Source organism: Mustela lutreola, chromosome 10 (genome assembly GCF_030435805.1).
Source record: "Mustela lutreola isolate mMusLut2 chromosome 10, mMusLut2.pri, whole genome shotgun sequence".
NCBI classification, from domain to species: Eukaryota; Metazoa; Chordata; class Mammalia; order Carnivora; family Mustelidae; genus Mustela; species Mustela lutreola.
In genome coordinates, this window is record NC_081299.1 from 72,732,315 (window position 1) to 72,871,922 (window position 139,608).

Below are 139,608 nucleotides of genomic sequence, written 5' to 3' on the forward strand. Positions count from 1 at the left end.
CTTCCTCCCCTCTCTGTCTGCCTCTCTGTCTGCCTCTCTGCCGACTTGTGATCTCTCCCTCTGTCAAATAAATAAAATCTTAAAAAAAAAAAAGAAACTCTCTGAACTTCTGAGCTTATCACATTTTTCTTTAAGCGTCTTAGTGCAGTTATAAATAGCAAACCCACCCCTCCATCTTTTATTCTTTTTTATGCCATCCTCATCAAAGACTTCATTCAATAATTACTTAATTCCTGCAGCCTACAGGCCACTTTTAAATTGAGGTATAATTTACATTCAATAAAGTGCACAGATATTAAATGTTCAGAATATGAGTTTTGATAATTATACAACCCATAAAGCTACTACCTACAACAAGACCTAGAACATTTACATGAACCCAGAAAGCTTATTTGCATTTCTTTCCAGCCCATTAACCAAAACTACCTTCACTCTTCACACATGCACTCTCCAAGACAACCACTTTCTAATTCTGTCATTAGAGATAAATGTACTTATTCTTGATCTTCATTTAAATGCAGACCTACAATATATATTCTTTTGCATCTGCCTCCCTTTGCTCAATATATATGTTTTTAAAATGGATTTATGTTGTTGCATATTTTAGTTGTTTATTCCTTCTTATTGTGGAGTAGTAGTATTCAGTTATCTGAATATATTAATGCATTTATCAATTCTCCTGTTGACAGATATTTAGTTGTTTGCAGTTTTGGGTTATCATGAATAAGGCTGCTATGAACATTCTTGTAAAAGACATTTTCTTTTAAAGTTTTATTTATTTATTTATTTGAGAGAGAGAGAAAGGATGAGCAGGAGTGGCAGAGAGAGGGAAAGAGAGAATTTCAAGCACACTCCTTTCTCAACATGGAGCCTGACACAGGGTTTAATCCCAGGACCCTGAGATTGTGACCAGAGCAGAAACCAAGTTTCTGATGCTCAACCAACTGAACCACCCAGGCATCCCTGTTGTTTGCTTTTTTAAAAATTATTTTTAACTGAACATGATAAAATTTTTTTTTAAATTAACATTATTTTCTTTTAGGGGTGCCTGGGTGGATCAGTCTGTTGAGTGGCCAACTCTTGATATCGGCTCAGGTCATGATCTCACAGCTGTGGGATCAAGCCTCCAGCTCTGTGCTCAGCCCAGAGCCTGCTTCAGACTCTCTCTCCCCCTCCCTCCAACTTGCAGTGTCTCTCTCTCTCTCAAATAAACAAATAAAATCTTAAAGGAAATTATTTTCTTTTAAGCTTTTTTACTTTGGATGGTCTTCTTTCATTAGGTCTGTGTCCCCTGATTTATGAAAGTTCAGCTTGACCCTTTTGTATGGAAGATCAAATTGGTTGGCCAAAATTTTATCTAGGAGATTAATATTATTTTTTTCCTCAAAATATCATACAACTTAGATGTTAAACCACTTTATATACACGTTTCCAAATACTGATCGCCACTTTTTAGAAATTATCAGTGTTATTTTTTGAAGTGTCTTTATCAATTAGAACATTTTAGGCTGAAAGTAACAGAATAGCTGACTAACAGCAGCTTAAAGATACATCCTACTTCACACAGGAAGGTGTCTGGAGTTAAGCACTCTCCAGACTGGCACAGCTGCCACCAATGTCATCAGGGAGACGGGCTCTTTCTTTCAGCTCTACTAACTCTCACTTTTTGGCTACCCTCCTTACCTTCCACCTAAGGGCCACCTAAGGGCCACAGAATCTCCCTCAGCTCCTGCACTCTTGTAGGAAAGAAGGGTGAGATTTTCCTAGGTAATTCTCTCTCTCTCTCTCTCTCTTTTTTCACAGGAAGGAAAATATTATCTATAAACAATCTCAACATCACCATCTTCTCCACCTCCCTCCTCTAGCAGACTAATCCTAGTTATCAGCTTGAGTCAGGTCACAGTCATGCCCCAGTATAAGGGAGGCTTGGAAAAATGAGCATCAGACAGGTTTGACCTCTGTCACAGAAGACGGGTTCTGCCCGCAAGAAAGAGAAAGAAGCAAGCCTCTAGCTGGACAATCAACAGTGCCTAAGCAGGTGCCAAGCACACCAAAGAACAGCCATAAATTAATATGGATTAATATTAATTAAACATTTACTGTGACCTAAACAAAGTTGTAATCATCACATGTACTATTTAAATTTTATACCAATTTTACAAATGCTGAAAATCAGACATGGAGATGTTGAATAACTTACCTAAGGCCACATGGTTGGTTAAAGCCAGAGCTGGGATGTCAGTCTTATCAGCCTAACATTCAAAGCCAAAAACTTAATGATTTAATTGCTGCTTATACATGATTATTATAATACAAGATTAAAGATGAATGCCAATAACAGTGTATATAACTGAAAACAGATGTGGCAGAAAATTTTATTCTTACATTCTGGAATTTTACTCTTTTGGCTTTATCCCCTACTCAGTAAGCAATTTACAGTGTGTGACTCATTGCAATAATTTATATTATGATAACTCATCCAAGTGAAGATAAAACATGTATCTGATATAATGACACTTAGGATAAATTATGACACTAAGAAATTCATCCTTTTTTTCTTCTTTGAAAAAGACAGAATGCTTCCCAAAAAGTTTCTTTTAAAAAATTTGTCACTTCTTATAACCACTGCTTTTAAAATACTCTTCATATTTTTATACTGTGAACATCTGATCTTAGCTAAAATGTATCATCCATTGTACATTTTTAGTTTTTAAGATGATTGTATTTTTCTGGGTATTTACCCTAAAGATACAAATGTAGTGCTCCGAAGGGGCACATGCACCTGAATGTTTATAACAGCAATGTCCACAATAGCCAAACTATGGTAAGAACCTAGATGTCCATCAATAGATGAATAGATAAAAGAAGATGTTGTGTATATATATACAATGGAGTACTATGCAGCCATCAAAAATTGAAATCTTGCAATGACGTGGATGGAACTAGAGGGTATTATGCTAAACAAAAAAGTCATAATAAGTCAATCAGAGAAAGACATAAGATTTCTCTGATATGAGAGTAAGGGCAGAGGGTCATGGGGGGTGGGGAGGGAAAAAATGAAACAAGATGGGACTGGGGAGGGAGACAAACCATTAGAGACTCTTAATCTCAGGAAACAAATGGAGGGTTGCTGGGGGGGTGGTGGGGTGGGATGGGGTGGCTGGATTATGGACATTGGGGAGGGTATGTGCTATGATGAGTGCTGTGAAATGTCTAAGCCTATACCCCTGGGGCAAATAATACATTATATGTTAATAAAAAAATTTTTTTAAGATTATTGTATTTTTAGTAACCAATTATGGCATTATATTAAAGAATTGATTGATTTTTCCTTTTTCCTAATTATGTGACTCTAAAGAGAACTTACTAAAAAAAATTACTTTCTAATAGAGAAAAAAATAAAAACAGCTATGTAGTAAAAGACATATACTGCTCTAATAATTTTTTTTTTTTAAGTTGCTCCCTATTCTTTTTGGAGGAGAACAGAAAAAGGCAGGAGAGAAAATACTCAAATAGGGGACAAAAAAGAATTGGTGAATAATAAGGAAAAAGAAAGGAGATCAAAGATTGTCTCAGTTCAAGCAGAGCATCTATTGGGATTGTCAAACAAGTCACAGCCAAAACTCTTGATACAAATATGCAGGTTATTCAAGAAAACGGGGATCCAAGTAGGGTGCTAGGCGCTGTGGGATAGGAGAAGAACTCTGAGATCTTAGCTAGGCCCAGTGAGTTAAAGGGAAAATAGCAACTTTACAAAATTGAAATGACATGTCACAAGAAAAATAATGGTAGAAGAATAAATATTTTAACTTCCAATGTAGAGAAGAAATAGAAATGAGCTGAGGTGAATTTTGAAGACATTTGGAAAGATGAGTGTCTAAGCCAGAAGAGTCTTAAAAAAAACCCCGTTGGCCAGAATTCCTCCTGGGGAGAACACTTTATAACTGTCTGAGGTTGAAGGAGAGCATTTCCAATCTTCCCCTGCTGCTTGGTTTCTGAGTGGTGTTGAGGACTGAGGAGTGGCACGCTGGCTGCATAGGGGGCCAGGCAGGGATTTTGTCGGTGGTAGTTAGTTGGTTCCTTTCACTGCTGAAAGTAAGGAGAAGGGAGAAAGGAGGAGAAATTAAGATCCCTCGGGATAGAAAGACACTGAGACAACTGGGGGGCCAAGGATGATCCACATTTGTGGAAAATTATTTCCAGAAGGCTGATGATTTCAGTGATTGGGAAGTGCTTTGTTTTATTTTTCGGTGACACAAATCCTTCTCTAGTCCCACCTATTAACCCTTCGATAAAGTCTAAATTGTTCACAAACATGATATGTACATGTTTCTTTGGAAAACTCATAACACTGTATTTGGGACACTATAGCAAAGCACGGGAGCAGCTCGTGTGGAACTAGGAAGCGGGAATTTTAAGGAGCCAAGCGTGCAGGTAGTTGGAGAAATCGAAGAGGGGGACTTGTTTTCCACAGGTCATGGAATTGACATTGATAAAAACCAACTGTATGGAGGTCTCTGAGGAACAAGGGGGTCCCAGTTGACAACAGAAGATAACTAAACTCATAATAATGATAGTTACCATTTATGGAGCATCGGTGGACAACACATCAAGAACCACAGCTTTCTGTTATAAACTCGGACTATATTTTCATGTCATTTGTCTATGAATAACCTCAGATTATTTTCATCTCACTGCTGCTCATTTTATTTCCTCTACTGTCAGTCAGCGTTATGCTCCACATTCCTGGACAAGCAAAACAGTCCTCGAGTCCTCTCTTAACAAGCTTCCAAGCTGAAGGGCTTTTTATTTCACCTCGACAGCAAAAAATATTTGATGGAGAGGACAAAGGAAACTACTAGAAAGCTGAAGGAAGGCTAAAGGAAGACAAGCAAGAGTGTCGTCTGAGCTCTGTCCACTCCATTGCCTCACCTGTGTTCAGCAATAGCCCTCACTGGCTCCCGCTTCCACACTTGGCCTCCTCACAGAAAGGAAATTTGAGATTCAGATTGTATCACTCTTCTACATCCACCATTGACTTCCCATTTCACAGATAAACTGCAGTCTTTTCCATGATCTACCAGCCTGTGTGGTCTGTACACAGGACACGGCCTCCACGCCTCAGACCCCCAGGCCCAGGGACCTGTCCCCAGCGTCTCTCACTTCAGGCCCCCTCCAGCCTCAGGGGCTTCCCACTTGCCCTTCTCTCTGCCTGAACCATTTCTCTCTCAGATGCTTGCTTGTTTCCTTCCCCACTCCCGATAATCTTACCTGAGAGGCCTTCCCCCAGCACCCGATACAAAACAACAGCCCTCACCTTCCACCCTTTTATTATTTCCTCCCCTTTACCTCATTTCTTATTTTCCATGTACTTTTATTAGATATCCCATTATGTTTGCCTGCTGTCTCTCTCCCTTTTCTCAAATATAAACTTCATTAGGACAGAATGTAAACTCCATTTCTTCACACATATCCAGCACCTAGAATGGTGGCCGAGTAGCTAGTAGAAACACGATTTTATGTTCTTAACAGCATTATTGAGGTGTATTTGACACAGTTTTATTTTTGAATAAATAACTGATTGAAAAAAGAAAACTAAAAGTTAAGGAAGTGATCCCCTGTTTAAATAAGGTTCATCCTTCGCAATGACTTGTTTGAGGCTACATTTTGGAGATCATTAAAATAATCTTACCATGGTTCCATAAGAAAATAGATTAAATTTAAGGCAGAGGCTCTGATCACAGAAAGGTGATAGTGACTTTCAAGAATCTAAAACCTACACACCTGTGCTGTTGGTTTTAAAATTTTAACTCTGAACTTTATAGCTGTTTCTTTACAAAGAATATTTAAACAATGGTGTCACCATAGAAATGCAGAATTAATGCAATGCTTTTCTCCTGAGATCTGAGGAAAGCAGAGGGCTTTCCCATTATAAAGTTAAAAAAAAAAAATACACTTTCTCTTTGTCCTGTAGGAGCTGTAATCAGAAAGTAAAGCTGGGGATACACCCCAGGAGACCACTCCAAGTGTGGATCAAGGACCAGCAGCCTCAGCATCAACTGGGAGCCTGTTATACTTGCAGAATCAAGCTTGGCCTCCCTTTGACCTACAGAGTTAGAGTTTAATTTGAACAGGTGATTCTTAGGTACATTAAACTTTGAAAAGTACTACTGTAAATAACATTGGGTGCTCTGTACAGGTCAATTCTGCTTGCTGAGAGTTTTATCTGGAGATTCAGAGCCCCAGGTACCTGCCTCCTGAGGACAGAAGGGGGAGCCCTAATCCCCCAAATTCCAGGTCTTTCAACCGGTTGGAGTTGCTCCTTGTCCTTTGCAGGGCTGGCGGAGTGAAATGCATTAGAAGCAGCACAAGGAGAGGGAGGAAGACCGAAAGACCTGCTGCCCCTTGCTGGGATTGGGGCAGCAAGGGAATCTGGCAGAGCCTTAGAGGTTCACAGATGGACAGACTCAGAGCAGAAAGGAAACAGAATGGGAGACTAGGGAAGAACTATGTAGTCTTTGTGCTTCTACTTTCATTTATTGTCCTCTCAGTCTCCCTGGTTATTTTTCATCTCTTTAAAAAATTTCCACTACATGTCTGCTTTCTCTTTTTGCTCTTCCCTGGAAGATAAAGATAATAATAAGGATAATATCTTACATCCACATGATGCTATATACTATCTGGTACATAATAGATAAAAGAGTATTTTATGGAACACAATTTTATGCCCATTTTACAAATGAGTAATATTCTATACCCTTTCTCCCATGTTCTTTATTAGATTATCATTAAAAGTAGTTCTTGTTTTCCATTCATTTTGGTAAATTTTAGAGGTTCTTTTGTTTTTTCATGCATGAAATCATCTGCACAGTTCTTGGCACAGTGAGGATGGGGAGGAGGCTTAACAGCAAGCCTAGGGAGTGAAAGACTGCATCACGAGAATTAAAAGAAGTAGAAGTAGAAGTGCTTCAAGTTCTGACACGGTGGTGACTCAGCAAAACTCCAGTGACTTCCCGGACTCTATCTGGACCACCCACTTCACTCACTTGCTTTGAAAATAAATGTAAGTTTGAAGAAAATGGGATAAGGGAGCCATGAAATGTGCCATCCGAGTCCTTGGCAGACTGTGCTTTATTCCGTCTCTTACTCTTTACAATTTGTCTCACTTCCATTTTGATTTATCTGATAAATGTTGCAAAACTAAAGTGATCCACAGGCTTTGTAGCCCTGCCCCATGGTGAGCTTTCCTGTTCTAAACAGGATTGCTAAAGAGACAAAACAAAAGCCTGAGAAGAAATCACTCGAAACTTCTTTGGACTCTTCAAGACGTCAGATCTCCTGACTTCTCCGATACCAACTGCATGTTTGGCTCACTCTGTGGGTTTCTGCCTGCAGACTCCCTGAAAACAGAGAGGCCTTTTGGGGCCAGGAAGAGCTGCAAATTCAGACAATGAACAAAGATGTGCTCTAGATTCTTCAGTTACTGAAATGGAATAACTCTTATTTTCTTGAAAGCAGATAAAAGCAGAGCAGATTCCTAGAATTACTACAACCTGAAATAAATGCCTGAACATTGAATTCCCATTTTTCTTCACTTTGGGTGTATTTCATTTTTTAGATATCATAAAATGCTATAGATATGAGCGGTGAATATTTGGGGAATGAAAGGATAAATTGTGGGATTTGGGGTTACAAAGTCACACTTTATCAGAAATGGACACTCACCTCAGGAACGACTTTTAAGTCCCTTAGCCAAGTCAATTTTAAGAGCTTTTTACTTTTGTCTCCTGTCAGGTTGGCCAGGTCAAAGCAGAAGGCAGAAAGAAGAGATCTTTAGCTGGCCTCGCCCCAGGCCTAGTTGCTGAGGGCAAAGCAGAAGTGGGAGAAAAGGCTTTCAGGAGTGAATGTGACACCCCAGACCTGGTCAGAGAATGGGTCAGTGACTAGAATCCGCTAGGGACAGATGATGAAAGTGGATGCCAGTCGAGTGGCCAGATCCAGGCATTGGATTCTAAACCCAAAGACGCAAAAAGCAGGTAGACAAAAATGGACATATCTCGACCTTCAGTCTAGGAGGAGCAAAACCTGAGCGTACTTGTTCAGATGAAATGGGACAAGATTGCTCCTTGTAGCTGCTCTTTATAAAGCAGCATGCCATCCCAAGCCAACATTCCGCTCCTCGTGCTACAGCGGTCATTGTAACTATTGTCATGAACAAGTGGAGAGAGGGCTCTGTGCCAGTCCTCAGCAGCCCCTCAGCCAGAGAACAACTCACACAAGTGTGCACGGTGGCAAGAAGAAACTCTTCTCTCGTCGTTGCTGGAAAGTGACTCTCTGTACCGCTTCTGGCTTTCATTTTTGAGCATATGGTTTTACTGATGCCAATAATGTTTTTCTGAAAAGCACAAGAGACTGGCATAAGAAAATAAACTGTCAAGAAAAGTTGGAAATAAAGTTCATTGTTCTGCTCAACGAATCACTGTTACAGGCAGAGCCTTCATCGTCCCCACACCTCTGGACTTCCGCTCTGTCGCATTGTGAGAGACGTAAAGAACCCCCAGGGCTGGGAACCAGCCCCCAGAGATGAGAAAGCTAAGCTGACCTGTGAACTGACAGAGTGAGTGCCTATGGCAGTCACATGGTTACCAGAGAGGTTCATTCTCCTACACACCCAGGGGGAGCACCAATACTCCAGGGCCTTCTGTTAAGTCAGAGCAAGAAGAAAACTGCTTCAGAACAGAAGAGCTGCCTTCTAGAAGAGATACTTTGAAAGCAGAGGGGAGCAGGGACGCCTGGCTGGCTCAGTCGGTTAAGCATCTGCTTTTCGCTCAGGTCATGATCCCAGGATCCTGGGATCCAGCCCTCCATTGTGCTCCCTGCTCATCATGGAGTCTGCTTCTCCCTCTGCCTCTCCTCCCCAACCCCGCTTGTGCTCTCTGTCACTCACTCACTCTCTCTCACATATTTAAAAAAATGATCTTAAAAAAATAAAGTTGGGAGGAGCATTTCCACACTATAATCCAGGGTTCTTTCGTAACTAGCTTTTATTTAGTTCATTCATTCATTCAACTTCATTCATTCAACAAATATTTATTGAGAGTTTCCCGGGCGAGGTGCTAAGGAGGTAGTGCTAAAAACACACAGGGTAGAGTCCCTCGTCTCATATGCCTTTCATGGGAAGCAGAAAACCAATCACACAAAATGAATGTGAAACCGTGACCATGATCATAGTTCAAAGGAGAGGTACGCGATGCTATAGCATGAAAGAAGGGATTTGACCTAGTTAGGAAGCTCAGCTCAGGCTCCAGACCAGAACTGGAATTTGAAGGATAAACAAGTGAAAAGAAGTCCTAGGAGAGGTTCCAAGCAGAAGGATAGCCAGAGGAAAATTTCCATCACTGTCCCTCAATGTTGAAGCTCTACATTTCTAATAAAGCTCACTTTATTTCCAGTTCCCTGGGAAAACAAGACAATGTGATATCGCGAAAAACAATGGAAATGGGAACCTATGGGTCTCATTCTAGCATTATGATGATGCTCACACAACCTTGAACAAGTTACTTAGATTTTTTGAGCCTTAGTTTTTTCACCCATAAAATAAGCATGATAAAAGTCATCACACAATAGTTTCTTTCACCGTTGCCTCATTTTCAGTCTTCCTAAGACTCAGAGGCTTCACTGAAAAAGAGAAGAGTTATGCCCAAATCATAGAATTGACATTTGAATGGGGTCCTTTGTAAACTCTAAAGCATTAGGTTGTTATCAGGTAGTATTAAGCCCATACTCCTTGAAAAGCCCTGGAATGAGAGTACAGGAAAAGGAGAGAAAGTACTCACCAATTTTGCACCGAAGCTCAGAGTCCAAATGTAAAGACTCACAAACCTCCTGGCTGGCTCGCCAAAAATGATGAAGTCCCAGAACCTAAGTCAGGTTCGGTGGGGTGAGGAGGTTCGGAGCCGACGACTAAAGAAAGAATTCTTAAGACGTCGTTGGTGCAAAATGGTGGTTTATTAAAGCACGGGGAGCAGGAGGCTGGCTGAGGACAAAGCAAAAGCTGGCGCCTTGCACCCCCCCTTTCATCCGCTCCCCTCCATAGGTGTAGCATTCCTCAGGCACCCCTGACTGCCATAAAATGATAAATAGTTAACTTGCTGAGATCACAATCCTACATAAGACAGGAGTCTCCCTTGGTTTGCAAATGTCCTTGAGATTACAACAAAGAAGTTACCTTATCAATAGCCCAATTTCCAAAGACACAGAACTCAGTTTCTCAAGCCTAATGTCACCCTCCCCTCCATAAAAAAACCGAAGGAGGTGGAGGTAGAAGGAAAAGTAAATAAAGTTAAATTTCTTCAAAACCTAAATCTCATTAACAAGGATGCTTGATAGCAGGAATGTAACATTCCACCAGACTTCCAATTGTCTTTACTTGATAGCAACTAAGCCTTCAATATCCTGATAGTATTCTTTGCCCCAATAGCCCTTTTGAACACCCCTTTGTCCTCACCTACCCAACTCCTGTGTATATAACCAACCACTCCTAACAACCCGGGGCAGCAGCAGCTCTTCCTGCCCACGGGTCCTGTCCCCGTGCTTTAATAAACCACCATTTTGCACCAACGACGTCTTAAGAATTCTTTCTTTAGTCGTCGGCTCCGAACCTCCTCACCCCACCGAACCTGACTTAGGTTCTGGGACTTCATCATTTTTGGCGAGCCAGCCAGGAGGTTTGTGAGTCTTTACATTTGGACTCTGAGCTTCGGTGCAAAATTGGTGAGTACTTTCTCTCCTTTTCCTGTACTCTCATTCCAGGGCTTTTCAAGGAGTATGGGCTTATTGGAACACTTGCATGTCAATTGCTCAGGCTGTAATCCTCTAGCCCGTGGCTACTCTACGGGGAGGAGAGCGTCTGCCTTTTGGCTGTAAGCTAGTACCCTGGCCGGAATGGCAATAAGACCCAGAAAAATGATGGCCTCTCTTTATTCCTGTTCTTATAGAAAGTTGTCTCTCTTGGGCACAGGACAGCCACCTAAGTCACCAGGACGGCTGCCAATCTTAAGACTCCCGTGTGAGGTTTCCTCCTGATTGATCTAATGTGATCCCCTCCACATCCCTAGTCTAGCCACTTCTGGCCGCAGGACCTCCACTGGGAGCCGGCCGAAACCAGAACCCGATTGAATTAAAACGCAACCGGGGACCATTTCCTAGGGAAGTTGGCTGTAAGGACCACATGTGTTGGAATGTCGCATAGACCATGATGGATTTCAATCTTTACTGTTTCTCGTCAGTGTCTTCTGCAAACCGCCTAAAGCTATGAAAGAGTAATTTCCCTTGCCAAAACTTCTCCAGCGTTTTTGTGGGTTAATATGGCAAAACAGTATGCAGTCTTCAGGACATAGGATAGCATGGCACAAGCATTTTAGTCCATTCACCAGGCACCCATCTGTAGCCTAGGATGCGATGGGGGAAGTGGAGGGACGCCGGCACCCCTCCAGGGACTCTTATGGCAGGAATGTCTTCCCAGGGAAGGCAGGATGGTGATCAATAGCTATATCTTGAGGGACGCCTCAGGTCGCTTTTGACACCTAAAACCTCTGACATACCCTGTGTGGGACGCTACCCAGGAGTCAGGGGGGATTTGGTAATGGACCTTCTTTACTTTTCTGGAAGCATGGCCTCAGTAGGCTTCCTCAGTTCCCAAGGACTCTACCTTGGGGTGCCTTTTAACCCACTGGAAATAATTTGGATTGCAAAACTTAGGAAAGGACTGAGCTCCTGTAACACTGCATGGCCTCAGTGGGATCTATCAGTTAGATCTCCTCTGCAGGAAGCAGGGCAAATGGACCTAGGATACCTTCACCGCTCATACCTAGGCCTTCATTGCTCTACACCAGGACCCCAGACTAAGGGGCTTTTGCGGAATGTGTTTGCCCAAATGAGTCATCTAGTAAACTTTCTCCTGACATATTGGATGATAATTACGTAAATAAGCCTTCTTCTAGTAAACCCAGGTTGCTGGGCCATCCCTAGCAAAGGGGACTCTGGCTTTATTTCTCTCTGTTTCTCCTAATAGATGTGGGAGCTTCTCCCTCACTCACTTCCCGGGTTAATGGCTATAACTGGAGCCAACTTGGGTTGGTCTAACTCGAGACAGAGACTATAAGGAATATTCCCAAGCAGCTGCCGAAACTCTCTTTGTTTCGGGGAAGTTTCCCTGTGTTCTCTGGCCTGACTTGGACTGCCTAACCCCTCCCCCCTTGCTGGTGGGAAAGCATGGTATCTGCTCCTCTGTTGGGGCTTATGAGCTCTGAAACCGGGAATCCCTTCTCTGCCTCCTGGCAGCACTTTGTTTCCTCTGTTTTCCCCTTCTGTTTCTGCACCAAGGCGCGTGCAACCTGCATGACTAGCCTCTAGATCATGCACCACGGCTCCTTCTCTCTTCAGTCTCAGGTAAACATTCAAATTGGAGTGGGCCCAGGTGGAACGTAAATCAGTATTGGAACTAAGTTAAGTTTGTTGGTTTAATTAAGATAGATGCATCTTTGAAGTTAACAGCAGTAAATGTGAAGTTTTATTCTATCAAAGTTTACTGAAGGTCAGATAAGCTTGTGTTACTTGTTAAAATTTGTTAGCAAAGAAATGACTAAACTGATGGTTAATTGTCTGTCTCAAAGTTCTAATGGGTAATTGCTGAAGTAACTTTCAAAGTCTTTGGTAACCTGAAAGTTTTTTAAGTTTTGCTTGGATGACAAATGGAATTAAATTGTGGACATCTAGGTCTTAACCAAACAGGATAAAATGCTAAGTCGTTAATTACTGAATGTAGGTTTGTGCTTTTGACTTCTTACTGCAAAGAAACTAAGAGTATTTAAATCTGCTGGTAGACTTGTTTTCCACGTAACTGATTCATAAATTGCCACCTGAAGAATTCTGTTGTAACAGTTCACAATTGGTTAATAACTAAAGGTGTTTCTAAGAATACAAAGTTCTGCTTAGTGTAACTAAGACTGATGGAAATAAAGGGAAACTGTATGTAGGAAAGTAGGAGATATGTAAGAAAGATTTAAAGAATGGGAATAAATTTTGTTGAAGGTAAGGGAAGGTAATTTTGTCCTAAATGAGATGGTTGTTTGGAAGGAAATGGCTTGGGACAAAACCTGAATGCAAAGGAAAGTTGTAGAAGGTTTGTGAAGGGAAATCTTCAGAAAAGGAATTTTAGCTATGGTCAAGAATGGATTAAGATTGAAATGAGTGGGTTTTATTTTTTTTTTTTTTATTTTTTTTTTTATTTTTTTTTTTTAAAGATTTTATTTATTTATTTGACAGACAGAGATCACAAGCAGGCAGAGAGGCAGGCAGAGAGAGAGGAGGAAGCAGGCTTCCTGCTGAGCAGAGAGCCTGATGTGGGGCTCGATCCCAGGACTCTGAGATCATGACCTGAGCCAAAGGCAGCGGCTTAACCCACTGAGCCACCCAGGCGCCCCGAAATGAGTGGGTTTTAAAGGTACATTGGTACAAGACTGAAATTGTCTCTGTTCAAAAGGACAATGTTTTCTTAGATCAATTGATCTGCTGTTAAGAAAATGTAAATGGTTTTCTCTGTGCCTGCCCAGAAAAACCAGTTTCTATGTTTTGTTTTATCAGGTGTTTAACATCCCTAATTATATTTAGGCATGTGCTTTAAAACTTTCTAAGATTTTAGCAAATGTTGACAAGATTTAAATCGTAAATCTCTTTAACTCAGGCTTTTCTTTGGTATGTGAAGTTGCTCATGAAGTACTACTGAACTAATGATAAACCTTGGGTTACATTTGGGAAAATGCTATAACTATTCTAGAGATTCTACACACTTCCTAAAATTTTAACGTTTTGAGAGATCACCGCTTGATACTGTAATTATGGAAATGTTATGTATCACAGAAATAACCTGATTTCCTTGCAGCTAAATTGTAAACTCCCATGTCTCTTTAGCTCTAACCATATCCATTCTGAGTTTTTGTCATTTATAATTGTTTTAATTCTCTTATTTTAATGAGTTTTATCTTCAAGGAGATTCATATAAAGGACTTTCAGGACAAATACAGATATTTGATATACTTGAAAATCCTAAAACTGAAATGGGTAAGAATTTCCAAAACTGACTAAAGCCGCATTCACCAGAATTAGTAACATGGGACTAAATGAACTAAAATATTATAGTGTTGTGTTTCTTAATGTTTTGTCTTACTTTAAACATTGCTGGTTCTCTCTAATGTTTGCTCTTCCAGACTAGGGATACTCCCTCCTAGTTATCTGTTACTTATAGAGATGTAAAAGTGCTCATTTGTAAAAGTGCTCAAAGCATTCACCTTTTCTCTCTATCTGAACCCTCTGAAACCAAAAGGTCTCAGTAAGTATTCTTTCTTCCAAGGCAACCAGTCATTTGCATAAGTTCAATAAGAATCTGTTCTCCTTGTTAACAGGAAAGAATTGGAAACAAGGGTTATTTTACCAAGGCTTTGACTGGGATGTCATATTTGAAAAGACTCAGATATGACCAGTAAGCTTAAAGGAACTAAGGTTGACTTTATGAAACCGGGAGCCATAAAGCCCCTTGGGACTGTTGGCCTGATGCCTTGCTTACAGAGTTCCCAGCAGCCTCACCAGGTGAGTAAAGAATGTCACTCCTTGGTAGGTGCAGTCTCCGGAAGAGGAACTCGCCCAAATCAACAGGTATTGCAGGCATGCCTGATGGCAAGTACAGGGCTTGGCTTCTGGCCCAGAGAGGCTACTAAAAGTTCAACCTAGAGATTCCTTATACAAAGTTCCAGCAAAGCAGATTCTAAAAGATCTATTGTTCACACTCACTGTTCTTGCTGAGCTTATGTAAATAATGGGCCAAGTTTGTTAAAACTGGACCCGTGTCACAAGTGAATTAGTCCTGATTTGGCTATCTCTGGAAATGAGGGTTATTTTAAAGAGAAAAAAATTGTTTTAGTAACACACCTTTATGGATGTTAAATTCTAGATTTGATTGTCTTTAAATGTTTGTTTACCTAAGCTAAACAATTTGAGGTAAACTTCAGAGAAGTTGCACAATAGCTTCTTTAGTCGATCTTATTATTTTGTGGGGATATTAGCAGACCCCACAGCACATGATTAAACAACTGGAATAATGAAATTGCCTAAAAGCCAACCTATCGCACTCCATAGGATTAACTATGGACTTGTGGAGATAATGGATGACCCCACTTTCTTTATGAGTGGATTGGATGATGCATGGCGGACTCCCCTTATCTCTTGACAAGTTTTATCACTTGCCAATGATCCTCTGTAATCAGGATATTGTTAAGGCTGGACCACTCAAAGGTCTTCTTATTGGTTTCATCCCTTAGTCATATTTATCCTAGAGGCCACCTCTGTTGAGGTGCAATTGCAAACAGATGCTGTAGCTAAGCATAGAACAGCCCTCATAAAAGGAGCCTCAAACCTCACTATGGAACAGTCCCTGATTATAAAAACTTCACATCAGGTCCAGATTTGTCTTAGAAGCCAAAGACCACCAATGGATGATGGAGGCCAACTTATTAAATACTGGGCTACACTAACAGATATGCCAGAAATAATACTTAAAACTTGTCAAACTTTAAACCTAGTTACCTGTATGCCTGAACCTGACCTGTTCTTCTTTCTCTATAGAGCAAAAAAGGTTATTGATCTTGCTTACTCTATTTGTCCAGATTTAAGATGCCCCTGTTAAAAATATGAATGACAGTTGGTTTTCTGATGACAGTAGTTTTCATAGAAAAAATAAGATAAGCTAGGTGTGCCATAGTGCTCACTAGCACTTTGCAATTGCCAAAGTCTAAGAATTAACATTTATACTGACTCCAAATATGCTTTCCTGGTACTACATGCCCATGGAGCTATTTGGAAGGAAAGGGGATTGCTATCAAGCCATTACTCCCCAATCAAATATGGGCCTAAGTTACAAAACCCTCCTTATCACTATACTAAGGATGGCATATATCAAATCTGGGATACATATCTGTGGTTCACACCCACGATTGGACAGCTCAGTTAAAAGGCAGTTTTATGCTGGGAACAAAGAAATCATACGAGTAATACTTGGGCAAAGAACGCACGATATCTGGGATGGCTATCACTAGAAATGTGTTCCCAAGTAATAGTACTCCAGGCTATTGACTGGTTTGCTACTGATTGGGCAAGGCGACCTGGCATCAGATGACCAGCTCCCAACGGAACCCACTGGATATGTGAAACCAACCTGTGGCCCTGGCTTCCTCCAGGATGGATAGGTCGCTGTACTTTAGGATTTGCCTGGATTCATGGGCGCATTACTAAAACCATTACAACTCCAGCTAATCTCCCCAACTTGAAACAAAGATGGACACGATCTGTTTTTAAATGGTATGGTCACTTAGCATCCATTTTTGTTCCATCTGTGGGACTAGAGGATGTCATGTGGCATGTAGAAGCCCTTAATAAATATACTACAAAGGCACTCAATGATCCACTAAATAGCATCTCCCAGCTTAATACCAAAGTGTCACAGATATGCAAGGCAGTCCTACAAAATAGGATGGCCTTAGATGTCCTGACAGCAGCCCAGGGTCAAGACAGAATGTTGTGTATACATCCCAGACTATCACAAAAAAGTCACAGGAATAATAAAGGATATGAATGCCCAGATTAAGGCACTACAAGGTCTCTCTCTCTCTCTTTTAGTGATTGGTTAAGTTCCTGGCTTGGAGAAGGGATATGGCCGAATCTCCCTTTCGGGCTTCTCATTCTTATTGCCTTACTAATCTTAATATGTTGCTTTGTTCACTGTTTCTCTACTTGGTGCCGAGACTCCATTGCTACAATGACTACATCACGGCAGACGATCCTTCTCGCGCGCGAGGACGCCTCTTCACTGTCAGCGCTGGATTCAGCTGCCTTCACCTTTCCTAACTCCCTTATACATTCCTACCCTCATCAATATTGACCCCAGTAGGTAGGGACAGCTCTACGCCCCTATTCAGCACGAAGAAGTTACAGAAGATGAGACCTTCCACCTTCAACCACCTTAAAGATTTAAGGGTCAAAATTGTTCAGGGGGGAATGATGAGGGAGCAGGAGGCTGGCTGAGGACAAAGCAAAAGCTGGCGCCTTGCACCCCCCCTTTCATCCGCTCCCCTCCATAGGTGTAGCATTCCTCAGGCACCCCTGACTGCCATAAAATGATAAATAGTTAACTTGCTGAGATCACAATCCTACATAAGACAGGAGTCTCCCTTGGTTTGCAAATGTCCTTGAGATTACAACAAAGAAGTTACCTTATCAATAGCCCAATTTCCAAAGACACAGAACTCAGTTTCTCAAGCCTAATGTCACCCTCCCCTCCATAAAAAAACCGAAGGAGGTGGAGGTAGAAGGAAAAGTAAATAAAGTTAAATTTCTTCAAAACCTAAATCTCATTAACAAGGATGCTTGATAGCAGGAATGTAACATTCCACCAGACTTCCAATTGTCTTTACTTGATAGCAACTAAGCCTTCAATATCCTGATAGTATTCTTTGCCCCAATAGCCCTTCTGAGCACCCCTTTGTCCTCACCTACCCAACTCCTGTGTATATAACCAACCACTCCTCACAACCCGGGGCAGCAGCTCTTCCTGCCCACGGGTCCTGTCCCCGTGCTTTAATAAACCACCATTTTGCACCAACGACGTCTTAAGAATTCTTTCTTTAGTCGTCGGCTCCGAACCTCCTCACCCCACCGAACCTGACTTAGGTTCTGGGACTTCATCATTTTCACTCCTAAAATATTTGTGACGCCTACTGTGTACCAGACCCTGTGATAGATCCTTCGAAAATGGAAGGTAGACTGAGGCACAGCCTTGCCCTCAGGAGAGAGGTGCTGAAGGAGAAATTTATTCTTTCCCCTGGTCCAGCAAGAAGATGCAGCGAGAGGAGAGGGAAAGGCGTCTGTGGTCTGCCCAGGCATCTAAGTTTCTGGCACTTGGCCCTTCCTGGGGGACATGTGATACCTTCCCCTCCGCCATCAGCTGAGAGTTTGCCCAGATAACCTGACCCAAGGGCCCCAGGGACAGGGCTGCAGGATAGATTTCCAAATATTCCGAAGAAGCAGACAAGGGAATCTTACAACAAACAAAAAATGAGGTGAGTGAAGTAGAAAATCAGTAGAAGCCAGAGTGCAGCTGACAGATGGAGGAGGTTGTCAAGGATGAGAGAGAAGACTCACGACAGATTTCTGTCTTTCCACTGAAAGTGGAGTGAACAATCCAGATTCTCTGATTTTTCAGCCCAGCCAGCCAGGCTTCCCTCTTTCAAGCTCCTTTTGTCTTATTTCCCTCTTCCTTCTGAAAAAGATATACTGAATAAGGAGTAATTTCTTGCTCAACCGTGATTCAAAAGGAAGCTCAGCCACAGAACAGGCAAGTGTGGTGTTGCCTAGAGGAAAAGGACATGTAGAGGCAGGTCTCAGAGAGATCCACCCAGGTTTTGCAAAAACAAGGCACCTCCTTCACCACAAGGTCTAAGACCTTCCAAGTTCAGGAAGAAAGTATCAGCTCCCCCATGAACAAACTGGTGCAATGTACCCAGTAGGACCAGTGTGAGTGAACTGGAGGCTTCTCTACAACATGACCGATATGGACAACATGGGCCCCCTTGGCAGCCTGAAGTTTGTGACTCTCCTGGTGGCTCTAATTCCAGAACTGCTATTCCTGGGAGCTGGAGTGCAGCTTCAAGACAATGGGTATGATGGATTACTCGTTGCAATCAATCCTCAGGTATCCGAAGATCAGAATCTCATCCCAAACATTAAGGTAAGTGACAGGGGTGAAATCAATATCATTATCCCATTAGAACAGGATTGTAGCTTTCTTTAAAGAGCTAACAACCTTACCTGGTCTGTATTGAGATAGTAAAGAGATCAGCATTTCTTTTAAGCACCAAAAATTATAATCATGATCCAGCCAGTTTGTTCACTTAATTATGCGTAATCTTGGCTCAGAGTGTTGAGCTAGCCCTCCTTGATTTGTTCTTTCTGGTTACTACTGCTTTTAGCTATTTTTGTTTTCCTAACATGACTGTTTTTGGGGTAGCAACTTAAAAAAAAATAACCTATTGTGGTAACAAAGACCAGATGTTTGACTGATGAATAAGCACAATTGTGCTTATTAAAATCAAGTTGTTGAATTCCATCCTGAGGCGGAGAATTCTCAGACAGAAAGAGAGTCTGGGTGGAGTGCCGAAGAGCAAAATTCTTTTCACCTGAATGTTCTGTAAAGTAATTGACTATTTTCCCCTCAGTGTGGTGGAGGAGGGTCTTAGCTCCCTTACTTAAGATCCTCCCGTTGGTATTGCTTTAGAGAAATCAGTGTCATCATAAGGTGTGGTCTTGAACATGCCCACAGGAAGGATATGAAAGGGATTTGTTTGGTAAAAGCTTAGATCTCTTTCACAAAACTGGGAAAAACTACATAGGCAAACCCAGACTCACTGTTAGTGTCCTAAAATCTCTTCCTGTTAACCATTTGAGGTTTATTTTACTCCCAAGTTTTCCCATAGTCTAAGGCCATCTCTGAAAGAAATGGGCTGCTTTAAAATATTTTCTTTATTCTTTACTGCTACTTGCTCAAGTATAATCAGAAAACCAAAACATGAAAGATATACAAGTGCCAAGATAAGCTTTTCTTCTGTTTGATTATAGGAAATGATAACTGAAGCTTCTTTTTACCTATTCAATGCTACCAAGAGAAGAGTGTTTTTCAGAAATGTAAAGATTTTAATACCTGCCACATGGAAAGCTAATAATTACAGCAAAGTAAAACAAGAATTATATGAAAAGGTAAGAATTCAGGGTTTTCTTAAATGAGCTTAACTCCAGAAAAAAACAACCAAGGTATGCTCTGTTTAAACTTTAACTGTGAGAACTTAAGCAAAAACAAGACATTGATATTAACACACAACTAGTATTGGGAAGATTGTTATCCCAAGATACATGGAAATATAATAAATGAGTACAGATTATGGAACAAAAAATAAGCGAATGCCATTGTCTAAGTAGCCTCTCAGAAGGCCTCTTTCCTTTTTAGTCCTTTCTGAAATGTTTCCTTACTGACCAAAAGCTGGTTTTATCCTACTGCATATGAACTGTGCAGGGAACAATTCCAATTATGACTACCTTCTTCTCCCATCCTGTCAGGGGCAGTAGACATGCATGTCCAGACAGAAATGTAAGCTATAAAATATGACTGACTTCTCCTGCCAGAGTGTAAATTAGCAGAATTTCACAGGAACCCACGTCCAGGACACGGTTTTTGAGGAGCGTGGTGATAAGACGGAAGGCAGAAAGGGGGAAGGGGAGGAGTGGCTGCTTTTTCTTTTCCAATCAAAAAGAACTTAACCTTCGAAGGACTCTCATAAGCTGCAGGTTAAGCATCCATGATTATGTCTGCGCGCTATAAACAAATGTCGAATACATTTGGCAAATGACTGTTTGAAGTTACTGTGAACAAGAATCCAGGCAGCTAGCAGAAGGGGCAGGAACAGACTGGAGTCTCCACGCGGGGACTCAGTCTCAGAACCTGAGATCATGACCTGAGGCGAGTCAGATGTTTAGTAGACTGAGCCACCTTGGCGCCCCAGAGAGAGCCAGTGTTTAAGCTTTCACTTAGCACCAGGCAGTCTACATATGTTGTTTAGTTTTTACACACCTTAAAATTAGTGGCTATCACAAATTATTACCATAAGTTAGGAAACAGAAGCTCAAATAAAGTAAGGATTTTGTCCCAAACAGTTAGTAAATTACAGAGCCACAATTTTGATCTACACATATTTCCTTCCCAAACCCATGCTCTTTGCACCAAGCTATGCCGTCTCTAGTTACCTATATAGATAGTATTAATCAATTTGACCTTCCATGAAACAAAGATGTATTGGAGACAACTAGCATCAAAACCAGGTCATACTCCTGATCCTAATGGAGGGCTGAGAAATGAATAATTAAAATAAAAATGAGAATATTACTGAACTGAAAGATTAAAAGAAAGAATAATCATTTAGTGATATTTTTATACCTGTTGGATACTGATTTCTTTAGCCTCAAATGTCAATTAAGCAAACAGTGAACTATCATTATCTACAGGGGCCATGCTAGGCACTATAGAGGACCCAAGGACAAGCAAGGTGACTCCTGTCCCTGTGAATCCACAGTCAAATGCAGGTAGGAAGCAGGAGAGGGGAGGGAGAGGTAGAAAAAGTGGGTAAGAGCTGTATTACTATGGATTATAATAGAACAAAGCCCAAACAATCTCTGAGTACTCCATGCCCAGCAAAGCTCTCCTTGCTTTTAGCTTCAGGACAAATTTCCAGACTTAGAAATGAGGTTTTGTCCGTGTGAAAACTATACAAGGGCATGACATCTGTAGCCCTTTTGTAGGTGTTGCTTTGCAAAGCCCCAGACTTGAGTTCTTATCTTTTGAAAACTAAATGTTAATTATTATAAAAGTAATTCATGCTCATTGCAAAAACAAATCAAACACTGTAGAAATAATGGAAAATAAATATGAGAACATTTCCTTCCTCTGCTCTGGGGTGTGCACACACACACACATAAAACAGTACACATATGGTACAGATAGTGATCGTGTGATGTGTATTTATAGGATCATATTAGATCTATAATTCTAAAATCAGCTTAGCTTAAAAAAGTTAAGGACATAACTTCTAATGGTAAGTCTTGAAACAACATGTTTGTTTCTTCCTAGAAATAAAAGAAACAATGTTGTATATAAAATTATATTCTCTAGATGGTTATTTGAATAGATATTTTCTTTGGTTTTGGCAATAATTGTTGAAATGATCAGGGTACAAGATGAAATATAACTTCATTCCAATGATTGTACTGCTGATCTAATTGATACTGGGAATGAAAGGATATGGCTTAAAACAAACACAACTTATTATCCCATACTGGTGAAGTAACCCACAGAAAGCTTTCACAACAGGCTGTGACACTTTACAGAACAGTCTGAATGACATTCATGGCTCTTAACATTTACTCAAATATTTTTATTATATTTTATAGGGTTTTATAATGTCAGAATTTCACAGTGTGGACTTTTGAGAAAATCCTAATCTGGAAAATGGAAAGGTCAAATGGAAAAAATCAAACTCCATGGAAAGTTGCCAAGCTTTTAAAATATAGATATTTTGAAAGTGCCAAATAATTTTACTGATATTTAGTTGTGCATGCATTTTAAACTCCACTTATAAGACATACCTTTTAAAAAATGTCATCAAATTGGAATACAATTCATACAGTAAAATGCACAGATCATAAAAGTACAGTTTAAAGTGTTTTAACAAATGTATATGTTTATGTCACCAACATCACAGTTGGGATATAGAGTATTATAAAGCATTTCTTTTCATTTAGGCAAATGTCAGAGTGACTGACCGGTATGGGGCACATGGAGATGACCCATACACACTACAATACAGAGGTTGTGGAGAAGAGGGAAAATACATTCATTTCACATCTAACTTTCTCCTAAATGATGACTTAATAGCTGGCTATGGACCACGAGGTAAGTGTGATCAATCCAGAAACAGACATAGGACAAAACTATTTACAATATTCTGTGCTTGGTGCTTGGTGTTGAAAAGCAACTCAAAGAACCTGAAACTTGCTCAGGACTTACCATCTGGATGGGGAGAGATAGGATACGTGTCCTTGAAAAGATAAGAAACAAAGTGAGCCAGAAAAAAGCTGGACACCAGCGTAGTGGCCTAGACAGTGAGTGCTGTAGGAATTCAGCAGAAGGAGAGAACCTTTTGCCTTAAGGGTGCTCAGAAAGGCCCTCACAAAGGAGACACTCTCCAAGGTTAATGTCATGCTGGTAAATGGAACCATGAGAGAGAAAAGGGCAAAGAGTATGAATAAACAGTGGCAGCAGAAGAATCCAGAGCATGTTTGAGGGACAGGAGCAGTAGCCACTCTAATGGTGCAAAGTGACTGTGAGTAGTGAAGCAGTGGAAGAAATGGATGAAGTGCATGGGGGGATAAGGATAGGGGAATGGGGAGCCTCGACTGCCCACGTTAGCTCCACACCACTGAAGGTTTATGAGCACAGGAGTGAAATCAACATAGCAGTGCTCTCAGAAGATGAATCCGGCTGTATAATAATGATAATCTGGCTCCCTCAAATCAACGAGAGGGAAAGTGAATATCAGGAGAATTATTGGAAGTCCAGGCAGGAAATGAAGACTTGAGTAAGAATAGGAGCAGTGAGGTCAGGATAGGAAAGAGTATTAAGAAAACAGGAACTTTCTATGTGCCCTGTGTTGTGCTATTTGTTTTTCAAATGTTGTTTTATTTAATCCTAACAACTCTAAGTGATGGGAGATATTCCAGAGGGGAAAAAAGAGAAATAGAGGTCTGACTGCTACAGAGTGAAAGGCAAGTTGATTGAGAGGAGCAGCCGGTTGTCCTGGTGGGAAGACCCAGCTCGCAGTGGGTTTGGATGGCTGGAGTTTTGAAGAGAACGCAGGGTTATAGATTTAGGGACTGGTGTTTAGTGGATGAGATCTGAGGGGAAAACTGTCCAGAGAATAGATCAACAGGTCCAGGGCTAACTATCCCATGCTTAATTTTTTGTTTCTGATTTTAACAGAAGTAATGCCTTTCAAATGATGTTTTCACTTAACTCCATTTAAATCTAAATAGATGTTATTATCTTCTGTATGACTGGCGGGAACTGGGGCACCACTCTGTATAAAACACACTTAAAAAAAAATTTCCCTGTAACTATGAGGTGCTGCTCTTCACCAGCACTTATAAATTCCCTGAGTAGGAACAAACTTTCCCTTAATACCTTCGGCTTAGCTCCCTCCCTTCCTTTGTCCTCAAACTTGAGCAACACCTGCAGCCTCAGTCAGCTCTTCAAACACTTCCTGGTTTGAAGTGAAAAAAGGAAAAATGCACTTCTGGCAGAGAGTTAGTCCCAAAAGCTTCTCCTGGGGAGTAGTTTTGATTGGAACACGGAAGGATATCCAAGATTTAGAGAAGTAGAGATAAAGATATAAAGGATTTGAAGCTGAGGATGGGGGTTTCCGTGAGCCAAGAGTTGGAGACAAATACAATCATGGAGAATCAGAGATAAAATAAAAGAGAACTGACTGTCCAGGCTAGAGTGGAGGCTTATGATCTTTTTTACTACTTCAACCTTCTCTGGCCCCAGGGTTTTAATCATTGCTCTAGAGAGGAGGATTACTTACAAGGAAAAAGTAGATATGCTTGGATAACACAGACTAAAGAAGAGGAAAACTTTATTTGCTTGTTTGGTATTTTAGTCTGTTTGGGCTGCTATAACAATATCACAGATTGAGTGCCTTATACACCACAGAAACTTATTTCACACAGTCTTGGAGGCTGGGAAGTCCAAGATCGAGGTACTGGCAGATTTGGGGTCTAGTACCTACTTCCTGGTACATAGACAGCCATCTCCTCTCTGCGTCCTTACTTGATAGGAAGAGGAGGGAGCTCTCTGGGGTCTCTTTATAAGGACACTAATCCCATTCATGAGGGCTCCAACGTTGTGACCTAATCTTTTCTCAAAGGCCCCATTTCCTAATACTATCACATGAGGCATTAGGATTTCAACATAGGAATTTGGGCAGGGGAGGCGGATAATAGGCATTCAGTCCACTGTACTTAGATAAGCTTCTTTCTCTTCCCACAGTCCTGAAATGGTAGGCCTGTAAGAAGCTAAACAGAAATGTGTTAGGCAGCTTCACTGAGAAAATGAGACAATGTGGGGCTCATCACTAGTTTCAGGTATTTACATTTACAGGACTAAATATATTTTCAGAGTGCCTCATTTATGAGGGTAGAGGGTAAAGCAGGAGATGGGAATGAAAGGTGAGGAAGTGAAAAGTCAGAGAGAATTACACTTCAAGCCTTTATAGTGAGTATATATAGTCAAGTGATGTTACATCTTCACTAGTTAGCAAAGCCCACCGCTGAGATTTCAGGAACACAAAACCAAAGTCTCTCTTCCACAGGTAGAGTATTTGTCCATGAATGGGCCCATCTCCGTTGGGGTGTGTTCGATGAATACAATGATGAGAAACCTTTCTACATAAATGGGCAAAATCAAATTAAAGTAACAAGGTCGGTACTTTTCCTCATGTTTAAAATTCATTGTTTATTTTTTTAACTTTAAAACAAAGTTGATAATGGTAGCTAAAACTTAACTGACAAGGAGGAGATCCTTTCATTTTTAAACTTTTAAATTTTATTTCATTTTTTTATAAAGTTGGTAAATATTTATGGTTCAAATATGAGAACACTATAAAAAGCTATACTCTAAGATATTTTTTCCCACTGTTGTCTTTACCCTGTTCCTCTCATGCCCTCTAGGTAACCATTTTTATTAGTTTCTTGTTTATTTTTTAAGTATTTCTTCAGGAAAATCCAAATAAATATGGATATATACTTTTTTCATTCTTTTTTTTTCTTAAAAATAATTGCTTAGTGTCCCACTGTGTGGATGTACCATCTCACTCATTTTCAACCAGTCTCCTATTGTTTTTTATTACCAATAACACTGCAGGTCATAACGCTATATATTATTTTTCATGTATGCAGGCAGATCTATATATCTATTGAATAACTTCCAAGAATTACTGGATCAAAATGTACCCACAGCTGTAATTTTGGTAGATACTGAGCAATTATCAGTTGATCATCAATGGGAAGATACTTCTCTTCTAAACGTTGTATAGGCCTTCACTCCCATTAGTAGGATTTGAGTTTGCTTATTTAGGAAGGAAACCTTTTAAATATCATCATTACATGTTCATTCTCTTCTGCTCTGATGTCAGATGGCAATGAGCTCAAAGAAGCTGTGACTCAGGATACTGTCACTTGTGCTCCTCCTGGGGACTCCAAAAGTTCCTGCTGATTTCCTGGCATCTTTTCCTTTGACCCTGTTTAGCTGGTAAAACCCTTGGCAATAGAGAATTCCTCATCCAGATCAAATGCTTTAAAACACAATGGAGTGCATATCTAAATTAATGAACTTTCTTAGAGCAGTTTTTAAAATGTTTTAATCTGTATCTAGCAAGCTACAAGCATTGAAACAAATTATTACATAAGCTAATGAAGAAGAAACATAAGTATTTCTGAAATAGACCCAATTTCTCTTTCTATTTTTAGGTGTTCCTCTGACATCGCAGGCATTTTTGTATGTGAAAAAGGCCCTTGCCCCCAAGAAAACTGTATTATTAGTAAACTTTTCAAAGAAGGATGTATGTTCATATACAACAGCACCCAAAATTCAACGGCATCAATAATGTTCATGCAAAGTTTATCTTCTGTAAGTATGGCCTTGGAATGACAAACTCCTACAATATGCCATCTCTTCCCTAGATGGACTCATATATTTGAAGTATTTAAACAAAAAGGCAATTAAGATTCACTAAATTTTAGATCTTGGGGAACTTAGAGTTCATCTAGTTTTTATTTCACAGCTAAAACAAAGAAAGCCCCAAAAGATGACCCCCCCCCCAAAAAAAATTCCTTTAGAAAAGTGATTATTTGCTTTCTAGGGAAGGTGATTTAACAAGACAGCTCTGGAGACTTCAAAATAAATTGCTCATCTGGTAGTATTGAGGAAAAATGTATTGAGTCACTAAGAGTGATATAATACATGATTATATTTCTCTCATTTGAAGTAGCAAACCATTTTCCAGCATCTCCACCAAAATGAAAGAAGGAGAACAAGTACAAATCACTCTTATTTTAATTGTTTCCTAATTTTCTTTCCCTTGTTTTGCATAGTACAGAAATTAAAAAGGAAAACCAGGTCTTACCAAGAGAAATCAACTAACCCTTAGCTTTGCAGGTTCAGAAACTCAACCTTGTCAGTATCCTGCATTGGCAAGAGACTAGTATATGGATCTAGAACACACTTTTTACATTATTACTTAAAAATCGTACTCTGTCATGGGGATCCAATACTTGCATTCTCTAGCCAGTTCATTTTTTCTCTGAAGGAAGCACCATGAAAAAGCCAAATTCTCACCAGAAGCCTGCTTAGAGGGAATGGAATCAGAAAGGAGGGAGACTGATGCAGAGGCTTACTGGCATCAGTCTTCATGACCTGATCTAGCCATCCGTTCTCACAAAGATCTAAAACTCATGTCTGTGCATCATCTCCCCTCCACGGTGCTGGGAGCACATGAACACATGCATCTGAAGTTTTCTGTTTCCACGGCTGACCAATGTCCATTAGATTGATGCATTCTTTTCTTTAAATACCTTTTCTTCTTCAGTCTGGTTTAGTCAAGGCTACAAGTCATTCTGTCATTTTAAAGTGATTTTTCATATTTGTCTGATCCATTATGTTTTTAATTTCTAGCTTTAATATTGGAAGCCAACTTAAGTATTTCATCCACACTATGCACGATCCTTTGAAAGACCTAATCATTAATAACCCATCAAAAAAATTTCACAGTCCTCTAACCATAGTCACAAAAGAGAGAAAAGAGTCAAAAACAAACAAATAACAAAACCCAAAATGGGTTATATTCTCATCTCCCCATGCTACTGAGAAAACCATGTCCTTGAGCAAGTATCAACCTTCTGGAGCTTTAGCTTCCTTTTCTGTGAAGTTAGAGATGGGACCGGCAAGGTTTGTTCTAGCTCTAAGCTCCCATGGCTCTGCTAGCAGGAAGTACCTACTCTGCAGGAATACAGCCACTGAGAATAGGCGGTAACATTACTTTGCAATGCAAACCATACTTTAAAAAAGGGTGGCATATGTTTGGTATTATTAATTGATTTTATCTCTATTTCCAAATGGGGAGAAAGATCAGGAAGTAGGTTTAAGTTGGGGTTTTTTCCCCTTATCCTATTCTTACAGAGACCAATATTTGAACTAGATCAATTTATGTTGACTGATCAATAAATAAAGGCACAGGTGGGCCATTAACTATAGTTCCAAGGAATAGGCTGACCCAGATAACATCTTGTAGAGTGTTTTCTTTAACACACTATCATACTAACAGAGGTGGAAGATTGTTTTGTTTCCTTAAGACTAAGATATATATACACGGTCTGCTCTCTGTTTTCCAAGTGCAAACAGACTATAATTTAGACTGATCCCAAGTACCACAAAGGTGCCAATGTTTCAAGCAAAGGTTGTGAAGGTATATTTGTAAACTCACTGTCATTCTTGAAGTGATAAAGGACTGCTATAGCACTGCTGATATCTCATGTTTCAGCTTACCATGCCTGTTTAACTTTAGTTGCTTGAGAAGAATTATGTCTAATATGAAAGGAGTGTCTTTATTCTCTGATAGAGAATATTCTTTCTCTGATAGAGAATTATTCTTTTTCTAGGTGGTTGAATTCTGTAATGCACGTACCCACAACCAGGAAGCTCCAAACCTACAGAACCAAATGTGCAGCCTCAGAAGTGCGTGGGATGTAATCACAGACTCTGCTGACTTTAACCACAGCTTTCCCATGAATGGGACTGAACTTCCGCCTCCTCCTGTGTTCTCCCTTGTTCAGGCTGGTAACAAAGTGGTGTGTCTAGTCCTAGATGTGTCCAGTAAGATGGCAGAGGTAATAATTTGAACCAAAACGACTGTAAGCCATTCTTGTTGGGGTTTTTTTGTTTTCTTTTTTTCTTTAATTCTTTTCATTTTCAGAGGTTAAGGGCAGAAGAGGAGAGGCCAAAGGTATGGAATTGTCATGCATTTCATCTTTTCTTGGGGACAGGAGGAACAAATTTAGAATGTAGGCCAGAAATTGAGATAAGGCAGATAAATGAAACCCACAGATAATCCCTAGCCCTGATTTTTTGCTACTAATTGAAACTTTTTTCCAACCAAGACCCTTTTACAAAACTCTGACGTGTAAGAGAATCTCTTGTCTGGCCATATTTTGCTCACTGGTACACAACCCTTGCTGAGGTAAGAAATGGTGAGTTCGCAAAGAGTGTACATATCCACTGTGTGTGTGTTTTCCATGTCACCATGAATAGAAAACCATACCTCAGTCATGCAGGAAGCTCACAGCCTTCCAGAAAACCACTTCTGAAAACCCAGCACTCTCAGATAATGGTTAAAATTTTAGTCTCTCCTAGCTTCTTCACTTGCTGTCTATAATCAGGAGCAAAATAATCTTCCTGAACTGTTCTCTCATCTGTAAAATAGGGAGTATAATACCTACTTTTAGTGTTGTGACAGAATCAGCTTATACTAGTTCACTAGAGTCAACTGTTAAATTTTAGGAAATTTGCAAGCCAGTAGTTAAATATAGACATTATTAAAAATTAAACTCTGTAGATTTAGAGTTAAGTAACATATATTTTTTAAAAAACATAATACATGCTTAAAACTCATTACTTCCTGATTATTTTCCTACTATTTTTTACTGTTATCTATGACCAGAGTCAGTAAATAACAGTTCATGGGCCAAATTTGGCCCATCGCCTGTTTTTGCATAGCCCGTAGGCTACAAATGGATTTGCCCTTTAAATGGCTTAGAAAAAAATCAAGAAAGTAATAATATTCCATGATATGTGAATAAATTACATGAATTTCAAATTCCAGTGTCCATCAATAAAACTGTATTGGAACACAGCAACACTCATTTATTTTCATCTTATCTCTGGCCACTTCAATGCTAAAACAGCAGAGTTGAGTAGTTGCAACAGAGACCATATGGCCCACCAAGCCTAAAACCTTTAACTTTCTGTCACTTTTCTGAAAATGTCTGGTGATCTCTGATCTATGCTCTTAAGATTATTTCTGGCCTGTTATATATGTATGGTCTACTATTACACATCTCTTCCCCAACTCTGACTTCAGTGATGTCACAGTGACAGCTTGAAATCAGCCATGGTGGGAATATTTGCCCCACAGAAATTGTCAATTGCAACAAAGTCTCTCTCTTCTCTCTTTCTTTTGCCAGAAATCCAGTTTTTTAAAATACATTTTCCAGCATACCACCATCTACTTCATAAAGCTGCTGAGGGGGAATAAATGAGAAAATGAATATGAAGGTTTTGGTTCAGAAATGGTAGTTATTATTTTATTATAGTACTTATCCTAAGGAAGAGTTTATCCTCTTGTATTCTCTAGATTAACAGTCCCAGAAAATTTGCCTTTCTTGACTTGTTTCTGAAATATTAGGAGCTCCACTAATACATTCAGCATATGGATAGTTTTGTAATCCTGCTTGCCTGCAGTCGACTAGGGCATCATCTTTTAAAATATGGTCTCAGGGTAATTTATATTGGCTAGCTGCCTCTATTGAGGAAGAATAAGTACAGCGAAAGTGATCATTTTATTTGAGAGGAGACGTAAAGGAAGCAGAAGAGAAATAAGCCTAAAGTCATAGCAAAACAAGCTTCCTTCCCTTTTCCTGCCAATATTGTACTTGAACCAACATGGCCATTCATTCATTAGGTGCCTGTACTGTTCTGGCTTGGGGGATGCAAAGATGACAGAACATAGTCTCTGCTTCAAAATGCTCACAGTTTGGGGCACCTGGGTGGCTCATCTGGTTAAGTGTCTGTTCATTTCGGCTCAGATCGTGATCTTAGGGTCATCAGATGGAGCCCCACAACAGGCTCCATTCTCATCAGGAAATCTGCTTGAGATTCTTTCCCTCTGTCCCACCCCCCCTACTCTCTCACTCAAATAATCAAGTCTTTTAAAAATGCTCACAATCTAATGATGGATCCACAACGTGCACATGTGAATAAATATAATACAATGTGACAAGGCTCCAAAGAGGTGTGAGTTGCTGTGGGAACATTGATGAGGCAGTATCTAGTGCCGTAGAAGAAAGTAACTGAGAATGACTTCACTGAGAGAATGAACTTGGAGTTAATCTTGAAGAAGGAGGAGGTACTTTCTAGGTTAGATAATGTGAAGGAGAAAAAGGGAGGAAGGCCAGGGAAGGGATGAATTTGTGCAGTGGCCAACAGGCAAAATTAGAAAAATGTGTTTGGGGGAAGTACATTAGCTAGTGTGGTTATAACTAACATTGGATGTGTCTAAGGAAATGGCAGATAAGTTGGAGGGATAATATGAACTGGAGAGAAATTTAAGACAGTGAGCTGATAGGACTTTTCAAGAATATGGGGACTGATAACAGAGGGTAATAAAAGACAGCTCTAGGCTTTTAGCTTAACTAGTTGGGAGTGGAAATCCTGATTAATAAGAGTGAATTAATTATAAAAAAGAATGATGACTTGATGACATGGTTAGCAAATAGGTGCTATTTACCGAGTGCTGGCTAGAAGTCCATTTTGCAGATGAGAAAACTGAAGCTACAAAAGATGAGCGATTTCTCTATGGTCACATAATTAGCAAAAGTTGAAGGCGGGAGTCAAAGTTCTTGCTTCATCCACTCTACCAACTTCTTCCCCAATACCGTATAAGAAACAGCATTGGGGAAGGGAGGCAATGAATTCAAAGTGTCTCAAGTTTGAGACACCTGTGGGATGTTAAATTGGTGATGTTTCCTAAGCAATGTGAAATGTAGGTCCAGATATTAAGGGAGATGTCTGGGTTGGAGACAGAGACTACAGTGATCCCTGAGCTGGTGGTCACTGCAGCTCAGCTTACTGCTCGCACAGCCTTCAGAACAAGTGACCCTGCTGAACATCAGGATTATCACCTGCCTAAACCTGGTCGTTAATACCACTCTGTAACTGATTAACACTTCGAAGTATAACTGTACTGCCATATATGTATCTCAATTGATCCTCATAGCAATTCTATTTTCATAAATAAGAAAAATACTATTATGCCCACTTTATAGATGAAGTGCCCAGTCTAAGATGACCACAGTAACAGAGCATAGTGTGAGCACACATATCCTAACTGCTACCTCTCTCTATTATCAGGTCTCTTTGCAGTGTTTCCTGTTACCCAGACTGGATTTTAAAAGAAGCAGTTACAAATCTGGTTTTAACTGGTTTCAGAGATCTTGAATTCTGAGTTGGAGAGAAAGAGTGGGATGATGTGTTCTTAGATAGTGGTAAATGTAAGCAGGGTTCTAAACCACGCCCCCCTCCTTGAAAAGCATTTCTTTTTTGCAATTAATCAAACAAGATTCCAGCATTGCATCACACTTTATAGCTCAAAAAATTACAATCTGACATTGCTAAATGATTCGCTTAAATATTTGCTGATGGAGTTGTTTAGTCATACTTTCATCTACAACCAAATGTTATTATTTTTCTTTCTTTTTTTTCCTTTTTGGGACATAGGCTGAAAGACTCCTTAAACTGCAACAAGCAGCAGAATTCTACTTGATGCATATTGTTGAAATCCTTACCTTTGTGGGCATCGTCAGTTTCAACAGCAAAGGGGAGATCAGAGCCCAGCTACACCAAATTAACAGCGACGATGACCGAAAGCTGTTGGTTTCACATCTGCCTATGACTGTGTCAGCAGAAGCAGAAACCAGCATTTGCTCAGGGCTTAAGAAGGGATTTGAGGTACAGTAGAGCACCCCCTGCCTCAAATCACCATCACTTTCTTTCCTTCATTTTGTGGTTATCTGTTTTGGGGTTATCTGTTCTGATAACAGATTCTGATTTGGGGTTATCTGTTACAGTGTGGTCATAACAGCCTTAACTGTAAGAGAGTAGCGATGGATTATTTTAAGGTCAGGAACCATATCTTATTTAGCATTAAGCCCTATGTGTCTAGCAAAGTACCTGTCACGTAATAGTTGCTCAATAAATGCTTATTGAAGGAATAAGTAAATAAATAATAAATACAATGGTCAAGACTGGGGGACTTCAGCATCATCTAGACAATTTCTAACATTGTCCCTATCCATTCTGGGACTGTCCCAACTATAGCCATTTTTACCAGGTTTTCTGGTCAAAATCAGCTTGTCTGTCTTCTGTGTGTAGTCATTCTAGACCTATCTAATTCTAATGCATAGCCAAGGTTGAGAACCACTGCTCTAAGTCCTCTTAGTGGTCATTCACTGGACATCAGAGGCAGTGATAACACATAAGAATGTGCCCCCATATCCTCTATCATGGACCCTATTCTAAACCAGGGGCATGCTGTGATGATTCGAACAGGAAGAGTCCCTCTCCACAAGCAAACCAGTAATGGCATGTAGGGTGACAAGTCCTGTGTCCTGGAATGGAGTGAGTTGAGGACGGAATGGGGATGGGCATGGAGAGCAGCAAGCCACAGAAGACCTCAAAGAGGCATATGCCTCAAAGGTGGAGAATCTGGAATGAGTTAATTCTTCTGTTTAATAAGAAGATTTGAATTATATTTCCTTCTAAATGACTGGTACTCTGTGTTCAGGTGGTTGAAAAACTGAATGGAAAAGCCCATGGCTCTGTGATGATATTAGTGACTAGTGGAGATGATGAGCATGTTGGCAACTGTTTACTTACCGTGCTCAGCAGTGGTTCAACCATTCATTCCATTGCCCTGGGTTCATCTGTGGTTGAAAATCTAGAGGAATTATCACATCGTACAGGTAAATATATTTCTACAAATTTATAGTTTAGAGTACTTGAATATTTAAAGCACAACCATGAAGCTTAGATTATGTCAATAAAATGTGTGGCCTAAGTGGAAAAAATATAGAAACAGTTATCTTAAGGAAAACAACACAGAAATCATTGTTAAAATCTGCCAAAATTTTGCAGACTTTTTTTTTTTTTTTTTTTTTTTTTAGAGAGGGAGAGAGAGAAGGGGGTGGGGAAGGGGTAGAAGGAGAGGAAGAGAGAGAAGAGAGAATCTCAAGCAGATTCCACTCCCAGTGGACTATCTCAAGACCTTGAGATCATGACCTGAGCCAAAATCAAGAGTTGGACACCCAACCAACTGAGACACCAAGGTGCCCCAAATTTTCCTAACTTTTAAATATTTTCCTTAGAAGGTGCCAATTATATAGATACAATGAAAATATAATTTTATCATTTCTTTGTTAAACCAATCTGATCATATATAATCACAGAGGTAAAAATTTTTAAGATTAAATGCACTAACTTCCATGATAAGGACACATACCATATTGTAAGATACATATTTTTTTGTTCCAAATGAGGCATGAAATAATTTTATCTTATATTCCTTATAATTAATAAAAATGACTATTTCTGACTTAAAAACTGAAAACTGGATTTTATTGAATTATTATTGAAAGCAATGTTTTCAGAATATAAACGAAAATGTAAATATATAGCAATGATAGATAGGAATTACCCTAGGCTGTCTAGAAATTACTTTATTTACAAGAATATTTAATAAATATCTATCCTATACCAGATAGAGGCTTAGACCTTGACATTATGGCTGTAAACAAAACAGATAAAACCACTCACCTCTGCTGCTTACCATGTGGCCGGTAGGATACTATGCAAAGCAAGTCAAGCCCAACTCCTTCCCCATAAGAAAGGTTGTTGAAAAAGACCTAACGTGTTATTTTTTGTTTTATTTTATACATTTTAATAGTTAACATCCTAATCATGTATTTCAGGAGGTTTAAAGTTCTTTGTTCCAGATAACTCAAACTCCAACAGCATGATTGATGCGTTCAGTAGAATTTCTCCTGGAACCGGAGACATTTTTCAACAACATTTTCAGGTCAGGTTCTGCTTGGTGTTACACCTACAGACTGGGCTGGAGGGGCAGGGAGGAGGAAGCAAGAAAAATAGATGAATTTTGCAAACTGCCTCATTAATCTTATTTGAATACGTAGTAATTCTTGCACAGAAGGCTTTCTTTTTTTAAAGATTTTATTTATTTGACAGAGAGAGAGAGATCACAAGCAGGCAGAGAGGGAGAGGCAGGCAGAGAGAGAGGGGGAAGCAGGCTCCCTGCCAAGCAGAGAGCCCGACTAGGGCCCTGATCCCAGGACCCTGAAATCACTGACTCTGAAATCCCTGAGCAAAAGGCAGAGGCTCAACCCACTGAGCCACCCAGGCACCCAGACAGAAGGCTTTTAATGAGCTTCTTGGTCTCCCCAAAGCCCAGATTCACTTTTACCTGATGTCTGCTTTTCTTCACCCTAGGAGTAATCTCCAATTGCTATCTCAGCCTTTTAAGGTCTGGAAGCAGAGCGTGCTCCTTCCTAAAAGCTCAAAATGAGGGTGGAGGTGGGGAGGAAGTAAGGCCAAGAAGAAAAGTAAGAAACCGTGTCTTCAGTTTTAGTTCTATAATAACTTTCATCAGTCGTAATCTTTTACCATTTTTGGCTTCTTTAAAAACTTCTTTGAAGCTCCTCCCTCATATTACCAGTATCAACTATTTCATTAAATTCTAAAAAAATTTAAATATCTCTTTGACTACTGCAATTTACTAGACTTTGCTCACAAAGGCTTCCTCAAATCAAGCCATTTTCAAAGGGCCAGAGTTTTTCTAGGTGCTTTAAAGATATTTTGAACCTAACTGAGGGTTTGGACAAAATTTTATCTGCTGTTTCCTTACAGATGGTAAGTGAACCTGCTAAGTTAATGACTTGATGGGAACAACGGAGGCAGTTAAATTATTCTTAGAAAATATTTAACATGAAGATTATGTGTACACTGTAAGGCAATAGCCACAATTCCATCATTAGAAGTGAGAAAAGGTGAACCATAAATGAGAATATATATTATAAATTAGATTGCAATGGGCTCTTCCAAATAATCTACCATATAATTTCTTCTTTAATAATGTGAAATAAAAACAAATGTTCAAGAAAGTTTTTTAAAAATTTAACAAAATATTATTCATACGGCTCAAACTAGCCTCATGTTCCCAAACTTGGCCACCGCTCCCCAGTTATATGTCATTAATCTCACTAGACCTTGGGCAGAAACTATACCTAAATCCTCTTCAACAGCTCAGGCCCAGCACAGAATGTGTCCTGGTAGTCAGCAGTCCACAAACACTTGTAAAATAGACTTCAACAAATAATCCACAGTGTTTCTGCTGTCATCTACCAAAAATTTTACATGCTTCCAAGTTTGGGCAGTATTACAGAACATTACGCAGCATGTTTATTTAATAAATAAAAATTTTCCAAGTTATTTACTGACTTGTGTCTGTTGTGACTACACAGTGATTAAGTGTGGGGTCTCTGATGTCAGCTTGCCTGGGCTTTATCCCAGTGTCGACTCCTTGCCATGTGACAACTGGACACAGGACTTCTCTAAGCTGCGGTCTTCTCATCTGTGGATGTGGATAACAAAAGTACTCACCTCAGAGGGTTTTCATGAGGATTAAGTGAGATAATATATGTAAAGCATTTCGCACAGTGCTGTCATGGGCTTGCACTCTGTATGTGTTGTATACATACACACACACGTGTGTGCACATGGCTTATGGTGAATGGTTAAATAATAATTTTAATGTACCCAAGACCCCTGAAACTCAGTGTTTTATTCCTTATTAAAATATATAAAAGTAGGGGTGCCCAGGTGGCTCCATCATTTGAGAGTTGGCTTGATCTCAGCTCAGGTCTTGATTTCAGAGTCATGAGTTTAAGCCTCCCACTAGGCTCTGTGCCCATAAAAGTATCTAAAGAGATAATGTATAAATTAAACCCTTCGGCACACTCACAAACAAAAAAATTTTAAGAAGCTTGTTATTATAATTGCTGAGGCTAATGTTGATTTGGATAAGAACTAGTATGAGAACAGCTAAAATCTCTCCGTAAAAAATAACGAAGGGACACTTGCATTAACTGTAATATAATATTTTATATCTTTTGTACTCCTATAGTATATAATATTTTGCTTTGGCAAGGTGTTTTTATGAAAAGTAATTTATCTAAATATCGTACATGTCAATAAATTATTTTTATTTTTGCCCAGTTATTTGTGTTTGCCCAGAAATAAAGAAAAAGATGAAAAGTTTATGCTTACACTAGAAACTTTCACATATATGTGTATTTTCTCAAACAGCTCCAAAGTACAGGTGAAAATGTTAAACCTCACCATCAATTGAAAGACTCTGTGACTGTGGATAACAGTGTGGGCAATGACACTACCTTTCTAGTCACATGGCAGACCAGTGGCCCCCCTGAGATTTTATTACTTGATCCTAATGGAAGAAAATACTACACAAATAATTTTGCCACCAATCCATCTTTGCAGACTGCTTGTCTCTGTGTTCCAGGAACTGCTGAGGTAGGTACTGTGAGCTTGTTCATAATGATGACTCGTAGATAAGTACATAACTTTCAGTTGAATCACGTAATTAAGTGTACTTTATAAAGAAATCCCATTCTGATCAAAATTTTACTTTAAATTCATACAAACACATTTTGTGAATGTTAAAAATTAAGAGAAACAACTAAGGTATGTTCAAAACATCAAATAATGGATATCAAAGTCTTCTCTCTTCATAGTAGAAATTAACATGTGCATAGTACAAATAATTTTTTTGCTTACTTTCTTCTTTGCAAAATTCACACAGTTATCTATATGCTTAGCAAAAAAAAAAAAAAAAAAAAAAAAAAAAAAAAAAAAAAAAAAAACCAAAACAACTATGCCTAGAATTTATAATATGAATATATGCAATACATGTTTTTGAGAATCTGCTATGTGCTGGGTCTTGTTCTGGGTGCTTTACAATAAAATAACCTGGTAGGAATGAGAACAGCATACTCAGCATATAGGAATGATGCACAGGCTTTGGGGGAAGGTGACTGCTTCTTGAAGTTGAAACATCAAAATGGAAATATGAAGGATAAAGAGGCCAGAGGTGTCAACGACATTCTCAGCAGAGGAAATAGCACATAGAAAGGCTCAGAAAAAAAGAGAATATAGCTCTTCATAGAACTACAAGTAGGTCAACATGGATGAACTACACAGCAGCATGGAAGGTGGAGATTTAGGGGAAAGAAAGAGAGGAAGTGATGAGGTTAGACACAAACAGCAGCCATGTTAGCAAGGGCTCTGTATGCCCAAAAAAGCAAGAAGAGCTTGAGTCCTAAAGCGGTTCTCAGCGGGGTGGTGAATTAACAAGGTCCATTCGTACACTGCCCAAGTGCAGTCCTTCCTCAGCACTATCGGTTCTCTTGGGTCCCAGATCCCTGTTGCAGCCTCTGCTGGGGCTTCCCTGCATCTGGGCTTCATCTCTACCCCACTGATTCTTCTGAAGCATCTGATTAAACCTATCTCCTATTCAAAACTCATTGGTGGTCTCAGGATAAAATCCATGTGATTACTGATATATATCAGGCCATTTATGTTATGACTTTTGCCCAAGCTAATTTCTTAATCCTCTTCCCAAACACTTTCTGCTCTGCTCCTCCTTACTTTTTTCTCAACTCATCATGTTCTTTCCACGTCATGTTCTTTGTATAAAAACCAAGAACACTTTACCTATTTTTTTGCCTTTGCCTGACCTCTTAGTCTGCATTAGGTGCCCTGTAGCAAAACAAACATTACATCCAAAGAGAAGGTTTTGATATGGAAATTTGTATTAAGTATCTGTTACTGATGTTATGATTATAAAAAAAGAAAGAAAGAAAGAAAAGAATAAATAGATGATCTTAATACTTGAATTATGCCCTCAGAGGAAAATAGCCAAGCACATGAATCCCAATGAAGTAGGCTGGGTAGGGTGTGGTAGCATCTTTACTTTCCACATTGAGTCAAAACTTAACCACTTGCTGTTTTCTCTTTCCTCTCATGCTCTACTGTGTTCCCCCTGTTACTTCTAGGGTTTAATAAGAAGCAACAGTGGGATGTGTGGGTAGCTCAGTCAGTTGGGCCACCAACTCTTGGTTTAGGCTCAGTTCATGATCTCACGGTTATGAGACAGAGCCCTGCATTAGGCTCCGTGCTGAGTGTGGAGCCTGCTTGAGAGTCTCTCTCTCCCCCCCACCATGTGCCCCTCCCCCCACTTGTGCATGCTCACTCTCTCTCTCTCTCTCTCTTTCTTTCTCTCTCTAAAAATTAAAAATAAAAAAAAAAGCAACAGCAAGAATGGGAAAAAAGGATATTTATATTAATCTTATCCAAAGAACAAATTTCTGTTATTTGTAGTTTAAGCTTTTTTTTTTTCTTTCTTTCTGATATTCTTTTGCAGGTTTTCCCCAGGCTACCTAGACAGGTAAAAGACAATGGTAGTTAGAAATATTTCTATATATTTCTCAACACAGACATTGTAGAATACTGGTTTATTAAAAAACTGTATTCCATTTCTTGGTCTTCAGTAGTGTATGTGGGTTTTGTTGCTTGAGATTTCTGGATATCAGGGTGGGGGTTGAAGGACATGAAAGGAAGGAAGGATACTATTGCTTTTTAATCGAATTCACATAAATCATTATCATCGACTTAGCTTACTGTAATTTTTTCAATTGTAGAAAAGGAATAAAAACATTGAAATTTCTTTTGGGTGAAGAGGCTCAAATTAATATTTACAAAATACTTTGAAGCCAGACACATCATTATTTTCTAAAAATGTGAATTAAAATATGTCTTCCCTACAAAGAAGTTCATGGTATAATTCCCTAAAGAGTTACCTAACAATAAAAGTGGGTTGTTCTGTGAAAGCCATGTAAACAGTGAATTGTTATCCCTTAACAGATCTTACTTTTCCTGACATTCTTCTGTAGTTAATTCAGAAGATACAGCATCAACAAAATAAGATTAAAACCCCTAGGAGCTTAGACTTATGTGCTAAAATTAAGGGTTGGTTTTTTCCTTCACATGTGACAAAACAAAAAGACTTTGTTTTGCAGCCTGGGCTCTGGACCTACACTCTGAACAATACCCACCATTCTCGTCAAGCCTTGAAAGTGACAGTGACCTCTCGTGCCTCCAGCTCAGCCAGGCCCCCTGCTACTGTGGAAGCCTTTGTGGAAAGAGATAGCACCCATTTCCCCCATCCAGTGATGATTTATGCAAATGTGAGAAAGGGGATTTATCCCATTCTTAATGCCACTGTAACCGCTATAATTGAGCCAGAGGCTGCAGACCCTGTTGCACTGGACCTTTTTGACAATGGAGCAGGTAACTAGGAATGTCATGTCGTTTTTGTCTTTTTTCACGTTCTCAAGAGCTGTTGTGTTATGATGCTGCCATATCAATCTTAAACTTATCTGTAAAAGTCCTTCAATTTGATTATTTTTCTCATCGAATCATTTGAGATTTTCAAGTCCTGAAGAGAGTCACTGACGTACTGAGTAGTTATGGGTCCCAGCTGCACAAGGAAAGAGAATGTGAACTCGGGAAGTATCCTTCAGGTTCCTTGGTGTGGCTGTGGGGTGGACAAAAGGGTGGGAGGAAGTAGCTTGATACCTAGGTCTTAGTTTTTGTTTGGCCAGTGACACTAGCAGCTCATCGAGGTCACAGAGAACAGGCTTTTATGTCCTCGGGACATGGCCATATTCCTCTAAGGTTTGCCAGCTGTATTATTCACTGAAATAACAAGATTGGACAATTAAAATAGCAAATGAAAACTCAAGAAGTAAGATGCAGTGGTGATCTCCTCAGGCCCAGGAGTGAAGAGAAAATTGGAAACTGCTTGTATGACCCAGGAGATAACCCCAGACTATTCTTTAGCCAAGCAGCAGGGATGATAAGAGGGAAGAGACTGTGTTTATGAGTTTACATGTGTGATTTGTTCACAAGATGATCAGGCCAGCAAGCCTAGTGGAATCATGATGGAGGTTTTCCCACCACTGGGAAAACAAAGTCAAAGAAAGAAAAAAAACAAACCCTGCTTCAAGCACTCATTCTGCACATGGAGTTCAGAATCTCGTCATCACACCTCACACACAGCACAGCATCAGGCCGGGAAATAGCAGCTTCTAGACTCTTTCTGACTCTTTTTGACTTAAAAACAAACTCCTTTGTTGTTTTATCCTTTCTGTTCTGTTCTTTACCTAAATTAAATTCTCAGAAGGACAACAGAATCTCAGAATCTATGTGGGTAGCCACAAGTATTTGATCTCCTAATAAACCACACTCCTGCACTCTGGTGTTTGAAAGATAATGATTTTTTCAAGAGTCTTGGTTTTGGCAAGCTGCTAGCATCTTGCTATGGCAATCCCCTATGATGTCTGTGAGACAAAAGTTCATTCAAAGGATTTTAGTTCAAATCTACCTCAGAGGAACAGCAGAGAAGTCCTCTCATTTTGCCTGTTGGAATGGATCCAAATGAATGTCTCGTGCTCTGATTGCTTATCCATGGCCACACCTTTTAGTTTCTGTATATAGTCCCAAAATACACTTTGCAGAACGCTTCTCCTTTGCTTCAACCTGCGGGCTAGCCTGGAGAATAGATCCTGTTCTCTTAGGAGAGATCACCTGAGTCAACCCAGCAGCTTTTATATTTATTCCCTGGAACCATTTCATTTATTTGATGTCTAAATTTATACTCTAGGGGTGCCTGGTGGCTCAGTTGATTAAGGGTCAGACTCTTGATTGTGGCTCAGGTAATGATCTCAGCCTGATGAGATCAAGCCCAGTGTTGGGTATGCGCTGGGCATGGAGCCTACTTAAGATTCTCTCTCTCCCCCTCTCCCTCTGTCCCTCCTCCTGCTCACACTCTTTCACTCAAAAAAATATTATACTCTAATGAAAGAAACAATGGAAAGTATTGCCTAGGCACGAAAGTATAAATTTAGGTTCCCCCTCCCCCAATACTTAACACATAGCTAAAACTTATTTTTATAATGGAAGTAGTATTTATATGCTGTTAGATTCATGAACAATAATAAAATGTATACTTATGAAGTGCCTTATAATTTAAAATGTGCTTTCTCGTGAACACTCTGAGATTAAAAAATGCAACAGTCTTGTGAGATAAGTTGCCCCTGCTTTATAGATGTAGAAACTGCGGGTCAGAGAGATTATTTCACCGCTACTACCTCATGAATCCAGACCTTAAAACCAAGTCCCACGACCTCCAAGCTAGTGTTCTTTCCCATTTCTTTCTGAATCAGGGATTAAAAGAGGTGGATGTAGTAACTGTGGCTTGGAGAGATTTTCCTTTATCATTTCTTAACAAATAGATTGACCTAATTAACCAGTAAACCACTAAATACCAAGATTTTATTTCTTTCCAATAGATAAAAAATTTTTAGACCTATTATGAGAATAAGTTGCTCAGCACTTTTTATTTTAATTCAATATACTCCTACTTTTCTCACGTTAAGGAGTAGCCCTGCCTTTGCAGTGGGGAGTTGAGAGCACTTTAGTAGTGATACAGAGCTAGGGGCCAAGGCAGAGTGTGTGGTGTGAACTGACTCCAAGATAGGACAAGCCATTTGCCTGGGGGTGGAGGCGGGGCGGGCGACTGCACTTGAAGAGTGAATGTGTTCTGCACTTGGGCTAAGCTATACCTTGCACAGCTATCCTGAAGTCTGGGCCTCCCCAGTATTCAGCCATGGACTTGGTTCGCAATTGAACTGCTCTTCAAGGAAAGTCTAGCACTGGCCAAGCTTTCCAAATGCCTCCTGAAGCAAATCACAGTGGATGGAACCAAAGCCTGTCAAACCCCAAGCCAGCAAACCCCTCAGAATCTAGAACAACAGTTCCATGTACCCACTAATGAGGAAATTAATTTCACATTACCTTTTAAACTACGAGATTTTTTTTCATCAGGGCTCTGGGGTGTTTATAAATCCCTTGAAATTATATGAAATGTGTATATATGCATCTATATTTATTTCCTGGAACAGAATAGCTTTTATCTTAAAGAGTCTATAACCATAAGCAAAAAGAATATGTTTGATTTCCATGAGAAACTAGTATTTTCAGTGGTAAGAAGGAGAGCTCTAAACATGATTATTAAATGTTTTATTAGCACTGAAGCCCAATTCATTCACCTTCAGAAAATAATTTTTTAGAGGTTAAGGAATCACAGGGAGAAGTTAAGGAACTGTTGGATTTTAATATTAAAAGTAGCTATGACCATGACTGGATTTGCTAAAATGGGAAGAAAGAATCAGTGTAAAGCTTATTATTTAATGATTTAATCAAATATTAGTAATCAACTGTGATGACAAGTGGTGATATTGAGCTTTCTTTTTATATATGCAGGTGCTGATATTATAAAAAATGATGGAATTTACTCAAGATATTTTTTCTCCTTTGCTGCAAATGGTAGATATAGCTTGAAAGTGCATGTCAGTCACTCCCCCAGCCTAAGCGGCCTAGCCTATTCTATTCCAGGGAGTCGTGCTATGTACATACCGGGTTACATAGCAAATGGTAAGAATCATGAGCACCATTATTTGAGTAACATCATTTAATATATATATATATATATATATATATATATATATATATATATATATCTGGGTGTATGTGTGTGTGCGCGTGTGTGTGTGTGTGTGTGAGAGAGAGAGAGAGAGAGTAAGAAGAGAATGAGAAAGAGAGATGGAATTTCAAAACCCTTTACGTTTGGGGTGCCTGGGTGGCTCAGTGGGTTAAGCCTCTGCCTTCAGCTCAGGTCATGATCTCAGGGTCCTGGGATCAAGCCCCACATCGGGCTCTCTGCTCAGCGAGGAGCCTGCTTCCCCTTCTCTTCTGCCTGCCTCTCTGCCTACTTGTGATCTCTCTCTATATATCAAATAAAATTTTTTTAAAAACCCTTTATGCTTAAGTAATATCTAATTTGTGCTATCTCTTCAATCCTCAGTGATTCAAAGTAGTCAATCAGGAAGGCAATAGATAACTCCCACAGATATTTGGTATATTCATTTTAGTCATTATTTTGACCTCTTTCTTATGGCTGTTTCATCAAAATTATTGACAATTAAAAGAAATTTATTGATTTTTTTTTTCTCACTCACAGCTCCTGTATTTCCTCTATCGAGGTTTAGGCAAGAAAAAGAGGCAAAAGTTGATAGCAGTTGAAAGAAGGAAGCAAATAGCCCAAACAATCCACACAAAAATGAGTTCCTGAATAAATGTGAATTTGGATGTTACAGACAACTGACTGATTCCTGAAGATGTGCTTCTTCCTTTAAGGGAAAAGCACCAAATAAATAGAAGATATACGTCTTTTCTTAACACCATTGTTATAGTTCCTGAAGGGAAGCAGTGGTTAAAGTATTTAGTGGCACGAAAACAGAGCAGCTCCCATTATCTAATGAAGTGTGTGAAGAATGAAGACAAACAAAAATACTCTGTAATCATTTTAAACAATCTCAGAAAGCATATCTTAACATTCTTATTTCCAAAACTGCAGAATCTTTATGAACACTTTTCATGAATTTTAGCAGCTTATAACTAATCATAACTATTCCATATACATGATTCCAGATTTTTGGTTTTTAAGTACCCTTAAGTAGAAAATAATCAAGATGCTCCAGTGAATTTGCATCTCCTGATAATTTTAGTTTTGCCTAAAATATAATTTACTTTCCTGTGTATTTACTTTGGTTTACATCAAAACCTGTGTAAATTAAATTGCAAGGTAACATGGCTTTACAGCGTGGATATGATTTCACATATAGATATAATACTTTAGTTATAAATAAATATCCCTTCTTTCATTTATACTTCAAACATATTTGAAGGCTTACTAGGTGATAGGCTTAGTCCTAGGAACTTGGGATGGCCAGCAGAATAAGACTTGATTCCTACTGAAGAGCTTGAAGGCTTCCTTTTTGTCTGATATCTTTCTAAAATCTATGTGTCTGAAGGATACACATATCAGCATCTAGTATACAGTGAGACTGGAAAAGTAATATTCAACTGTATTTTTTATTTGTGTATTTTGTAGAGGCTCTGAGCAGCACAGAAAGAAAAAGGTAGGCTTCCCTAGGCATGTCTACTAAATATAACATTCACTTTATCAGTTCACTTTTAGAAGACCACTTTGAGCACACACTTCATTAAATAATGGGAGCTGCTCTATTTTCATGCCACCAAATCTCCAGACACAAGAGTGCACCCTTCTCCTCTCCAAAGGCCAGTGTCTCTGCTGGATCTGCTCTGGATCCCATCCAGAGGCCTTGAGAGCTCACCCTTTCATGGGCCCACTCTACCGACCCCTCTGAGCAGCATTCAAGCATGAATTATCATCCCATATTTTTAAAAAAATTTATTGTTTGTCTCCCTTCAGATACTGTCCACCTCCCTGTCATCAACTTCCTTGACATTAGTCTAAACTTGCTGCCGACATTTTCTCACCTCCAATTTTGACTTTGTTCACCGCAGTCTGACTTCCACCCAAGCTCTAGCCCTAGTCACCTGTGACCACTCTGCTGTTAAGTCCAAAGAATATATGTCAGTTCTCAGCAGTGTCTGTCACAACTGATTGATTTTGTCTTTGTCATCTCTTGGCTTCTACAATTACCTCTTATGCTCTGGATTTTCTTTTTTTTTGGATGGCGGGGGAGTCAGGCTCCTTTTCTGGCTCCTCCTTTTCTATCAAGCCTCTAAGTGTTGGCAGTTCTCAGAGCTCAGGTCTAAACTTCTTACCCTATCACCTGGAGCCACTCTGCCTGGGTTCGGAACCTTGCTCCTCCATCTACTGCTAGCTGTGTGGCTTTGGGCAAGTTACTTAGTTTCTGTTTGCTTTAGCTGCATCATCTTGAAAAGGGGGGCTGTAATAACTGTGCTCTCCTCTAGCATTGCTAGGAAAATTAAATAGTCGATATATGTAAGATAAATAAGTACCTGGCAAGTAGTGAGCCAAGGACTCAATAAATGCTATTGATCATTACAGTTCAAATTGTTATTAGGTAACCTCATTAACCCGTATGGGTTTAATAATATCTATAGGCTAATAACTTCCCAATTCATAAGTTTAAAATTATTAAATCTAAATAAAATCTCTTTTTTGAGCTAGAAATCCATGTCTAACTGGCTCCTTGTCATCTTCAAATAGATATTTTAAAGGAATCACAAACCAGTCTCCTTCCCTTTAGCTTGCTTCTCCTTCCAAGTTGCTCATTTTAGAAATCTGGGAGCGGTTTCTTTTTCTTTTCTTTCTTTCTTTCTTTTTTTTTTTTTTTTCCCCCTACCAACTTTCTCTCCTTCACCATTCCATACTCAAACCCATCACCAGCTTGTATTGATTTTATTTCCAAATCACATCTCAAACTGCCTACTTCTGTCTTCCTCCCCACTGCCGTCACCCAGCCCACCCTGCCATGTTACCCTGTCTGGACTGCTGCAGTGGCTATCTCAACAGCCCAGTGTTTGCCCATTCTCTAATGAGAGCAGCCACAGTGACCTGTTAGGAAGAAATGGGGTCATGTCACTGCCCTGCTTCCCCACAGCTTGTAAGATTAAACTCTAAAATCATTAGAGTAGGTTGCAAGGGCCTTTACGAGCCTCTATGAGTCTTCTCTGGTCTTAAACTACTTGCCTCCTTGTTTTAAATTTTTTCTAATTTCAAGGCTTTTTAGGGCCTCAGAGTTTTTACACAACCTGTTCCCTCTGCCTGAGATATTATACTTCCACTCTGCCTGGCTGACTCCTACTCACCCTTTAGGATGCCTTTAAATGTTACTTCCTTGAGAACACTATAAATTATGTACCTGTGTTATTTTTCTTCACAGCACCCTGTCTTTTTTTTCTTATGTTTATCATGACTTATAAACATAGTTTTATTAGTATGACTATAAATTCTAAGAGGGATACTCTTTTATCTGTGATTACTACCCTCAAAATATTTATTTAGTGAAAGGATGGATGAATGAATGAATGAACAAATGAATGAATGAATTGTGGAAAAAACAAATTCAATTATTCTAAGGATGTCGTAAAGAAAAAAAGGTTGTGTTGTTTTTTTTTAAAGATTTTCATTTATTTATTTGACAAAGAGAGAGATCACAAGTAGGCAGAGAGGCAGGCTGGGGGTGGGGGGGAAGAAGGCTTCCTGCTGAGCAAAGAGCCTGATGTGGGACTCCATCCCAGGGACCCTGAGATCATGACCTGAGCTGAAAGCAGTGGCTTAAGCCACTGAGCCACCCAGGTGTCCCCAAAAAAAGTTTTTAAAATGTCTCTCCGGAATCTCTCAAAAACAAGCTATTTGGGAAAGGGTTACTTGTTGTTTTTGGCTGTTCTTTTCTTGGTCACAGGCAACATTCAAATGAATACCCCAAGAAAATCAGCAGGCAGGAGTGAGGAGGAGCAAAAATGGGGCTTTAGCCGAATAAGTTCCGGAGGCTCCTTTTCCGTGCTAGGAGTTCCAGCCGGCCCCCATCCTAATGTGTTTCCACCTTGCAAAATCACTGACCTGCATGCTGTCAAAGTGGAAGAGGAGGTGACTTTATCTTGGACAGCACCTGGAGAAGACTATGACCAAGGCCAGGGTAGGTTTCTTGTTTCACTCCCTGTGTTTCTACCAGGTAGCGTTTCTAATAACTATGTCAGGGGTTTGCTGGGTAAAAATAGCTTTGAGGGCTTTGAGCCAACCAAGCTGCAGAGGGTTGTTATGAAAAGCTTTGAGCTGTTGGTAGGGCCTTATATGCTGGAGTGTAGGAACAGGAGCTTGTCAGCTCCCCCAGAACTGAAAAAGCCCTAGTAAAAGAACTGACACTGATCATCTAGCAATCTTGACTGGAAACATAAATACCGTATGTAAGAGTAGTGTAGTCAACAGAAATGGGTTCTGCATTACAGAGCATGGGCTTCTAAATACCGGAGGTTATTTAGTTTTCTGAAGATTAGATAGTGGATAGTGAATTCAAAGATTTACAAGTCACAGGGGAATAATTCCCATAAGTCATGCAAAACTTGGTCCATTTTCACCCCCACTTCTGGCCATCCCTTTTGTTAGGGAGACTAGACCCAGTTCTGTTAGGTGGGCTTTCTTACCCTTGTGTGCATGAACACTGATGAAGTTCTTTCTCAACATTCCTTTTTCCAAGGTCTACACTAGATTCAGGCTTCCTGCATCATTTCTTGATCCCTGTAGCAACTCAACAAAATAACTTTCCTCAGAGAATAATTTTTCTAACAGCTTTGCCATCACCAAAACATGGTTATCATTGATTATACATTAGATACTTTCTTTCCTGTTGCCTCTGATTGAGATGCCTGTAGGAACCAACCTTCTCTATTGAAAGCTTACTTTTTCAATATCAGTCAAAGTGACCACCTTTGGCCTTTGCCAGTCTTTTTCCAACTTGGGTCATCTTTATTTGGCTTATAATTCTTTACCCATTTACTACATGCATCAGAAAGCATCTCAACTACAAATAATTCTGTGCTCCTGAGGAACATCTCTATTGTAGCTTTGTCTTCCTGCTCTTTTATCCAATCTGTCTCTTTGGGTCAGAGAAGAAAGAAGTGAAATACTTTACACTCTGAATTAAGGATTCTCCCATTTTAAAGATTGGAGATGTGCAATGATTGAAACTCTTGGATGGGTATGTCCTTTGTATAAAGGAAAAAGCTGTAATATACATGTCAGGAAAAAAATTGTTCCCACTCTGGCTTTCAGTCCAGCTGTTTGATCTTTGGCCAGTTGCTTAGCCTCTATTGGCTTCAGTTTCCTCATACGGAAAATAGGACTACAAATATTTATTTCATAAGGTACCGTGAAGAGGAAACGAAGTGACGCATATAAAATCAGAGAGGGAAGAGAAAGTATGCCAAGTTTCCTGGGGCGCTGGTTTGTCGCTAAGGCCTTCTATCTAGCTTTTTATTTAGATTTAAGGAGCCACAAGCACTCCCACCTATATTTAAAGGTAAGAGTGGTGCCACCTAGTGGCACCTCATGAGAACCTAGTGTTCTCACTTGCCTCAGTGCCTCCCTTAGAAACCCCTCCTGTACTGAAAGAGACGAATGCAAGTTCAGTCTCCCATTTCTGTTGGAAACTGTTTCTTTCAAGAGCCCTAGGAATTTCAACTACACTGCTGAATTAAAAGAGGAGAAAGAAAGTGTGCAGTGTTAGTGGTTATTAACGTCTTGAAAAGAAGAAATACAACCATATGGGACTTTAGAATTGGCATCCCAAATGGAATAGAGAGATCTTCATGCATCTTCACTGATGAGAGGGATGATTGAAGTAGACCTGGCTTGTTATAATATAAAAAACCATAAACCACAAAAGATAAGGGGGGTGGTGCCTGGTTGTGTATTAAGTTGCTAAAATCACTGTCATAACTGATCTGATAATTCAGCAAAATTAGTCATGAATAGACCAACTAACAAATAGGTACCTGTTTAATCCATAAACATGTGGTTTCATTGCCTATTTTCCCTCACAAGTTCTTGTCTAGAAAGGCGTTCTCACCTTTATGATCAGAGTTAAAAATAATGGGGGTATGTCTCTGGCTTCACAATTATAAAAAATGTGACTATTCTTAGGAAACCTGTTAGCAATAAATGAATATCTCATATATGGACAAGTATATAAGTATTTTTCCAGGTAGCAGCCCTTTACTATACACAATATCCTAGAAAAGATGACCCGTTATGCAGAATAAACAAAACATCAGACCGCCATTATGTATACAGACTAGGCATTATGGAAATGGGTTACTTCATTGGGTTTTCATTAAAAGTCTGGGGTAAAATAATTGCTAAAACTGAGTACCAAGCATGTTGTGCATCTCCTTTGTATTTCTTTTTTAGAAATTAGGAACACCTGGGTGGCTCAGTCTATAAAGCGTCCACCTTTGGCTCAGGTCATAAAGCGTCCACCTTTGGCTCAGGTCACCATCCCAGAGTCCTGGCATCGAGTGCTACATAAATAAAATCTTTAAAAAAGTAATTAAAGTGAAAATACATTTATTAAGCTACTGTTCATGCCCAACACAGCACTAAACATTATATAAGCATAATTTAAGATGGTCATTGCACTCTAAGAATTTATAACCATACGCTGAGGGAAAAAAAAAGGCACAAAATGGTCAAAAACCACAGATTAACACAGTGCCGTTTGTATGGCTTGGAAGCCACAGAAATTAAAAGGCTGTAGAAATCAGTGTGGATGGGAGCAGAGGAGAAGCCAGGTTCTTACACCAGGACCCAAGCAGAACCCTTGGAGTGGGGCCAGACTCCAAAAAGTGCCAATCTTGTACCTCCTTCCCTGCATTAACTACCTTCCCTATGTGCCTAACAGCCTGACATTCACACTCTTCCTCTGACATCGTTTCACCATGTTCTTATATAACCATTGCTACAACCTACTATCTTTAAAAATTGTTGAAAATGTGCTGCTTCTGAAGAAGCTGTTCCATAACAGCAATTGTTCTTTCCACTAGCCCTCCTCTATCCCTCAGTTATACATACTATAAGCTGGAAGAGGACTTAATGTAGGAGAGACCCAAAATAATCCTTAGGGGATGAACTGGATTTCAAGTGAAGAGAGGAAGTAGCAACTGTTAACAGTTGAGAGAGCTCCCTGAAGATAGGACTAAGTCTTCAGCTTCCTGCCCCAGACCTCAGTCTTTCTCAGAACTTTCCCTACTAGGAATTTACTGATAAAGATACTAATTGAGACGTAAGCCTCAATAACTGGAAAAGCAGCACAGTTACTGGGAAATAAGAAACAGGAGGGAGTGTAGCCAGGAAGGGTAGCCTAGTGGGAGGCTGCACGGCACCGTGCTAAGGTATTGGGCTGTGAAATCAGACACCACATTTTACCTGTGTAATGAGGCAAGTTACTTAATTTCTCTCACCTTCTGATTATTAATCTGCAAAAGCAGATAGGACGAGTAGCTATCTCAGAGTGTTGTTAAGAGAGTTGAATGAAGTAAGGCACAGAGAGGGATTAAAACGATGTCTGGTCCATACTAAGTGTTCGATAAATGCCAACATTTGTAACAGTTTGGAGACAGAAGAGATCTTAAAGATGTGCTAGTTTGACCCCGTTGTTTCAAATGTAAGCGAATGACCCAGAGAGTCTAAGTGTCTTGTCCAAGGCCATAGAGCTACTTTCATTGGCTAAAATACACTGTGAAAAAAGAGAGACCAAACCTAGAGATATATACCCAACAGGTCAAAAACGCAGAACCAGTCTGACTTCTCTTTCTCACAAGGAGAGAAGTAACATAACAAGTACTGTAAGTGGAAGGTGCTTCTCCATGAATGCATGAACTGAGTTTGAGTCTTTGCAGTTGCATAGCTGTTCTGCATAAAGTTTAATTGGTGCTCATAGTAGAAAGGAATGGGATTTGGAGTTGGAAGAAATGAATTCATTTCCAACACTACTATTTCCTAACTATTCATCATGGTAGCACATTTAACTTCCCGAGTCCCTACCTTTTTATTTAAAATGAGATGATCAATTTCACACAGAGAGAGCAGCGGATGTGGAAAACCTTTGTTAATGCTAAGACTTATGAAATATTACTTGTTTCATTATCTAGGAGAGGACTCTGGGAAAGCACCATGGAGCGGGCTTTCTCCAGAGAGAGCAATGGACATGTTCCACTGTGAGTGTAGAGAGGATGGTCAGCCTAGCTTCTCACCCATGTCTGCCCCCCTATATTGGAACCACCTCAGGAAGCCCAGTGGGTTTACTCAGAGGGAAGCAGCTGATTGATAAATTTGAATATAAAAGCTATTTTGTTTTGACAACTGTCTCTAAGGGTGTTTTATTCTAACTACTAGGCAGGATAGAAATAGTCTATCAAAAATTATTGGAAACTGTTCAAAACATAGTCATCAGAATATTTTCATTTTTAACTAAAACTTGAAATATCCTATGGTTTTCATTCCTCAGAACAAAATCCTTCTTTGAAGCTGCTCTATTCATTATTAAATTTATTTTTTGCCATTGTAGATAAGAATTATCATATAGTAAGAGTGGGTTAGTACTACAGGTGGCTTCCATTTTTGCATAATTATTTATTATTCATAATTTTAGTTTTGAATTGGTAATACATTCACATGGTTGAAAATCAAAATGGCACAACAGTGTGAATGTAACACTTAAAAAGTGCTGAACTATACCTTCAACTGTACACATTAAAATTGGTTAAGATGATAAATTTTATGTTATATGTATCTTACTCCAATTTTGAAGAATCAAAACAATATAAGGAAAATCAAAATAATAAAATTCCTGCCAACAGCTTCTCCAAATTTAGCTTTTCTCTAACATGCAGTTTTTTTTAACCTATCACAGACTGCCCTGAATTAATGTCATACCACTTCACATATAATGTGAGAATCTTTCAAAAGTATAATTCCATGTACCCTCCATCATCTTTTGTGATGCTGCTGTCATATATTGTGCTGCTATATTTTTATAAAGACCACATTGCATTGTTATGGCTTCTGTTTTAAACAATCCATTGTCTTTTTGATAAATTTTAAAGAGAAAAAAGTGACCCTTTTTAGTAACCCATATAGTCACCATTTCTAGTCTTCCTTTCTGTAGGTCTGCATTTTTCTCTATCACCATTTCGCTTGTAGCTCAGGTCTTCAGGTGAAATTCTCTGAGGATTCAATTACTGAAAATGTGTTCATTTCACCTTCAGTTTTAAAGTACATTTTTACTCTTTAAAAAAAAAGTACATTTTCACTATATATAAAATTCTAGGGCAATAAATTTTTCTTTCAGCACTTTAAATATGTTATTTCATTGTCTAATGGCTCCATTTTTTTTTTTTTCTGATGAGAAGTCAGCTATCATTCTTACTGTTATTCTCCTGAGTGTAGAGTGTCTTTCTTTCCCTTTGGCTGCTTTAAATTGTTTTTATCTTTGGTGTTCACCAGATTGACCAAGATGTGCCTCAGTGTGGTTTTCCTGATGCCTATTCTATTTGGGGATTGCTGAGTTTCCTAGATCTGTATTCTTTTTAACCAGAAACATTTCCAGCTAACACATCTTCAAAAAACTTCTGCTTTATTCTTTTTCTTCTTTTCTTCCTAGATAATATTGATATAATATGATATATGATTATATTTATACCCACATACACTAAATAGGTATGTCAGTAAATCACAAAAATCATTGAAATTGTATTTAATTTTTATCTTTTGTCCTGAGTGCTACAGTTTGATTTTTATGAACTTGTCTTCAAGATTACTGATTTTTTTTTCTTCTGTTGTGTCCAATCTGCTATTAATGTCAAATGAATTTTTTCATTTTTTTTCCAAGTCTAGAATTTCCATTTTCTTCTTTTTTTAACTTTCCATATCTCTCCTCAAATTTCCTATCTCTCCATTTTCTATCTCCAACTTGTCCTACTGACTTTTCACATACTCATCATGTTTTTTTTTTTAAGATTTTATTTATTTACTTGACAGAGAAAGAGCAGAAGCAGGTGGAGTAATAGGCAGAGGGAGTGGGAAAATCAGGCTCCCTGCCTGATGTGGGGCTCAATCCCAGGACCCTGGGATTATGACCTGAACTAAAGGCAGATGCCTAACCGACTGAGCCACCCAGGTGGTCCTCATAGTCGTTACTTTAAAGTCCTTATCTATTAATTTGAGATCTCAGTCATTTGTGACTCATTTTATTTATTAATATTTTTTTGATACTACATTTTCTACTTCTTTGCATGTCTAGGGATTTTTCTGTTGTATATTGGGCATGTGGTAGTAAATTATAGACACTGGAATCTGTTATACTCTTCTGAAGAGTTTTGAAATATTTTCTCTTCCTCCTTTTCTTCCTTCCTTCCTTCCTTCCTTCTTTTCTCCTATCTTTCTTTTCCTTTCAGAGGGAGAGAGAGTGAGCACATGAGAGTGGGGAGGGGCAAAGGAAGAAGCAGGTTCCCTGCTGAGCAGACAGCCCAATGCAGGACTTGATTCCAGGACCCTGAGATCATGACCTGAGCCAAAGCTAGACACTCAACTGACTGAGCCAGCCAGACACCCCAAGAGTTTTGAAATTTTTTTGATATATATCTTGGTTCACCTTGAATTTGAGGAGGCTTGGTTTTGCTTTTGGCTAGGGTTTGTCTATTTCAGTTTTGCTCTTAATGCAGGGCATATCCCTTAATTCTGAAACCCAGTCTTTATTCCTAAAGCATCGTTCTTTCAGTGTTTTAATGGATATCTTCACATATTTACCATGCTCCTCTAATTGACAAGACTCACACTCCAAACTCTATACCCTTGATGAGCATTAAAATAAAACTCTATTCAGTGTTTCAGCCTTCTAGCTGTTGTTTGTCTCTTGAGCCCTTATTGTTTCATACATACATGAATAATTGGAAGTCTTCCAACGGTCTGAAAAAAGTCAGTGCATAGATTTGGGGGTGGTCCCTCTCCAGCTCCCTCAACTTTCAGTTATTCAGGCAATCCCATATTCAGTCTTCTGATTTCTCAGTTCCAAAAGGTAGCTGCTTTCCATTCCAGCTATCATATCTGTACAGGAGAGGGAAGTGCCTTAAGAGGAAAAGCTGCACAAACATGAATCATCCCTACTCTGATTTCCTTCTTTTAAGGATTGTAACACCTCTGGTTTCTGCCTATTTTTACCTGAATCCAGTGATTTATTAGCTTTGTGGGGTTTTGGGGTTTTTATTGTTGTTGTTGTTGTTGTTGTTGTTGTTTTGCTTTCTTTAGAGTTCATACCTGTTATGAACTAGTCTAAGCCACATATCCCTTACCAGAACTCAGAACTAAACTTTTACCTTTGACTTAAGTAACATATATTTTTATTTTATTTATTACTTTGAGAGAGAAAAAGCTAGAGAGAGAGGGAGCACACAAGCGGGGGGAGGAGCAGAGGGAGAAGCAGACTTCCCACTGAGCAGGGACCCTGATGTGGGGCTTGGTACCAGGACCCCAGGATCATGTCCCCAGCTGAATGCAGACACTTAACTGACTGAGCCACCCAGGCACCCCCTAGAGGGTTTAATAAAATCATGTAAAATTTACAAATAACTTAGGGAAAAATAACATCTTTATTACGCTGAATTTTCCTATCCAAAAAAACAGTAAGTTTTTCCTCTTGTCTAGGTTTCAATATGAGTTTTTATGTAGTGTTTTAAAGTTTTCTTCATATGCAATTTTTGTTATGTTTATTTCTAGGTATTTTTAGTTTTGTTGCTATTCTCATAGTCATTTTTAGTAAACTAGAAAATTTACCCAAGTGACTTAACCTTTCCATTTATATTTTTTATTTTCAGCCAACAGCTATGAAATAAGAATCAGTAAACATTTACAGAATATTCAAGATGACTTTAACAATGCCATTTTAGTGAATACATCAAAACTAAATCCTCAGAAAGCTGGGACCAAGGAGGTATTTACATTCTCACCAAAGTTTTTCACAAATGGACCTGACCACCAACCTGATGGAGAGACACAAGAAAGCCACAGAATTTATGTGGCAATACGAGCAATAGACAGGAGCTCCTTAAAGTCTGCTGTATCTAACATTGCTCAGGCATCTCTGTTTATCCCCCCATATTCTGCTCCTATACTTGCCAGAGACAACCTTATATTGAAAGGAGTTTTGACAGCATTGGGTTCAATAGGAATCATTTGCCTCACTATAGTCATAACACACTGTATTTTAAACAGGAAAAACAGAGCAGACAAGAAAAAGAATGGAACAAAATTAATATGAGCAAATGTACAGAGTACCTTCCTCCTTAGATATAAAATCCATGGCCTTTACACTTTACGAAAACATACCAGTAAAGTCAAATTAACACCAGAACTATTAAAAATGCCTTGAGTTTTTGTATAATACAGGTCAGATTTTTACATGGTAAGCAGACAAAAATTCTTTTATAACACTATTTTTTGGAAGGAAGTTAGGAAACTCTTAAGCTTTGGTTATGGACAAAATAATAAAAATTATTATTCTCTAAGGTAATGTCTTTAAAAGCAAAGGCAAGGGCAAAACTTGAACCAAAGTTAAAAAAAAAAAAAAAAGCTTGTTTTATTGTAGAGGAAAAATAGCCCCAGATAAAGGAAAGGAGGTTGGTATAACTGTCCATATGAACAGTTGCTCAGTTACTTTGATTAATTTTTATTTCCCCTTATCTTTTCAGAATAGGTTGCTTTTTTATGACTAAAGATCAAGCTGCATTTTATATATGAAGCCCCTATTGTAAAGTTCTTCACCTTTTGACATTTGATTAATTATACAACAGATCAAATCCCACTGCAAGTGGTCAAAGCGATCTTTTTTCACTGTAAGAGTTATTATTAAAATGTGCGTATTATCCCTGTCCCACAACATTAGTTTTGTAAAAGAAGTCTACTGAATTTATTGCATATGAGATTGTATTCTTATCAAAGCAGGTTTCCAAGTTATTGCCTTGGTGCTATTTGATAAAAATGGTTATAACTCTCATAAGGCTTTAAATAAAGCATAAAAGACATAGTTCTGGGCTTATCTTAATGCAATCACAGGCTATATGGTTTTATTTTATTTCAACTACAGAAGAGACCATTGGAGACCCTGGGGGAAGAAAAAAAGTGACCTTTGGAAATGGTTAACTGATTCTATTTTTTGTTCAAAAAGAGTCTAGGAATCCTTTCTCCATCAAAGGTTATTTATCTATGGGTGTAGGGGGTGAATAGAGAGTGAAGCATAGGTCACAAGGAAATAAAAATCATCTTTATTTTACTATCCTTATTTTTTTAAAGATTATTGATCAATAGAATAATTTGCCTTGTATATTAAAGAACTTCAAACTTTATTGGATAATAGAAATAATAATGTGGAATAGATCTATTTTAAAACCAGGGCCAATTAAGAATGAAAATTTGATTAAATTCTGGAGAAGAAGGGAGGGAACTGTGGGAAACTGGGACAAGAGGAAAGAGAAAGAAGCCTGAGTCAGAGACTCAGAGCAGTGTTGAAGAGTAAAATGGCCAGTAAATCTCTGTTCCCAAGCTGCCTCCTTACAGCTTAGACTACATCCCAGGTCTGACTTGTTATTTTCTTTCTTTCTTTCTTTCTTTCTTTCTTTCTTTCTTTCTTTCTTTCTTTCTTTCTTTCTTTCTTCCTTCCTTCCTTCCTTCCTTCCTTCCTTCCTTCCTTTCTTTCTAACATATAATGTATTATTTGCTTCAGGGGCACATGTCTGTGAATCATCAGTCTTACACAATATTCTAAGTCTCACAGTGCCTAAATTTTTGCTGATGCAGACTCAAGTCCCTAGGCACTGAGTCCCTCTGCCCTCATTGCCATTAAGCCTGCTAGCCTGGTATTTGCCTCTCTATAGCTTCAGTGAGTTGCTACTATATAGTACTGAGTTGGGGTGTGGTGGATTTTAAGCCTTTGAATGTCTTCCCCATTTTATAGATAAAAAAAATTAAGGTTAAGGGAATAATACAAAGCCTGTGATGGTTAACATCAGAGGTATGTAGGAGTATAGCCAGGTACTCATACTACTTCTTCATTTCTATTTAAGAAGGTGTGGGAGGAGAGTGGGGATTATGCCTAGAAATATTTAACTCTTCCAAGGACCACATTCCCAGATGAAGTTGTGCTCTAGAACAAGAGCAAAACAGATATAGATCTGCTTTGACAAAGCCTAAAACCAAGTCTCCACAGAATCAAGATGATTTGTGAATAACTAAACTACTTCTAGAATGTAACTTGGAAAAAGAAAACACATACAGAGTCTCTGCAACACATCATGCAGTATCTAATAAAAAATCAATAGACACGCCAACCAGCAGGAAATATGTCCCATAATTAATAAGAATAGAAATCTGTCAAGAGAACACGCAAAATTTTTCCAGAATTGGAATTAGCAGACAATAAGTTGACAATAGCTAATATAAATATGATTAAGAATTATAGGAAATTATAGGTATAAGTAATGAATAGAGAAGAAATTTCAGGAAAGATGCCAAAATTCTTTAAAAAGAAGCAAATGAAAATACTAAAACAGAAAAATACAATATATGAAAGAAGATTTTTGTAATGGATTAACAGCAGACTGGAACTACAGATGAAAGGATCAGATGACTTGAAAACAGGAACATAGAAATCATGCAAACTGAAACATTTCATTTTGAAAAAATGGAAAAGTCAAAATGACCTGTGGAACATTATCAAGGTGTTTCACATACATATAAATGCATCCCAGAAGTAGGAGGAGGAAAAACAGAGCACAAAATATTCAAAGACATACTAGCTGAAATTTTTTTCCCAATTTAACTTAAACTCTCAACCCATAATTCTAAGATGTTATGCAAAGAAAATAACACCTCAGGGGCGCCTGGGTGGCTCAGTGGGTTAAGCCGCTGCCTTCGGCTCAGGTCATGATCTCAGGGTCCTGGGATCGAGTCCCGCATCGGGCTCTCTGCTCAGCAGGGAGCCTGCTTCCTCCTCTCTCTCTCTGCCTGCCTCTCTGCCTACTTGTGATCCCTCGCTCTGTCAAATAAATAAATAAAATCTTTAAAAAAAAAAAAAAAAAAAAAAGAAAATAACACCTCAGTATATCATAGGAATAATGACTGATTACTCATCAGAAACAACTGAGGCCAGAAGACAAAATGACATCTTTGAGTGCCAAAAGTAAAATCTTTCAATGCAGAACTCTATATTCAGCAAAAATCCCTTTCAAAATGAAGGTAGATAAATAAAAGCCAAAATCATGTTCACCAGCAAGAAATACCAAAGTAATTTCTTTAATCTAAAGGAAAATGATTTCTGGTAAAAATATAGAGCTACAGTATGGAATGAAGATCACTGGAAATTGTAAATAGGTAAATGCAATATATTGTTGGTTTTCTTTACTTTTAATTCCTTTAAAAGCCAATTAACTGTTTAAAGTAAAAACAAAAACAATGTGTTATTCTATTAATAACATAATTAAGTAAGATGTATGACAACAAGAGCAGAACAGATGACAGATGGACTTACACTGTTAAAAGGTATTTACACTACTCTTAAAGTTGTATATTCAAGTACACTGGGGTAAATTAAGGATGCATTTATAAACCCCTTGCCACACATTAATAGTAGAGAAAGATATATCTAAAAAGATAATAAATGGGATAAAAATGGTCACTAAAACTAACCAATTAACATAAAACAGGTAAAGTAGAAGAAAGGGACAAAGAACAGAGGTAATTAACAAAAAGCAAATAGCAAGATGGTAGACTTAAGGCCAGCTAAATTAATAATTATATTAAATAAACACTTCAACTAAAAAGCAGAGATTTTTTGGACTTGATAAAAAAAAGCAGACTCAACTATATAGAATTTACAACAGATTCATTTTAAATACAATGACATAGGGGAGTCAAGATGGCAGAGGAGTAGCAGACTGAGATGACATCAGGTAGCAAGAGATCACCTAGATAGTTTATCAAACCATTCCGAACACCTACAAATCCAACAGGGGATCAAAGAGAAGAAGAGCAGCAATTCTAGAAACAGAAAATCGACCACTTTCTGAAAGGTAGGACTTGCAGAGAACTAAATCCAAAGCAACAGGAAGATAGACCGTAGGGGAAGGGGCCGGCTCCCGGCAAGCAGTGGAGCAATGTAACACAAAATGAGAACTTTTAAAAGTCTGCTCCGTGGAGGGATATCGCTCCAGAGACTAAGCAGGGGTGGAGTCCTCACTGGGACAGTGTGGTCTCAGGTCCCATGGGGTCACCAAAGGATCAGGAGTGTCTGAGTATTGCAGAGCTCACATGTATTAGAGCAGGGAAACCAGTAGAGATATGGAGCCGAGGAATGAGCTCTCAGCTCAGGGCACAGTGATCCGTGGCATAGTCAGACCACTGCTCTTTGAGCAGAGACCGCACAAATGGCAGGTCCGGGGAGATATCCCTGGAAAAGCAGCAGTGATCTGCTGGGTTTGGAGACTCCAGGCAGGGCTGTGTGCCAGAGACAGAGACACTAGGTCATAGGCTGGGTGAGCTCAGAGTGCAGCCAGAGGCCAGAGAGATGGGAGTAATTGAGTGCTTTTCTCTGAGGGCGCGCTGAGGAGGGGGGCCCCAAGCTCTCGGCTCCTCTGGGCCAGAGATTGGGAGGCCACCATTTTCATTCCCACCCTCCAGAACTCTATGGAAAGTAATCAGGGAACAAAAGCTCCCAAAAGTGAACCCAAGCGGATTACTTAGCCTGGCCCCTGACAAAGGCGGTGCAATTCCACCTCGGGCAAAGACACTTGAGAATCACTACAACAGGCCCCTCCCCCAAAAAATCAGCAAGAAATACAGCCAAGACCAAGCTCACTTATCAAGGAGAACAGCGGAATTCCAGAGGAGGAAAAAGCAAAGCATGGAATTCATGGCTTTCTCCCCATGATTCTTTAGTCTTGCAAACTTAATTAATTTTTTTTTTCTTATTCTAATTTTTTAACTTGTATTCTTTCCTCTTTCAATGTTTTTTAACTAGTTTATCTTAACAATACCTTTCATAAAATTTTTTAAAAAGATTTTATTTATTTATTTGACAGAGAGAAATCACAAGTAGATGGAGAGGCAGACAGAGAGAGAGAGAGGGAAGCAGGCTCCCTGCTGAGCAGAGAGCCCGATGCAGGACTCGATCCCAGGACCCTGAGATCATGACCTGAGCCGAAGGCAGCAGCTTAACCCACTGAGCCACCCAGGCGCCCTCATAAAATTTTTTTGAACCTTCATTATTATAGTCATATTTTATCCTTCATTATATCTAACTTTATTTTTTGTATACATATAGAGCTTTTTCTTCTAAATAATTTTGGAATATAACTTCTTCTAATAGATCAAAATATACCCTAAATCTAGCACAGGGCTTTCGTCTAGTCTCCAGTCTGAGCAAATTCTTTCCACTTTCTTTTTCTTTCTTTTCCCAACCAAATTATCTTATCAACTCCTTTTTTAGAATATTTTTAAAAATTTTCATCTTTACAGTCATATCCCATCCCTTCATTGTGTTTACCCTTATTTGTGTGTGTGTGTGTGTGTGTGTGTGTGTATTCATATATGTATACACACACACACACTCGTTTTTCTTTCTTTAAAATTTTGGGAGGTAGTTTCTTCTAAGAGACCAAAGTCTCCCAAAATTAAGTAGGTGGCTCTGTTCTAGTCACCAGTATAATACCTATATTTCCTTTCTTTTTAAAAATTTTTTAACTTCTTTTTACCCCCTTTCTTATCCCCACTATTTGAGGTCTCTTCCGATTTGGTTAGCACACATTTTTCTGGGGTATTTGCCACCGTTTTAGCATGTTATTCTCTCCTTCATATGTTCTTATCTGGATAAAATGACAAGGTGGAAAAACTCACCATTAAAAAAGGAACAGGAGGCAGTACCAAAGGCTAGGGACCCAATCAATACAGACATTGGTAATATGTCATATCTAGAGTTCAGAATGATGATTCTCAAGGTGCTAGTTGGGCTTGAAAAAGGCATGGAAGACATTAGAGAAGCCTGTGTGGATAAATAAAAGCCCTTTCTGGAGAAATAAAAGAACTAAAATCCAACCAAGCTGAAATTTAAAAAGCTATTAATGAGGTGCAATAAAAAATGGAGGCTCTTACTGCTAGGATAAATGAGACAGAAGAGAGAATTAGTGATATAGAAGACCAAATGACCAAGCATAAAGAAGCTGAGCAAAAGAGAGACAAACAACTACTGGACCACAAGGGGAGAATTCAAGAGATAAGCAATAGCATAAGACGAAACAACATTAGAGTAATTGGGATTCCAGAAGAAGAAGAAAGAGAGAGAGGAGCAGAAGATATATTGGAGCAAAGTATTGCAGAGAATTTCCTTAATATGGCAAAGGGAACAAGCATCAAAATACAAAAGGCACAGAGAACCCCCTCAAAATCAGTAAGAATAGGTCTACACCCCATCACCTAACAATAAAACTTACAAGTCTTAGTGACAGAGAAAATCCTGAAAGCAGCTGAGGACAAGAAGTCTGTAACATACAATGGTAAAAGTATTTGATTGGCAGCAGACTTATCCACAGAGAACTGGCAGGCCAGAAAGAACTGACATGATATATTCAGAGCACTAAATGAGAAAAACATATGGCCAAAAATACTATATCCAGCTAAGCTATCACTGAAAATAGAAGAGATAAAAAGCTTCCAGGACAAAGAAAAACTAAAAAAAAATTTGTAAACACCAAACCAGCTCTACAGGAAATATTGAAAGGGTTCCACTAGGCAAAGAGAGAGACTACAAATAGTAGACCAGAAAGTAACAGACAATATACAGTAACAGCCACCTTACAGGCAAGACAATGGCACTCCATTAATATATCTCAATAGTTACTCTGAATGTAAATGGGCTAAATGGGCTAACTGCCCTAATCAAAAGACACAGGGTATTAGAATGGATAAAAAAAACCAAAACCCATCAATATGCTGTCTACAAGAAACTCATTTTAGACCCAAATGTCTTTGGGTCACCCCCAGATTTAAAGTAAGGGGGTGGAAAACAATTTACCATGCTAATGGACATCAAGAGAAAGCTAGGGTGGCAATCCTTATATCAGATAAATTAGATTTTAAGCCAAAGACTATAATAAGAGATGAGGAAGGACACTACATAATATTCTATTTTAAATATCTATACCCCTAACATGGAAGCAGCCAACTATATAAGCCAATTAATAAGAAAATCAGAGAAACACATTGACAATAATACAATAATAGTAGGGGACTTTAACATCCCCTCACTGAAATGGACAGATCATCCAAGCAAAAGATCAACAAGAAAATAAAGGCCTTAAATGACACACTGGGCCAGATGGACATCACAGATTTATTCAGAACATTCCAACCTAAAGCAACAGAATACACATTCTTCTCTAGTGCACATGGAATATTCTCCATATATTTCACATTCTGGGTCACAAATCAGGTCTCAACCATTACCAAAGGATTGGGATCATTCCCTGCATATTTTCAGAACACAATACTCTGAAGCTAGAACTCAATCACAAGAGGAAGTTTGGAAAGAACCCAAATACATGGAGACTAAAGAGCATCCTTCTAAAGAATGAATGGGTCAGCCAGTAAATTAAAGAAGAATTGAAAAAATTCATGGAAACAAATGATAATGAAAACATAACGGTTCAAAATCTGTGGGACACAGCAAAGGCATTCCTGAGAGAAAAATATATAGTGATACAAGTCTTTTCAAGAAACAAGAAAGTTCTCAAATACACAACCTAACCCTGCACTTAAAGGAGCTGGAAAAAGAACAACAAAGAAAGCCTAAAAGCAGCAGGAAAAGAGAAATAATAAAGATCAGAGCAGAAATCAATGAAATAGAAACCAAAAAAACAGTAGAGCAAATCAACGAAACTAGGAGCTCATTCTTTGAAAGAATTAATTAGATTGATAAATCCCCAGTCAGACTGATCAAAAAGAAAAGAGAAAGAACCCAAATAAATAAAATCATGAATGAAAGAGGAGAGATCATAACCAACACCAAAGAAATACAAACAATTATAAGAATATATTATGAGCAACTATACACCAGCAAATTTGACAATCTGGAAGAAATGGATGCATTCCTAGAGACATATAAATTACCACAACTGAATCAGGAAGAAATAGAAAACCTGAACAGACCCATAACCAGTAAGGAGATTGAAGCAGTCATCAAAAATCTCCCAAAAAACAAGAACCCAGGGCCAGATGGCTTCCCAGGGGAATTCTACCAAACATTTAAAGAAGAATTAATTCCTATTCTCTTGAAACTCTTTCAAAAAATAGAAATGGAAGGAAAACTTTCAAACTCATTTTATGAGGCTAGCATTACCTTGATTCCAAAACCAGACAAAGATCCCATCAAAAAAGAGAAATTCAGACCGATATCCTTGATGGATACAGATGCGAAGATTCTCACCAAAATACTAGCCAATAGGATCCAACAGTACATTAAAAGGATTATTCACCACGATGAAGTGGATTTTTTCTGGGGCTGCAAGGTTGATTCAACATCCACAAATCAATCAATTTGAAACAATATATTAATAAAAGAAAGAATAAGAACCATGTAATACTCTCAGTAGATGCTGAAAAAGCATTTGACAAAGTACAGCATCCCTTCCTGATCAAACATCTTCAAAGTGTAGGGATAGAGGGTACATACCTCAATATCATCAAAGCCATCTATGAAAAACCCACTGGAAATATCATACTCAATGGAGAAAACTGAGAGCTTTTCTGCAAAGGTCAGGAACATGGCAGGGATATCCATTATCACTGCTGCTATTCAACACAGTACTAGAAGTCCTAGCCTCAGCAATCAGACAACAAAAAGAAATTAAAGGCATCCAAATCAGCAAAGAAGTCAAACTATCACTCTTTGTAGATGATATGATACTTTATGTGGAAAACCCAAAAGACTCCACTCCAAATCTGCTAGAACTTGTACAGGAATTTAGTAAAGTTTCAGGATATAAAATCAATGCACAGAAGTCAGTTGCATTTCTACACACCAACAACAAGACAGAAGAAAGAGAAATTAATGAGTCAACCCCATTTACAATTGTACCCAAAACCATAAGATATCTCGGAATAAACCTAACCAAAGAGGCAAAGAATCTGTACTCAGAAATCTATAAATTACTCATGGAAGAAATTGAGGAAGACACAAAGGAATGGAAAAATGTTCCAGGCTCATGGATTGGAAGGACAAATATTGTGAAAATGTCTATTCTACCTAAAGCAATCTACACATTTAATGCAATCCCTATCAAAATACCATCCTTTTTTTTTTTTCAAAGAAATGGAACAAATAATCCTAAAATTTATATGAAACCATAAAAGACCCTGAATAGCCAGAGTACTGTTGAAAAGGAAAGCCAAAGTTGGTGGCATCACAATTCCAGACTTCAAGCTCTATTACAAAGCTGTCATCATCAAGACAGTATGGTACTGGCACAAAAACAGACATATAGATCAATGGAACAGAATAGAGAGCCCAGAAATAGACCCTCAACTCCATGGTCAACTAATATTTGACAAAGCAGGAAAGAATGTCCAATGGAAAAAAGACAGTCTCTTCAACAAATGGTGTTGGGAAAATTGGACAGCCACATGCAGAAAAATGAAACTGGACCATTTCGTTACACTACACACGAAAATAGACTCAAAATGGATGAAGGACCTCAATGTGAGAAAGGAATCCATCAAAATCCTTGAGGAGAACACAGGCAGCAACCTCTTCGACCTCAGCAGCAGCCACTTCTTCCCAGGAATATCGCCAAAGGCAAGGGAAGCAAGGACAAAAATGAACTATTGGGAATTCATCAACATCAAAAGCTTTTGCACAGCAAAGGAAACAGTTAACAACAAAAGACAACTGACAGAATGGGAGAAGATATTTGCAAACAACATATCAGATAAAGGGCTAGTATCCAAAATCTATAAAGAACTTACCAAACTCAACACCCACAGAACAAATAATCCAATCAAGAAATGGGCAGAGGACATGAACAGACATTTCTGCAAAGAAGACATCCAGATGGCCAACAGACACATGAAAAAGTGTTCCACATCACTCGGCATCAGGGAAATACAAATCAAAACTACAATGAGATACCATTTCACACCAGTCAGAATGGCTAAAATTAACAAGTCGGGGAATGACAGATGCTGGCCAGGATGCGGAGAAAGAAGAACCCTTCTACACTGTTGGTGGGAATGCAAGCTGGTGCAGCCACTCTGGAAAACAGCATGGAGGTTCCTCAAAAAGTTGAAAATAGAGCTACCCTTTGACCCAGCAATCGCACTACTGGGTATTTACACTAAAGATAAATATGTAGTGATCTGAAGGGGCATGTGCACCCAAATGTTCACAGCAGCAATGCCCACAATAGCCAAACTATGGAAAGAGCCTAGATGTCCACAACAGATAAATGGATAAAGAAGTTATATATATATATATACAATGGAATACTATGCAGCCATCAAAAGAAATGAAATCTTGCCATTTGTGATGATGTGGATGGAACTAGAGGGTATTATGCTTGGAGAAATAAGTCAATCAGAGAGAGACAATTATCATAGGATCTCCCTGATATGAGGAAGTTGAGAGGCAACATGGGGGGTGTGGAGGGGTAGGAAAGGAATAAATGAAACAAGATGGGATCAGGAGGGAGACAAACCATGAGACTTAATATCACAAAACAAACTGAGGGTTGCTGGGGGGAGAGAGGTAGGGAGAAGTTGGTGGGGCTAGGGACATTGGGAAAGCTATGTGCTATGAAGTATAAACCTGGCAATTCACAGAACTTTACCCCTGGGGCTAATAATACATTACATGTTAATTTAAAAAATTGTTTAATTAATTCTAAATAAATTAATTAATAAATACAATGACATAGAAGTCAAAAATGAAACAAGGAAATAGTATATTATGCAAATGCTAAGCATAAGAGGGCTGGTATTACTATAAGACAAAACAGGCCTTGAGAAAAGAGAGAAAAAAGTGTCATTTTATAAGGATAAACATAAATTTGCTAATAAGATATACAAATCCTGCATATGCATATACCTATTAACTGAGCTTCAAAATACCAGAAATAAAAATTGGCTAAACTAAAGGGAGAACAATCAACAATCAACCTTGGATATATAAATATAAATATTATATTTATATATATATAAATATTATATTTATATATATATAAATCTCCCACTGTCAAAAACTGTGGCAACTAGATGAGAAGACTCAATAAGAATGAAGTATCATTCAACAATGGAACAAGAATTTGAACAATGTTATCAACTAATTCAACCTTGACATATATAAAATACTGTGACCAACTACTGCACAGTACACATTTTTTTTTTAAGCACTCATGTAATAGTCACCAAATGAGATCATGAGGTAGGCCATAAAACATCCCAGAATATAGAGCTCAGAAATAGACCTATACTCATATGGTCAATGGATTTTCCTCAAAGGTGTGTGGGGAAGGCAAATGGGGGAAGGCAACTCAATTCCAATAAATGATATTGGAATAACTAAATGTAGTTTGGGAAAATAATTTTACTTCTACCTTATAAAAATATAAATTCATGATGAATCACAAATATAAAATAGAATTAAGATATAAACTTCTAGAAAAAATATGTCTTCACAATTACAGTGTAGAAAGGTTTCTTAGAACAGAGAAAACACTAAGCATAAAAGAAAAAAAGTTGGACTGCATCAAAACTAAATATTTGTGCTCATGAAAGGACACAGCTAATAATGAAAAGGCAAGCTAGAGTGGAAGAAATATTCACAAGATGTATATATGACAAAGAAGTCTTATCTAGAATATGTAAAAATTATATAAATAAAATATGTAATATTTTATAAATTATAAATAAAATATATATTTTAAAATACTGTTATAAATCAGTAATAAAAAGGCAAAGACCCAATAAAAATGGGCAAAAATTTAAATAGACACTTCTCAAAAAGCATATATAAATGACCAATAAGCACGTATATGGGCTATCAACACCACCAGTCATTAACAAATGAAAATAGTATCATGAAATACATCTCCATTCCCACCAGAACAACTAAAGAATAAAGATTGAAAATAAGAAATGTCAACAAGGATATGGAGCAATTGGAAATTTCCTACATTGGTGAATGTGCAACCATTTTGGAATACTGCTTGGCAGTTTCTTAAAGTTATGTATATATCTAACTCATGACCCAGCAATTCCACTTCCAAAGAGATGAAAAGATGTCCTCCAAAAAACTTCCTCAAGAATTTTTATGGCCACTTTAGGGGCATCTCAGTCAGTTAGGCATCTGCCTTTGGCTCAGGTTATGATCCCAGGGTCCAGGGATAGAGCCCCATGTGAGGCTCCCTGCTCATTGGAGAGTCTGCTTCTCCCCTCCCGCCGCTGTTCCCCCTGCTTATACTCTCTATCTCTCAAATAGATAAAGTCTTCTAAAAAAATAAAAATTTTTATAGCCACTTTATTCATAATAACCCCAAACAGGAAAACAATCAAGTTTCTATTAAAAGAATAGATAAAATAAATGTTGCTATTTATATGAATTCACAAGGAACTATCATTCAGCAGCAAAAAGAAACAAACAACTGACACATGCTACAATGTACATGAATCTCAGACGCCTTATCTTGAGCTAAAGAAGTCAGACTCAAAGGAACACACACTGTATGACTCCACTTCTAAGAAGTTCGATGCTTTGAGCACAGAAATCCAATAGTGGTTGGTTGTCTCAGAGCAGAAGTGTTGGAGTTGCCTGGAAGGGGCAGAAGGAGGCTTTCTAAAGTAATGAAAATGTATATATATTTATTGGGATGGTGGTTTACATGGGTATATACATTTGTCAACATTCATTTATTTGTGTACATTCGATCTGTGCATTTTATTGTACATAAATGTTAACTCAAAGAAACAATATGAATAAACCTATTATATCCTTACCTTTATAGCAATCTTTATAGCAATTGGTCTTAACCAGAGGTGATTTTACCCTTTCATGGAACATGTGGCAATACCTGTGGACATTTTTGTTTCACAGGCAAGGGAGTTCTCTAGTAAGTACAGGCCAGGGATGCTGCTGAACATCCTACAATGCATAGAACAGCCCCACAACAAATAATTACTCAGTGAAAATGTCAATAGTTCCAAGACCGAGAAACCATGCTTTATAGTAGGAAAGTGAAAGGGGTCATTTATAAGGATATTTGATACATTAATGTAAGAAAAAGTGGACTTAGTGAGGTGGAAAGGGGACACAAAACTGTGAGGCAGATTTAAGTGTGGCTGAGAAGACAAGAATGAAGAGAAGAAATAATTCAAATAAAGATGATCTACATTAGAGGATCCAGATTCAAAATGCTGGTAGAAAATCTAATTGATAAAAAATTAAAAAGGGGAATGAATATAAAGCTGGGGGATAGTGCATTACATAATAAGATCTGTGTGATGATTTATGAATTTAAAATATAGGGAAATGAGGAATAGAAGCAGAGGGAACGTCAGATGAGAAATGGGCTCTGATGAAATGAGAATCTGATCTATCATGTATCTTAGGATGTAGAAAAAGCATAGATCAGGCACAAAGAGAGAGACAAAAATAACATGAAAGTTAAGGATATTGATTATAGAGTACATGATGATAGAGAGAGAAGCACTCAAGCATACAGAAACATACGCTCATATCCACGGAGGTAATTAGAGCCTGATTCCAAGGCTCAGAAGGACTGCCTCCCTCCTTAAATCCCTCTTGTTTGTAGAATATCTAACTCTTATCAGCAAGATGGTTCCTGGGTTGGGTGGAGACTGACCCAGATTGTGGCTAATTTTACTTCCCATTCCCTCTTATCTACAGGCGGTCTTATCCAAACTGCTGCTTTCTGAAAACAACTGCCTCAAGGGCACAAGAAGGAGGAAGCCATCCAGTACCGTGGGCAATTGCTTTCTACCTCCCTGGCTCTGTGGAGCAGAAGCAATATAAATTGACAAACATCCTAAAGGAACTTTTCTAGAATTGACATGAGCTCATTTCACACCACTATAGGAAAGAAGCAAGAAGATGGAGAAGATAAAAGGGAAAAAGGAGAGTGGAATAGAAAAGTAATGAAAAAAATGAGAAATTTAGGGTAGAGAAGACAGGACTCTTATGAGAACATGTTAGGATTTCAAAATAATGGTCTTTAATCCAAAATTTTTATTTTTACGTATAAATGTGTTTCAATTAAAATAGCAGGGGCACCTGGGTGGCTCAGTGGGTTAAAGCCTCTGCCTTTGGCTCAGGTCATGATCCCAGGATCCTGGGATGGAGCCCTGCATCTGGCTCTCTGCTCAGCAGGGAGCCTGCTTCCTCCTCTCTCTCTGCCTGCCTCTCTGCCTACTTGTGATCTCTGTCTGTCAAATAAATAAATAAAATCTTTAAAGAAAATTGACTCTTAAGTATCCATGACCTTAAAATACATACTGGTCATTCTTGATACCATCTAATATAAAACCCCAGCTTTCTCCAGCTTGTTGGTTTTTCTCCTATCTCTCACCACAAAGTTAAGGTTTGGGTGAGTGGAAGAGAAGGGAAAGCATATTATTTGTTTGTTAAATAAATTTTTTGTTTATTAAATGCTTATTTTTGTTTTTATTTTATTTTTTGTTTATTAAATACATTCTATGTGCCAGGCATTGTATGACTGTGTTATATTTATTTTCCTTTATTTTTTCAATATTTAAATAACAGTATACCACAGCAAATATCATAAAAAAGTAGATTTGATGCAAGAAATATTAGAGAAAATATAGGTACTATAGAAAAGGCATTTTATAATGACAATGATATAACAATCCTAAATTTGTGTTCAGCAAATGACATAACTTTAAAATACATAAAGCTAAAGTTGACAGAACTAAAAAAAGAGACAGAAAGAAAGAAGAAAAAAAGAAATAAACAAATTCACAATCATAGTTGGAGATCTTAACACAACTCTATCAGTAATTGAAAGAACAGACAAGAAATTGATAAGAATAAAGAGGATCTGAATAATGTGATCAACCAACTTGGCCTAACATATATAGAATACTATTCCTAACAACTACAGAATGCCCATTTTTCTCAAAAGCACATGGAAGATCTTATCAAAATAGACCATAATCTGATTCAAAAAGCAAGTTTCAGCAAATTTCCAAATATTTAAATTTACAGTATGTTTTCTGACTATAGTGAAATTAAACTAGAAATCTGTAATAACTTAAAGTAAACCCAAATGTCTGGGAAATTAAACAGCATACTTCTATACGGTTCCTATGTTAAAAAAAGGAACTTGAAAGTTAGAAAATAATTGGAAATGAATGATAATTAAAATGTGACATATCAAAATTTCTTACATGATGAAGCTAAAGCAATAGTCAAAAGGAATTTTAAGAAGGAAACAATATCAGTTTCAGGCACACTGTTTCAGAGAATAGAAAAAAGGAAATTCTTCCCAACTCATTTTTTGAGGGAGATAGTCTTGATTCTAATACCTGGCAAGGACATTACAAGAAAGGAAGAGTACAGACCAATCTTTCTCATGAACATAGATGCAAAAATCCTAAACAAAATATAAGCAAATTGAAAAGGATACTATATCATGATCAAATAGAATTTATGCTAGAAATATGATGTTAATTTAATATTGAAAAATCAATGTAAGTCACCCCATTACCCAAACAAAGAAGAAAAATGACAATAATCTCAATAGGTGCAAAAAAAGCATTTGATAAAATTCTGAGATGCTTACGTGGCTCAGTCAGTTAAGCATCTGCCTTCAGGTCAGGTCATGATCCCAGGGTCCTGGGATTGAGTCCCGCACAGGGCTCCTTGCTCAGTGAGGAACCTGCTTTTCCCTTTGTCTGCCCTGCCTGCCACTCTCCCTGACTATGCGCGCGCTCTCTCTCTCTCTCTCTCTCTCTGACAAATAAGTAAATAAAATCTTTAAAAACAACCAAAAAAATTTATAAAAAAGCATTTGATAAAATTCAACACTTATTCATGGCTTAAAAAAAGAAAACTAGGAGTAGATGGAGACTTTCTTTATCTGGTGAAGGTATCTATAAAATATCTCTAGATAAAAGCATTCTTAATGGTAAAATATAGAATCTTTTCCACTCAGGATTGGGAACATGAAAAAAGAGCCCATTCTCTTCACTTGTATTCAACATTATACTGGAAATCCTAGCAAGTATAATAAGTGAAAGAAACAAAAGAAAAGACATAAGATTGGAAAAGAAGAAGTAAACAGGTTATTATTCACATGTGGCATAATTATATACGTACAAAATCCAAGAGAATCTAGCTACTAAAAATAATAGGAATTTAAGAAATTTACTGAATATAAGGTCAATACATAAAAACCTATTATATTTCTATATATCAGCATAAACAATAAGGAAATGAAAAGTTATTAAAATATCATTTATAATAACACCCTCCAAAAAAAACTATAAGTAAATCTAATGAAAAACCTCTACCCTGAAAATGGTAAGACATGAGATCAATTAAATAAAATTAATTTAGATCAATTAAATAAAACCCAAAATAATCAATTAAATCAATTAAATAAAACCTATCAATTAACTAAGATCGATTAAATAAAACCTAAAATGAGAAAAGTTGTGTTCATGGATTGAAAGACTCAGTATTATAAAGGGGTCAATTCTCCTCAAACTGATATACAAATTCAATAGAATCCTATCAAACCCAGCAGGGTTTTTTTTTGGCGGGGGTGGAGGATGAAATTGAAAAGCTCATTCTAAATATTCTGTCAAAATGCAAAGGACTTAAAATATCTCCAAATAATCCTGAAGAAAAACAAATCTAGAATGATACCAGATGTTAAGACATGCAAAGCAGCAATAATTAAGACTCTATACTACTGAGGTAAGGAGAGTCACATAGACTAATGAAACAGAAAAGAGTCCAGAAACAGACAGGTACATTTGCAACCATCTCATTCACAACAAAAGCACAACTGCAATCCAGTGGGAGGCATGTATGGTCTTTTCAATAAATGGTCTGGGCCTACCGGCCACCCGTAAAGGAAAACCAAACAAAATAAGACAAAAATCTTGAATCTTACCTCATACTATGTAAAAAAAAAAAAAAATGACTTGACATAGACCACAGACCTAATTATGAAAGGCAGAACAATATAGCAGAACAGAATACTGTATATTTTCATGAACTTGAAAAAGCTGTTCTAAATATGACACAAAAAACACTACCCATAAAAGAAAAGATTAAATTAGACTCCCTCTGCCTGCTGCTCCCCCTGCTTGTGTTCTCTCTCTCTCTCTGACAAATAAATAAATAAATAAATAATCTTTAAAAAATAAAAAAATTAAAATTGGGCAAAAAGACTTGAACAGGCACTTTACAACAGAGGACATCCAAATGACCAAAAGTACATGAAAAGGTACTTAACAACATTAGTCATTAGGGAAAATGCAAATTAAAACCACAGTACAATATGATTACATTTCTACTGGATTAGCTAAAATCATAAGGACTGACATTACCACATACTGATAGAAATGTGCAACAAGCAGTGAAACCACTTTGGAAAGTGTCTGGCAGACCAACTACAAAAAGCTGGACAGGGACGCTCTTCCTCTGTAGCTTCCCACTGCTTGTGTTCTCTCTCTCTCTGTCAAATAAATAAAACCTTAAAAGTTAATAATAAATAAATATATAAATAAAGCTAGACCTATGTATACCCTGTGACTCAGCAATTCTGCTCTTGGTATATATACAACCGAAATCAATGCTTATAGTTTTATTAACAATAGTCCCAAACAGGAAATAATCTAAATGTTCTACAACAGTAGCCAGTGACTAAACTGTGCTATATTCTTAAAATGGAAAACAGTGGATAAAGAACATATTGCTGCTACATGCAACATGGCTGAATTTCATGCAGCAAATGTTATGTGAAAGCAGCCAGATACAAGAGGATGTACTGTGTATTTCTATTTACATGAAGTTCAAAAACAGGTATAATTAATGTAGGTGGCAATGGAGGTCAGAATAGTGATGACCATTTGGGTGGGGGTTTCTGATTAGAAGAGAACAAAAAAGAGACTCAGGGATACTGAAAATACTTTACATCTTTGGCAAAAGTTGTCACTCAGGGTGTTAACTTCCTGTACCTCTGCTTAGTGTCATCTGGCCCATCTGGGCTGTCTCTGACAAGACCATATCCCGGGTGCCATAGTACAATGTTTTATCTGAGCCAAAGACTCTGTGAATCTGTTTTGGCTGAACGTGGAGCTGCCACTCCAGCTCATACTAAACTAGGCACTCTCCCTGTGGAGACAAAGATGAGGAAATGAGGCAGTCACAGCAGCTGCATGGACTCTCCATTGAGCAAGGAGCCAAGACCCAGTCAGCAGAGAAGGCCAGGCAAATCTGGGGAAGTGCCTGAACTGGGTCTGTCACATCTTTGTCACAGGCAACTGCAGAAGTCACAATCTAATAAGAGCAGGGCAGCTAAGGGCTCAGATCCTTCAGGAATGAAGTCTCTGGTTATACCAATAGGCAAACAAACAATAAGATGAGCCAAAATTCTTGCTAAAAGTGAGGGAAATTGGAGATAAAGGAAGGTGATAAATATCCACAATGGCTGAGAAAATTAATATAGGGCAACATCGGTAAAGTGGAATCAGGAGGATAGGAGAGGAGGCTAGAAGGGGGAACCATAGCACTCAACATCAATTGCAGGAAGAAATGTCAGTTATAGACCCCAAAAGAGAATCATCAATAGGAAAAAAATAATCCCTTACATGCCTCAACCAGGAAAGATGTACATGGCATCTCCTATGAGAAATCAACTACCCCTGCAACTTGGTCAATTTCCCTAATGGATGGACTTTCTTTCAAAACAACTCTTCCCAATTTCCTCAAATAATGTTCCCTTCCCTTCTTTTTTTTTTTTTTTTTGAAGTTGCCATAGCTGGCATGCCCCAAATTACAATTCTCTATTATTCCTGAATAAACCCATTTTGCTGGCAAAAGAACTGACTTTTATTTTAAGATTAACATGGTCTTGAGACCAGCTCTAGCAGCAGACTTTAATTTATTTTAGTATGTCTCTTGCTTTAGGTATTTTAGGAGATTGCAAATGGTGACCACTTTGAAGAAGATTCTACGAATGATTAGACTTGTACCTTCTTTCAGAGAAAAAAAAAAGCTTGGGCCCATACATACAAAATGTAAAGTTTACATTATAATATTAGAGCTAAGTATTATGGAAGGACAACAGTGGATCCCAGCAGTTGAAGGGGTAAATTATGTTGGATTGATCTGACAGAACCCCCTTAGATTTTCTTGGCCCCATCCGTGCAACTGGACCCTCAGTTACTTACTCCCCCTCAGTCCCTACCTCCTACTTGAGGGCCCGAATGGTTCCACCGCCAGAGACCAACCATTCACCACTTGGAATGTACCTCCTTAAGTACGAGAAGGCTAATGATCTCTCTTTCTAAGCTGCTGCTGAAGGGGTTGGACAACACAGCCAGAAAGTTCAGGGAGCTGATCACCTATAGGAGATGAGAAGCCCAACACTTCCCCTTCCTCCCTCCCACAGACTGTTCTAAGGCCTGGTTTCTTTCCATAGGCCCTTAGTAGACATCCCAGATATCAGGGCAAGTACAGTGGTCAGCTTCAATAACATTTCACCTTTCATTGCTTCCCAGCCATCCCCGACTATTTTCCCCTTTCCCTCACTCTCACTGTTCTGGGATTTAATTCTCTAATTATTACACATAAGCTTGCCTTAGGCTCTGTTTTTTAGGAACTCAGGAAAAATTTATATAGTTGGGGGTGTGAGATGTTTTAGATATAAATTTTTATGTAAAATAAATGTATATGCTTATTCAATAAGTTATTTTTGTATAAAAGTATATTTAGATCATCTGGACAACCACTTTATAATTGAGTATTTCCACTCCTATGAGAAATCAACTACCCAGCAACTTGGTCAATTTCCCCAAGGGATGGACTTTCTTTCAAAACAACTCTTCCTGATTTCCTCAAATAATGTTTTTATCTCAATCTCAATGGCTCACTTTGTATTAAAGATTATGTATTTAAGCAGTAAGTTCTAGTTATTAGCTATAAATACCAATCTAATTTTTATGAGCCAATGTCAAAGAAAGGGGGTGGACAAGGTGAAATAGATGCTTACTACAGTGTCAAGACCAAATGAAGACACAGGATGAACGGATATTTCAACTAATTTGAATATTGTGAAATGGTGGACCAATTTGTGTTTCCATCTGAGGTTCAGCAAACTTAGAAGTGTCTATACAGTAGCTGGCAGTCCATAATTCATATTCTTTTTTTTTTTTAAAGATTTTATTTATTCATTTGACAGACAGAGATCACAAGTAGGCAGAGAGGCAGGCAGAGAGTGAGGAAGGAAAGCTGGCTCCCCACTGAGCAGAGAGCCCGATGCGGGGCTCGATCCTAGGACCCTGGGATCATGACCTGAGCTGACAGCAGAGACTTTAACCCACTGAGCCACCCAGCTGCCCCCATAATTCATATTCTGAGAGACATTTATTTTGAATAAAATAATTTAATGTTGTTAATTTTCATTATATTGACCAATGGGAGCTTTGGAATAGAGAAATAGAGGTCTGATGAGGAAACCGGAGGGTGTTCGCTTTGCACAGTGATATGTAAATTTTATCTTTTCTCTCCATTACAAAATATCCAATAGTATGTTGCTTTCTAATGTTTTTTGGTGCCGGTGGATTCTGTAAGGGGGTATGAAGAGGTGATGAGGCTATGTCAAAATCAATGAGGGTTACAAAAAAAGGGGGGGGGGAGAACACCATAAAGGATAACTGGGTATATGGCTTACACTTAATAAATGCTCACTGAATATGCAGAACAGTCAGACCTCCATGGGCAGGGGAAGGTTGAAAGGCGGTGTTGGGTGGGTCAGTGTCCCTGGTTGGCAAACATTTGTAATAAGTAAATATCTTTCAATGGCCAAGCTGCTTGTCACCTGTGAGTCCCTCCAGGAAACCGGATGTGGGCTCCCCACCCTCATTCCCAGCATCTGGCACAGGTGAAGGCAAGGCTAATAATCCTTTCAAAATGAAACATTTGAAAGTACACAGAATTTGAGACCAAGATTTATTTCCCTATGGAGGAAACAAATGCAATAATGAAAGAATTTTGGGTCAAAGGGCTAAAGACTTTGATAAACAACCTCTGATAGCTTGGAAAAAATGTGTGTCTATATATTCATGTCTATATATATATATAGAGAGAGAGAGAGAGAGATAAAGAAGACCTCTAAAAGCATCATTCTCCAAAGACAGAAATCAAAGTGCAATGTACAGCAATGAGGTCATTTAAGAGTTCTGTTTTCATCTTGGTCTTTCATCTCCTTGAAGGGGCCCTGAGCAATTCACTCATTCAGCTCAATAATAATGGCTATGAAGGCATTGTCATTGCAATTGACCCTAATGTGCCAGAAGATGAAACACTCATTCAAAATATAAAGGTAAGTTCAGGGGCGCCTGGGTGGCTCAGACCCTTAAGCCTGTGCCTTCGGCTCAGGTCATAATCCCAGGGTCCTGGGATCAAGCCTTGCATTGGGCTGCCAGCTCAGCAGGGAGCCTGCTTCTCCCTCTCCCACTCCCCCTGCTTGTGTTTCCTCTCTCTGTCTCTTTCTGTCAAATTAAATAAATAAAATCTTTTTTAAAAAATCAATCAATTAATCAATCAATCAAGGTAAATTCGAAATGGTAATTATCCATGCTTTAAAAAAAATCAAGTGTAATCTTGTGATAGAGCAAACGTGAGTTCTCTAACTCCAATTGTGTGACATTAGCAAATTATTTTCATATCTGAGCCTGTTTCTTCAGGTATAAAATGAAAATAGTAACACTAAACTACTAGGATTCTTGTGACAGATGAAATTATAAATGCAGTCACATAACTCAGAGTTTGATACATTGTGGGAGCTTGATAAATGACAGGTTATAGACGATATCATTGAAAACTATTTAGCTTCACACTAAGGTAGGGCCAGCATTGACAGATATTGTGAGATATGGGGAAGTTAATTCCTTTGCTTAATTTCACTATTGTTATATCATATTCTCCTTTTACAGTCCCAATTGTAACCCCCTTGTCTGTTATCCTAATATAGGAGCCTAGGAAGCAAATTTCTGATTTTAGAACGATCCCAATCCTTCCAATGAGAGGAAACTGTGCATTTTACCAGCCCTAATGCAAAGCAACCCTCTCAGGGCTGCTAGGCAGCCTCACTTCACTTACTACTTCTCATATGGGAGAAGGAAAAACTAGGGAGAAAGACTCTTTGTGTTCCAGCAGAGGCATCTGACCGCCCGTAAGGTAGAGGGATTAGGGAGGTCGTGTGCAACAGCAAACAGCTAAGAATAAAAAGGAAATGCCTTATAAAAGGCTGTAGCACACATCCAGAAGCAGTATTGTATAGTGAGTAGAAGTGTTAGTCTGTAAAATGGGAATAATAATAAGTACCTTCCTCATAGGACTTTGTGAGGATTCAACATAACAATGCATGAATATAAGGGAAGCAGAGTGAAGTGTATATGGGAACTCTGTACAATTTTTGTATACCTTCTATAAGCCTAAATTTATCTCAAAATTTAAAAAAAAAAACCTTCAAAAACATATGCATAGTGCCTAGTATGTAATGAGAGCCCAGTAAATGGTAGGCATAGCCATCAATTACCAGTACCACTTTTAATTCTTCTAGATCAGGAGTTCCTCCCTCTTAACCAAGCCAAAGGGTCTGAAGCTTGTTTCTGGGCAAAGTTCTTGAGTGTGAGCTCAGAAGTTAGTAGAGCAAGGGCTCCAAAGTTCACCCTCAAAGGTTCTTTGCTCTCAGCAGCAGCAGATGAGTTTGGAGAGAACCATTTTATCACCAAGAGCATTTTAGGGTTGGAGAAATGCAGCAGTTCATGGGGGCAGAGAGTTTACCTATTGAACTAGAAGACTATCAGGTTTACCACCATTGGTGAAAGAAATTCACACCTTTTGAAATCTCTCAATATCAGAAACCTTGGGTAAGTTTTTGATTACCTCTAAATTTAGAAATGACTACTTCAAAAATGAAGTAGTCACTTGGAGCAACAGACAAAGTATGGAAGAAAAACGTGGCCAGTGATGTTTCTGTCTCTGGCTGGACAGTGAGAAGGGCTCAGAAACTGCCAGAAGGAGGATACAGATGATTTACCTTGAATACAGAGGTCATTTGTATTTATATGGTGCCTTAGAGCTTTCAAAGTGCTTTCACCTAATATCTCTGGGGGTTTTCCTCCTGAGAAAATGCACTTCTCACTTCAGTTCAACTTTATGGTTGAAGTCCTGAATGTGCTGCCTGTAAGTTCGTTTCCATATCTTCTCTATAAAAGGAACACTGGGAAGGGCACTAAGTGTGCTCAGTGTCCCTGAGTAGCTAATAAAAGTAGTTTCCCCTATTTGATGTTCCAGATCCTCAGAGGTGAGGGAGCTCACTGTGGGCTTTGCCGCCTTTCCTGGCCATTCCTGACTCTGCTTTCTGAGGGGATTTTCTCCCTCCTGCCCTCAGAGGGACAGAAGCTGCAGCTCTTAAATACCGGCTTCCCCAGGACAGTCCCCAACTTTTTTCCACTTACAAGGCCGGCAGATGGCGCTGCAGCTGTTCTAGCCACCGCGCCAACACTCTACCCAGCGTTAGAGAAGCAATGGGAGCACATCTACCAGATGAGGGAATGAGAGCCAGGGACCCACTCTCTGTGTGTCCTCTCTCTCTTCCCCCTTCTCTCTCTCTCTCTCCTGCTCTCTGACACACACACACACACACACACACACAATCGGAGTAGTTTGGGGTCTCCTCGATGCATGGGAGCCCAGGTATCTCCTGACTTCGCACTCCTGGACAGTGTACCACTCATCATAACCACTTATTTCATTCATTCAGTCTGTTCCTTCATTCGACAAATATTTACAGAGCATTTACATTATGCTGGCACCAGGAACCTACTGATGAACGATATGATACCCTTTTCCGTAAGGAATTATCAGCCCTTCCTCAAAAGCTGTCATCCTCAACTTTCTCCAAACCTCAAAAGTTTAGATGTCTATTTGGATGTGAGGTCATCTCAAAACCTGGAACAGATGCCGAAGCAAAGATCCCTTATTAATGGTTCCATTAAAACATGGAAGATAAGAGCATTTCATGCTGCTTATTCTTCCGGGAGATACTGACAATTCACATTTCACAAGTCAAATTGTGATATAACACCCTAAGGTTGGAAGTTTTATACCGACTTTTCAACTTTTTGGTGATCTTGACTCAATGTTTTTGTTTCTTTCTTTCTTTTTTTTTTTAAATGGTTAGTCTACTTTTTTTTTTTTTTTAAGGTTTTATTTGACAGAGATCACAAGTAGGCAGAGAGGCAGGCAGAGGGAGAGGGAGAAGCAGGCTCCCCACTGAGCAGGGGCCCCGATGCAGGGCTCAATCCCAGGACCCTAGGACCATGACCTGAGCAGAGGCTTTCACCCACTGAGCCGCTCAGGTCCCCCTCCGTGTTTTTATTTCTAAAAATGATACAATGTTAAATTCTCCTAGTGGATTGTTAAAAATCTGTCTTTGGGAGAAGGAGGCAATGCAAATCATTATAAGAACTTTTTAAATAATATCCAGGCAGCCATAATTATTATCACTATCTGAAAGGAGGGAAACAGGCTCTTTGAGATAAATTCCCCAAGTTTATCCTGTTAGGAAGTGGCAGGGCAAGAGTCCTCCTGTATCCATGCTTAAGCGCTGCTTCCCCATGTAATGATGAACTGTTCCTGCCTCTAAGGCCAGCCCCACTGGGCACTGGGGGCTAGTCACTTTGGTCTGCTCCTGCAAGGACATTGCTCCAGCAAGTCTGTTTTCCCTTACGTTACCTGGGTTGTTTTTTGTCGTTGTTGTTGTTGTTTTTTCCATAGTGTACACGTATAATCGTTTCCATTTTAAAAAAACAAACAAAACAAAACCTCTTACCCTGAAGTCCTCCTTCAGCTACTTCTTCATTTCTGCATTCCTCTTTAATTCATGGGAAAACTTCTTGATCTGTTGTATTCACTGCCTCTGCTTCCTCAGCTCCTATTCTTTTGAACTCACTCATATGGAGCTATCATCTCTCTTCCACTAAAACGGATCGCTCAGGTTGCTAGATCCATTGCTCAGTTCTTAGTCCTCACCACACTTGATTGCCCAGGAGCATGAAACACTGACAAGGCCTCTCTCCTTCCTGAAACACTCTCACCCAGTGCCTTTTGACTTCCTCCCCATGCACCTGCTGCTCCTTGAGTCTCCTTTGCTGGCTCCTCCTCACCTCACCTCTAATGCTGGGGCCCTGAGGCTCAGTCCTCAGCCCTCTTTTTTCTTCTATCTATACTTGCTTTTGTGCTTTTCAGTGGGTTTTAGTCCCAGTAGACCCAATGCCCCCTGGTATAATGAATCTCCTATAATACCCTCTCTACTCTCTTGTCATGAAGCAACTCGGGGAGTCTGCAGAGGCATTTAAAATTTAACACTATGGCTCTTTCATTTCAGAGAAATAAAGTTAGGTGTAACTTGAAGATAAATTAATTATGCCACTTCCTTATATTGAACACTTGGTACTATACTAAAAATAAATATTCTCATAACATTTAGTTAACCCCCAATTTATTACAGCGACGTGAGCAGCTGTATTCATTTTAATTTGGGTTTCTCTCCCAGTACTACTTGGTGCATGACTTTGAGCCCTATACTCTCTAATTGTCAGTCTCTCCCTGAAAGGTTTATTGATACTCCCAAGAGCAAATGAAATGAAACCAATAGCTAACATTTCATAAGCACTTGTGCTGAGTAAACATGGTCTGAAGTGCTTTCCTGACTTCCTTTGACCCTCACAACTTTATAAGCTAGTCAGTAGAATATTTTCCACTCTATACCTGGAGAAACTGAGGTTCAGGAGGGCTTGAGAAAACTGGATGATGTGCTAATGTAAGTGGTGGAGCTAGAATTAGTGTCTGCCTCTGGGGTCTGCTCCGTCAACCATTACAGCGTGACACAGCATATGGTAAAGTGCTCAGAAAAGGTTAACTATTATTATTCATAAGAGGCAATTCCACATTTCCCCTTCCTAGCCTGATAAATAGCTAGTCTTTGGAGATGTGAAATACAGGTGTAAATTTGAATGATTGGCAGCTTTGCCTATTTTCTGTCATAATTGTGCTGGTTACATATGTTTTCTTTTTCCCAGGACATGGTGACCCAGGCATCTCCATATTTGTTTGAAGCTACAGAAAAAAGATTCTACTTCAAAAGTGTTGCCATTTTGATTCCTGAAAAATGGAAGACAAAGCCTGAGTATGTGAGACCAAAACTCGAGACCTACAAAAATGTGAGAATCTCAAGTTCTTTTTTTCAAGTTCAATTTCCTTCTCTGATTCAGATTTATTTCATCAAAATATTCTAGAATCAAATGAAACTGTTCCAAAATCCTCCTGTGTGAATGAAGTCATTTATTTGCTGATATCGATGTGGGAAACAAAAGTAGAAGAAAACTTACTAAGTTTCCTTACTACCTACAGCCCATGCACAAGTCCTTAAAACAGGCAGAATGACATTCCTCTAGGGACTGAACTGTCTTTGTTGATACTTTGCTAGTGGCAAATGGAACCTTAGCCCAACTTCCTGGAACCCATAGTCTACTTTAACATGTAAGAATTCCTTTGGAAACTTCCTTATCTCTACCCTCCCACGATACTTGGGATACATCCCCCAAGCATATGACCTACTGATATACATTTGAAAGGTCTTATGACTAGGTTTTACTAAATGGGAAGATATGACCTTTCCTAACAATAGCTAGCCCCCTCAGGATCCTGGAAACCTTGTTTCCAAAATACTGGGGAGTCTTACACTATAAACTTTCAAGTTGGAAAGGGGTTAGGGATACCTAACCCCTTTCCAACTTGAAAGTTTATAAGGAGCCACTCCTCATGATTCCAGTGCAGCTTGTTCTGCCCACAGGTTCTGTCCCTGTGCTTTTTTTTTTTTTTTTAAAGATTTTATTTATTTATTTGACCGAGAGAAATCACAAGTAGTTGGAGAGGCAGGCAGAGAGAGAGAGAGAGGAAGAAGCAGGCTCCCTGCTGAGCAGAGAGCCCCATGTGGGAATCGATCCCAGGACCCTGAGATCATGACCTGAGCCGAAGGCAGCTGCTTAACCCACTGAGCCACCCAGGCGCCCTGTCCCTGTGCTTTAATAAGACCACATTTTTGCACCAAAGAGGTCTCAAGAATTCTTTCTTGACCACTGGCTTTGAAACCTAATGTCTTTCTTACATTAATATTTTGTGATAATGACTTTTCCTTAAATTTCAGGCTGATGTTCTAGTTGCTGAACCGAATACTCCAGGTGACGATGAACCCTACACGGAGCAGATGGGAAACTGTGGAGAAAAGGGTGAAAGGATTAATTTCACTCCAGACTTCCTAGCAGGGAAAAAGTTGGATATATATGGACCACAAGGTAGGGGTAGAAATAAAATATTCTGCTATATTTCTCACAATTTAATAATTTTATGTTCAGAGTAGATAAACAATCAACATGATCTGAGTGAGCATATATAAGCAAAATAAACTATTATAACTTTCACTTAAAATAGGGAATAAGAATAATGCATTTCTCAGTTAAAGTTTAACTTCTTCGTATTTAGCATACATGTGTAAATGCAGTATTTTTAATTTTTAGAGACTGTTATCTGGTAATATTAGTATAAGATAATAACTGTAAGATAGTTTTATATGTATATTAGGTTTCTATGGATCCTGCGGTGGGGGGTGAACACCTAACAAATTAAACCTCCTGCCTGCAACTCAGGTAGTAGCCACCAGATGGCAGAGATGCACAGTGCGCTCAGACTCTTCTGTGATTTCACTTCAGAAATGGCTTAAAATGCAGATGCCGTTGAATAGGTGTGGGACCAGACTCAAGAATCCACATTTTTATAATTTTTTAAAAGAATTTATTTATTTATTTGACAGAGAGAGATCACAAGTAGGCAGAGAGGCAGGCAGAGAGAGAGAGGAGGAAGCAGGCTCCCTGCTGAGCAGAGAGCCCAATGTGGGACTTGATCTCAGGATCCTGGGATCATGACCTGAGCCGGAGGCAGTGACTTAACCCACTGAGCCACCTAGGCGCCCCAAGAATCCACATTTTTAATAAGTTCCCAGATAATGCTGATACTGTGAGGCCATGGACCACACTTTGAGTACCAGACAGAATATCTCAAAAACCCATGACTAAAGAAAAGATCCAATTTTTCTTCACAAAATAAACTACCATTCCCATATCAGCTATTTAGAGCAAACTTTGGAGGAAATATTAAAAGAAACAAGCAATGGAGTATACATATTATGTACTTCCCAAGTATAATGAAATATGATTCCTTTTAGATAATTAGGTTAACTAATAACTAATAGTAGGTTTCTTCACTATCTTGAAAAGGTTAGAACCAGTTTGATTTTCTTCATTTAAATGGGCAAGGCAGAGAAAACAAACAAAAGAGTGCTAGCACCTCCATACCCCACCCCCAAATACCCTAGAACACCGACAGACCTTATCAGAAAGAGGTGTCAAACAAATGTACTTCTTTATTGTTCTTTTACAACACTTGATCTCAACTCCGTATTAAAGAGAAAATTCCCAACATATGGCTCAATGTGTGTTGAATAGATTTACCTAACTGCCCCCTCCCACTCCTGAGCCCACCTTAGCCACCATAGTCACCACATATAATGCCATTCCTTTATAATCTTTTCTTTCTGTGACTTATGCCTGCTCCCCTAAAACCTACCCTTTCCTTTAAGAAGCCATGAGTTATTCCCCAGCACTGATAGAATAGTTTAAATCTTCAGTGTGATCTACGAGGTCTTTCTTAGCATGTGCCCCCTCATTTAGCCTTCCAAATTCAGCATACCTAGGAATTTACATTCCAGAAAAACTGAGCTGAATATAAGTCACTAAGATTCATGCAAATTTAACAAATACTGAGTGCCTATTTAGTTCTAGGCACTATTTCCAAGGCAAGACAGTGAAGAAATCAATGTGTCTGTTCTTATGAAAACAAGTGTCTAGGGGAGACACTAGCATGTAAGCAGCATAATGGAATGTTAATGAAAGCGCAAAGAAGGAGTATCTGGACTAGTCTGAGGGTGTCTGAGAAGGCTTCTAGGTGACTATGAGCCTGATTCTGAAAGAAAAGTAGGAGTTATCCAGATGGAGAAAGAGAGAGAGTGTGTGTTCTGAGCCAGAGGAAAAATATGTGAAAAGAACCAGAGATGGGCAAGAGCATGGTGTAACCCTAGAAAGTAAAAGGGAGTTTAGGAATTCACTGTGCTTGGAACTGGGTTAAGAACAGCAAGAAATAATGGCTATAGAGAAGAGCAGGGCCTGGATCATCAGGAACCTTGTATGCCATGTTGAGAAATGGGATTTAACTTGAGCACCATAGGACAGTCACCAAAGACTAGCGACATGGAGGTGAGGTGGGTGTCTACTGCAGTGATTCAGGAGTAGGTGGCGGTAAGACTAGAAATATGAGACTAGGTCAAAGCAAAAAGGCAAGAAGTATAGTAGGCAGGCCTTGACAGTTAGCCAGAATGAGCCATGAGGGAGAAGGACACACTGGTGATGCTGCCCAGGCTGCCTCGTGACTACCTCTGGCTCCACAGCAGCCCACGCTGACTTCCATCATGACACTTATGCAACTTGGGATTTAGTTATCTGGTCATCTGCATCATCTGCTGGAGCATGATCTGCATGAGGACAAGGCAGTTGTTTCATCTTTGTATGAGCAACTGCCTGGCACTTACCAGTGTCTAATTAACATTGGAGGAGCCAAAATAAAGAGTTACATTTTTAAGAATGTGCAGTTGTTATTTGATTTTTTCCTAAGGAAATCAAACATTTAATTTTAAAAAATTAATATAGCAAAGTATAATGATGTTTGGAAAAATTATTTTCTCCCAGCACGAGAAGATAATCTTGCCCTTCTTATTGTAATTGGGTGTTTCAAATATTTCTTACAGGAAGAGTCTTTGTCCATGAATGGGCTCATCTACGATGGGGGGTATTTGATGAGTACAATAATAACCAGAAATTCTACTTACTCAATGGAAAAAGAGAAGCAGTAAGGTATGTATATTTTGATTTAACTTCTCCCAAACTATTTTAAATTAAAAACAATTTTTTCAGGAATTGATGACATTAAAAGTATCAGGTTTTTTTCATCTTATTTTGATCTCTCATGCTTAGTGTCTTCTTTTTCAGCTTCCCAAAAAACTACCGATTTTGTACACATTGTAAGTGCTTCAAATAGTTGAATTCTCTACTGTGTAGCTATAAATTATTTGCTTCTGTGTGTGTGTGTGTGTGTGTGTGTGTGTGTGTAACTATAAGAAATCCACAGGTGCTATGTTCAGTGTCTCCATCTTCCTGCATCAGAATCAGGGACATAAACAAATCTCATGCATTCTTCAGTGCCTTCAGGGCAGAATGATATCTATGCAGACTTCATTAGTATGATTGGGTCTGGGAGGGACAGTAGAACTTAAAAGAATGACAATCCAAATATTAAAATATTAAAACAAAACAGAATTTATCCCAATTTAATTTTTTTTTTTTTAATTTGGGAGAGAAAGGTAGAGCATGAGGAGGGAGGAGGGGCAAAAGGAGAGGGAAAAGCAGACTCCTTGAGGATCAGGGAGCCCAGTGCAGGACTCAGTCCTAGGACTCTAGGCTCATGACCTGAGACAAAGGCAGACACTTACCCAACTGAGCCACCCAGGTGCCCCCATCCCAATTTAAATTAAACTTTCTGTGGTGTCAATAGAAAGCAAACTGAATATTTGTAAAGTACTCTTGGCTGCCTTATTTTATGAGTGAGATTGGTTTCAGTGAATATAAACTTCTTTAGCACAAACAGGAAAGACAGGGAAATTCCTAATCTACTTTGAAGAGCTAGCATAATTCAGAATACTAAAATCTGACAGGCGGGGCACCTGGTTGACTTTTTAGATGAATGGGTAAAGAAGATGTGATATATATAATATCATATATTCCACTCATGTATATAATATATATATTCCATTCAAATTCTGTTATATGGAATGGAATGATGGAATAATATATTCCATTATATATACAATATGCTGTTAATACTATATATAAAAATGGAATATATATGTATACATATATATACACACAACACACACATATACATATAATGGAATACTACTATTCAGTCATAAAAAATGAAATATTGTCATTTGCAACCATATGAATGCAGTATAATGCTAAGTGAAATAAAACAGAGAAAGACAAAAAAATAAATAAGATAGAATAAATTTTAAAAAGACAGAGAAAGACAAATGTTATATGATTTCACTCATATGTAGAATTTAAGAAATAAACACATGTGCAAAGGGAAAAAAAGAGTGAGAGATAAACCAAGAAAGACTCCTAACTAACTGAACAAACTCACGGTTACCAGGGAGGAAGTGGGGGTAGGGGAATGAGTGAAATAGGTAATAGGGACTAAGGAGTGCACTTGTCATGATAAGCACCACGTAATTAAAATAAAAACTTAATAGATAGGGGCACCTGGGTGGCTCAGTGGGTTAAGCCTCTGTCTTCAGCTCAGGTCATGATCCCAGGGTCCTGGGATCAAGCCCCACATCGGGCTCTCTGTTCGGTGGGAAGCCTGCTTCCTCCTCTCTCTCTCTGCCTGCTTGTGATCTCTCTCTCTCTGTCAAATAAATAAAATTAAAAAAAAAACTTAATAGATAAATAAAATAAAATAATTTTTAAAGTAGGGGAAACTCTAGGCAATGTGAAAATCAATATGAAGAAAACAACAAAATCCTTCTAAAGGGTTTAAAAGAATATCAAGATAAACTGGGAGACTTTCAATTCATGGAAGATGTAAATTCAACCCAAATTAATATAGAGGTTTTATGAAACTATTTAAGATGCTAACAAAATTTTTAAAAAAAGAATAATAGTAATAACAAAGGGAAATTCTACTTATTGAATTTAAGTATATACTAATGCTACATTAATTAAAACAGTATGGACTGGTAGACACATATATAATAATTTATTATTTAATACAGCTAGAATTACAAAGCTATGAGGAAAGGCAGAATTTCTTAAGAGATCAGGACAATTTTTAAGTATGTGGGGGAAAAATTAATAGACCCTTCTCCAATTGGATAGAGTCAACATATAGTGAGAGAGTAGGAAAAGCTAGATGAATATTAACTCTTTTGTGGTGAAGGTCTTTCTATGCATTCAAGAGTTAGAAAAATTCATAACTAAAAGAATAACAAATTTGGCAACCTAAGAATTAAAATGGTTACTGTATACAAATCAAACATAAACTAAATAAAAAGGTAAAAACAGAACAAAGTATTTCGAAAAATTAAGAAATCAGGCTTTTAAAAGCTTAGTATTATAACTAAAAATGAACTTTTGAAAACCATAAGGAAAACAGTAACATTCTCATAGCATTCTCATAACATTCCATTTTTCTCATAGAAAAATGGATACTGGAAAAGAAAAAATAATTCACAAAAGAAGAAATAAAAATGGCTGATAAACATACAATAAATATTTAGACTTACTAGCACAAATTTGACAAAGATGAGAATTGTTTATTATTACTCTCAGTGGGATGAGCAGTCCCACAGAGAGCTGTAAGAGGCATGAATCGGTGCAGCTTTCCTATAAAGCAATTTGTTGACACATAAAATCTGTGAATTTTTTCTTATTTTTTGATTCTGTAATTCCGTGTTTCAAAATCCATTTTAATGGGCACCTGGGTAGCTCAGTCAGTTAGGCATCTGCCTTCAGGTCAGGTTATGATCCCAGGGTCCTGAGATAAAATCATGAGTCAGGCTCTCTGCTGAACAAGTAGCCTGCTTCTCCCTCTTCCTCTGCCTGCTGCTCCCCCCTGCTTGTGCTCTCTCTCTCTATTTCTGTCAAATAAATAAATAAATAAATAAATTTCTTTTTAAAAAATCTATTTTAAGGGAAATCATAGAATGGGTTGTATCAACAGATTTTAAAATGTTCAAACTTCTACTCCAGGAATCAATCCTGCAGCAAACTTGGAAACAGTGTCAAAACTTTATGTGAATTTTTATTTATTCATTGAAGTTTTACTTTTAGTACTGACAAATTGGGGGAAGCATATTAAGTAAATTAAGACTAGATTCGTATTATAGTATCAAAACATATAGCTATTAAAATCACATTTTAAAAGAATACTATGAATTATAATGATATATTAAAATCTTAAATATACTAATATACCAAGTTTTTTAAAGCAGGAAGCAAAGTTATATGTACAATGTTATGCTGATTTATAGAGAAGAAAATACTTCAACATGTTAACAGTAGCTTATTTCTTATGGTGGGACATGATTTTTTCTTTTCTTCTTAATATTCTTGCTATTTTACCAACTTCCTTTAGTGTTCATATACTCAAAAAATAAAATATTGGGTAAAGACAATCCATTTATAATAGCCACAAACTCATAAGCATATAAGGAAAAATCTAAAATACCTATGAACATACAAGAACTATGCAAAAATTGCATGACATAAATTAACTAGAAAAGAAAACCAGGAAATGTTCACAAGCTTTCAAGGGAAACAAAAGAGAGCTTCTGATTTATGACCTAAAAAAGAGGGTCCTAGATGAGGACGTGGCTAAGGATGTGGATCCTTATTACCTGATGGTGATCATAAGCCAGATTTAGCTTTTCTGCTGCAGAGAAACAAATTCTGATACTGTTTGGGGAACCCTTCACCGTCTGGCAAACAAAAATGACCACTGATGTGAATTTCATAATTTTGCTATTTAAGGTGATGTATTTGTTCACTGAATTATAAGAGGAAGTGGTAGACATCAGAACAACCTGACCACAGAGTCTAACCCTCTGAAATGATTATAGCACCTAAACTTCTAACTTTAATATGTTTTCAGATGTTCGGCAAGGATTGCTGGTAAATATCAAGCTGAACACTGTCAGGGAGGCAGCTGTGCCTGGAAACCATGTAAAATCGACCAAGCAACAGGGCTGTACAAAGAAGGGTGTGAGTTCATACCTAATAAATTCCAGACTGAGAAGGCTTCCATAATGTTTTCTCCAAGTATTAATTCTGTAAGTACCCGTTCTTTTGCTTTCTTGGCACTTACGAATTTAGAGAGGTTCTTATTCCTGATTGCTGCAAGGAAGGATCTTACTTTAAGAAATCACCAGTGAGCAGCTGATTCTCTGTGGGACAAGCTGGAAGTACAAAATCAGGGATAAAGTCATATCTTCCTCCTCCCCTTTCCTTAGGTCAATTCCTGCGGCTCCATTATCTCCCTCCCAGAAGCTTGGAGTTTTTTTGTTTTGTTTTGTTTTAAGATTTTATTTATTTATTTGACAGAGAAATAGCACAAGTAAGTAGAGCACCAGGCAGAGGGAAAGAGAGAAGCAGGCTCTCTGCTGAGCAGGGAGCCTGAGGTGGAAATGGATCCCAGGATCCTGGAATGATGACCTGAGCTGAAGGCAACAGCTTAACCGACTGAGCCACCCAGGTGCCCCAAAAGCTTGGAGTTTCAGTGCTTAGAATTACTTCAAATATCCTTAAAGGCAGACAAGCACAAAAATTATTAGTTAAATAAGAAATTTACCCAAAAGGATCAGACACTTCTTTTTATTTCTTAATAAGGACACGATTAATAGCCTTAAATCTGACTTGCAGAGATCTTTTCAGCCTGCATATTTGCTTTTGGTTGTTAACTGTAATTTTTTATCTTTTTAAGAGCATTGGTGAAGGCATTTGTAAGGAGTTGGTCATAGATTTAATAGGCTTAAGTAGTTTTAAAATACTTCCTAATTTTTTTTTTAATGATAAACAGGTGATAAAATAAACTTGACAAATTATCCTTATTAGTGCTAAATAAACATTTTGGCAAATCTGAACAAACTAAACCTAAATGTATCAGTTACCACTGACTAAAGTCAGTGGAGAGACTTTGTGGGGAGTCCCTTATCTTTCAGCCTCGTATATAAAATTGTTTTCCTTTTGAAATAGAGGATGAAGTAACTTATCAGAGTTACTGGTGGTCTAAGTTTTAAAAATGTGATTTACCATGCTTCAAAAGGCCCATCCTTTGGTCTGGCTTTGCAATCCATTTCTAGACTTACTCGGAAATTTGTAAGAGGGGGTGCCTGTGTGGCCCAGTCGATTGTGTGCCTTCAGCTCAGGTCATGATCCCAGGATCCTAGGGTTGAATCCTGTGTTGGGCTCCTTGCTCAGTGGGGAGCTTGCTTCTCCCTCTGCCTGCCCTTCCCTGGCTTGTGCTTGCTCTCTCTCTCTCTCTCTCTCTGACAAGTAAATAAATAAATAATCTTTTTAAAAAAAGTATAATATAGAAAAATAAAAAGAAAGAAACTTTCAAAAGGGGGCCCAGATTTTGTGGCTTTGTGTTTTAAATTAACCACAAAGTTAAATTTGTTGTACAATCAGGTTTGGGAACCTCTTCCTATAGTTTACATATGTTTTTCTGATCCCCTGCTAAAATAGAGCCTTATGATATTATGGAAACACAACCAAAATGACCTGGGAAATGCCAATGAGGAGGAAAATAAGTGTTTTACAGATAATGATTACTTTCTAAGTTACTAGAATCTTGGATATTTAGGATTTTTAATTGGACGATAATACCATGAATAACAATCTGAGAGGAGGAATGAAATTACACATGCTTTGGGTACTGTGGCTCCTTTTTTAATCCCTCAAATACTAGAGATACATATCTTAAAGATAGGGGAGGAAACTGTCATTTATTGGCTGTGTTAGTATGGACCCTATTCCCTATGTTCTCATGTAATTCTTGCATAATAACTATTGCCCTTTTGTAGATTTAAAAAAAAAAACCTGATATGTAGATTTTAGGTTACTCAAAAAACAACAAACTTATATTGAGCTTTTATTATGTCAGACACTAAGCCAAGTTTTGAGGAAGCAAAATTTAATGAGACAATTTTCTACTATAGATGGGTTTGTAGCCCAATAAGTGTACTAACAATGTTAAAGAGGTCTTACTGAAGTATCTCTAGGGTACTGTGAAGCCACAGGGCTGAGTGAAAATTCTTTGGGGGGGAGTAGGAAATAAGAAAACATTTTGAAAATGACCTTTTGGCTGAAACGTGAGGGTAAAGTTCACGATGCAGAAGACAGAGGAAGAGGAATTCCTTGACAAAGGGGGAAACCATGAGCAAGGGCGAGTTTGAGAACTTATGGATTACAGTAGGGGAAATTAGAGACTTGGAATGCTCAGCCAGAGTGAGGATGGAGAGTGAAGCAAAGTCTGAATCATGGAGATTGCTGCTTGCTATGCAAATAGTCCAGAAATAGTGTGTGAGAAATAAGGAGCTGCCAAAGGGTCTTGAGCACAGAAGTAAGAAAGAAGCTGTTTCTGGAAACTGTGGAGTGGGCCAGTCGGAGGGCAAACAAGATGGAAAAGTTAGATAGGAGACCAAAATAGTCCGAGGCAGGGACCAAAAGGCTTTGAATGGAGATTCCAATGGAGAAGGAAAAAGAAGATGAACTAGAGAAGCAGTGAAATAGATGGATCTTGGTTATTTTGTAGAAGGAGGAAGATAGGATTTCCTGATAGAGGTGACTGGGTGGACAGGAGGAGGAGCAGAGTTAAAGGAAAGGTGGTAAGTTCAAATGCGAACACATGAAGGTTGAGGAGCTGGTGGGACGTCTTAGTGGAAAGAGCTGGAATGCAGGGTGTTGGTCAGTGAGTGGGAAGAGGGAGTGGGAAGTAAAAGGATGGAGAAATAAGATGTTACCAGCAGAGAAATGTTAAGAAGTAGGTGGTTTGAAGACAGTGGTGATGCTTGAAATGGCAGTTTGAGAAGTAGGAAGGAAGCCAAGAGCAGATAAATAGATTGCTGAGTTGTACCAAGGGTCCAATAAGGTTGAAGATGTGGTATGAGACAGGAAGTCTGAATTATGACTGTGAATTTCCCCAGCAGTGCCCTGTAGTGATTGCGGGATTAAGCCAAGTTTATGGGTTAGCCGGGCAGACTAGGAAGGAGGGCAAGGGATTTAAATATCCTCTCTACTGTTTATCTCTATAATTTTATCGACAATTTCAGGTGGTTGAATTCTGTACAGAAAAAAACCACAATAAAGAGGCCCCAAACCCACAAAACCAAAAATGCAATCTCCGAAGCACATGGGAAGTGATACGTGATTCTGAGGACTTTCAGAAAACCACTCCTATGACGACCCAGCCACCCGCACCCACATTCTCACTGCTGCAGATTGGACAAAGAATTGTGTGTTTAGTTCTCGATAAGTCTGGAAGCATGACGGTACGTTAACTGGTCTTGGTGTTCAGGGTGCTGCTCTCAATATTTGTGTATGATATGATCTGGACCACAGTTTGTAACAGGCTGGGAATAAACACAACCCTTAGGGTCAGAACAGTTACAGCAATAACATTACCATTAGAAACACCCACCTCAACTCTATTCAACAGGGATTCAACAGCAAGAGTCTCATTTGCCAAATAAAATTAGCTTTTAATTTGTGAGCAAGATCTGCTGAAGTATATAGCCTTGACATTTTTTAATGTTTCACTGACAGTATGTCCATCTATAGAACTCTTACTAAAGCAGTAATGATCTAACTACTGCCTAATCTAGCTTGATCTTTTAGGGCTATTTAAACAAAGGCCCTAAAATTCTACCCAGATGTTACTAATTATAAAGGAGAAATTTAATATGGAAATTTAATTTAATATCAAGGCCCCTGAATAGGCTTATTGTCATTTACTCGATGTTAGGGCAGTCATTTTCAAATTTCCTCTGCCCTGTTTTGTTATTAGTCTGCTCATCTAAACCCAACCTGACTGCTTTTCTTTTACTTTTCCATTTAGAATGGTGACCGCCTCAACCGACTGAATCAAGCCGGCAAACTTTTCCTTCTGCAAATAGTTGAGCAAGGCTCCTGGGCTGGGATGGTGACATTTGACAGTGCTGCCCATGTACAAAGTGAACTTGTACAGATAAACAGTGCTGCAGAAAGGGATGCCCTCACCAAAAGGTTACCGGCAGTGGCTGCAGGAGGAACATCCATCTGCTCCGGGCTTCGATCAGCATTTGCTGTAAGACGAGTTGCCCTGTCATTTGTCAATGTTTACAATTTCTGTTTCCTAAACTTAAGTCTGTTTTCAACAAAATTAAGTCAAATTTTCTCCAATATTTAAATTCTTTCATAATAGAGCACCACCTACCTACCTTTCTAAGGTCCCATACCAGGAACGCTCTTCCAGGTGTCCTGTATCTCAGCAACTTGGATCACTTGTCCTTCAGCGCTTCCACACCTTTGCCAGACTCCCCCCTTAGAATATTTTCCCCTTCCTCTTCTGTCCCTCAAATCACAGTCATTCTTCAAGAATCCATCCCAGACATGACCTACTTCTGGACATCTTTCCTGATTCTTTCAGTTGTACAGAATCACTCTTTCTAAATCCTGTGAACTTTAACAAAAAAGTTTCTTCTGACTTCTAGGCTCTCCTGTCTGATTTTCTTTTTCTTTCTTTTTTTTTTAAACATTGTTTTATTTTATTTTATTTTTTTAAGATTTTATTTATTTATTTGACAGAGATCACAAGTAGACAGAGAGGCAGGCAGAGAGAGAGGAAGAGAAGCAGGCTCCCTGTGGGACTCAATCCAAGGACCCTGAGATCATGACCTGAGCCGAAGGCAGCGGCTTAACCCACTGAGCCACCCTGGCGCCCCTTCTGTCTGATTTTCTAATCACGTGCTTCACTCAAGCAAAATTTCATTAGGGATAAGACTTACCTCTTGACCTCTGAGGCTGCTGCGCAGTATCTTTTATACAGAAGGGTCTCAATAATATTGAATTATTTGATAGCACCTGATACCTCTTTGCTCCAAACACATAATCTAATATTCCATAGTTATTTAGAAGATCTTTAGCCCCATGAAACAAAGAATAAGAGGCTGAAAGAAGCTGGCTGATTAAGGTCTCAAAATCCCTGTGACATCTTGGGCAGGTCAGCTGTCTGTCGAATAGGGGGAACAACCCGCCCCGGGGCTGTTCTAGATTCCCAAGCAGCAGCAGGAACATTTAGTTTCCAGCTCACACTATTGTATGTGGACAACAGACAACATTTCCTCAAATTCAGTCTGTCCCCGGGACCTTTTATTCCACCTTTAAGTTCAGTTCCCTAAAAGTGGTTTCCACTGTATGCACAGTCAGCAGCAGAACCCTTGTCCAGAGGCCTGTGGGCATCTGGATTCTCTCGCCTCTGCCACTCACCCAAGCTTTGATTAAAGAAGCAAATGAGGGAGGTGAATGGACAGTGAAATCGCTGATATGTAATATTAAACTCCTGCTGTGCAAAATCTTATGGGAGATGAGTAATGCCAGATGGCCTGGTGGTGAAGAGAGAACTTCTGGCTCTGCATTTTCCACTTAGATGGGTGAGAGAGAGTGTGAAGGATACAACTGGAATTTAGATGCTCCCCCTGCCCAATGGAGTCCAGATATGGGATGGGAGGAGCTTGCGTGTGATGAGGTAAAGAGCCTTGGGTCCTACAGTGTCCCAAGTTCCCCATTGGTTCCTGCAGCAGGGCCCTTGTCAGGTCTGTGTTGGGCTCCCCTGTCTGCTGAGGTGCCCATTGGACTTTGTTCTCTGGGCTTGATTCAGGCCCAGTCATCTTTGCTGACTCAGCCACACCCTGGATCCCACTATTGAAGCAGAGCCCTAAGCATCACTTTGTCCTCCATCCAGCTCCTAAGGAGACTGAACACCCCTCAGCCTGTCTGGTGAGATGACCTCTTCTCTTTCCTGCTGACTTCTGTCTTCTCTGTGGGATATGTGGGAACTTACACACATTTTCCACAGCACATAGCAGTGATAGAGAGTAGGACAAAGGAATCCAAATTAAGGCCTTTCTCTGGCCTCTCAGTTTGTTCAGATCAAGGCCACGGCCATGGTTGAGAGGATCCTGGGCTTTAGGCTCTATCATGTAGCAGCAGGCACAGTTCTGCTCTCTTCCCTTGTGTGGCAGCCCCTCAGAGTTCAAACAGTGCAGCAGAAGTACTCTCTGCTCTTAGCTTTTCTTTCAACCTACTGAAGGTGCTTTCCCTTTCTGCGTCTGGTCCAGGGAAGAGAGGTTATTCAGGCTTGATTGCTAGTTTTCCCTACTAGGTCTCTCCTTCTACTCTTTTTAGGGGAAAAGTGGACTCTTGCATTCCTCTTCTGAAATGAGTAACACTATTTTTTAAATCTAATTTTCCTTCTATCAACATCTTATCCAACACTGGTAAAAAAAAAAAAAATCTGTGTTTTCTACACAATGTAAAAAACTATAATCCATGTTAATCAGGAATGGTTGAAACATTGATGTCATAAGATCATTAGGAGCTGGGGTTAATAGAATAAAATTATTTATTTTAATCAGAGGGAATATTAAAAATTTTAATAATTCCTGTGACCTGGGTACTTACCAGTCAGAACTAATGCCAACCATAAACAGCTGGTATAGTCAGATGGTGAATATCATGCAAGCTAACTCTACCCTGTGTCTAATATCTCCCATATATTATCCTATTCAGTGAGGGTGGTTTCTGAAAGCATCTGGGAACCTCCAGAAGCCTGTCAAGGAGAGATCATATGAAGGAAAGTAAAAACCTCCTTTGCGGCTTCCCCAGTGCTATGAATCTCTATAACTACCCTGACATTTTTTTACAGAGCCCGCTTTGCAGTAGGGTAACCAAAAGAAAAGACTGTTGTCAGATTCCATTAGTGTTGCTGATTTAAAATTTTATCACTTCGAGAGAGAGCTATTTGACAATTCTCAGGCACTTTTGTTCAATCCCTCTGGAATTTCTCTTCTCATTCCCGCTAAATGCTGTTCTCCCAAATACCTTGGCCACACTGATAACTCATACACTGCATTATGTTCTTAGGTTATTAGGAAGAAATTCTCAACAGATGGATCTGAAATCGTGCTGCTGACCGATGGAGAGGATAACACTATAAGCTCGTGCTTCAACGAGGTGAAACAAAGTGGAGCTGTCATCCACACAGTCGCGCTGGGGCCCTCTGCTGCAAAAGAACTAGAGGAGCTGTCTAAAATGACAGGTGAAGGACGGTCTGCTGCTGCTGTGTCCCACTGAATTGCTGAGTTGTCTCTTCCACTGTACTGTGAGCTCCAGTGAACAAGGGAGAAGGGGAAGGGTGGGCTATATATAGAGAGGGGGAATCTTATTAACCAACTACCTGCCTTTTCCTCCAAATGACCATTAGAATTGACTCTCCCCATTTCTTTTAAGGCCTCAGTTCTAGGATTATGGCAGTCTGGAGGAAGATGGGATCAGCACAGCACTCTAGTTAGGACTCAGGTCTCTTTTCCCAGACACTTTGTAAGTAAGGACTGCAAAGAACATAATATATTAGCCAGGAACCACTCTTTTCCAACTGGCAGCTGGCCTACAGACCCAGGGGGAACAGATGATAAGCCACTAATTATATAATGCCATGATACAAGTACTCTATTAACTATAGAAGGCACACTAGAATGGAAAGCCTTTGACCTTAATGCAGCCTCCCAGCGTGCTATCCAGGTCAGAATTTTTTAAGGAAAGGAGAAGGTCCAGAAAGGTGAACTCTAAATTGAGACTTTAATAAGGAGTAGCAGGGGAAAAGCAAAGAACCCACTGAGTGCACAGAAGGTCACTCTGACAATGTAGAAAACAATGCATTTTCTCCTTAAAATATTAATATATTGAGTTTCTAATCTCACACACAGATGGTTTAAAAAGATTCCATATGTGCCTGGCTTCCTTAGCAGAGTAAGTAGGCACAGTATTTTTTTAACTTAGGGCCAGCATTATAGATATCAATTATTATGCCGAGTTGTCTCCTGAAGGAGCCGAAATGATGGACTGCTTATTCCTAATACCACATGTCTTAGGCTGGGTTTCCTAGCAGCAGAGCCTGAGACAAGGATTTGGGTGCATGTGATTTATAGAGGGAGAGCTCTCAGGAGAACAGGAGAAGGGTAGTAGGATAGGACAGGGGAAGGACACAAGCACAGAAGTGGACTTATAGTCTAGCTGAAGCCTAACACTACAGAGAGCTCTCAATCTGGAATTGCATCACACATTTGGTACACTCTTGAGGCAAAGGGCTGACCTTTTATACCACTGTGTCCGTCAGTCATCAGCCGTGGACAATCAAGGCAAGATGGAGGTGAGGGAGCATGTTACTTCTCCAGCAAGCATAACCTCTTTTGGTAAGGCAATTTTCTGGAAAAAGGAACAGTTATATTCCATTAGCAGCTAACACTTAGAGCAGCAGGGGAAAGATTCTATTGCCTCAGTAAGGGTATCTGGGTGGGGCCCCAAGAGCATTACCAAAGTACCTAAACCCTTGGATGGCATTAATGGTTTAAAAGTGTTTTCACATCAACTGTCTTAGTTACCCGTGCTCTAAACAGCCCAAGACCTGGTGTATAACCTATTTTTTACTCTATATTATACTTTCTATAACTGTCCCTTACAGCTGTTATTTCTTGCTGTTGTTAACATATATATGTTTTATGATTTAGGAGAAAACCCAAAAGTCAAGCTTGTTAAGATTATGTCTAAAATAAGAATAAACCAATAGGCTTGGAATAAGGCTTAATGAATTCTCTTATATGAAGCATATGACCTTTAAAACATGAAATTTTATGTTACTAGTTTTGACCTATCAGAGATTCATGGCTGCTTTGCAGATAATTGACCTAGCTGGGCAACTGAGATGTTGCTGAAGCTATAGGATTAAAAATTTAGTATCGACTTCTGAATTAATCTGGATGCCTGGTTGATGGTGATTGATTAATATTTTTAAAACTGCAATAGAATATTTATGTCATGTATTCTGCTATCTTAACAGTAGCTAAAATGGTGCAAATACTTGCTTTCTAGAAAACAACTTCTGATAATATAAATGTGTTTTAGGAGGTTTACAGACATATGCTTCAGATCAGGCTCAGAACAATGGTCTCATTGATGCTTTTGGGGCCCTTTCATCTGGAAATGGAGCTGCCTCCCAGCGTGCTATCCAGGTCAGAATTTTTACTCTCTGGTTTTTCATGTTTCTAAATAATTATAACCAAAATGGAGAGTTTAATGGTTAAAATTTTTTTTAAAGATTTTTATCTTTCTATTTGATAGAGAGAGATCACAAGTAGGCAGAGAGGCAGGCAGAGAAAGAGGGGGAAGCAGGCTCCCCGCCGAGCAGAGAACCCAATGCGGGGCTCGATCCCAGGACCCTGAGATCAGGACCTGAGCCGAAGGAAGAGGCTTAAACCACTGAGCCACCCAGGCGCCCCTAATGGTTAAAATTTTTAAGTGCTCCATTTGTCTAGTAGTAAGGTAAAACTAAAAATAGATGTTTTACCCTGATATTGGACATTATTCCTAAAATGTAACACTACTTTTTTAAAGCAAAGCAATTAGTGTTTACTTGTTTGGAAACAATATTGACTTCTCCACAGAAACCAGCAACATACAATATAATAGGTCCAAAAATTCTTTTTTTTAACATCTGTTAACAAGCACCCATAGCAGTATAATTGGCTCAAAATTTTCTTCACAGTAGATCAACTTAACACAAATTTTCTGGGACAAGTCAGTGTTCGTGGATTATGTGCTCTATTTTTCCATTACCTCAAATCTCTGATATTTGCCAGGATTTCCTTATGGGTGAAAAGTGTTTTGCTCTGTGAAAAGCCCATGATGTCTGTCAAGACACCTGGATTCTGGTCCTGGGCCTGCCATTAACTCTCGAACTGTAGGTTAAGAACTTCCCTTTTCTGGGCCTCAGTTTCTCAGCCAGATATGAACCAGAACCATGGGTCCATCTGGTTCTAAAATGTCAAGAAAACCAAATTTTCTTTCAAAAATTTTGGGACTATACATTAAGAAAAAAACAAATATATTTTAAATGTTCTTCTTGAGTTTCAAAAGCTACTCATATGAATTTTTAAGCTAGAGAGTAAATAATCAGAACTCACATCTATGTGAATTATTATTTTTATTGTGATAATTTTATTGTGAGAGTTTGGATGAAAGTAAAAAAACAATGTCATGTTAAAGCCAAAAATTGACAGATTTTGAAACAATAGGTTTTCTGATCTACCAGGGTAGCATTTATTCAATCAAAGAAGATAGCGATTATACTCATTTGTGTTATCCTAGCTCAGATTTAGAAAACTGAACTCAAGAGTCCAATCTGGAAATTGGAGGAATGTGTCTGAAAAAAGTGATTAAACTGATGAAGGACAAGTTCACGGTCAGGCAGTTTCTGCCTATTACTTTTGTATTTAAGAAGCCTAACAGTGAGAGAGAGAGAGAAATGAGCAGAACTCATTTCCCCACCTGCCTTAAGAATCAGATTTAGGAGCCCTTCCGTATATGAGTGTAAGAGCCCTTTACTTCTTCCACATCCAAGATCAAATCTACCTATGAAATCAGAAATCTGACTCTATGACCCAGCCTCCCTATCTTCTCTTAGATATCAGTTTAAGGACAGGAGATAATTATCTAGGAGACAGTCCTCAAGGTCACATTCTCTGTAAAAGTCCTGTTAACCCTTCCCCACCTCAGTCTCTGTTCTAGCCACTTCTTCATTCTTCTCCAAACAACAAATCAGCCTTGGCCCTTGACTTATTTTCATTTATCTTCACAGGGGCTACTTGATCCAGCATTGGTTATTTGCAAAAAGTCCCAGTCAGGCACCTAAAGAGTTAAGTTTATAGTCTAGTAAACAGGATGAGATATAAACACAAGTAGGTATAAAGGAAAACACTGGGAGAGTATCAAAGGAGTGACAGAAACAAGATTGTGTGAGAACTCACAGGAGGGAGAGAGAATTCTCAGTCAGTAAGTGAGATGGACTTTAGAGAAAATTTCAGAGAGAAAGTGCCATTTGAACCGAGTTTTGAAGGATTGGTAAGGCTTAGATAAATGGAGTTGAATGTATAGACTTCCAGGAAAAGCAGAGAGTATGATAAAGTCAGAGTCAGGGATTCATGAGTGTCATTTGGGAAGTGGTCTGGTTTGGGTGTAGGAATAAACATTGTGGAAGCTAAGGCTGGAGGAAAGGTAATTTAGAACTGGATAATGATTAAGACCTAAATACTAAACCAAGGACTCAGGCATCACAGAAGGCTTTTAATGGGGCAACTGGGAATTGGAGGCAGAATGGAAGAGACTGTGCGATGGGGGCTATATTCTCCAGAATGTAAAGAGCTGTTTTTCTTTCTTAACAGCTTGAGAGTAGAGGCTTAACCCTCCAGAACAATCAGTGGATGAATGGCACAGTGCTTGTGGACAGCACTGTGGGAAAGGACACGTTATTTCTCATCACTTGGACAACACAGCCTCCCCAAATCCTTCTCAGTGATCCTAGTGGAAAGAAACAAGATGGCTTGGTAGTGGACACAAGCACTAGAATGGCCTACCTCCAGATCCCAGGCACTGCAAAGGTATGGACTAGGGTTTTATCCTTCCCACAATTTGACAAGATAAATTGAAGTTTTTACAAAATAGCTTTTTCAATGTGGGTGGTTGCTAAAAGGAGAGTTAGTATTGAATGAAAGAGAGAACAAGGAAAATTCTCTATCCAGTTCTCTATCTCATTAGTATGACAGCAAATCAAGGGAAAGGAAATTGATGATATTTTCTACAGGTACTAAAGGGAGAAGTTTCAAATTACATAGAAGCCAAGATGCAAAATGGTCCTTGAAACTTTGGGATCATGAAAAATATCACCTCAGGGACCCATTGATTTGATACTGCTTTTTAGAAACCAAGGAAATAAGGACACAGCTTTCTGACCTCATTTTCCCCAACTAGGATTTTCTTGACAGTAAGAACCATGTAGTTAACCCAAATGTACCAGAATTTCCATTGGTTGACAAAATATCAGAGATCTTCTTAAATATGCTTTTGTAACATGCTTATACCAGATAAGCTCTCCTATAGGTAGCATTAAAGTCAGGTCTGTGTCACCTACAGTTATTAATTGGAAATATCTCCATTTGTTTTGGTCAGGTTGGTACTTGGAGTTACAGTCTGAAAGCAAGCTCACAAACCCTGACTCTGACTGTAACCTCCCGTGCTTCAAGTGCTACTCTGCCTCCAATTACAGTTACCTCTAAAATGAGCAAAGACCAAGGCAAATTTCCTAGCCCTATGGCCGTTTATGCAAAGATTCATCAAGGATCCTCGCCAATCCTCAGGGCTACTGTCACAGCTATAATAGAATCAGTGAATGGTAAAACAGTTAACCTTGAATTACTGGACAATGGAGCAGGTAACCATTCCAAAGATTGGAAAACACTTCTTTCTTTTCCAAAAAGCAATCAAGGAACAGAAGGAGGGCATGATCTGGTGCGGACAGTTAGAATCAGAGAGTCCGCCACTGGGGGTCTGGTTGGGAGAGTTCTCTGCTTCCCCACAATTCCTGTATTTTAAAATGTTGGACAGCATGAAGAAGGGCTTACCTTTAGCTTCTGCAAAGACCAAACACATTAGTGGCTCAAGTTTAATACACTTAGATACTCTAGGGAGTTGTCAGAGGATATTCCACACTCCCCAAAAGGGAAGGAGAAAAATTAATAGCTATTTTATGTTATAGTATCTTCATTTTTATCTTTACCATACTTTTGAGATATTATTAACCCTACATTACAGATGAAGAAATTGAGGCTTTCACATTTAGAAAGCGGCAGAGATAAATTCATGTGCAGTTATATGTGCCTGCTATATCTATGCAGACTCTGCATTAGTTTGCCCCCAAAATGAAAATCCTGCCCATTATTTTTTAAAGAAATCAGGGAGTGAGAGAAAGAGAATTCTACATTTCTTTATAGAAGCACATGACTGCTTACTATGATGCAAGTAACCTTATTAGAACAAATTCTATAAATGGATTTCCTACCCAAATCTACCCTGGTGAGAAGCCATAAGTTTTTTTTTAAAAAGATAATCATATAACTTTTTTCTTCATAGTAATGTGCAACAATTCAACTCAGTTCGACAGATACTTAATGAATAGTTACCTTGACCTATGTTGGATGTAGCAGACACATGGCATGACCTCTGATTTCAGAAAGAAAGACAACAATTCAGGAAGATAAAATATACACATATGAAGCTAAACACACACAGAGACATATACACGCATATGCATGTGCGCCTAAGAGAAAAAGTAGATTTCATCTTTAACGGAATCAAATCCTAAACTCTCTTGGAGATAGTGCAAGGTTATCTTTGCTTTGAACATTTTTAACCCACATATGAGTTGGAAATATACAAATGTGCATCCGCCTTTCAGATATTCATCAATTTCTTCATTTTCCTGTCAAGGTGCCGATGCTACTAAGGACGATGGTATCTATTCGAGGTATTTTACGGCTTATGATACAAATGGTAGATACAGTGTGAAAGTGAGGGCTCTGGGAGGAATAAATGCAGCTGGACAGAGGGTGAGACCTCAGCAGAATGGAGCCATGCACGTGCCTGGCTGGATTGAGAATGGTAAGTAATCTGTAATCACACACCTGGCTTGAATAAAAAGGCTTGGGATCAGGAGAAAACCAATAAGCCTGTGGGGAGAATGGTGTGATTGGATATCAGGGTTTTTCAGTCTGAACACTATATTTTGGGCCAACACTACATTTGTGACATTTTGGGCCACATAATTCTTTGTTGTGGGGGCTGTCCTGTGCATTGTAGGACGTTTACTAGCATTCCTGTCCTCTACTCACTAGGTATCAGAGGCATCCCCCACAGTCATGGCAATCAAAAATGTCTCCAAACATCATCGACTGTCCTCTAGAGGCAAAGTAACCCTCAGATGAAAGCCAATAGATTGAAAGCAGCTTTCTACTGCCTGGGTTCACATTCTAGCCCTCTACCAAAGTATTTTAGATAATCTCTTTGTGCTTCACTTTCCTCAGTTATAAAATGGGAATAACAATGGTAACTACCTCGTAAGGTAGTTATGAGGAATGAACAAGGAAATACATCTAATGAGCTGTTGCTGGTAAATAAAAGTGTTAAATAAATGTTTGCTATTATTTTTAATAAATTTTAAAACATTTTATAATAAAGCTCTTTCCACTGATAGTGGCATTTCTATAGAATAAGGGAATTTACAGCTTATTATATGCATCAGTATCACAAGCCCCACTGTCTCCTTTCTCTTGCTCAGACCTGGGAGAATAGTAGATGAACCTAGTATCAGCCAGTACACTGAGCCCACAAGTAAGCAGGTGGGGAAATTGTGCTCCAAGAAACACACAGTCCTATACAGTCTTGGTCATAAACACTTGCCCTGGATTAGAGCTGGAATTGGGACCAACACTAGTACTGATGGGTTCCAGGACTTGTTTTCCATCAATCTCTTTTTCTTAGCACCTGGTGTATTGTAGGAATAGCTCCTCCAAGAAGCTTCCCATTGTCCTATTTACTTGGAGTGTGATCAGTAAAAGGAGGATTTTAGGACATGTGGTGTTTCATGCAAAGGTGAGCACAAGAAAAAGCAATGCTTTAAAGACATTGCTTCCAAAGCTATTTCACGTATTTCGGCTTAGTTCATTTTCATTTGTTCTTCTTTCCAAGTTAGGGGGAAAAGGCAGGAGCTTTTTGGTTTAATGGCTATATCTAGCCTCATGCTCAGTGTTTTGCTCACATTAGAACATTACATTCTTCTAATTATGCCACTTTAAAGACTGAGAAACAGAGGCTAGAGAGGTTATTGGCCTGTGATAGGACTTGGCTTGGCATTGGAGAGCCATATTTTTTCCTCTATCCCTTGATGAATACCAAGAGAGATGCTCTCTATTGGTGAATTGAATACTAACTCTGAACCTGCTACAGTATCTGCTTTATCTTTGCCCAAGACCAGATGGATAGGTATGAAGATCAATCTGTCTTTACAGACAAAAATTTTAAGGGTTAAAGAAGTAGGTTTTAGGAAAGAGTAAATTCTGTGTAATGCCATGTTAGGGTATTACGGAATATTTTTATTGAAATGAGAATTGGAGAACCCTACTGATTGAGCAGGTCAGGGTATTCTTTGAGTTCCAGGATTATTTTTATACAACATTTCAGCAAGAATGTGAAGAATATTGAAATTGCTACAAGCACTAATTTCCTAGGCATTCAACGGAAACTCGGAAGTCTTCGAAAAGCATAAAATTTTAGAACCTCTAACATAAAAGTTTATGAGAAGCTGCCATCTAATAAGAATGATAAAACACAAACATAGATATAGAGGGGGGAAATGCATGGAAGAAATAATCAGGGCAATTCTTGATGGTCCAAATTATTAATTACCAAGTAAATAGGAAAAATAATAAAACCAACCACATTAACTAGGTGAAAGAGATTTCTTGAGGCAGTCTAAGAAGGCTTAAAATAGAGGTAGGATTTAAACTGATCTAGGAAGAGTAAAATCAGGATGGGCAAAAAGATGGGAAGAGAAACAACTCCACGACAAATGTCATGAAAATAAATTATGAGAATTGTTATTCCAGAAAATATCTGTAAGATAAAATAAACTGTGATTCTCTCTTTGCTTTTTTTCCTCTGATGCAACCTGATTTGGGATCTTACACCAAATTAATTTTGTGTGTGGAAGAAGGCAAAGGCGAGAGTAGGAAGAGGGCAATCCGACAACAAAACAAAGGGAAGTATAGTCATATAGTTGCTTGTAATATAATGTAATGTAATGTAGTGTAATGTAATGTGTTGCAGGTGAAATAAAATGGAATCCACCGAGACCTGAAATTAGTAAGAATGAACTTGACGGCAACCAAGTGTGTTTCAGCAGAACAACCTCAGGAGGTTCATTTGTGGCCTCTGGTGTCCCACAGGCTCCCATACCTGACCGCTTTCCACCTTGTCAAATCACTGATCTTAAGGCAAAAATCCAAGGGAACAAATTTATTAATTTGACTTGGACAGCTCCTGGGGATGATTATGATCATGGAAGAGGTAAGCGGAATGTGGTGTGAACCGTGTAAAGGAGTTTTCCAGCCAATAGGGGTGCAGAAGGAGGTGAGGCAGACAGACATGTTATGGTGCATGGGGAAGACAGGAAGCAAGAGGGATTGTGAATGTCCTATGAAATGAAAGGTTAGGATTTTTAAATAGGAGAGGTTTAGAACCTGGAAAGCTGGCCCACATTTATCTTTTAAGAGGTTTCAACCAGTAACAGGCAATCTTTAGATTTTTTTTGAAATCTTACCAAACTGTCTTTTAATAAACCCCATTCTTAGCAATCACTCTGGAAAGGCTTGGGAATACAGCATAGATCTCTATGGAGCAGAACTGACCTTTGGGAGAAAACTCGGGTCCTACTAGATTTTTGTCTTGAGGTATAGTCTTCAGATGGCAGCATGGACATCATAGAAATGCTTGTTAGAAATGAACTCCAGTCCCCAATGAGACCTACAAAACCAGAATCTGTCTTTTAAGGTCCCTGGGTATTTTTTATGTACATGAAAATTTGAGAGGCACTGTACCCCAAACTTCTCTATAAATAATAAACAATAAGCAATAGTTTAAAGACTTCCTCTCTCAGCCAGATGCATATACAGAAATGCTGATCAAGACTTTAGCTCATGCCTGCCCAGTTTTAATTAATTATTTATTTATTTATCGAGAGAGCACGAGCATGCATGTGATGGGGAAGAGTGGAGACAGGTGAAGGAGTAAGGGCAGAGGGAGAGGGAGAATCTTAAGTAGGCTCCATGCCCAGCAGGAAGCTCTTCAGGGCTTAATCTCACCACCCTGAATCATAACCTGAGCCAAAATCAGGTAAAGATGCTTAACCAACTGAGCCACCCAGGCACCCCTTGATCCAGTTTTACATTTATCACTCTGTTGTGATACACAAACAAGGATGTAAAAAGAATACTAATGCTTATAAATATGGACCATCAACTACATTTATTCACTAGAACTTTATAGAATGGTAATATAGTTTCTTATAGACTTAAAACTTCTATAACACTTGAGAATTACAAGTCACGATTTTTTTCTTTTTAGCTCTCAAATATATCATTAAAATAAGTGCAAGTATTCTTGATCTCAGAGACAATTTCACTGAATCACTTCAAGTGAACACATCTGATCTTATCCCGAAGGAGGCCAACTCTAAGGAAGTCTTCGTGTTTACACCGGAAAACATCCCTTTTGAAAATGGCACGGATCTCTTCATTGCAGTTCAGGCTGTTGATAAGTCTAATCTCAAGTCAGAAATCTCTAATATTGTGGGAGTGTCTTTGTTTATTCCTCCACCGACTCCTCCAGAGATACCTACTCCTCCTTGTCCTGATATCAATGTCAATAGCACCATTCCTGGCCTTCACATTTTAAAAATAATGTGGAAGTGGCTAGGGGAATTGCAGCTATCAGTAGCCTTGGGCTGAGTTTCATGAGATGAATAAATCATCCACCCTTCTTTTGATTATAAAATTCTCCAAAATGTATTTTAAACTTTCCCGTAGAGGGTGATATAATAAAATCAAATGCTAAACAACTGGCTACATATGTATAAAGACTATCATTTAAATCCAGAAGTTTAATCACACAGGCATTTATTAATGATTTTTTAAAAAGATTTTGTTTATTTATTTGACAGACAGAGATCACAAGTAGGCAGAGAGACAGGAGGAAGTAGGCTCCCTGCTGAGCAGAGACCACCCCCCCCCATGTGGGGCTCAATCTCAGGACCCTGGGATCATGACCTGAGCCATCCAGGCACCCCTATTAATGATTTTTAAAGAAGAGGTGCTTGCATCAATAAATGAAAGTATGTTTAATTCATTTTAAGGAGCTTTGCCAATTAAAAAAGAACATGTAATTGCATGTGAAAGGTGCTAGGTCCAACTATCTAAATATAAAAGGCACAACTTGCTATTTGTATCAACATTACCAGGAAAATGGCTCTTCTCTAAATTTGCAAGGATTACCCATTTCAGGAAGAGATTGCATTGCAGAAAGAAACAGTAGGATGATGATGTCTCCTTAGGCATAGAAATGTATGTTATGTGCATGAAATTACAAGTCAGTGATGCTTAAAGCCACAGTGGTGGGAGATGAGGTAGGAAATGTAGGTTCAAGCCAGATGTGAAGTAGAAGTGACTAAGAAATAAATGTTTTTGTGTGTGTGTACTTTGTGCTAAATGCTCTACCAATGCCCCATATGCATTTTTTTATGGAGTACAATTCAGTTCATTCAACAAATGTTCCTCAGCTGCCCATGCTAGGTCCTGAGTAGAAAAAAAAAAAAAAAAAGAGTAAGAGTTTGTTTTTTTTTCCTCTAGGTAATAAAGAACATCTGAGGATATCTGATTTTTTTTTTTTAATTAAGAGACATATAATCAGAACTATGCTTCAAAAGAGGTACTTTGAGGACCATGTGAAGAACTGAATAAAGGTTGGAGATGTGTGACAGATTAAAAGGGAAGGAGAAGAAACGGAAAAAAAGAGCCAAATAAACTTAGCAGTATGACAGTCCCCACAGAGACTGATCACAAACTGCAGGGCCTCCCAGAAGTATTACTGCAAAAGACAGTTCAGGTTCTCAGTTCATTAGCATAATGAGTTCAAGATGTGGGTGGCTCTCTGATTGAAAATAAACTATTTTCAATAGGAGATTTTTCTACATAGGCCCCAAATTTATTTCTATGTAGATCTTCCTTATTTCAAAATAGGATTTCAGGTACCTTAGAGATACATTCAATAAACACAATAAAAAATTAAGAAAAATTAAATAAGTATATACTAAAAATAAAAGGAAGGTTCAGTACATCCAGTGCCCAATATAATGTTCTGTACAATTGCTATATCCTAGTCGCACATTTTATTTTGAGCTTCCAAGTAGGCAGAACAAAGGAAATATACAGAGTAACAAAATTAACAGAGTCTACAGTGGAAAACACATCAGAGGCTCAGGAGGAGCCAGGTGAAGTTTTACCCATAGATTCTTAATAAATTAGGGAACTGTGATATTAAGGGCTGCAGCCTCAGTGGCATCTATATCATAATCACAATAGCAAGTTTAACAGAGTGCAGATCACAGCATTCTTCTCTGTAATCCCACATCACTGTGATGTTACAGTGGAGTGATGTCCCAGCATTATTTAGGAAAGACAATTATACAGGGGGGAATCAAGCTCTTGAGTTTGCTCCAAAGATAAATTTTGGAGTAATGGATTGCCTGTCCTTCAGAACATTTTCTAACTCAAACTTTCATTATAGCAAGTTTGTTATAATAATTGAACAGCAGAGAGTTCTGAGGCTAGGAAAACGATGTTCTAAACTTCAGCATTGCTTATTAAGGACACATCCAGGTACTCGGCCAACCAAATGGACAGAAGGTCAAATCAAAGTCTTCTTCTGAAAGTTACAAAACCAAACTGAGGCACACATATGACCAGAGGGCCACTCACCTAAGCCATGTGGAAAAATGGACCAGATGTCTTCAACTCAGCCCCATAGAACTTGGCTGCTATGGGTTTCACTTGGATAATGTCTAAATCACTCATTGAGATTTTAATGTCCCATTTGGGCAAACTCATGGGATAAGGCCAGGAACTACACAGGGATGTATAGTGTTAGTTCAGAGAAAAGATAAATGTCAGCATGTAAATAAGAAAGCAGAGAATGGCAAAGAAAAACATTTTTATTTCCTCTGGGATGTAGGGAAGCTTGTTGCAAAATGAATCTGGAGTCATATGTGGCAATAAAACAAAAAACAACAACAAAACCCCCCAAATTTTGCCTTATGCCATTACTACCCCACAACCACCTTAGTTTTTTTTGTTTTGTTTTTTGTTTTGTTTTTAGTTTCTCCTAAGCCACTTAAGTGAGTGGGTGAATCTGGTGAATATATCTAAGACATTATTAACTTAGGACTTTCCTTTATTGGAAAGTTTTACTCTGCTTCCCCTGTGAATCTTCTCTCTGCCTTTGTTACTCAACTGAACCTGAACCCTTATTGGAAGACTCCCTTTTCTCTAGAAGATACTACTCCTCCCAATGCACAAGTACCAGGGCTGGGTGGGGAGCAGTATTCTCTAAGCTCCCCTTTGCAACTTCCAAACTAGTCCATTACTCCTATGGTCTCATGTTTGTTTTTCATGGGTTTTTGGAGAAAGTCTTCATCCTAATCTATCACTGATCTATGTCATCATCCATCTATTTTCTTCACTGTCATCTACCAATTTCACCTAAGACAGGCACCTGGGTAACAATGTTTCCCCCTTGCCTGCTAAAATCATACTGCCTAGTATCCGAAACGATATGAATGAATCCATCAATATCTTAGCCTGAAAATTCTTTGATCTTCACCCCATCTCCACTAAACTTTAGCAAACTATTGGACTGATTCATGCCTACACACACACACACACACACACACACACACACACACACACACACTTTTTTCTTTAAGATTTATTTGAGAGAGAGAAAGAGACAGAGCACAAGCAGAGGGAACTGCAGGCTCCCTGCCAAGCAAGGAGATGGATGCAGGACTCCATCCCAGGACTCCGGGATCATGACCTGAACTGAAGGCAGATGCTTAACCGACTGAGCCACCCAGGTGTCCCATATATATATAATTTTAAATATTTTATCTATTTATTTGACAGAGAGAGACAGCAAGAGAGGGAACACAAGATGGGGGTGTGTATGAGAGGGAGCAGCAGGCTTCCTGCTGAGCAGAGAGCCTAATAAGGGGCTCCATCCCAGGACCCCGGGATCATGACCTGAGCCAAAGGCAGATGCTTAATGACTGAGTCACCCAGGTGCCCCAAAAGTGCCTTTTTCTAAGTAAAAAAATGAGAGAAAAAAAATGAGAGAATATTGACAATTCCACATGGTTTGGTCTAATATTTCTTTTTTTTTTTTTTTTTTTAAAGATTTTATTTATTTATTTGACAGAGAGAAATCACAAGTAGATGGAGAGGCAGGCAGAGAGAGAGAGAGAGGGAAGCAGGCTCCCTGCTGAGCAGAGAGCCCGATGCGGGACTCGATCCCAGTACCCTGAGATCATGACCTGAGCCGAAGGCAGCGACTTAACCCACTGAGCCACCCAGGCGCCCTCTAATATTTCTTTTTAAAAAAGATTTTTATTTATTTATTTGAGAAAGAGAGTGCATGCACATGAGCTGGGGCTCAGGGGAAGAGAGGAAGAGGGAGAAGCAGGATCCCCACCTATCAGGGAACAGGATGAAGGACTTGATCTCCTATTACTTCTAAGGCCCAATCCAGAACTAATAATGGCATAGAACAACCTCATATATGAAATCTTAAAATCCAAAAACCTATTCTGACCACAATGTCTTAACTTCTGAGTTGTTCACTTCCTAACCCACTAAACTGGCTTTGCAATTTTATGATGACCTCTCATTACTCGATAGCCTCTATTACCCAGCCCATTCTCTTTTTTTCTGTACACCCTGATATGGTGTGTCACTTCAAGTATCCCCTTGACAACCCCTTCCATTCCCTCATCTACTTCTACTTATCTTGTTACCATACCTGCCCTGAAAGCCCCTAGCTTTGCATTAAGCATATTGTCTGTGTGCTAGAGGCATTCATTTATCCATTCAACAAAAAAATTTTGTAAGTATCTACACAGTGTCCCAAGTACTGTGTTAGATGCCAAAGATACAATGAGTGGACAAATCAGGTAATCGTTTCTGCTCTTAAGGAGTTTATAGCCAGCTGGCAATAAACAAGCAAGCAGGCAAGTAACAATGCACAATATGTAGGTGCTGTTTTGGGGGAAGCATCTATTTTAAGAACCTATAGTTTGGTAGCCAGTCCACATGTGATGTCTGCCAAAGGAAGTGATATTTAATGTCATAATGTCTGGCTAAAAACTAAGAGAAGGAAAAGAAACAAAATGATCCTAAACAAACTTCCATTTCTCCAAATATTACTGCATCTTTCCCGTTGGTCAAAATCTATTGCCAGATGGAAGCTGGAGTGACTTTGGAATCAAGTTCTTTTCATTCACTCGATGATAATCCAATCAGCAACATCAGAAAAAGAATGAGAAAGAAAATATAAACACCATGTTTTTAAAATTATACTTTAGCTACCTGCATGTGAACCCAATGAATTCTACATGCTCCCAGATAATCCTACATGGTTTCAGACTTTTAAGGAAATATCAAAGTCTTTCCAAAGAACGTGCTGTCTAACAATGTTCATTAAAACAGAAGACAAATCAGTGAGACAGTGCTCAAGAAAGCTTACAGTAAAATTTCACCAAAATGGTCAAAGATGACAATCTTAATAAGAACTAAATAATGAGGGCAGGAAATTCATTGAATTAGGAAGCCTAAGCAGTGCATAGTTATTGTAATTGAGAAAAATCTATTTAACCCATTTCTGGGCACCCAATGTGAGAAGGGAAACATATTAAATTGTTCTTCTTAGCCTATTTAATTGTTAGTAGAGATAAATCTTTTCCTAAATATCAGAAGTAATCCCAAATCCATTAGAAAAACAACAACAACAACAAAACATATGTGATGAGCTGCAGAATGGATAGCACAATGCATACTATAGAGGGCAGAGCAAGCTTGTGCATGATTCTAGCAGGAACAGAACTAAGGCTAAGCCTACTCGTAGGGTTTAGCCATGAGACCCAGAGCAATACTTCAAGGAACCAGACAACCAGTCTACTTAGAGGAAGCCTTATTCAGTATCTGGGGGTTGGAAAGCAGAATACTACCATGACCATGATTATCCCACTGACTTGGGGGTGTGGAAGAGGTGTTGGTAGAGGGAGTTGTGAGCAGGGTTTCAGGGCTTTGAGCACAAAAATAGAAAGGTATTACATTATCACCATCATCATTTGCTCTGTTACCTGATACTGATAACAGCCATCACTTACCGGATTTTACCAAGTGCTACGCACTAAGTGCTTTCCATACTCACAACCTGGCCCTCCCTTAATATTTGAGAGGCCTGGGGACAAAAGTACAAACAAGGGACCCACCTAAAATATGTCTAAATATGCAAACATTATAAATCTGACTAACAAACTATTCAAAATGGTTTTGTTTTTTTTTGTTTTTTTTACCTCCTATCTTCACAAATATACCTTCATTATGACTTGGAAAGCCAGATTCAAATTTAAAATTTTTGGACTCCTCTATGGGTTGCTTGGGTGGCTCAATCAGTTAAGCGTTCAACTCTTGATGTCAGCTCAGGTCTTGATCGCATGATCATGAGTTCAAGCCACATGTTGGGGTTTGAAAAAACAAAAATAAATAAAATAAAATCCTTGGATGCCCCCCCCCAATGTCATGCTGGAATATGGCAGGTCAGGAAGAGATGGGCCATGGAGCACCCTTTTTTTCCTACTCTTCCCACCTCCAATCCTCACCATGAGGGACCTCATGTTCATGGGTGTGGCCCCTTCAAGCCCATGTACAATATCAACAGCAGCCCTTTGCCCATTTCTCTAGCCTGGAAATGCACACACTTCTGACATAATCTGCTCTAGGGAGAACTGACACTGGTACCCAAATCAGTTCTGGGCCATATAGATCATGGAAGGAGGATCATTAACTAATCAGGGAATTTCCGGTTTCAGGCATGAGTGGATGAGTGGTGTGTTCTAAAAGTGGAGAAGAGGGTCATCCACTTGAAGGGTACAATTCCTTAGCCCTCTGGACTCCTTGCCCCATAGAAAGGGCCAGCTACATAATTATGGGAACCTAGCACAAAATGAAAATGCAGGACTCCTTGTTCAAGCAGCAGTAACTAATGTTATTAAAGCTACCAAAATGAAAAGCTTTTTCCTTTCTTTCATAGTCTTTCTCAGCTTGTCCTGGTGTTTTAGTTATTTAAAGTTGTTCTAAATAAAAATAAATTATAATCTTAAAGTGCTTATATGACTTTAATATTCATCTTTCTACGTACAATGGGAGTCCTAAATGCAAACATAAGAATACCTAGCTTGTATGAAAAACATACACAATCTGTATTCTGTAGCTTGTACATGCATGCGTATTTTATTCTTGCCAGAATGGTGAAAACAGTGCACAAAACCAACTCAAGTTTTGTTTTTTGTTTTTTGTTTTTTTTTTTTAATTTCACATCTTATTACATGTGCTTTACCTTTAACTTCCTTGTAAGAAGAAGGAACTATGGGTGGCCCTATTTTTCCCTTTCCTTCTATACCATCATTTTCAACATAAGTAGTTAGCTAACAAAGGGAAGTAAAAACAAAAAAATACAATACAATTTCTTCATTGTTTGTATTTCTTAGATTATTGTTGCCTTTTTTCTTGTTCAAAGAAAGTTCTGGGTTGAACTGAAAGCTCAGCCTCTCAGAGCTGTCAGGGAGACACCTACTCGATTGTAGACATAACATGTTCACCTGGTACTCACTTTGAATCTCATTGAACTCCAGTGCATTGTGGGTCCACTCAGAATTCTGTGTTTGTGGGATATCATGAATGCTTTATGCAAACCGGGTTGCAAGGAATGGTACATGCTCATAGTGCATGTATTTCCTCTACTTAAATGCATGGCTTCATTTACAAAACACAAGCTCAAAGACAAAATTAATGAGAATTTCAAGACAATGACAGCAAAGCATTAAACCAAGCACAGGACATTTCTGAGTAGAGGGCCATTTGTGACTACACAGATCAGGCCTGTGAAGCCAAACTTGGAGGAGATACGATTATCAAAGAGCCAGAGCAGGGAATTCTATAGGGAAAAAATGTCACATTGAAAGGTTATAGGTGGTTTAGTCAGCTAGACACCTGACTCTTGATTTTGGCTCAGGTCATGATCTCAGGATGGTGATATGGAGCTCTTATTGGGCTCTGTACTGGGCATGCTTAAGATTCTCTTTCTCCCTTTTCATCTGCCCCTCTACTCCCACACTACTAATACTCTCTCTCTTTCTCTCGAAAGAAAGAGAGAAAGAAAGAAAGAAAGAGAGAGAGAGAGAGAGAGAAAGAAAGAAAGAAAGAAAGAAAGAAAGAAAGTAAGTTAGTTATATAGATGGGCAACTAAGGCTTGGAGTTCAGTAAGCTGCCTGAAACAATTGGTTTTGAAATCTGGACACCAGCCTCTTCAATCAGTTTACCTTTACCCTCCTGAAACAGACACTTAGTTGTGTGAACTGGATCAACACTATACAAGCCTCATATTTTCAGATATTCTTTTCCCCATAGCCAAGAACTTCCAGGTTGATTCATTGGCAGACTGGCCCCAGCAACATAGTGGCCATGATACTATTGTTATGCATAAAGCATTAGCTTGATGAAGAGAGAGGAGGCAAGTGACTTTCCTTAGTAGTAATAAATAATTAGAACACACAATAATAAGAATAATTAGTAGTAATAATGAGAAGAGCAAACATTTACCATGTGCCAGGTACTGTTCTAAGAGCTTCTGCTCTGTTATCGCATTGTCTTCCCAGAAAGTTTATGAGGTTGGTAATATTATTATCCACATTTTACAAATGAGGACGCAGAGGCAGAGTGGTCCAACAAATTGAGTATGGTCACACAGATAGTGACAAAGTCAGCATTTTGAACTCAGGCAGTTCTGATATTTTGAATCATCCTTATTGTTTCATAGATCCATCTTTACATTAGTCAGGTCTGTTTGCAGACAGTGGAACTAAACCAACTGACCCAAGATGATTAGTAACGTTTCTAGAATAATAGTACAAGGAACTATTTTGTCTGACATAACTAAAATCTCATGTTAACCAGTTTTTCATGCATTTTTTTTCAGAAAATAATTTTTAAATGTTCCCCTTATAGACCTAATTTTTTAATCATGTAACCAAGGCTCTATATGGAAACACATTTTATTTTTAATTCAACGTCCTGTATACCTTCCTTATCTAAACTTATATTATATCCAGGAACCAGGAAATAGGAGGAAAACTCTGCAGGCTCATAGAACTATTACAAGAAACTGTTCTCAACACAGCTATTAACTCTAGAATTGAGTGTCATTCAAATTTGCTACCTTACCGTACAGGATTGATTGATCCATTCAATTTCCACAACTGGGAATAAGGGTATGTTCTAGACCTAATTTTCTATGTGCTGTGAGCAATCCCACTGACTGGTAACAGCAACAACAAAATCCAAACTACTAAATTAAAAATATATGGAACACTATTTTTACTTTTAAAACTAACAAGATGTTTTTAAATGTTAATATTTATAAAATGCAATGAGGTGTATACTCTCAGATACTACCTTGTGAATTATAAATTATACCTGGGCACTGTCTTTCTAGAAAGCAACTGGAAATATCAAAGGTCACAAATATCTTCACCTCCTGACACATCAGTTTATGTCCAGGTATCTGTCATGAGGAAATAACTAAAAGTGCCAATAAAGATATTTATAGCAGCATTACCTGAATGATACCCAAACTGAAAATCAATTTCAATGTCTAACAATAATAGTAAAGTATGATGTATTCATGTGGTGAAATTATATTCAATCATCTTAAATGGGATTTATAAATTATTTTGACATAAGAAAATGAATGTCAATTTAAATATATGTATATAACCACTCACTAGTTATGGAATATTAGGCATGTTACTTATTTCTCTGTACTATAGCTTCTTTTTTTTTTGGTAATATTCTTTTTTTTTTAATTTTTTATTTTTTATAAACATGTATTTTTATCCCCAGGGGTACAGGTCTGTGGATCAGCACTCACCAAAGCACATACTCTCCCCAATGTCCATAACCCCACCCCCCCTTCTCCAACCCCTCTCCCCACAGCAACCCTCAGTTTGTTTTGTAAGATTAAGAGTCCCTTATGGTTTGTCTCCCTCCCAATCCCATCTTGTTTCATTGATTCCTCTCCTACCCACTTAAGCCCCCATGAGGTATCACCACTTCCTCATATCAGGGAGATCATATGATAGTTGTCTTTTTCTGCTTGACTTATTTCGCTAAGCATGATACGCTCTAGTTCCATCCATGTTGTCGCAAATGGCAAGATTTCATTTCTTTTGATGGCTGCATAGTATTCCATTGTGTATATATACCACATCTTCCTTATCCATTCATCTGTTGATGGACATCTAGGTTCTTTCCATAGTTTGGCTATTGTGGACATTTCCGCTCTAAACATTAGGGTGCACGTGCCCCTTTGGATCACTACGTTTGTATCTTTAGGGTAAATACCCAGTAGTGCAATTGCTGGGTCATAGGGCAGTTCTATTGTCAACATTTTGAGGAACCTCCATGCTGTTTTCCAGAGTGGCTGCACCAGCTTGCATTCCCACCAACAGTGTAGAAGGGTTCTTCTTTCTCCGCATCCTGGCCAGCATCTGTCATTCCCCGACTTGTTAATTTTAGCCATTCTGACTGGTGTGAAATGGTATCTCATTGTAGTTTTGATTTGTATTTCCCTGATGCCGAGTGATGTGGAACACTTTTTCATGTGTCTGTTGGCCATCTGGATGTCTTCTTTGCAGAAATGTCTGTTCATGTCCTCTGCCCATTTCTTGATTGGATTATTTGTTCTGTGGGTGTTGAGTTTGGTAAGTTCTTTATAGATTTTGGATACTAGCCCTTTATCTGATATGTTGTTTGCAAATATCTTCTCCCATTCTGTCAGTTGTCTTTTGTTGTTAACTGTTTCCTTTGCTGTGCAAAAGCTTTTGATGTTGATGAATTCCCAATAGTTCATTTTTGTCCTTGCTTCCCTTGCCTTTGGCGATATTCCTGGGAAGAAGTGGCTGCTGCTGAGGTCGAAGAGGTTGCTGCCTGTGTTCTCCTCAAGGATTTTGATGGATTCCTTTCTCACATTGAGGTCCTTCATCCATTTTGAGTCTATTTTCGTGTGTAGTGTAACGAAATGGTCCAGTTTCATTTTTCTGCATGTGGCTGTCCAATTTTCCCAACACCATTTGTTGAAGAGACTGTCTTTTTTCCATTGGACATTCTTTCCTGCTTTGTCAAATATTAGTTGACCATGGAGTTGAGGGTCTATTTCTGGGCTTTCTATTCTGTTCCATTGATCTATGTGTCTGTTTTTGTGCCAGTACCATGCTGTCTTGATGATGACAGCTTTGTAATAGAGCTTGAAGTCCAGAATTGTGATGCCACCAACTTTGGCTTTCTTTTTCAATATCCCTTTGGCTATTCGAGGGCTTTTCTGGTTCCATGTAAATTTTAGAATTATTTGTTCCATTTCTTTGAAAAAGATGGATGGTACTTTGATAGGAATTGCATTAAATGTGTAGATTGCTTTAGGTAGCATAGACATTTTTCACAATATTTATTCTTCCAATCCAGGAGCATGGAACATTTTTCCATTTCTTTATGACTTCCTCAATTTCTTTCATGAGTACTTTATCGTTTTCTGAGTATAGATTCTGTGCCTCTTTGGTTAGGTTTATTCCCAGGTATCTTATGGTTTGGGGTGCAATTGTAAATGGGATTGACTCCTTAATTTCTCTTTCTTCTGTCTTGCTGTTGGTGTAGAGAAATGCAATTGATTTCTGTGCATTGATTTTATATCCTGACACTTTACTGAATTCCTGTACAAGTTCTAGCAGATTTGGAGTGGAGTCTTTTGGGTTTTCCACATATAGTATCATATCATCTGCAAAGAGTGATAATTTGACTTCTTCTTTGCCGATTTGGATGCCTTTAATTTCCTTTTGTTGTCTGATTGCTGAGGCTAGGACTTCTAGTACTATGTTGAATAGCAGTGGTGATAATGGACATCCCTGCCATGTTCCTGACCTTAGCGGAAAAGCTTTCAGTTTTTCTCCATTGAGAACGATATTTGCGGTGGGTTTTTCATAGATGGCTTTGATGATATTGAGGTATGTGCCCTCTATCCCTACACTTTGAAGAGTTTTGATCAGGAAGGGATGCTGTACTTTGTCAAATGCTTTTTCAGCATCTATTGAGAGTATCATATGGGTCTTGTTCTTTCTTTTATTGATGTGTTGTATCACATTGACTGATTTGCAGATGTTGAACCAACCTTGCAGCCCTGGAATAAATCCCACTTGGTCGTGGTGAATAATCCTTTTAATGTACTGTTGAATCCTATTGGCTAGTATTTTGGTGAGAATTTTCGCATCTGTGTTCATCAAGGATATTGGTCTATAGCTCTCTTTTTTGATGGGATCCTTGTCTGGTTTTAGGATCAAGGTGATGCTGGCCTCCTAAAATGAGTTTGGAAGTTTTCCTTCCATTGCTATTTTTTTGAACAGTTTCAGGAGAATAGGAATTAGTTCTTCTTTAACTGTTTGGTAGAATTCCCCCGGAAAGCTGTCTGGCCCTGGGCTCTTGTTTGTTTGGAGATTTTTAATGACTGTTTCAATCTCCTTACTGGTTATGGGTCTGTTCAGGCTTTCTACTTCTTCCTGATTTAGTTGTGGTAGTTTATATGTTTCTAGGAATGCATCCATATCTTCCAGATTGTCAAATTTGTTGGCGTAGAGTTGCTCATAGTATGTTCTTATAATAGTTTGTATTTCTTTGGTGTTAGTTGTGATCTCTCCTCTTTCATTCATGATTTTATTTATTTGGGTCCTTTCTCTTTTCTTTTTGATAAGTTGGGCCAGGGTTTTATCAATTTTATTAATTCTTTCAAAGAACCAGCTCCTAGTTTCGTTGATTTGCTCTATTGTCTTATTGGTCTATTTCACTGATTTCTGCTCCGATCTTTATGATTTCTCTTCTCCTGCTGGGCTTAGGGTTTCTTTCTTGTTCTTTCTCCAGCTCCTTTAGGTGTAGGGTTAGGTTGTGTACCTGAGACCTTTCTTGTTTCTTGAGGAAGGCTTGTACCGCTATATATTTTCCTCTTAGGACTGCCTTTGTTGTGTCCCACAGATTTTGAACCGTTGTATTTTTTTTTTAAAGATTTTATTTATTTATTTGACAGAGAGAAATCACAAGTAGACGGAGAGGCAGGCAGAGAGAGAGAGGGAAGCAGGCTCCCTGCTGAGCAGGAGCCCGATGCGGAACTCGATCCCAGGACCCCGAGATCATGACCCGAGCCGAAGGCAGCGGCTTAATCCACTGAGCCACCCAGGCGCCCCTGAACCGTTGTATTTTCATTATCATTTGTTTCCATGATTTTTTTCAATTCTTCTTTAATTTCCCAGTTGACACATTTATTCTTTAGAAGGATGCTGTTTAGTCTCCATGTATTTGGGTTCTTTCCAAACTTCCTCTTGTGGTGAGTTCTAGCTTCAGAGCATTGTGGTCTGAAAATATGCAGGGAATGATCCCAATCTTTTGATACCGGTTGAGTTCTGATTTAGGACCGAGGATGTGATCTATTCTGGAGAATGTTCCATGTGCACTAGAGAAGAATGTGTATTCTGTTGCTTTGGGATGAAATGTTCTGAATATATCTGTGATGTCCATCTGGTCCAGTGTGTCGTTTAAGGCCTTTATTTCCTTGCTGACCTTTTGCTTGGATGATCTGTCCATTTCAGTGAGGGAAGTGTTAAAGTCCCCTACTATTATTGTATTATTGTTGATGTGTTTCTTTGATTTTGTTATTAATTGGTTTATATAGTTGGCTGCTCCCATGTTGGGGGCATAGATATTTAAGATTGTTAGATCTTCTTGTTGGAGAGACCCTTTGAGTATGACATAGTGTCCTTCCTCATCTCTTATTATAGTCTTTGGCTTAAAATCTAATTGATCTGATATAAGGATTGCCACTCCTGCTTTCTTCTGATATCCATTAACATGGTAAATTCTTTTCCACCCCCTCACTTTAAATCTGGAGGTGTCTTCAGGCTTAAAATGAGTTTCTTGGATGCAGCATATAGATGGGTTTTGTTTTTTTATCCATTCTGATACCCTGTGTCTTTTGATTGGGGCATTTAGCCCATTAACATTCAGGGTAACTATTGAGAGATATGAATTTAGTGCCATTGTATTGCCTGTAAGGTGACTGTTACTGTATATTGTCTCTATTCCTTACTGATCTACCACTTGTAGGCTCTCTCTTTGCTTAGAGGACCCCTTTCAAGATTTCCTGTAGAGCTGGTTTGGTGTTTGCAAATTCTTTCAGTTTTTGTTTGTCCTGGAAGCTTTTAATCTCTCCTTCTATTTTCAATGATAGCCTAGCTGGATATAGTATTCTTGGCTGCATGTTTTTCTCGTTTAGTGCTCTGAAAATATCATGCCAGCTCTTTCTGGCCTGCCAGGTCTCTGTGGATAAGTCAGCTGCCAATCTAATATTTTTACCATTGTATGTTACAGACTTCTTTTCCCGGGCTGCTTTCAGGATTTTCTCTTTGTCACTGGGACTTGTAAATTTTACTATTAGGTGACGGGGTGTGGGCCTATTCTTATTGATTTTGAGGGGTGTTCTCTGAACCTCCTGAATTTTGATGCTCGTTCCCTTTGCCATATTGGGGAAATTCTCCCCAATAATTCTCTCCAGTATACCTTCTGCTCCCCTCTTTCTATCTTCTTCTTCTGGAATCCCAATTATTCTAATGTTGTTTCATCTTATGGTGTCACTTATCTCTCGAAGTCTCCCCTCGTGGTCCAGTAGCTGTTTGTCCCTCTTTTGCTCAGCTTCTTTATTCTCTATCATTTGGTCTTCTATATCACTAATTCTTTCTTCTGCCTCATTTATCCTAGCAGTGAGAGCCTCCATTTTTTATTGCACCTCATTAATAGCTTTTTTGATTTCAACTTGGTTAGATTTTAGTTCTTTTATTTCTCCAGAAAGGGCTTTTATATCTCCCGAGAGGGTTTCTCTCATATCTTCCATGCCTTTTTCGAGCCCGCCTAGAACCTTGAGAATTGTCATTCTGAACTCTAGATCTGACATATTACCAATGTCTGTATTGATTAGGGCCCTAGCCTTCGGTACTGCCTCTTATTCTTTTTTTTGTGGTGAATTTTTCCGCCTTGTCATTTTGTCCAGATAAGAATATATGAAGGAGCAAGTAAAATACTAAAAGGGTGGCAACAACCCCAGGACAATATACTTTAACCAAATCAGAAGAAATCCCAAATTGTGCGGAGGGAGAAAGGGGATAAAAAGAGGTTCAAAAAGAAAGAAAGAAAAAAAAAAAGAAAAGAATTTAAAAAAAGAAAACGAATAAAATATAAAAATGAAAAAAATATATATATTAGATAAAGTAGTTAAAAAACGTTAAAAAAGAAAAGGGTAAAAGTTAAAAAATATTTTAGCAGAAGAAGAAAAAAAATGAAAAAGAAAAAAAATTACATTAACTGCAAGACTAAAAAAATCACAGGGAAAAAAAAATAAAAAGAAAATCACAGGGAGAAAACCATGAATTCCGTGCTTTGCTTTCTCCTCCTCTGGAATTCTGCTGCTCTCCTTGGTATTGAAACCGCACTCCTTGGTAGGTGAACTTGGTCTTGACTGGATTTCTTGTTGATCTTCTGGGGGAGGGACCTGGTGTAGTGATTCTCAAGTGTCTTTGCCCCAGGCAGACTTGCACCGCCCTTACCAGGGGCGGGGCTGAGTAATCCGATCGGGTTTGCTTTCAGGAGCTTTTGTTCCCTGAGCGCTTTCCATAGAGTTCTGGAGGATGGGAATACAAATGGCGGCCTCCTGGTCTCCGGCCCGGAGGAGCCAAGAGCCCGGGGCCCCACTACTCAGTGCGCCCTCAGAGAACTGCGCCCAGTTACTCCCATCTGCCTGACCTCCGGCAGCGCTCTGAGCTCACCGAGCCTGCAACTGGTTCAAGGTAACCCCGAGCTGCGAGCTTACTGTCAGCTCTGTCTCTGTAGCCAGCTTTCCCATTCCAATACCGCAAGCTCTGCGACACTCAGATACCCCTGATCCTTCTGTGACCCTGCGGGACCTGAGGCCACGCTGACCCCGCATGGGCTTTGCCCCGGTTTAGCCCCTGGAGCTATGTCCCTCAGCGGAACAGACTTTTAAAAGTCCTGATTTTGTGCTCCGTTGCTCCGCCGCTTGCTGGGAGCCGGCCCCTCCCCCCGGGGTCTATCTTCCCGTCGCTTTGGATTCACTTCTCTGCCAGTCCTACCTTTCAGAAAGTGGTTGTTTTTCTGTTTCCAGAATTGCTCTTCTTCTTCTCTTCGATCTGCCAATGGATTTGCAGGTGTTTGCAATCTTTAGATAAGCTATCTAGCTGATCTCCTGCTAGCTGATGTAGTCTCAGCCTGCTACTTCTCCGCCATCTTGACTCCTCCTCCCTACTATAGCTTCTTTATCTGTAATGGAGATAATAAGTCCTATCACAGGATTGGTGATAGATGATTAATTGAACAAATGCAAATAGAGTGGTTAGAGCAGGACCTGGCACAGAGGAATCACTAAGGCAATATTAGTTACCTCATTACTTCCTTCATCTTCATCCTTATTCCAAATACCACCAGCAACTTTCACAAAGCTAGAACAAATAATCCTAAAATTTGTGTGGAACCTGAATAGCCAAAGCAATCCTGAAAAAGAAAAGCAAAGCTGGAAGCATCATGACCCTAGACTTCAAGCTCTAATATAAAGCTGTAGCCATCAAGACAGTATGGTACTGTCACAAAAACAGACACATAGATCAATGAAACAGAATAGAAAACCCAAAATAATCTTTTGTAGAATGCTTATAGTATGTCCAGTTTTTAAATGTTTACAAAATTGATAGTATAGTCTTAATAGTTTAACAAAAAAAGGTATATGTATTTATAAAATAGAAGGTGATTAAAATTTCCTTCTTTAAACCTTATAATTTTTTTCCAATTTTTAATAATAAATATTACTTACAATCTGAGCAAGATTTTAGACATAAAAAAAATCTACACAGTACAAAAGCCAAAACATTGAGGGTAAAAAAACCAGAAGAGTGATCTTAGAAATTCAAAATGACAACAAAGAATAAGCACTAGGAAGACAGAACAGAACCAGAAATGAGAAAAATGGAGAATTTAAAACTCTGCCGCATAAGGACATCTCAGTAGCGCCTTCAGGGGCTACCGTGCCATGTTAAAGATACCTGGGTCACCACACACCTCTACGAAGATAAGCAAACTTCCAAGAATATTGTATTGGTCTCCAGAGGAGACTTCAAAGGTTGATTTAGAGAATGATGATCTCAAGTTTGCAGCTAAACAAATTCTAACATTAACTAGAAGATGCCACACAGAGGCAAGCCCAACCATTCAGAGAAGATGTCAAGGAAATGAGTTTTCTCCACTCCCTTGCCACATTACTGATTACCATATGAATTTATTTGATATTGCTTACTAAAAATAACTGAAAATATGTCACTTCCCTCTGTAAAAATATGTGTGTACCTCAATAAAATCTGTCCCTTTTGATAAAGACTTATCCTAGCACCTACTGGAGGACATTCATAAAGACTCTTGCCATATGCACTCACTCAGGTCCAATTATATTACCTAAACTATCTTCAACACATCCTACTCAATGTATTCTCTTTTAGAAAGACAGGCATGAAAATAGCTAAAACTAAGTTTTCGAGCTATATGAATTAGGCTTTAGTTATCTGGAAGTTTCAATGACATTATTCCTGATTGATTACAGATCATTAAGGTTATAATATACCCTACAAATAAAAACAAGGAATATCAGATTGGCTGGCACTGCCTATACCACAACCTAAAGCATCTGCCAACCAGGGTGTTTTCCATTCCAGACCTTAGGAAATCATTCCCCAGATAGTTTCAGACTCTGATTTGGATTGAAAAGTTCCCAGCAAAACTAATTATGCATTGGTTCCTTAATCTGTATTGAATTTTGCACTTTATGAGTTTTTATTCCTGCATTATCCTTCATCTGAAGTCAGACTGGTTCCAAGTTCTCTCAGGGACTTAACTTCCTGAGCAAAAAATGATTCAGTTGCCTTTCAGTAAATATTTGGATCAAATGGAGAGGGTTCTTGGCTACTCTAGTTTCATTATAAATCAAATGGAGAGGTGTTGCTTTGGAAATCATACAACCATGCCTTCAGAAAATGAAAGAGAAATGATTCAATATAAGACAAGCCATATGACTTAAAATTACTGTACCGGTGGCATAATCCAGGTCAGTGTGATTTCAGGTCACATATGTAATTCAACCAAGCTCAATGGTATCTATTTCTTCAGTCTGTTTGCTGCAATATGGTTCCTTTATCTTCCACTTCTCACTCTCCATGAAGTGTCCTATAAATCATAGATTCAATGGCACACAAATAATAAAAATAGTATCATTTGGGATGCATCCTACAGAACTGGCTTCCCCTCCACAGGTTTGAACAATGTCTTCCTAAAGTGGCACAGAGCATTTGGTGGCTTTATAGCCAATTGCACAAGGCATGAAAACTGGAGAAGGCAGATACAAAATTGCTCATTTACTGCAGTTCAGAAGCTTATTTTGTTACCTAGAAAAACTCTCAATATCCCATTTATTTTTGTATACAAATGAATCCCCTCAAAAGTCTGCATTTAAAACTAGCCTGATTAGCCCTCCTGCCACTCCATAAACAGTTATTAAATAGAGTTATCTTAATAGATATATTTCTTGGGGAACCTAGGTGCCTTAGTCAGTTAAGCATCAGATTCTTGGTTTCTGCTCAGCTCATGATCTCAGGATTGAGAGATCAAGCCCCATGTGGGACTCCATGCTAGGGATGCAGCTTTGCTTAAAATACTCTCTCTCCCTCTTCCTCTGCCCCTCCTCACCAACTCATGCACCTTCTTTTTCTCTCTCTCTCAAAAAAAATTAGATAGAATTCTTAAATCGGGAGACCTAGCATTGTGCTAAATCCTTATCACCACGGGCTAGCTGGTAAGAAAGCCTAATGAGTCTTTGAATCAGAATCCTGAAAATGGTTTTAGATACTTTACAGTTTTAACAGTTCTCTGCTTGAAAAAGAAAAAAAAAGCCATCTAAAATTATTTAAATCATCAACTAAAAAAATAGGTCTAATGGAAAAAATCTATCATATTTTGATTAAATTCACTGACAATAAGTGATATAAATAACTCTCTGTAAAAAGTCAGTGTTCCTCAGGAATTGTCTTTAATCATTTGGGAACTTTTAATTGATGCTTATTTTGACTAGTACCCAAGACGCAATCCTGATATGCAGAAATGATAAAGAAAATGGTCAATTCCTAGAAATGTTTCTTGCTCTACCCAATCAAAGAAAAAATTCTTTGTTCAAAAAGCATTTTTTAGACCTCATCTGGAATGCACTAGAAGATTGGTAAATTCAATGAACTGTTATTAGCTTGATGTACAAATGAATTCTTCCTTTTTATTCCTCCCAAAAGGAGCCTCTATATCACTAGACACAGCCCTGAGTACTGAGGACCCAGAGTCTCACACTTGTTGACTGGTTGACATAGGTCACTGTTAAACAAGTCCAGAAGAATGTTCATACCACCATAGGACCATTCTAGGAGTCACCATAGTCAATGCCCATAATGTTTAATCATCTGGACCATCATTTGTATACATTCATTTGTATACAAATGAATCCCCTCAAAAGTCTGGACCTTTCCCCAGGACCATCTGGGGAAAACAGCAGGAGTGGGGCCCAAGGAGAAAACAGGTCACTGGTATAGAAATCACTATTTTCAGGAGACAGTCATTAGTCTATGGGATGTAAGATAACAGTTGGTAAGCTTGCTATAAAAATGATGGAACAGCAAAGGAGGCTGAAATGTCCATTTCTTCACATATGTGGTAAACTATCCCAGAGAAAAATAGTGAATAATATTTCTCTATAAAATTTGGCCCCATAAAAGAAAAGTCCAAAACTTTTCAAAATACTGTATGTTATGTGCAAATACGTGGGATCATCTCACAGACATCTCCTTGAAATACCTCCAACAATTTAAAACCGGTACTAATTTTCCCAGCCTCAGAAGAAAGAGAGAATAATTGTTGCTAGTTAATGGGTCCTGTGATTCTCAAATTTGACTAATCAGTTAGGGACGTAGCTAAAATGAAGATTATGGTTCAGTGGATTGAGGGCCCAAGATTCTTCATTTCTAACACCCTTCAGATGATACTTCAGGACCTGAGTTTGAGTGGCAAGGATTGAGACTGCCCCAGACTGCTCATATCTTTACTGTCTGCCCCTGCCATCCTTGCTGTTGTTGATTCACCCAGTATAAGCACTTGACTCAGAACAAGCTTATCAGAGCCCTTCTCCAGCATTTCTTTGAACTGGAACTAGGGAAGATCATTGTCTCTCTGACCCAAAGCTATGTATTCTGAGGCTCAGGACTAGTCTCTGTCCATTTTTTCCTGCTGAAAGGGGAATTTTCTCTGGGGTGATGATGCCAGTAGAACAAGAGATGGGCAAAAGCCTGGCTACATTCATATTCCTAGTTTCCCCATGAATCTGAGCTCTTAGGGGCAACCTCACCTTTGCAACACTATGTGAAATGTGCCTAATATTCTTTTATATATAAATATATATAACTAACTTATTTGAGTTGGCTTTCTGTCACATGCAACCAAAGAGTATGCCTAGAACATTCATACAATTAATATTTCAGAACGTAATTTATCTCAATCCTCTTTTTTGAGTTGAATAAACCATTCATTGTAACCTTGATACACAGAACCTATTTCCTAATTTTTTATCCTTACCTACTGGTCTGAGTCTAGTACCATCCAGCACCTGGAATATATTTGCTGACTTGGATTCATTTATTCATTGAGCACAATTTATACTGTATAACAAGTACCATGCTAGAGGCTGGGATTGCATGGTCCCTGCTCTTCCAGTGGCTTACAGTTTACTCAGAGAGAGAGACAAAGTAATTTTTCATGTGATGTAGTATGAAGTAAAATAAATACAGGAGCTAAAGGAGAAAGCATTACAGAAGAGGTGGCACCCATCTAAGTCTTGAAGGACAAATAGAGAAGAAGGAAATTTCAGTCAGAAAGAGCCAAATAGGCAAAGGCATAAAAATGAGAGACTGTTCCCTTTAGGTAAATGTAAAGGTTTCTGTATACCCAAAGCAGAAAGAAGAGAGGGCAAGAGGCTGAGAAATAAGGAGACAATGAGGAAGTAACTAAGCTACAAATCAAGGAAGGCCTTAAATAAAATGACAAAAATCTAGTGCTTTTCCTGTATGCAATCAGGGAATGATAGTAAAATAGCTGTGGCAAGACAAGATCATGTTTTATTTAAAGAGACTGTGCTGGAACCCCTGGGTGGCTCAGTGGGTTGAACCTCGGCTTTCAGCTTGGGTCATGGTCTCGAGTTCCTGGGATTCAGCCCTGCATTGGGCTTCTTACTCAGTGGGGGACTCGCTTCCCCCTCTCTCTGCCTGCCTCTCTGCCTACTTGTGATCTCTCTCTCTGCCAAAATAAATAAATAAAATCTTTGAAAAAAAAAAAAAGAGTTTGTGTTGTAGAATATATTGAGAGGAAACTGGAGAGAGACAGGAGGAATTCTGTGAGGACAGAGATCACAATCTGAGCTAGTGAGCTAGTATGCAAAATTATAAAGAGGCAAAATAAAATCTTGCAGGGTCAACTGCTTTTGTCTTTTTCATTACCTGTTGCAAATACTCACCTTTATTAGATTTTCTTTTACACACAGGTAGTTTGGGAATTGTTATAACATTATCATTTAAAATGTGTCTCTGTGGACAGCATATTACTGCATCTTTTCAAAACCTAAGTTGAGAGTCCCTGTCTTACTAAGAGTGAATTTAATGAATTCACACAAGGTTTATCTGTTAAAAATTATTTCTGCCATCTTCTTTTATATTTTCTATTTCATGAGTTTCCTTTTTCTTTCTTTTGTTTCCCTTCTTTCCTAACTTCCATTAGATAGACTGAATTTTGCTCAGCTGGTTTGAAAATTAGACATTATACATTTAGCCTTCTGGTGGTTAGCTCTACTTAATAAGACCAATTCATAATTATTATTCATCTATTTGTTTCCTATAGTAATAGAATTCAAAAGCTTATCAATATCTTTAGTCCCCTTATCCCTCTCACTTTTAACAGAAATGCCTTAGCAGGTCTTCATCTTTCTCTGCACTCCAACAGCAACCTGCCTCTTGATATTTTCTAGAGTTTAAATTATAAATAGGCAGGGTTTTGTTGTTGCTATTCTTTGTTTATTTAGGCAAGAAATTTAACTGAATTATATATTAGCCTTCGTTCCCATATCTTATTTTTTTTTAATGCCTTAAGTTTTTATTTAAATTCTAGTTAGTTAACATACAGTATAATATTGGTTTCAGGACTAGAATTTTTGATTCATCACTTACATACAACACCCAATGCTCATTAAAATTACCCTCCTTAATCCTTATCACCCGTATTTTATTGATTCTTTTTTATTTGTTTTGCTTCTTGTTGGAAAATTTCCTTCAAGAGAGTTTTTAGAGTGTTACTAGGTAATGTAAGGCCTAGTATTTCTGACATTATTTTTACTTCACTCTAATATTTAAGTAATAATTTAAGATATTAGGTTTAATTTTTTTCTTTCAATATTTTGAAAATAGTATTCCATTGTTTCTTGCATTTAGGACTTCTGTTGAGAAATCTGAGCTAGATCTGTAGTTGGTCATCATCAGAGTACAAAGGATAACTGAAGCCATGTGTGTGAGTGAGATCACCCACTGGAACCTAGAGACGAGGAATAAAAGAGAGCCAAGAAAGAACTCTTGAAAAAAGCCAAGATTTCAGTGAGAAGAGGGGATAACGAAAGAGGCATTGTGAACTAGACTGAGAAGGAACAGCCAGAGATTTGTCAATATATTCAGGAATGCATCATGTAGACGAAGAAAGGAGGCAGTTTCAAAAAAGACTGAATGGTCAACAACATCCAATATTATAGAGAGGTGGAGTAAGATTAAATACTCAATGCTCACTGCATAAAACAGTATGTCCAAATTATTGAGTTTTCTTTTTTAAGGTAAGAAAGGTTTGTATCACTTTCAAATGCTGCTGAGAGGGAGCAGAGATCAGAAGGAAACCAAAAGAGAGGAAGAAAGAGGAAGAGAGAGGGGAAATGATGGTTTGTTGAGGTTCTAGAGACTGGAAGACAAAGAGCACAGGTACATGGAGATCAAACAGTGATTATCAGTGTTTTCTGGGCTATGAGGAAAGGGACAGTCCAGATAAAGGTATATTTGTAGATGTAACGGAAAGAAAGCATTTGGGGGAGTATATGCTAGTAGCTTCTATCTTCCTTGTGAAATTAGAGTTAAGGACTTTTGTTGATAGTTAAGGAACTAAGTGAGTTAAGACCAATATTTTGGATATCCCTTTAGACTAGAACAAAGAACAAAAACATCTTCTAGAACAAACAAGATGTTCTTAAACATGCAATTGAAGCATTATATTTCTTTTTCACAACTCTTTCTTTTATTTAATTTTTTTAAGTTGTTATTTTAATTCCAGTTAGTTAACATACAGTGTTATATTAGTTTCAGGTGTGTGATGCAGGGATTCATTTTTTTTTAAGGATTTTATTTATTTATTTGACAGATAGAGATCACAAGTAGGCAGAGAGGCAGGCTGAGAGAGGAGGAAGCAGGCTCCCTGCAGAGCAGAGAGCCCGATGCGGGGCTCCATCCCAGGACTCTGAGACCATGACCCGAGCTGACGGCAGAGGCTTAATCCACTGAGCCACCCAGGCGCCCCTGATACAGGGATTCAACACTTCCATACATTACCTGGTGCTCACAACAAGTGTATTCTTTAATGCCCATCACCTGTTTAATCCATATCCCCATCCACATCCCCCCGGTAGCCATCAGTTTGATCTCTATAGCTAAATGTCTGTTTCTTGGTTTGTCTCTTCTTTTTCACAACTCTTAAAGGAAAATGAAGCAACATTTCTTCCTGTAGGTCCATTTTGATTTGTGATTCTGGTAAGAGAAGCTTTAAAGTATACAACTTACTCCCTGTTCTCGGCTCTGTTCTTGTCATATGGACAAAGTCAGCCTTCATAGGAGAGAAAGGAAGTGACTCTGAGAGAAGTAGCAACAAAGAAAGGAGAGATAATTTTTAAGTCCCTGGTTTTGGCTGCTCCTAACTGCATTTTCGCCCTCCCATAATTACATGTTCAATCCTTTTTTGGATTCTCTGACTCAATAACTTTCACTTAATTCTTTAAGCCAATTTGAGGTAAATTTCTGTTTGTTGGAATGGAAAGTTTATACTAGTAAATTATTAGTGCAAGTGAACAAGACAGATAGAAACATTATAGGAGTTCAGAGGAGAGAGATTTCTTCGGCCTGGGAGGTGAAGAAAGATTTAATAACCTTACTCAAGGTCAAGGGAACAAGGACTAGTTATAGACTGCAGAGCTACATAAGCAGCCATCATAACAAATGGGAGAGGCATCTAAATACTAAAGGTGAATAAACTCACGGGGCGCCTGGGTGGCTCAGTGGGTTAAAGGTGAATAAACTCAAAATGAACTTGAACCCTACAAATAAAAGAAAATGTGGAAGACAGAATAATGGCCTCCCAAAGATGTCCATGTCCCCACAACTGTGAATGTGTTATCTAACACAGCACAGGGACTTTGCGGTTGTAACTAAATTAAGAATCTTAAAATGGAGAGATTATCCTGGATTTCCAGATGGGCCCAGTATAATCACAGGAATCCTTATCAAGGAAATATGGCAGTGGGAGAGGCAGAGAAGATGTGATGATGGAAACAGAGACATATAGACAGAGGAACTTAAAGATGCTGTACTTTGGGCCTTGAAGATGGAGAAAGAGGCCATGCATGAGCCAAGGAATGCAGGTCATCTCTAGAAGCTGGAAAAGGCCATGAAACAGATTTTCCTCTAGTGCTTCCAGAAGAAATCTGCTCTACTGACAGCTTAGCCCAGTGAAACCCATTTTGGATTTAGGAACTCCAGAATCATAAGATAATGAATCTGTGTGGTTTTAAGTCACTAAATTTGTGGTAATTTGTTACAACAGAAAGAGGAAACTAATACAGTAGGATAGGAGTGATTTGATTTTAAGAGATAGGTCTCCATTCTCATTATATTTAACCCCAATATTCAGATTTTTCAACCCAAGCCAAGATGCTACACATATCCATTGGCAAGCTTTGAACACAGAGCTTGGTTTATTGAAGGACATTAATAAATAGATTTTTTGGGTAAGTAAATGTGTGCTTCCATATCTCTGTTTCTAGCAATAACCCTGCCAAGTACCAACTCACATAAATACACACAACAGATTAATGTGTGTGTGTGTGTGTGTGTGTGTGCGCACGCGCGCACATATGCTGTACAGGTCTTTTCCATCTAGATAAGCCTTTGATACCTCAAACATAATTTGTCCAAAATTGAATTACTGACTTTGTCTCTGCCTCTCACTCTCTAATCTAAATTCTTTTTTATCTTCTTCCTTAAATGAGCGGGAGTCAGGAGTCCCAACTCTCCACCTAGATAGCCAAGCCAGAAAACTGGGAGTCATCTGGTTTTCTGTCTCTTCACTCTCAGTCACCAAATCATAGAGAATCCGTATCTCTCCTCTCTCTCCCTGCTGATACCACCTTAGTTTGGGCATTACACTCTTTTATCTGGGTCAGAGCAAAACCTCATCACGAGTGGCCATGTACGCAGCACCAGGAGCAGGACACCCCAGCCCCTGCCTGGCCCATCCTCTACCTGATCCTAGAGTTCTAACTATAACTACATTCTAAGCAAGTCATATTTTTTCTTAAAATCTTTTTGGGGTTCTTCATTGACTCCATAGTTAACCCCATGAAGTCTAACTCTTGTTGCATGGCATTCAGATCTCTCACGTGAACTCTTGAGGGGTACCATAGTGCCATGGTCACCATTTCAATCCTGACACCTTGCACATCGTCAGGCAAATAGTAATGACTAAATAATTATTTAAATAGAAAATGCTCTATTTTTCCAGCCTCCTCTCAGGCCATTCCCCACCTAATCCTTTACAATATGACAATACCAAACTTATCATTATTCCCCAGATGGTCGATGCTGTTTCAGCCACATGACTGCAGTTTTGTTCCTTCTATGAGGAAGGTTTGCTCCCCACTGTTACAAGGAAAACAGAGTCAACCATCAAATTCTTTGAAGTGCTACTTCTTCTTGATTTTTTCTCAAGCCACCTACCCCACAGGCCTCAAACTCTCTTCTCTGTATTTGTTCTGAGCCTCACTTTTCTCATCATAAAATAACATTTCTTCAGCACTGTTTATGTGTCAGGTAATCTCCTAGGCATTGGAGATCCAGCAGTGAAGAAAAAAGATAAAATTTCTGTCTTACATTCTACTGTTACTTCCGTCCTATCCATGATGCTGATGCTGGTTAGAGTTAAAAAGAATTCATGTTCCAGGCACTATTCTAAGCACTTTACAATATAAACTCATTTAAGCCTCACAGTAACCCCGTGAGGTAGAAAGTGTTATTACACTCATTTTACAGATGAGGAAAGTGAGGCATGGTTTTAGCAACTTGTTTAAGATTTCCAACTGGCAACAAGTGACTAATCCAGCATTCAAATTCAGGCAGTTTTATTCTAGAATCTGCACTCTCAACCACAATCTCATATTTTTTCTGTAACATATTGCACTGCAATATAAATTGCAATCATTGATCTCCACATCTAACATGATAATCTGTGCCTTCATTAAAACCAAGGACTATATGTAATTTCTTATGTATTGCTAAGGCCTACCATGCCTGGTTTCTAGTCAGTAGGGACTCAGCTAATGTTTGTTGAACTATTGGCAACCCCAGTTGCAGTCAAATTGCTGAATAAAGGAAAGAACACTGTGGTAAGTGCTAAGCTTATGAACTTAAATATGTGAGATAAAAGAAAAATGTTAAACCTTCATCCTCTTAAGTTCCTAATTTTTTATTGTGCCAAAATATGCACAACATAAAAAGTTATGATTTTAACCACTTCTAGGTATACTGTACTGTCACATAAGTACATTCATATTGTGCAACTATCACTACCATCCACATTCAGCACTTTTTCATATTCTAAAACTAAAACGCCATAACCATTAAACAACAATTCCTTCTTTCCCGCTCCTCCTAGCCCCCAGACCACCATTCTCTTTCCTGTCTCTATGAATTTGGCTATTCTAGGTACCTCTTATAAGTGGGCTCATATGGTATTTTTCCTTTGATTACTGGCTTATTTCATTTGGCATAATTTGTTCAAGGTTCATCCATGTTGTAGCATTAAAATTGAATAATATTATTCTATTGTATGCATACTCTACATTTTCTTTATCCATTCATCATCCATTGATGGACACTTGGGTTACTTCTACTTTTGGATATTATGAATAATACTGCTATGAATATGAGTGTACCTCTATCTGTTCAAGACCCTACTTTTAACTTTCTGGGGTATATACCCAGTAATGAAATTGCTGGATGATATGCTAATTCTAAGCTTAATTTTTGAGGAGTCACCATAGTGTTTTCCATAGCAGCTGCCTTATTTTACTGTTCCAACAGCAATCCACAAGGAAGGGTTCCAATTTCTCCATCCTACCAACAGTTATTTTCTGTGTGTGCATGTGTGTCTATGTTTGGATAATAGCTATACCAACAGGTATGAAGTGATACCTCATTGTGAAGTTCCTTGGGTTTTGGAACAATGTTTATTTTTCTGGTCACTCTAAGTCCCCTATAAATCTCATACTACTCTTGAGTCCTAAACTGAAAGAAAACTTCTTTGAAATCATATGAAATGAGGGACATTTCCCACAGAATAATATTTTCTTCATTTCTGCAATGTGATATGGAGGTGCTGAAATACCTGATATTTTGTGGTTAATACACAGCTTTTTCCTACTGTGTCAGTCCTAAATTAGCCTTTGTCTTCTCTTTAATGATATAGTTAATTTTGATCCTATTCTGTTTCTGTTCATCCAGTTCTCCAGGCAACTATATCCAAGAGTCACTGGCATGTTAATAAAAAAACATATTACTTATCAACTGCATTTTTTTAAATCTAAGAGCAAATTTTAAAACATTTTGTATTATACTGTTGTCATAACTTTATGAAGTTATAGGTATATTTGCTTTAATCACTGTTCCAAGAAAATTTACTTTTAAAAAGAAAGGGAACAGAGTTTATTGATTTCATGTGTGAAAGGCAATTTGCCTAAAAGAAAATTAAAATCAAACCTTTTTTTGACAACTTTCCTAATAAAATATCTCAAAGTATATAGCAATAGGCTAAATAGAGGAAAACCCCAGTGCACAGAACAATATATTTCACTGAATAAGGAGCTCAGTAACTTTGAACTTGATTACTTTGAAGCACATAAATGCAGAAAGAAAACAAACAAGCAGCTCAACAAATAATTAATTGCACAAATGGTTCAGTGAAAGAAGTCTATTCCTCCTCTTCTAATCATCCCTACCTTGGGTGGCAAGGATCAACCAGAAAGAAGAGAAGCATCAAAGGAGGTTTTACAAGAATATTTAGAAAGTCCTACAAAAGCATCAATGGTACAAGTTGACTCCGTACCAAGAACAAGGCCATGCCTACCAAAGAAATGCAAAGTGTAAATTCTAGTAAAGAAACTAAATTAAGCATGAAGGATTATGTGGGTGCCAGGAATGCCACCATAGTCTATTTTACCTTATCAGAGAGGTGATTAATAAAAATGCATTTGCATCAAAGTCAGACCCACAAAGTAAAAATGCACCAACTATGGTCAATATAATGAACACCAGTCCTTAAATTTAATGTGCATATTTATCACCTGGAAATCTTGTAAAATGTAATTGTAAAATCATTGTTAAAATGCAGATTCTGAGTCAGTGGGTCTAGGATAGTGCCTGTGATTCTGCACAGATTCCTAGGTGATGCTAATCTAGGTGATCCATAGCGTATACAATTAGAAGTACAGAAAAATTGGGTGGAAATTGAACTCTTGAGGGCTTTTGGTAAAGTATTTGCTTTTTTGATAGTAAAGTAGACACTGTTGAGGCCACCATATTCCTCTGATTACAGCACAGATACAGGACCTGTTTCTGTAGTAGCCACTTGCAATCATGAGTAAAAAGCCACCAACCTAAGGTTGGTAGAAAAGAAATGTAGAAATTGCCTTTGGCTTTGATGTCATCTTTAAGCCACTGTACCGTGCTTGGAATGCCTTGTAAAGAAAATAAATCCATATTTGGTTAAGCAACTGTAGAGGTCAAAGGCAGGATGCACCAAGATAGGGCGCTTTAGCATGAATATTATTTGGAGTTAAAAGTCATCAAAACCCTGCAGATGCAGAAAAAGCTCTCCATCTCCCCCTCAACTACCTAAATTTACTTTGGAGAGGAGAGCTATTAACAAGAGAATCCCATTTACCTAAGAGCTTCATCTGTATATAGAGAGACCTCAGTTTCTCAAACCATCTCCCTTCACCTTCCTGCTATGGCCTTCCTCCCCTTCGTATCCTCGTTGCCTAAGCTATACCCCTCTCCTTAGCTCATATAAGCTGCGTATTGCTTCATCTTTGGAATTTCATGTTTGTGTGTATTCCCTCTACGTACATCTATTAAATTTGATTTTCTCCCGTCTTGTATCAATTTGATTCTAAGTCTAGCTAAAAGGACCTTGAAGGGCAATCAGGTCTTCCTCCCTGACACCACTATTAATTAGGTGAAAACACTCCTAGTTAATACATACAGGTTAGAGGTACCAATGTGTAAACTATGGACCAAAAAACAAACCGACAAAGAAAACAAAACAAGTAGGAAAGGAAGGGCATAGGAAGAGGAGCAAAGGACATGGGGAATCCACTGAGATAGGCTTCTTTGAATAAGCAAGCATCTACTGTAGACAAGTGAGCTCTGGCTTTTTCAGAAATAATCCAAAAAGAATTCCTTGTAATGTCAAAATAATGTCAGTGATCTGCCTTCCCAACTCACATATATAATAACTGATATTTACTGAGTAGTTACCATGTGTCTGCTATGCCCCAATAATGGGTCCGTGATTAAAGGAGCGAGACTGATACACAGTGAAGGTCAAGCAAAGCTTTATTTTGCGCCAAGCATCAAGAATCTAACAGAACATTCGGGGCCACATCTCTTACAAGAGAGGGCGACCCTTCTCTGTTTCACAGACTAGCTTTTAAGGGCAAAGGCAATGCGGTCAGGCCTGGCCACGCACAGGTGGCCAATGAGATTGTAACACACACAGGAAACTCCATAGTGATGCTAGATGACCAATTGAGTTACAATTTACCCTAGTAGACATTTGAACCAGCCTACTATACCTTGATTGGGATTGGTGCCCAAAAGGCTCCCAAAGGGCAGGGCCCATACTCCTTGGTAACCAGGGAGACAGTATGCAACCCCCCACTGATCGGATGTCTCCACCGGGCCTGACCCACCTTTGTATCTGGACTTTGTTACCTGTAAATCCCCTGGGGAAAGAGGAGCAGGGACAGTTTCTAAATAGGTCCTTACAGTGTCCGCCAGTGTTCTAAGCATCCCATATATGTTTGTAATTCATTTAAGTATTAAAACTATTCTTTGAGGCAAGTTTAATATTCTCCTCACTACTAATGAGGAAATTGAGGCACGGAAATATTAAGTAGCTTAACCAAGTTCACTCACTCAATGATAAAGCTGGGATTTGAATTCAGGCAACACAACTCCAAAACCTTGAGTTCTCAACTACTTTGTCTTATTCCAGCCACACAAGATAAGACCTCTGGTATCTGTGGCTTGAAAAAGGAATGCATATGTGTATATGGAGTTGAACACCCATCTCAATAAACTTCAGTCCCCGAGGGGCTTAGTCCACAGGTAGGAAATTACTCTCCTGATCTGGTTCTGCCATTAACATCTCTAGTTTATCTTCTCCAGATAAGAAACATTTGAAACTTTAAAACTTCAATTTTAGAATCAGACATTTAATAGAGCTATGAATATAACCAATCCCTGTTTGGGCACAAAAATTCTAATTATAAAATAATTTGGGGTCATCTTAAAGACAGTCATGACCCAGACTACTCTATCAGTCAATTAGAGAAAGAAGCATTGTTATTCAGACTACAAGAGCAAACAAAATTCTGGTACATGTTCTTCCTTTGTCAAAAAAAAAAAAAAAAAGAATAAATAAAATTTAAAAATAAAACAAAAAAAATTAGACTAGTAAAATTAAAGTAAGATAAAATAAAACATTAAAATCCTACCCATTCTTTAAGACTCAAATTGACTCCCTAAATCCATCTTTAGCCCTGACTCAGAATTCCTTGTGTAAGGACCTATTTTAGCCAGAGCACTTCTACCCAGGTTAAACAATAACCTTGTTGTTTAACCCTTAAACTGTCCCTACCCTTCTTCCCCCAGGGGACTTACTTAAAAACAAGTCCCCGGAAACCAGTCCCAGGTAACAAAGCCCAAGTACAAGGATGGGTCAGATGAGGTGGAGACATCCGATCAGTAGGGGGGCGCATACTGTCTCCCTAGTTACCAAGGAGTATGGACGCCACCCCTTGGGGCACCTTTTGGGTGCCAATTCAGACCAAGGTGATAGGCAAATATCTACTAGGGTAAATTATAAATCAATTGGTCACTTATGTGTGACCTAACATGACTATACAGTTTTTTCTGTGTGTTACAATTTCATTGGCCGCCTGTGCGTGGCTGGGCCCAACCACATGGCCTTTGCCCTTAAAAGCTTGTCTGTGAAGCAGAGAGCGGTCACCCTCCCTGTAAGAGGCATGGCCCCGAACGTTCAGTTTGATTCTTGATGCTTGGCGTGAAATATCACCTTACACCAGTTAGAATGGCCAAAATTAACAAGACAGGAAACAACATGTGTTGGAGAGGATGTGGAGAAAGGGGAACCCTCTTACACTGTTGGTGGGAAGGCAAGTTGGTGCAGCCTCTTTGGAGAACAGTGTGGAGATTCCTCAAGAAATTAAAAATAGAAATTCCCTATGACCCTGCAATTGCACTCCTGGGTATTTACCCCAAAGATACAGATGTAGTGAAAAGAAGGGCCATATGTACCCCAATGTTTATAGCACAATGGCCACGGTCGTCAAACTGTGGAAAGAACCAAGATGCCCTTCAACGGACGAATGGATAAGGAAGATGTGGTCCATATACACTATGGAGTATTATGCCTCCATCAGAAAGGATGAATACCCAACTTTTGTAGCAACATGGACGGGACTGGAAGAGATTATGCTGAGTGAAATCAGTCAAGCAGAGAGAGTCAATTATCATATGGTTTCACTTATTTGTGGAGCATAACAAATAGCATGGAGGTCATGGGGAGTTAGAGAGGAGAAGGGAGTTGGGGGAAATTGGAAGGGGAGGTGAACCATGAGAGACTATGGACTCTAAAAAACAATCTGAGGGGTTTGAATTGGCGGGTGGGTGGGAGGTTGGGGTACTAGGTGGTGGGTATTATAGAGGGCACGGATTGCATGGAGCACTGGGTGTGGTGAAAAAATAATGAATACTGTTATGCCGAAAATAAATAAAAAATAAATTAAAAAAAAAAAAAGCTTTGCTTGACCTTCACTTTGTATCATTCTCGCTCCTTTAATCACGGACCCATTATTGGGGGACCTAATACTTGCTCCTTCTGTCTGCCAGCTATCACAGATTTTTATTGCCGCATTTATCACCTTGTATTCTAGAGCTTCATAGGTCAACCTCCTTCACTGAACTATAGATTTCTTAAGGGCAAGCACTTTTTTTTTTTTTTATCTTCTAGCTTATCGCAAAGCAAATCCCCTGCAAAAATTCTGGGAACAAGTCTAAAGGCTGTATGACATGTATATATAGTCATAACTTATTTATCATGCTTTGTTTTATTGCACTACCAGATAATTGTGTTTTCTACAGATTGAAGGTTTATGGCAACCCTGCATTGAGCAAGTCTATTGTCACCATTTTCCTGACAGCATTTGCTGACTTCATGTCTCTGTTGTCACATTTTGGTAATTCTTGTAATCTTTAAAATTTGTTCTTACTATTGTATTTGTTACTATCATCTGTGATCAGTGAACTGTGATGTTAATATTGTAATGGGGGGGTGCAACATGAACTGTGCTCATATAAGACAGTAAACATAATAAATATTTTGCA

At 38.7% G+C, this 139,608-nt stretch overlaps 2 protein-coding genes and 1 long non-coding RNA gene across 3 annotated transcripts; 2 read left to right on the forward strand and 1 right to left on the reverse strand.

The window, feature by feature from the left end:
• Positions 1 to 6,689: 6,689 nt before the first annotated feature.
• LOC131809196 (uncharacterized) lies at positions 6,690 to 97,781 on the reverse strand. Its single transcript, XR_009345086.1, has 5 exons — positions 97,666 to 97,781; positions 34,409 to 34,706; positions 33,473 to 33,533; positions 29,082 to 29,232; positions 6,690 to 8,395 (listed from the first exon to the last, which is right to left on the reverse strand). It is a non-coding gene; the product is annotated as an uncharacterized LOC131809196 (long non-coding RNA).
• On the forward strand, positions 18,437 to 56,425 carry CLCA2 (chloride channel accessory 2). Its single transcript, XM_059135957.1, has 14 exons — positions 18,437 to 18,835; positions 19,723 to 19,860; positions 22,453 to 22,603; positions 25,080 to 25,188; positions 26,236 to 26,395; positions 28,423 to 28,650; positions 32,315 to 32,545; positions 33,381 to 33,558; positions 34,564 to 34,670; positions 36,974 to 37,198; positions 39,763 to 40,033; positions 43,070 to 43,240; positions 47,068 to 47,301; positions 55,031 to 56,425. The coding sequence occupies exons 1-14, from the start codon at positions 18,650 to 18,652 to the stop codon at positions 55,471 to 55,473; spliced, it is 2,832 nt and encodes a 943-aa protein (XP_058991940.1). The 5' UTR covers positions 18,437 to 18,649; the 3' UTR covers positions 55,474 to 56,425.
• On the forward strand, positions 76,615 to 107,078 carry CLCA1 (chloride channel accessory 1). Its single transcript, XM_059135959.1, has 14 exons — positions 76,615 to 76,843; positions 81,612 to 81,752; positions 82,739 to 82,886; positions 85,448 to 85,553; positions 89,410 to 89,587; positions 92,588 to 92,806; positions 93,373 to 93,600; positions 96,438 to 96,612; positions 98,475 to 98,581; positions 100,790 to 101,005; positions 101,574 to 101,835; positions 102,891 to 103,061; positions 105,285 to 105,524; positions 106,581 to 107,078. Exons 1-14 carry the CDS (start codon positions 76,682 to 76,684, stop codon positions 106,961 to 106,963), a joined length of 2,736 nt encoding a protein of 911 aa, XP_058991942.1. The 5' UTR covers positions 76,615 to 76,681; the 3' UTR covers positions 106,964 to 107,078.
• The last annotated feature ends 32,530 nt before the right edge of the window (positions 107,079 to 139,608 follow it).

Bases quoted from the DNA above. Each gene is read 5' to 3' on its own strand.
- CLCA2 (XM_059135957.1), top strand. From the start codon at position 18,650: ATGACCGATATGGACAACATGGGCCCCCTTGGCAGCCTGAAGTTTGTG. The intron at 32,546-33,380 runs GTACAGTAGAGC...CTCTGTGTTCAG, and splicing joins GGCTTAAGAAGGGATTTGAG to GTGGTTGAAAAACTGAATGG. The intron at 37,199-39,762 runs GTAGGTACTGTG...TTTGTTTTGCAG, and splicing joins GTGTTCCAGGAACTGCTGAG to CCTGGGCTCTGGACCTACAC.
- CLCA1 (XM_059135959.1), top strand. From the start codon at position 76,682: ATGAGGTCATTTAAGAGTTCTGTTTTCATCTTGGTCTTTCATCTCCTT. The intron at 81,753-82,738 runs GTGAGAATCTCA...CTTAAATTTCAG, and splicing joins AACTCGAGACCTACAAAAAT to GCTGATGTTCTAGTTGCTGA. The intron at 103,062-105,284 runs GTAAGTAATCTG...AATGTGTTGCAG, and splicing joins GCCTGGCTGGATTGAGAATG to GTGAAATAAAATGGAATCCA.